The sequence below is a fragment of the Elgaria multicarinata genome, chromosome 7, assembly GCF_023053635.1.
Source record: "Elgaria multicarinata webbii isolate HBS135686 ecotype San Diego chromosome 7, rElgMul1.1.pri, whole genome shotgun sequence".
Classification (NCBI taxonomy): Eukaryota; Metazoa; Chordata; class Lepidosauria; order Squamata; family Anguidae; genus Elgaria; species Elgaria multicarinata.
Genome location: NC_086177.1, coordinates 69,914,341 through 70,056,761, shown reverse-complemented (window position 1 = coordinate 70,056,761; position 142,421 = coordinate 69,914,341). Strand labels below are relative to the sequence as shown.

The window sequence follows — 142,421 nt, the reverse complement described above, 5'->3', positions numbered from 1 at the left end:
ACCAGCCAGCATTCCAAAGGAGCCATCCGAGGTGCTGACCTCGTTTGGAGTTTAGGGTTCAGCGCTTTGGACAGCCCCTTTAGAGTGCTGGCTGGAACCCAGAGTGGATTTACAGCCCCACCAAAATCGGAGACACCAGCCTCCACTGATATGAGTAACTTCATGGCCTTGGATTTTTCCAGAGGCTCTTAACAGCCCTGTCGGGGCTTCAATGCTGGCTCTTTGCACATCGACCCTTGAACTATTAACTAGGGCCAGTCAGTATCAGTTGGCTTTCGCGTCATGGCCATGCATCTTTACAGCCTGTATTCCTGATGGCATTTTCTGTTTGATGTTCCCCTTCCACTAGCAGAGTTGATATGATCTAAACCCAGCACTGCTTCAGAAAGACTGTGAGATCTAAAAAACATAAATGTTCCTGGCATAGCATAAAAGTTCCTGGACAAGTAGCAACTATTTATGTTCTGAAGTCTTTTAATAAAGAAAGACTTAGGTGAGCGTTATCTCATTTTATATTCCATCTTGTTACAAGGCAGCTATATGCACATGAACTCAATGGTCCTAAGCCATGTAGGGCTTTAAAGGCTAGAACAAGTACTCTGAACTGGGTTCAGAAGCAAACTGGAAGCCAATGGAGCTGAAATAAAATTTAAAGCTAACAGTTAAAGCTGCAGGAGCCTTGCCTTTTGGGGTTCCTGCAGCTTTAACTGTTGTGATGAAGAGGGAATTTCATCAGGTGCTGCATGCAGACAAATGACACCTGCTGAAATTCCCTTTTCTGTACAAATGTTGAAGATACAGGAGCCCTGTCCTCCTTTTCATATGGTCACTCTAGTTAAATGTATATAACTAGTATGCTCCTGACAGATGATTAGATATAGGAGGGAGAAGGATGTGTGTTAAAACTTGTTTGCAAGGATGCATGTTACCGTTTCCAATTCTAATTGACAGCTGCAGAATTCTAATAGATTCTTGTGCTTCCTATCAAGTGCTCTTAATATCCATTCAAGAAATCAGAAAGCATCTTCTGGGAAGTTTGGGAAGAGAGCTTCGGCTATTGGGCTTTATAAAAATGTAATAAATAAAATAAATAAAAATTAAAGAGAGCATGTTCTTTGTTTTGGAAAATGTGCTTGATTGTATGTGCGGATCTTAACTGTTTCCTAAGTTCAGGTAACTAAACTATGAACACACATTGTTTAACTGCTTACCTTTACTTCCATCCCTCCTGCTATTACCTCCCTTGAATCAAATTTTATACGGTACACTCCTTGGGGCAGGGACCTGGTATGTTACCCTGCAGGTTGCCATGTACATTGTTGGTGCCTTGTAAATAAAGAATTCTGCTCAACTGCCTATTAAAGAAATGCTATCTGTAGCTTCTAGACAGAAGGATTCAGGTGTCCTGGGAAGACATCCAAGACTAAGCATCAGCAGAAATCAGCAGGTGTGAGCACCAAGATGTTTTGGCCCATGGCATAGTGATTGTATTGTCCCATTCATTAGTTTCCAGTTTAAACCTGTTAGTATGTCATAACTTTCCTCCCCAACAGATATATTTGAGATGTTCTGGATGGGGTTGCACTCTCCTTGAAGGGGGAAATAGGTAGCTTTAGGGTATTCCTTGATCCCTCACTCTCCCTGGATGGCAGTAGTTGCTATGAATGTCTTTTATCAGCTTTGCCAACTGCAGCCTTATCCAGAGAAAGTGGACTTCAGTCACCTATGCTTCAGTTATCTCCAGACTAGATTAATGTAATGCATGATACATGGGGCAGACTTTGAAGACAGTCTAGAAGCTTCAATTGGTTCAAAGTGTCTAGATTTATGTCTGGCACTCACAGGTCAAAGAATGTAACTAATTTTATTTCAGCTCCATTGGCTTCCAGTTTGCTTCTGAACCCAGTTCAGAGTACTTGCCTTTAAAGCCCTACATGGCTTAGGACCAGGTTACCCTAGGGACTGCTTTCTCCCCTATCGGCCTGTCCAGGAACTAAGATCAATGTCAGAGGCCTTGTTCGCCATGCCATCTCAGAAGATTCGACAAATGTGCACAGGCGATGACCATTTCTGTTGAGGCGCAGTGACATTGGTATGCCCCTCTTTATCATGTCTTTTGCCAGAAATTGGCACTTATTATTTGAATAGTCTTTTAATGTGTAAGGCTGGTTTTATTGCTGCCAATTTTAATGCGTAACACCTTTTACGCTTGCTGCTAGGTCTTTGTTTTGTTTTTAAATGTTGATTTAGTCTATGTTCTTTGTTATCGCTTTCAGAAATTATTTGTTGCACTTGTATTTTTATTGATTATAATATATGGTTTTATGATTATGCTGCACGGTGGTCTGGGTACTATTAGTAAAAGAAAAAGATATAAATAATTATTGTTATTATGTGTGTCAGTGGTGGATGTGGCTGTACTTTTGAGGGGGCTCTATCACCTCATAGCCCCACCTCATAGCCGTGTGCAGAAGTGGTAATCTAACATCTCTCCACACTTGGGAAAATGGTCAAAGCTACCATGCCAAAGAGAAGGTGTGATGGTCCAGGATTTTCACATAGACACAATGACTGGGTTCGGATATCACATTAATTAATTAATTAATTATCACTTAATTAATGGCTTAATTAACCCATCATGGATTTATGTGTCTTCTGGTGGGAGTTTTTTTAAAGCCACGATGGCTTATTTGGCCAAATAACCCACTCTGCTAACCCATGGTCTGTGGAGTGGGTTATTTAACCCATCATGGGTTATCATGTCATGTGGCAATCATCCTGGGTTAATTTTGCCAGCTACAGATCTGTACAGCAAGAGCAGTCAAAACGGCTGCCGCCCTGCTCTTCACTGGCTGACTGCTTAGGAACACATAAAAGCAACCAAGCCAATGCTGTAGAGGAGGCAGCGTATGAGGTTTGGGCCTGATCCTGCAAACCTCCAAGGTGTTATAGGTATCTCACCCTTTTTGGTGTACCTGGGATTTTCGCTGCTTTCAGATTTAGGGCCCTGGGTTTTCATAGTGGACTATGCCTCTCCCAAACCAGGCAATTACAGCTGTCACACTGCGCTGTACTCTACTTTATTTTAGCCAAATGGTTCCCAGTGTGAAACTGAGATTAAAGAGTTCATATCTGAGGACCGAACTACCCCAGAAACACACAGATGAATATATGCACTGATGAAGTCCTTTGGGCAACTATATATACAAAGCATATTCATAAAAGAGATAGTGTAGCACATTCCTAAATGCCATCTGCAGTTTTCCTTTTGTTATAATATGTATAGGACGTGTATGATACATTAAATGGGAAGAACTGAATTGGGCCTTTGTGTACATTTTGTTAAAAATACCTAAGGTTGCCTGAATTATAGAAGAGAAAGTGACAGCTACAGTGACATCTGCAAGTGCTAGTACTGCCATTGAAAGGAGCACAATGTATTTGTCTATCATTTATGAGGCTAATGCAACTAAGGACAGAAAGGGTCTTTTGACAAATACTGTGCTACAATTGCAGATCTGTTTGAAAGAGAGGATTATTTATTATTCAACTGGGTAATCAGGGTTTTTGGTCATCTGTAGAGTGAACTTCTACAGGAACTCTGCACACTTAATCAAATCACAGCAGAAATAAATACATGGATTACTCCTCAGCACGACCAAAGTCGCTGCATATATTGAATGAAATACAGCAATGATCTGATCATTCTTTAGGCTAAAAAGGAGTTCAATGCTATCATTTATAACTTACAAGAGGAAACGTAACAACTTCATTTTGGAATTGCAAAATCTCTAGTGCAAACAAGATTGTGATTAAGTTTGTGGAATTACCTGTATGCTTGCTTCTATTATAGGCAAAATAAGAAAACAGCACTCCATTTCATGTACCTCACCCCCTGCTCACTACTTAATCCCCAAGATGGGAGGTACTAAGACTCCAGCTTGCCAGAAAATCACTCCTTTTAACCTGGTAGCCTTTCTCTTAAATTCCAGATGTATGCAGGCTGGGTTTGATTAGTCTGTAGTGGGAGAAAACCACTGTTCATATGAACAAAGAATCCCTCTTTATGCTTTGCTTCAGCAGATGGTGCCTGTCAAATATGAGTTCTTTTCACTCCTCTCTTGCATGTTTCGAAGGTGGGATGACACTGCTGCCAGTGCATTTTGGGAAGAGGGAAGATGATGCAGACATAGGCTTCCTCCTTTCACCTACCTCTGCCTTGGGCTGACAGCAGGGGACAAACCATTCCATCCCTGTCTTTACGGTGGTGCTTTGGCACTGTGAGGCACCTAGTTCCCGCACTTGTGTTCTTTCACGGCATCTACACGGGAAGGAACGCAAGTGCAAACGTTCCCGTTTTTAAAAGTTAAAAAAACACCAAAAAAGGGGGGGGGAACATGGGGGGAACCATCCCCCCCTTTTTAAAAAAATCTGTATCTCCGTAGCTGTAGTGATACAGATAATAATAAAATGGGGGAGGGGGGAACAAACGAGGCAGCCAGAGGAGGACATGAGGAGAGGGGGCAAGGACTCAGTGGACCACCTCTACTCCCTTTGGCTGCCCCATTTATTTTTATTTTTATTATCTGTGTAGCTGCAGAGATACAGATAATAAAATTTAAAAAATGGGGGAGGAACAGCCCCATTCCTCTCCTCCCCCCTTTTTATATTTTGTTTACTTTTACAGGCATGGGGCCACCCATGGTGACCAACCATGGTGACCAATCAGCGCCATGGGCTCCGCTGCCAAAAAAGTCGGGCTAAGTGCCCAACTTTTTTGGAGTGGAGTTTCCAGGGTTTGCGCCCAGATGGTTTTGCAATGGCAGCTGTGTCATGTAGATGACATGCCACTACTGTTTACCCAGGGCAAGCTCCTCGTGTAGACAAGCCCTAGGTCTCTTCACATCCTACTTCTCTTTGCGAGAAAAAAACAGCCCTGATCCAGAATGTGAACAGGATCATGACATTGTGTCAGTATTTTTACTGGTATTTGCCCGCAAAGGTGCCTTCACAGTAAACGGGAATGTTCAGGGGCAAATAACAGCTTAGAGGGGGTGATTTTCAGCAGAAGAAATAGCACAAGCCCTCAATCTTGTCGGGATTCTGGATCAGGGCCCATTTCTAAACATGCTTACTGGGAAGTAAAGTGTTTTGGGGGGGAAAAGTGGGACTTACTTCCAACTTAACATAGATTGTATTGTTAATAATTTTTTGAATGTAAAAAAAGTATTTTCTTTTTCTTTACATAGGTATTGTGTATGAAAATGGGCAACATATTCCAAATGATGTCACTATCCATTATTTATCAACTTTGGAAAAGTTGATTTTTAAAGTACAATTCAATCCCAAGGGAAGTTTATTTTTTTCCACAATAACTTTAATTATTTAATTAAGCACTGCTTCCTCTCTTCCTGTAGCTGCAAAAGAGCAATCTGTAGAAAATTGCTTTCAGCTGTATAATATGAGAATAAATGAAGTAGCAATGTTTGCTCTTACTATAGTTGTTCAAAAGTGCTTTTTCACAATCAGAAAATAATGGCAGCATACAGTCTGAAAAAAGAAAGAAATGTGAGTTCAGATCCAGGTGATTTCGGGGGGGGGGGGAAATCCACCCCAATTAAGAACATTTTAATCCACTTAATTTCCTCAGTTCCTGACTGTTTGTTAACCCAGCATGATTCCTATATGGAAAGTTTGCTTATTGCTTTTGAGGGGGGCTTGGATATGTAAAACATTTCACAATATATCATTCTAACCTGTTAAAATTGTGTAAACAAAACTGAGATAGAAAGTGCCTGCTAATTCACCAAAGGTTACAAATATCAATGACTAATAGTATCATCTGCTACATTATGAACTTAGGACGTATGCACTGCAGTTATTAGCTCTAAAATTATTAAAGCAAAACAGGATGCTGCCCAGGTACTGTGAGCAACAGAGGACATCTATCCCTGTAGGTATAAACTCTATCTGACAATATATTAAGAATTTTAAAAAAAGATTGACATGATTATTCATGATGTTTAAACATATACAATTTTTAAAGACATCTCAGCAATAAACATATGAAAGTGCTGGCTGTATGGATCCCTATTGACTGGGTATTTCAGACCATCCATAAATTATGCTACACTTGAAAGATCTTTTTAGCCCTCTTCATTGTCAAGTGTTTCCCCATTTCCCCCTATTTTAACCAATATTTCTCCTTGGTAGTTTAGCAGCCACTATTATATTCCAGCAAAAGCTCTGGATGCCTATTTGGTACTGGGCTAGGTTTAAGATTTTGTTGTTTGTTTGTTTATTTATTTATTTATTTATTACATTTCTATACCGCCCAATAGCCGGAGTTCTCTGGGCAGTTCACAAAAATTAAAAACATTCAAAGTATAAAACAACAGTATAAAACCATAATATAAAATACAATATAAAAGCTCAACTAGATAAAAACAGCAGCAATGCAAAATTACAAATTTAAAACACCGAGTTAAAATTTATTTATAGACTGTTAAAATGCTGGGAGGATAAAAAGGTCTTCACCTGGTGTCTAAAAGCATATAATGTAGGTGCCAAGCGAACCTCCTTAGGGAGCTCAGTTTAGGGAGTTAGTTTATAAGACCAAAACAACTTGAGACCTGGTTACCGAAGAATCTGCTTTCTCCCCTATAGACCTATAATTTGATCCTTGAGGTCATTTGCTGAGACACTCCTGGGCAGGAACTACACTACTGCTTTAAAGCACTTTATAACAGTTTTGACAACTGTTGGGGCCCAGGACATACTCCATATATAGTTGTCAAAACTGTTATAAAGCGCTTTAAAGCAGTAGTGTAGATCCGGGGTAGTGCCACATACTTCTGAGATCACTCTGCAATTGTTCAGAGCAGGGCATTTAGCGTAGTGATGCCCATTATGTGGAATGATCTTCCCTCTGAGCTTAGACATGTCCCAACACTTTTTATTTTTAGGTGGATATTGAACACCCAGCTGTTTGTGCAAACCTTCCCTGTATAGTGTTGTCGATGTCCACCTTAGGTAGATAGGATGTATTGCTCTTTATTTTTATATTTTATGATTTGTGTACACTGCTTTTAAACCTTTAGATTTAAATCTAAAATATTTATAAATAATTGTAAATAAATAAATAAAACACTGCATGTCGTTGTCCATGTCGTTGAAGCATGCAATAATATCTTTAGCCAGTAGGGGCAGACTCCCCTACTCAGTAGTCCATACAGTCTGAAGCCAGGGGGGATTAGTAGGCCGAGGGACAGAGTTATACATCTGCCCCCTGATGTGGTGCAGTCCCCATTCAGGGGAATGGAGCGGAAGGACCCCTTCCTTCAGGGATGAACCATGACATGGCTTCTGCCTAGGAATGTCAATGGGCATGGCTTCACTCAGATAGAGCAGGCACAATGTATCCAACTCTGACAGCTGTGAAAGTTTGCGTTGAGACTTTGCTCTATCAAGCGAAGGGTTATTCCAACCCATGCAAAGCCAGGTTTGTTTGCTAGTGCTTTATAAATTACGCATTTGCTTTGCATATTTTTCTGTCCCTTTTCTGTCCTTCCTACCAATCCCCTCTTGTGACTTGTCAGTACTCAGACTGTAAGCTATGAGACAGAATGTGTCTTTATATTTCTGAACCTTTCTTAAATTCTGACATACATGTCTATGGATGATCCCTTCGTATTCCTTGAAAATCTGGAGTCAACTCAATATTTTTCTGGGCATGAACCATGACTACTTATGTGAGAGGCCTAGCCTAGTCCTACATGAACACATGAAATCTGAATTTTAGTCAAATCTCAATGCTTCTTTAATTCATATATTTTGGCACCCCCTTTTGGGAGGAGGTTATAATAAGGATAAATTTTGTATTGAAGCAATCTTTAATATGGAATGATGTGCATGCCCTCCTAAACTACCTACCAGCTTCTTGGAAACTAACACAGGGTGCAAATGGATTTTCAGAGCCCTTATGACAGCTAAAAGTCTTATATTATCACGTTGGAAGGATAAATGCTCACCTCCCATAATGCAATGGATTGAGGACTTAATAATGTTATCAACATTTGAACGGGTGATATATAGGCACAACTTGCAAGTGGATAAATACATGGCCATATGGTCTGCCTTTCTTGAAACCAATGCATAATTCTCTCCCCCACCTTTTTTTTATGGTATACTTGATGAAAAATGATGGCATTCCTGTATATGTAATGTCCCCCCCATGATTTATTTTTGTTGTTGTTTTGTTTTGTTGATATCTACAATAAAGGTGGGGGCGGGGAATCTCAGTGCTACATATAAAATGACATTTGAAGTCCTGGACAGTTGTTTTCAGAGTTTGTAGTCATGAACACTTGGGAAAAAGCTTCTGAAATTGAATATAATGGCTAGCAACACTCAAATGGGAAAGGATGACTGAATTTAAAAACTAAGTGGGGGGAAATGACTCAATTTAGGGGTCTGACAATAGTTTGGCAATTGTAAGTGAAGATTTAAACATGTTTGTTTAAATTAAATTCACTTTAAAATCGTTTATTATTTTTAAAAAGGAGAGGTCCTTAATACATCAAATTTTAAAAATAAAAAACGTCTGATTTAAATTTTGAAAAGTCAAATTTATTTTTTATTTTTAAATAACCAGGAGTCTAGTTTCTTTTATCACACTCAAGCCCATATCCAAACCTAGAGTGGCTCTTAGTATCCCATCTATGCTGTAGAATTTAAAATTCTGCTAAGTGTTACATTTCCTAATGTTACTGTTATTAATGAACAGTACAGTCACATCAGTACAGATTGTTATGTTAGTAAAATACAGACTATTATAGTTAAGGTTATGACTATTGTGGTTCTTGTGCTGTTAACAATACAAGTTAAAATGTGGAACAATGTTTCATTTATGAATTAGAAGTCACTCCACTAGGTGGAGAACTTGCATCAAGTATATATCTATCACTACTGTACAGCCACATTAAATTAAGTGAATTACATTTTTTTTTGTAAATGAATTAGTTTAGTATACCACTGTTTTATCTATTGCATTTTCTAGCCCTGAGTTCTGATGAGTGCCTGTGAACATATTAATTGATAAATTAATTGTTGAATTATATATAGCAAATAAAAGGCATAATTTCTATTGTCTAGCAAAAATTACTGTTAAATTATTTGAATCCTTCCACTCCCACCCTGTTTATTAAATATTACTGAAGGGACTGGGCACTACCCAGCCAACATGAAGCACTTTTAAGTGCCATTGGTATAAATGGGAAAGTTTGACATATGCTTAACAGTGGGCCTAAAAGTGCTTGGATCATGCCTATTGTTATTAGATGTTTTAATTACTACTAATGGGAAGCGTTTTTGAGCTCTTGTATTATATTATAGATTGTGCCCTGGCTTATTTTCTCTTCACCCAGGTCTATTTTTGCTGAACTTTAGTCCGTGTCCCATAAACTCACCTTGTATCCCTATGAAGTCAGATGCAAGACTGCATGTAACCCTGGTCTATGAAGGGAAATTTCACACCTTAAGGGTTTTTCTCCCGCAGCTGAGCTTCATCTATTAACATTTCTTGCTTGCTCTATTAACACTTCTTATGGAATCCGTCATTACTGTCACATCATTATAAAAGAAAGCCTTACTTTAAAACTTAATGTCATATTTTATATATAAAATTCAGATGAATTTTACATATAACCATATAAAATTTATATATTTTATATATAACCACTGCTGTCCCTTAGAGCGCAAATCTATGGGTTGCACTCTTGATGGACCTATCCTGTGCCCTGCTAGCAAGAGCCAGGCAGGGTGGGAGGAGGACAGAGGTAATTTTGGCCCTGTGCCTCTGTTTAAATTGGGAAAAAAGCAGCTAGATGAGCCTTTGACCAGCCACATAAGAGAAGCTTTCTTCAGTGGCTTGGTGGGGGTGCGGGAGGGAACATCCACAATCGGATCTCCTCCTCTGTGCTCACAGGCAGCTCTGTCTTCAGACATGGAGGAGGAGATATGCAGCATCCTATGGCACCCTCTAAACCAATTCATTAAAGATGGAGAGGCATTCTGCATGAGGTCGGAGGCACTCATGTCTTTGCTCTGCTTTTCCCCCTGGACTTTCAATCACTGCCCTGTCACTGATGCAGTCTAGGCTTAGGCCTCAGCTAGACCTAAGGTTTATCCCAGGATTGTCCCTGCCTGTTCCCGGGATCCCCTGTGTGTCATTTAGATGCACAGGGATGACTTTGGGACGATCCCGGGATGATTAGTTTCATTAATCAGCTGTATTAGTTTCATTAATACAGCTGATGCAAAGCAGTAATAGAATTTTCCATCAAGACAAGCCCTACCTCAGCCCTAAGAAGAACAAATACAACCCCAAAATGACCAAGTACAAACTTGTGTCACAGTTGTGGGGAACATTTTCCAGTCTACGGGCTGCATTCCATCCGTGTGGGGGGCCAAAGAGTGTAGGCAGAGTGGGTGGGGCAAAATATGATTCTTACCAATTCTAAGCCTACCCTACTCACAAGTAAGCAGAGCAAGCCTCTGCATGTGTACTCAGAAGTAAGCAGTACTGAATCAGTAGTTTTCTCCCCAGCAGGGAAAAGCTCTAATCTCCAATCAGCAGATATTTGGAGATAAGAGCTTTTCTCTGCTGAATGTTGAGAAAGGGAGGTAGTAGGACAGATTGCCACTCTACTGCTGAGTGAAGAGGGATTTGATATATATGATATTGGAAAAAGGGGGAGAATAATTTGATTACGAGAGAGAGTGAGTGAGAGTGAGAGTGAGTTGTAACTGTTAAGTAAAAAAGGAGAGGCGGGAAGAGTAAAGACATACAGAGGATATGCTCCTGGTAGTGAAGCAACAGTAATATCATACTGTTATCACATACCAAACTCTGCATAGCTCCATTTGCCCCACACTTTAAATATGCCAACTTGATGTTCTCAATTGGACCTAATATTGAATCTTCAATTTGTACATTTATAGTCTGTTTTTTTCTTCTTTTTCATAGTTAACAGCTCTTGAAATGTTGTGAAAAGTCTGGATGCAAATGTTACATATATTTAGCACTTGCCATTTGTTGCTAAGTGTTTCCATTAATTATATTGAAAGGTTACTTAATAGTGTAATTTAGATATGTTCAAGTCTATTTCCTGTAACTTGACTAAATAACTGGCAACAGTCAATGTCTGCTTTCATGCTGTACCTATCGTTATTTGCTATCTTACTCCTGTCATGTTTGTTTTCATTGCCTACTGAACAATGAACATGGGGGCAGAAGTTTTGTAGGATCATAAAACCCTTCAATTTAAGAGAAGACTTGAGGCACTTGACAAGTTCAGTCATGCCTCAAAACGTGTGGAAATTATAAATTAAAATGCCTGACTTAGCTTCTCTGCTATGTAAACAGCAAACTACCTCAAGGACCACCTCTTTCCACACAAAACTGTCAAGGTCAGATATACACCAAGCAGGATGTAATACTATGAAAGCAGTTTGAAAACTGAATGTGTCATGGGCCCCAACTGTTGTCAGTGGAATTCAATACTGTTATAAAGCAGTAGTGTAGATCGTGCCCTAGTATTAAGGTATTAAGATCCTCATCAGAAGCCCTTCTCTGGGCCTACACATCTAGGAAGGGTATGACCTAAGATAGGTCCTTTTCTGTTGGGGCATCCCACCTCAGGGAACCTGGCCTGGTGCACTCTCTTGCTATCTTTACAACATCAAGTGAAGACTTTTAGTCATCCTGAGTTTTCAGAGTGTTTAGTTTGCTGCAATTTTATTCTGACATACCATATAAATGTTTATTGGATTCAGGATCATTATGCTTCCAACTCTTTGCAAACCACTTTGGGAAGTTGTGTACCTAAACAACCTAAATGCTTAACATAGAAATAATGCGTTCAATAATAAACCTAGTGTGACATTTATCAAGTAGGTCACTGGGGGAAAATTAAGACATGGAGGAAGTAGGGACCTCCCACTTTTGTATGGGCCTACAAATTAATTTCAAAAGGGAGGGCAAAGCCTTTGCTTGTGCACATCAGCTGCCTCCAAAGAATGAATGGGGAAGCCCACATACACTACGGCACGAACAGAACTCTGGAATGATTTTGTTGACTGCCATGTTGACTTTTGTATACATGGTGAGCATGTAACATTCAAAACTAGAGTGGAACATATCCTAAGGAAAGCCATATTATTCACAGTTTGGCTGGCAAGAGGACATTGTCAACATCATTTTGTGAATAGCTAAATAAATAAAGCAATTGCAGAAGATACTCTTGAGTGGTAGACAGCACTAGGACCTCAGATCTGGGAATCAGTGTTCTCTCCCCCTCACAGCCAGTACAGAGAGCTGCACCAGCTGCCTCTATGAGCTTGCAAATGTGAACATGGAAGAAGGGAAAGGGGCCATGCCAGTGGGCGGGGAGGGAAGGGGATGGTTTATGTGATATCCCAGCCCTTGCCAGCCTCTCTCTCTCCCTCTCCCTGAAGCCTCGTCTAGATAGGCAAAAATGCCCAATGAGAGGTGTGATGCACCTCCTGCTCTGCATTGTATACTCATAAGCCTCTGTGTCTCTTATGAGTTCCCAAGGTGTATCTAATAATATTGTGCTCCTAATTATTCAATTAATATGAATACCCAGCAGCTAAACTTCAGTGAATAACAGCTGGAAATCAAATGAACAGCTGGAAATCAAATCAAAGGAAGGGCTTCCAGAGAAATCTTGAATGATGAGGGGCTTTTCTGGATGATGACAATATCATGTAAACCACCTGCAAACTACCATGAGTGAGGAATCACGAGCATATAGTAAATATCTCACGTAGAAAGGCTTGAGGTCAGTTTTTAGTGTGATGGTAAGGTTCAACTTGCATTCCTTTACGAAACCTTTGGGAAGATGGATATAGGCTTAGAGATGTTGTGTAATTTCGGCACAATTTTTAACAAGCAGATTTTTTTTTTACTAGAGATCATATATAACTAGGAGAGGTACTATGTGGTTGCAAAAAAAGCAAATGCTATTTGGGGCTGCATTAATAGAAGTATAGCTTCCAAATCATGTGAGGAACTGGTTCCCCTCAATTCAGCACTAGTTAGGCCTCATTTAGAGTACTACATCCAGTTCTGGGCACCACAGTTTAAGAAGGATGCAGACAAGCTGGAAGGAGTTCAGAGGAGGACAACCAGGATGATCAGGGGTCTGGAAACAAAGTCCTATGAAGAGTGACTGAAATAACTGGGCATGTTTAGCCTGGAGAAGAGAAGACTAAGGGGAGACATGATAGCACTCTTCAAGTACTGAAAAGGTTGTCATAAAGAGGAGGGCCAGGATCTTTTCTCAGTCATCCCAGAGTGTAGGACACAGAATAATAGGCTCAAGTTACAGGAAGCCAGATTCTGGCTGGACATCAGAAAAAACTTCCTGACTGTTAGAACAGTATGACAGTGGAACCAATTACATAGGGAGGCCATGGACTCTCCCACAGTAGAGAAATTCAAGAGGCTGCTGGACAGCCATCTGTCAGGTATGCTTTAAGGTAGATTCCTGCATTGAGCACGGTGTTGGACTTGATGGCCTTATAGGCCTCTTCCAACTCTACTATTCTATGTTTCTATGATCTATATGCGTTAGAGAAACAAAGTAATATTAACAAAGAAGGAGAGGGAGAGGGGATGAGAATATAATTCTTCCATTTGTGTTAGCTACTTTAGCTTCCATTGTTAGATAAGTGTCCAAGTGCCCTGGGGGTGGAGAACGGCATCCAAATAAAATCAACAATATTTCTATCTTCTGTATGTGGTAATAAAGTCCTTTTCAAGTTTGGACAACACATCCACTGAAGTCCTGCTTCAGGATTAAAAAAAAACCTCTCAACGCTCGCCCAAGACGTTTTGCTGCCTACGCCAGAGCAAAAAATGTTGCCCCTCTCTAAGCCAAAACAACTTGGCCAACCTTAGTACCAAAGGTTGGTCAAGTTGTTTTGTCACCCGCAGCAGCAAATCCCGCAAGCTTGCTTCTCCTTCCTCTGGCAAAGAAAATGCAACCATCATAAATTAAATAACTAACTAACCATTTGCTTCCCTTTCATGTCATCAAAAATCAACTGCCTCAGACAGCTGCCTCACTTTGCTTAATGGTAAGGCCAGCCCTACTGATGAAAACCCCATTTCAGGTTACCGTATCATGTTAATAGCACTTCAGAAACTGTCAGATAGAAGTTCTGATGCAATTGATATAAATAATAGCTTCATCATTGTACTCAAACCCAGAAGAAACAGGTAAGATATAGGTATGGATGAGCTAGTGCCTCAATTTTATTAACTTATTTACATAAGGATCTGCAGTGAGTCAACATCTGTGCAGGAATGAAATGAGGCAGGAGTCACCTTGTGACCTCCTCCCCACCCGATGCCCCAGGCACTAGCAGTATTTCACTTGGTTACGTCCAGCAAGCCACCTTTTCGTTGTGGAGGCCTGTCCAACTCACCATCCCCTCAAGTCCCAAGACTTAGGCCGTAGCTAGACCTAAGGTTTATCCCAGGATCATCCCGGGTTCGTCCCTGCCTGAGTGCTGGATGCCCTGTGTGGCACTTAGATGAACAGGTTTCACCCCAGGACAATCCTGGGATAAACCTTAGATCTAGCTATGGCCTTAGAGTGGGTGCTCTGAGTTAGCCTCATTCCTTTCTCCATCCCAGGGTCTGGTAGCCCTTACAGATAAATCTTGGGAATCTCCTTTCACCATAAAGGTGCCCCTGGGTGCTGGTTGACACACTGATCCCCTTTTCCCACAGTGCCCTGCCCTATGTTCATGACTGACCTATTTACACAAAGACCCCTTCCTGTCAATCTTCTCTTTTAGGATTAGTGTCGAAAGGACAAAACAAAACACTTCTTTCCACACCCATTTAGGTCTGCAGGTAAAAAGCTCCTCCTTAGCTCCATAGCTAACCATGTTACCTACATTGGTGTGTGTGTTTGTATGTGTTGCAGGTGGATGCAGCAGAGTTGTGAGAAAGTGGTCCTCTCCCAGTCAGAACAGGCTTTTATACTTCAGTACCCCACCTTGGCCAAGATGGGGATACAACGTGCATCTGCATGTCTTGGCCTGCTTCTGTCTTCTCTCCCGGTCCAGCCACAACACCACTCCTCCACCGACTCACCTGCAGTGGGTGCCCAGGAGGCTAGAGCTGCCATTAGCTTCAAGAGGTGTTAGGATTTCCAATTAGGGACCAAGTTCATTTCATACTTTTCCTTTTTCTTCTTGCATCCATGCTCTGAGTATTCATTCATGAGAATGCTGGTTTTGGCAGCAGCTGTAGTCTTGGACACACAAAAGATTTGCTTGTCAGATTATGAAGTTGCCATCGCCGCTTTGTTCACTTGATATGTTTGCTAATAACAAACACATCCTGAGGATCAGAATCCAATGGTGACAAAAAGTTTGTGAATCCTAATGATAATTATGGAAATGTCATAGTTTTACAAGTATAGCTTTCATGAATTATAACCAGTCCTTTCCTAAATATCCAGTAGGGTTTATATTAACCAATTCGGTGTCTTGTAAAATAAAATGATGCATAAATTAGGCAAACAATGAGTACTTAAGAGTCTGGGAATGTGCAAAACATCTATTTTCTCAAAGCCTTACAATGTAAGGTCAGAAGCCTATATTTTCTACTCAGTCTTATCTGCTTATAGCTTTTGGTGATGTAGATTGCTGTATTGAATTTATGTGAACATATAGGTCCAGAGGTATTGGCCATTAGGTTTCCCCAGATGTCTCAATAAAAACAACAACATACTTTTATTACATGTAGTTATATGGGACTGTTTTCCCTTACATTTTTTGTTCAATTGGACCTTGGCCCAGTATGAACATTCCAGAAATAATCAAACCTTTCATGTACCTACTGTACACCTCCAGTACTTTCTTCATTTCATCAAATGAAAGATAAATAGTCCAAATTACATATAAGATAAATCTGATATCCTCAAACCACTGTCAATCTATTTTAGGGCACCAGAAAAGAAGGGAACAATAAAACCATTTAAAATAGACTCATGAAAAAATATTACTCAGCCATTTGTCATTGCTTTTAGATGTTTTGTTGTTGCTGATTAAGAAAAAAAGCCATCTGAAGAAAGTATTTTCTGCTGACCCCACACGTGATATTGCACCCTCTGACATCCATGTGTTGAGTGCAGACATCTACAAAGGAAACACTACATATGCACAATTGCTTGTACGTAGGGGTTCCATTGAAAATGACCAAACTCAATGCATGGATGTGGGAGGGCAGGCCTAAACCAGGGATGCAATGTTGCGAGCAGGGGCGGGGGCAAGACCATGCTCCTGGTCCTCCTTCACCATGGGAGTGACTAACACATGGGCAACGAGTGAATAGGGCTACTGAAACATTCAGATCCGAATAAATCTCTGCAAGAAAACCAACATGTAAATGTGTCCAGTATCAATGAGACAGCTCTTTTCAATGAATTTCAGGTCTCCCCAAAGGTGGATGCAGATATTTAATCCTACTCTGCTATTGGTATTTATTTGCCATTCATTTGCATTAGTAAATGTTTGTATATAGGTTGGCACATTCCATCCTGTGTAATAGAGGCTTTCTGGCAATGCCAAATGAGGGAATCCCTGACATTCCATTGGCCTGAGGGCAGTGGTGGAAGCACGTCCCAAGATGCACTGGTGTAGGAAAGCTTCTACCAAATTCTAATGCCATCCAGCCAACTAGTCGGGGGCTTAGGATTATTTCATTTCATTATATTTCTGTACCACCCCATAGCTGATGCTCTCTGGGCAGTTCACAATATTTAAAAACCATTAAAATGCATTCTATAAAGTACAAAACCATTCATATAAGGAAATAAAACAGACAGCACACACACAACAACACCTAAAACAATTTAAGCCAGAGACAATCCAGGACCTGATCAAAAGACTTGTTATATGCTGCCAAATTCCTGAGGCAGTTTTAACATGGCACTGAAAAGATGACAATATTGGTGCCAGGCAGGCTTCTTCAGGAATATAAAGAATTGGTGGCCATCACCAAGAAGGCCCTCTCTCTTGTTGCCATCCTCCAAGCCTCTCTCAGAGGAGGCTCCTGGTGTAGGGCCTTGGATGCAGAGCACAGTGTACAGGCTGGTTCATGCCAGGACAGGCGTTCCATCAGGTATTGTAGTCCCAAGCCATGTAAGGCTTTATAGATCAAAACCAATACCTTGAATTGGACTTGGAAATGTACAGACAACCAGTGCAAATGGGCCAGAATTGGTGTTATATGATTGGACCATCTTGTTCCTATTATCAGTCTGGATGCTGCAGTTTGCACAAGCTGCAGCTGCTGATTCATTTTATGTCCTAAATCATCTAATTGATGTGTCTGAGGGGAGAAACAGACTGTTTTCTGTCGAAAGCCCTTCAGAAGGACTCTGTCCATTTATGCTGTTTATCTCTTGAATCAGGCATTTAGCTCCCATTCCTTAGTCTTCAGTGCTTCAGAGAGAAGCCTTAGAACAGAATATTTAATGCTACTATCTTGCTTGCCCCAGGATTAGTGGGAGACAGTTGAAGTGGCCATGAAATCTCATTCTATTTGTTTAAAAGGAATGAAATCCTATTACTTCTCTGAGCTTGAAAGCAATATAAATAGAAATAATAGGTTAGATAAGTATAGCCTCACTATGGCCTGGTTCACACTTAATGCTAATCCATGGCTTATTTAACCCATGGATCATCAAACTCTGAGTTGTCATGATTTGGAAACCCAGCAATGCTAACAAACCATGATTTATTTACAAACAGTCCATGGTTTCTTGATGGGTTGTGAACTCTGGGTTGTTTAAACCATGTGAAGCCAGAACTGTGGGTTGCTGTTGGATTGTTTTGCCAGGCTACAGAGGTGTAAAGTAAAAATGCTCAGAACAAAAAACCACAACTCAATTGCTCTAATGCCAGTACTACAGCACCACAAATGTTTGGAATACCAGGAGAGAGACAAATCCTTATTAGGGAAACAAGACATGAGTTAACCCTGTCTTAAAGAAGGGGTGTGGAACCTCTTTCAGCCCAAGAGCCACGTTGCACTAGTGGGCAAAGGTGAAGGCAAAAGGGCAGGACCAAATGCCAGCATATTTTAGCTTAAATTTCTTACTGCAGGTACTTAAGCCTTAGGAGAGGTCTTCCAACCATTCAGAATGGGGCGAAAGGTGCACAAAAGCTAGGAAACCACCAAACGATCAGTGTTTGGGGAAAGGGGGTGAATTTTCTGTGTGAAAGAAAAAGGAAAAAGATGTGGTGAGAAAACCCAGGAGGGTCATGAGTTGAAGATGATGTCATCTGGACCCCATGTAAACCTCCATGAATGAGACAATGCAATAGCACCTTAAATGTGTCATCTAGGAAGACCCTGAAATTCTGACTCCTACATAGTCACAGGATTTGGCTTTTCAATATTAATTGCTTGAAGGAACAAGTGACAAAAAGAAGAAGAAGCAAGGTTCAAAATCTGGATTCACTTCTTAATGCATTTTCTAAAGTTTAATTCAAAGGAAAACATTAAGGAAGTATGCTTTCTGAAGGCAATATTCTGTTTTGCATTCTACAATGTGTTATTTATTTATTTATTATTTATTGAATTTCTATACCGCCCAATAGCCGGAGCTATTACAGTTTTGATATAGGCCTGTATCTGTTCATATTGTGTAGGGAGAGTAAACACACACACACACACACACACACACACACACAGAGTCCAAGAGAAGGTTTGGAACAGGCAAAGTCATTTAAGGGTTTATTACATATTACTAAACTAATGTGGAGTCCCCATACTATGATGAATGGGGCAATATGACAATTGATCTGGTGATGAAGAGCAATGCCTTTTTAAGAGTGTGGCTATGATGTTGATAAATATGCAGTTTCCTATGGAAGTCTATTCGTTTGATTTATTAACTAATATTAAAATGATTTAAATGAGGAAATGGGGTTAATACAAGCAATCAATCCTGCTGGATTTTCACTTCATAATTCTGCTTCTGAAGATGTGTTTGCCAGGAGAATGTCTTATGGCAATAGTCTTCCGTTATCAGCCCCTTTTAAATGGGAATTCCTACTGAAATGGATGAACAATGCAAAGCTCAAAGATGGTGTGTGTTGAGAAGTGATATACAGTGTTTCTAGATGAGGTCTTTTATTGTGCAATTGCCTTGCCTAATTCACAGAATTTTGTAAGGGGACCAGATGTTGTCATCTTCCATTTGTAACCCTCCTGTGTTTTCTCTTGTTTGTTCTCTTTGTTTTCTTTTCACAAAAAATACATTAAGAAGGGAAGGCTGCACAATTCTTTTGAGCGGTTGTGATAGGAGCACTCTATCTGGAAGCACCCTGTGCCTGGAATATCTACAGTCTTTGTTCATATGCTGGAGTAACATGTTATATGCAACATGAAACTGCTACCAAATGTGACGTTCTCAAATTCTGTCCTTCTCCCACATATATTTAGTTATCACTTACCCTATGGTATAACACCATTATGCTTTGCCCCTATTAGCAGCCACCACCGCCAGTAATGTGATGCAACTGCAAAGAAACTCACAATGGGGCAGCAAACCTACAAGAGACTGTGGGTTCTGGTTGGATTATTAACCACTCCAGTGACTCACTCTTGCTGGGTTTGGATTTCACAACAAGCTGCACCTGGTGAAGGTATTTATGTAAACTATCTGGAACGCATGGAGAGGGGTGCATGAAATAAGCCACTGTGGCTTATTAACCACCTTTGCGTTGTGTGAACCCAGTCAATGTGAAGATGTCATGTCATAATACAAGCTTAGTGTGTCTAGGGTGACCATATGAAAAGGAGGACAGGGCTCCTGTATCTTTAACAGTTGCATAGAAAAGGGAATTTCAGCAGGTGTCATTTGTATATATGGAGAACCTGGTGAAATTCCCTCTTCATCACCACAGTTAAAGCTGCAGGAGCTATACTAGAGTGACCAGATTTAAAAGAGGGCAGGGCACCTGCAGCTTTAACTGTGGTGAGGAAGAGGAAATTTCACCAGGTTTTCCATATATACAAATGACACCTGCTAAAATTCCCTTTTCAATACAACTGTTAAAGATACAGGAGCCCTGTCCTCCTTCTCATATGGTCACCCTAAGTGTGTCTAAACATTATGGAGGAGACTGGAAAAGCTCTACATGAGGATGCTGTTTTTGGTGGCAGTCTCATGTTATCTAGAGTGTGGAGTTCTAGCTATAAAAGATAGCTAGGTCCAAAAGAAGTAGGGGGATAGTTAATGGAGAACATACACTTTGTCTTACAACCAGCATGGCACCATACTGGGTTTGATGTGGCATGCAATTGCAAAGGCTAGATGCTTAATATTTCCCCCTATTTTTTTAAAAAAAATATCCTGCAATATTGGTCCATTTCCTGATCAGCAAGTAGTTTTACTAGATAGATATTTCAAGAAAGGAGTAGAGTCTAGTGAGCCCAAACTCCAACCCATCCATGTTGGCTATCCCAATTTCCATAGGCACTGCTCCTTCCACTCCTATTTCTGGTTTGGCAACTGGGGTATGATAGGGGAGATGGCAGCTTTCAGAGGATCATAAGCTGCCACTTGTTGACCCCATTGTACTTGCATTCAAGTCCAAATTCAGGTATATTGCATGATTATCCTGAAAAATCTATTGCCCCAGGCAAAAGCATCCCACTGTTTCACACAGACTATTGTAATTGAAATAAATATGCTGCCTGTATGTTATATCTTTGGATCTACTAGCAAGTATTTCAATCAATAGAATATCTTTTGGCACACCTGCTCCTCTGGTGAAATGAACTCAGAAGAAATCCCCCATGTTCTTAGTAGTAGTAAGCTATTGAGCATAGTGTGATGAGATGACTACTACTATCTGAATCCAATAATGGTCTCAACAGTATTAGCAAGCAAACTAGTCCGTGCTCCCCCCCCACCCTGCATCCCATGCCCCATATCAATGTTCATTTGTTCCCCTTCATCTGAATTTTTTAAAAAGGGAACGTATAAGTTTAGCTGTCTATATAAAATGCATTCATTTGTAACTATTGATTTACAACTGCTTGAGCAGTTGAACCTGAAAGAAGCATCACATACCTTCATGAAACACACATTTTCTCACTTAAAGTGTCATCAAAGTGACTATCATACGGCCGTAGGTGCTGGAATTACTATTTTATGGATGATTCTGTGCTCATGATTTCGGAGCCACCCTTTTGTATGCAAGGATTCTCCTTTAGCTGCTATTTTCAAGCACTCTAGGAAAGCTGCGGCCAAGAAGAAGTTGGAAGAAGGAGATGATAGATAACTATCTGGCTGTTTAAAGAAAATCTAATGAAGTGGAGGAGTAAGACCTGACAATATATCTCAACCTATAAATAATAATATTGTTTGAAATATTTTGTGACCTTAAGCAAGAAATCCAGTTGCTAATACTTTGACATAATAAGCTGTTGTGGTTTTTTAAATATCCACTCATTATGCCCATGATTTCCATGAATATTACATGTAAATATCCCTTCCTTCTGGGATAGATGAGCTTGTAGGAGGGTGTGTGTGTTGCTGTCATCTTTCAAACTTTCTTTATGCTTCACTGAGCTGGTCGAATGCCATTAGACTTCCTGGATCATGTGCACGTTGGCCATGAATGCTTTCTTTGTCTTCGCAGTTAAGTGTGGCTGCAAAGCCAGTAAACCTGATAGAACTGCTTTCTGTCGCTGAGCATGGTTGTAAGAGCAAGACGTTACCCTCAATTGAACATATACTGATCTTTTCTTATTTAGAAACAGTTAATGGAAATGAAATGTGATAATTATTAAAAGGATGGGCAAACCACAGTTAAAATGCTTTGCACATCACAAGGCAGCAGAGTTGCACAGAAGCTGTTCAAGCAATCTTTGTGTACTTTTTATTTTTTAAGGGGTGGAGTTTAAGTGGAAATGTGTAGCTGTGAAGAAGCACTGGCAATCGTTGTGAGCCACTCTGGAAATTTTGAATCAATCAAAAATATTTAAATCAATTAAAAGTTTTTATTATGGTCATAGATCAGTATACATCTAATTAAAACTAGAATTTTAAACACTAGATCAACATTTCACCAATCTTATTCTCATCCTCAGCTACACTTTGTTTTTCTAAAAAAAAAATTATTATTTACAGAAATAAAACATAAAATTAACTCATATAGAGATTTCCTTAAACCAAACAACAATTTTGATCTGATCTGTACATAATACAGACAGTACAATAAGACATGTATTTACCCTCCACCAACCTCACAAGGCATGAATGTACCGCAAAAGAATACCCTGAAATCTTACTTGTACTATCACAGAGGGTAAACATTGAACCTAGCTAATGTCAAAACGTCTACATTTAGAAAGATTTAACACTTCTAAATATTTTGCCACTTTGATTCTCTAATTGGTTTCACACACACAAATAATGGAGATAAGGGTTTATTTGTTAAATATTGCATATTTTGGCAGACTAAATCCCTGGTTCTTTGACACAGAAAAATTCCCCATAATTATCAAAACCTGAGGGGGAAAACATAGTGTACATACCTTCAGTGCCTCCCGAAAGAGGGCTCTAGCACCAACAAAGAAGGCAGTGGTGTGCTATTCTGCTGCTTCTTTACAAATTTTCTGCAGTAAGAAGAAAGATGGAAGAAGCAATGGGAAAATATGAGAAGGTTGCAAAGAAAAGTCATCACCTGGATTCCCTGTAAAATTCTGTGAATTAGGAAGAGTCATGGCATGATAAATGCCTAGTCTGGAATCCTACTTGTTCCAAAGCAGTTTCATCCATGTAGAAACATTGGTATCGTTATGTAATTGACCAAACAACAAGGAAATGGATCAATCCCTTCTGGATAGCAGTTTGATGTAGGGCATGTGTGAACTAATTTCCAGGGAAGTCAGATGGCATTGTGGTCTGAAGCCCGTGGCACCTCAAGAAAGTCTGACACCCTTTCTAGATTGCAAGGCTGGCATTTACAAAGAGGAGTGAAGAGTATCCATGCTAGTTATTGAAATGCAACACCATTTCCCTTTTCACCAAAAGACACTAGGGGCTCATCTACACCAAACAAGATATTCCACTATGAAAGCAGTATATAAAAGGCAGGAGCCACACTACCGCTTCACAGCTGTATTGAAGTGCACTGACAACTGTTGGGGCCCATTGACACATACCATATATTGCTTTCATACCACTTTCATAGTGTTATACCCTGCTTGGTGTAGATGTGTCATGGGCCCCAACAGTTGTCAGTGCACTTCAGTACCACTATAAAGCAGTAGTGTAGATCCAGCAGTGCACTTCAGTACTGCTATAAAGCAGTAGTGTGTGGCTCCTGCCTTTTATATACCGCTTTCATAGTGGAATATCCTGCTGGTGTAGATGAGACATAAGACGCCTCCTTGGACACATTCCCACAATAAAGGAGGCAACAGCTGATGGCATACTCATACTGATAGGCTCTTATTCTCAGACTTTGGCAGGATCTATGCTACTGCTTTAAAATGGATTGTGGATGGCATTGTTCATTATCACTTCTTCTTCATGCACCTCCCTCCCTCTTTCAACAGCTTTTTCAAGTAACTGATCGCCTGCTTGCTTAGGCATTCAGATTCAACACATTTGTGTCAATGAGAGAAAAACAAACTTCATGTTAAATGATTTACTGTGCAATCCTGTATATGTCTGTATGCACACATGTCAAATGGGGTTGGATGGGGCTTACTCCCAGGTCAGTCGGTATAGAATTGCATGCTAAGTACTAGTGTGTGCATCTTATATAACTGTGCAGAAGAAATCCTCCTCAGGTTGTTTTCATGATCACACATGAGCTAATTTCATGGGGGTAGGGAACAATGGCTGCATAAGAAACCTTCTTCAAAGTCCCTCTTGCCCCCATCTGTTTCAGAGAACCCATCTACATTTTCCTGGGCACCTCCATGCCAAGCCAGTCTGGAAGTCTCAGACAAAGACAGACATAACTGCCAGTTCTGACCGATCTGCAGATAGGATGTGATTATCTTTCGACACCAGCCTTTCTTCTCTGCATAAAAATACCAGCCATTATACTTGCTTTGACAAAGGCAAGTGGCATCTCATGCAGGCACATCTCCCTCTATCCCACCTCTGCATATTCCTCAACATATTCCTGGTTACAGTGACATAATTTCTAGGCAATAAGAATGTAAGGACATAAGGAGCTCCATCAGATGAGCATTTTATTGCACGCTTGTTATTATTTATTTATTTATTTATTTATTTATTTATTTATATAGCACCATCAATGTACATGGTGCTGTACAGAGTTACTGGGCACTCACGGATTTTCATGGGTCTCCTCATGACGCCATCTGCCTCCCATGCGCCTCCTGCCCCTTCTAGCCTTCTTCCACAACAAAAACAAAACAAAACACCCCAGTAAGTCTGACATATTTTTAAAGATGGAAGTTACACTATCTCATGCTGTGTGCAGGAGAAGCAACGCGATCAAAATGGCCCAATGAATGGGCCACATGCACGTTGTTTATTTCCTCTTTCAAAAGAGGAAGTAATGATGGACAAACACATGGGTGGAGAAGTGACGGTAAGGAAACGTGATTTCCCCCTGTGTGATGATGCCCCAAAAGGACCATACTGAATGAGGCCAAGGGTCCAGCATTCAGACAGTGGCCAACAAGCTGCCCATGAGAAACCCACAGGCAGGACATGAGTGCAGCAGCCTCCTCTTGCCCATGGACCCCAGCAACTGGTGTACATAGCATACTGCCTCTGATACTGGAAGTAGTTTGTGTTCTAACCTGATACTGTTTGTCTGCAGCATTTGCTGTGTCTCAGCCAAGTTCCCTTCACAGCTCCACTGCAGCCTTGTTGGGTGAAGGGTGAGTGACTCTTTTGTAACACTGGTTTTTGTTTTTAAATCTTGACCTGAATGTCAACCGTGTGCTAGGTGTTGCTACATAAACAATTTGCAGGACCCATTTCTAGCTTAATGTAAGCACAAACAGTTGATTAAACATTGTAATGTGAACTGACTTCAAGCTTTATTGCTGGAAAATATTCTTCAGTATGAGCTCCCTCAGACAGGCGGAAATTACGCTTGCCTACCGTTGCTTTGTCCGCTCCCGCTTTTGTTGCTCAATACTTATCCTCAAGGAGAGGAAAGAGGAAGTAAAAAAATGCACGTAGCCCATTCAGGGGGCATCTTTATCACGTCACTTCTCCTGCACACAACAGGAGATAGCGGCAACTTCCGTCTTTAAAAATAATACACGCTTTTGGGGGGGCTTTTTCTGTTGCGCGAAGGCTAGAAGGGGCAGGATACATGCAGGAGGCACATGACATTGTGAGAGGGACCTGTGCAAATCTATGAGTGCCCAGTAACAAGCGTGCAATAAAATGCTCGTCTGATGGGAGCTCTATGAGTTCTTGAGAGCCGGCATGGTATAGCAGCTAGATTGTTGGACTGGGAGTTGGGAGATCTGGGTTCTAGTCCCCACTTGGTCATGGAAGCTCACTGGGTGACTTCAGGCCAATCACAGACTCTCATCCCAACCTACCTCATAGGGTTGTTGTGAGGATGAAATGGGGAGGAGGAGAATTATCTATGCTGCCTTGGATTCCTTGGAGGAAAAATGCAGGATATAAATGCAATAAATAAATAAATAAACGGGGGAAGAATAATCCTCCAAAAACAACAAACACCTACACCATTACCCACTCCAAAAACTAAACCTTAATCAAGAACACAATTGTGTATATGTGTGAAGTAGTTAAAAAGCAGCTGATAAACTGCAAGCAAGTTTCTTTAAACCTGCTTCAGCCTTCCTGGTCCCCTCTAAAAACTTTGCAGTGATGGGGTGCATGGATGGAGATCTTTAGGTATTTAGGAAGCTGAAGGGAAAATTAGTGATGAACAGCCTCCTAAATTCCAAAATGACACCCCTTTGTTATTGGTGTCCTTTCTTCAATCTGTCTCCCCACATACAAACAACCCAGTTTACATGCTCATGTTCATTTTCATATGTCAGTGACTCAGTATACTGTTTTAAAAGCTATGATACAGAATGCACATGCTATTCTACAGCAAGAGAAAACAGATACAGTGAGCTGGTGAATTGCTCTCTCTCGTTATACAGGTGTTCCTGCAATACCCTCTACAAAGTTGATGTTTTATTTCAGGCATATCAACAGTGAGGATCATCAAAGCTTTTATAATGCTGATAAACTGTTGAGTTAATTAATGGATGGAAATACGTCATCTCATCATACAGGCAAATAAAAACACACACCACGTAATGCTCTCGGTGTTGGCTCCTGCTCTAAAGAATTTTCTACATGAGGCTTTTATCCTCCCACTTTATGAGGCTTCTGCATCCAGATTCTTTGTCTCCTTTACATATGTTTTTTAAACAGTTTTTTTTCTTTCTCTGCCTTTCTATATGTTCCATTACACAACCACTAGGTAGTACTGAGGCATATCACAATTGGGCAAATAAACCAGGGTTTCATGCCACCATTCACAGAAATACCAGACCTTCCTTGATTTTTAAAAAAGCTGCAGAAATGGTTGCAAAGAACATGAGAGGCCCTGGAGGATGGCAATATTATGTAAAGCCCCCACAAACTATCATGAGTAATTGTGAATGCACAATAAATGCCTCATGTAGAAAGTCTCTAAATATAAAACCAGATCACAAACTAGAACAAAAACAGTCAAATCAAATGCTAACTTACTATTTATATAGTGCTTTAGAGTTTGCAGTGGCAACCAACTAAAATGCAGATATCAGCTCTCAGATTTCAATGGTTACTAGTCCTAATGGCTATGTGCTACCTCCAGTTTCAGAGCCAGTAACCCTGCATATACCAGTTGCTGGGGAACATGGGCAGGAGGGTGCTGTTGCACCCATGTCCTGCTTATGGGTTCCAGGTTGACAGCTGGTTTTCCACTATGTGAACAGACTGCTGGACTAGATGGACCCTTGGTCTAATCCAGCATGGCAATTCTTATGTTCTCATTTTTAACACTTATAGTAATTTATAGTGCTAGGAGTCCAAGAATTGTGGTCTGGTGTATGAAGCAGTGGAGCACCAACCCAATTTTAGTCTATTCTGCCTCCCTGTTCTACCAGAATAGCAAGCTACCACTTTCTGTTAAACTTTCTGATCTTTGCAGGGGTGACTTTTGTTGAAGCAGATGGTGCCTGTTTCTCTATAACAGGGGTGGGCAACATTTGGCCCATGGGCCCGCTGGATACAGCTCCCCAGGGGGTGTTTTGCTGCCCCCAACAGATCCCCTGCCTCCATGGGGCAGCCCCTGCTGGAACTGCACAGCCAGATTTCCAGCAATTCTGCTGGGGATGGAGCATAACACTTCATTTCACAGAGGAATCACTTGGAATACGGCTGCACGGTCACTTCTGGCTGTGTTGGCAGCTGCTGCAAGGAAGGGGTGTGAGGTCCAATGTAGCCCCACAAACCTCTGCAATTCCCCCCCCCCCGCTCTATAATATGACTTTGTTCAGATTTAATGCCTACCTATAGTTTAGCATTACATGTATGACCCTGCTTCCCTTTCCCATCTCCTTCAACCCAGACACAAGGGGAAAATTTGGAAGCATACACATCCATGTTCAAGTAAACATTATTCATCCTTTTGTCCCAGCCTGATGAGGCTGTAAGGGGAAAATAGGCTCATTTTAGCTTAGCAGGCCAGAGCAGCTTCATACGATACTGGGAAGTAGATCTTATTTCTTTACTCCCAAGTGATGTCTGGAGCAGCAGGCATCACTATGACGTACATAGTGATGTGTAAATTGCTACCAGTTATTATTCAGAAGTGTGGAAAGAAGGTGATCCATGTGTGCACCCTCCTTCTGGATGCTTCTGGGTCATGTCCTGAGCAACTGTCAGTCACTTCTGTGAGTTCATCCTCACAAGTTAAGTACCACCTTTGTTCCCACTAGCATATTTTGTTCAACAAGTGGCTTTTTGCCATTTTTTAATAAAATAAATTAGTCCGTGGTTGTTATGTAAATTTAGCCAGAGCAGGAGCCAGACTAGGAGGTAATTAATCTCAATCTTTCGAGATTTCTTTCTTTTTAGTTTTAAAAATTGCACTATTATATGGTCTTTACTCCTGCACTTGGGTATTTCACTTGATTCTCCAGTTTCTCTCAGATAGAGTAGTCAATGATAGCACTATTTCCTCAGGTAATGCTTAATCACTGACTCTACAGCAATCAATAGGAAGTCCAACTGAAGCCAAGAGTGTCTCGACATGACCTGATTAGTCTCCCTAATTCTTTCAGGAATCTCATCTGGCCTTCAACTTGATTAAGATTAGGCGAATGATCGTTCAGTACCTCATGACTGCGGTTTTGTTCTGAAAATCTCATTCCATTCCTCTACTTGAGTTTGGCTCCCTGTGCTTTTCTTGTCTTGTTTTCTTCCTACCAAAAACATTGTATTTTTGTAGGAGTTCTGCCACTTCATACTTTTCATTTAGTCCCGCCCTCCACCTTCTCAGTGTTACAGGGACTTTGTTTCCTTTTTTGGTTTGTCTTTTTTTGCTAAATATTTTAGAAGTAGCCTTATCTCCATGCATCTTGTCAACATGAATTTGTTGCCATTTTAGCTTTGGATTTTGCACTACATTGTAAAAAATGGAACCCAGGGTGCTTCCAGATTTTGGGGGGTGAGTGGGTGGGTGGGGGCTTCTAGTGCTACCAGTTGGTGTTGTGCAGCTATTCCTTGTTTTCCTTCTCAGTGTTTTTTTCCCCGATTGGAAAAAAAGATGGAAGAAGTGGTGGAAAATATGAGAGAGGTACAAATGGAAGTTGATAATGTCTGTACACACAAAACACCATAGTAAAATTCTTTATTTGAGGCTGCGCTATTGCAGGATAAAAGTCTTGTTTGCAGTCTCAGAGCATCACCAGACAGGGGGAAAATCACATTTCCCTACTGTCTCTTTGCCTCCTGCTGCTGTCCCACAATAAGGACAAACAGCTTCCTCTTTCTTCACATGGGGAAGAAAGAGGAAGCAAGCAATGACCACCTGGCCAATTCAGTGGGCGTTTTTATCATGCTGCTTCTCCTGCACACAGCAGGAAATGGTGGCAAGTTTCACCATAGGACCAAAAAACCAGACTTTCTCTGTCTTATTTTATAATGGAAAAAAGACCAGGAGGAGTGGGAGAATTGCGGGAGGCAGATGTTGTCATCAAAAGGAACCATGAAAAACCATGAGTGGCCAATAATGAGTGTGCTATAAAATGCTTGTCTGATGATGCTCGTAGTCACTATTTGGTTTTACATTATTTATTTATTTACAATATTTATAAACCGCTCCCCATTGAAAATTTCGGAGCAGTGTACAAGATAAAATGAAAATAAAACCAGAATAAAACACTTAAAAACAGATTTTAAAAGAAGCAAATACAGTGACTCATGGCTGGATATTAAGGAAAGGCTTCCTGGAATAATGATGTTTTCATGAGGTGCCGAAAAGAGTACAAAGTTGGCACCTGCCTGACCTCCAGAGGCAGGGAATTCCACAGGAGGGGAGCCACCACGCTGAAGGCTCTTCCCCTGGTGGACTCCAATATTAGAGAAAAAAGCTCAAGGATTTGTCCTTTGTATCTGGTGGGATGCATGTGCATTTTGCATTTGGGTATACTCCAGTATCCACAGTCAAGTGAGGGTAGTTCAGAGTGTGTAGTATAGGAAATCCCTTTTTCTTTCCTTTAGAAAAGCAGGTTTGGACAGAAATGATTGAGGGGAGATCAGTTTTGTCCCCTCCCCCAAATTTCTGTTCCCCTCTCAGTATTCAAAACAATCACACATTTGAAACACCCAGGGGAGAAAAAAAAGAAGCCATTTGTGGGATCAGGATAGAGTAAGTAATGTTTGGTAGAGAAATGGTTAAGCATTGCTTTCCCCATGATATTCCTTCTTTCTCAGTCACCACCTCCCAAAGTGTTTTCCCCCTTTTAAGTGATAAGGCTCTACTATTTGCATAAGTGCATATCATATAGTTAACCCTTGTGTGTATGTGGGAAGACTACAATACATTACTCCCTGAGTTCTGCCAGAGCCAGAACAGGCAGTACTTCCTTCTTCATCACGGAAAGCCACTACGTTATAAAGGATGCTTTTCTATTCAAAGGCAATCCTTCCAAGCTTTGTTTGCACAGTCCTACTGCCCTTGTGGCCATGCAAAGCTACAGCTGGGTGCAAGCTTGCTTAAAGCTAATGGAAAAAGAGGAATAACCGCTTGGTTCTAAAAGGGTAAAATAAGCTTCAGCACATTGACACAGTTCAGTAGTGTACTCTTTGATCAAAGAGCAAACAACAAAGGTCCTGCAAAAAGAAGTCTGTGTTGACATTCATGCTTCAGATTTTGGTGCACTCTACCATCTGCTTTGCACCTTCTCTGCAAAATGTAAGTGCACAAGTAACATTCTCTCTAGCTCTCAAATTGAATTCACATTTCTTCAGTGGGGGGGTTGTGAATCCATTCTGGGTTTTAGTCAGAACTAGCCAGAACCCTAAAGGAACCATCCAAGCTGCTGAACACTATTCCCAAAATAGGTTCAGCACCTTGGACAGTTTCTTTAGAGTTCAGGGTGGTTCTGACTGAAACCCAGAATAGATTTACAGCTCCATTGAAATTGGAGCCACCAGCCTCCACTGCATTTCTGACCAACTTCTCTATCTGCTGTTCAAACAATCTGCTGAAAATCTTTCCCCTTCTTATGCTATGTTCAACATGTCTACTATTTTCACATCTAAGACACATGTTAAGGAAAAGTTTTGAAGTGGCTCTGGGCACTGGGCATTGTTGCTATGAGATAGTCATGCCACAATCCCTTTAAAGATCTTTGCAGGGTATGTATGTGTGTGTAAAGGGCTACACAGGCCCTTTTGCTGGGATTAGATGCTGACCTGATAACTGTCCTGCAATTCTCCCAGGGCAGGGAGAGAGGTCTTGGGAGCACAATAGAGGCTGGTCATTTCCAGTAGGGAAGATCCACTATGTCAAACTCCCCCAAGCAAAAATTGGTAGCGAGTTCTGATTGTGGAGCTAGAAACCTACTGCCAAGGAAGCTGTTTGTCTGGAAAGGTTAGAGCATGAGTGTGAACTCTGGTGCAACACCAGAAAATGCATCCCTGACTTGAAGACATTGATATACACTGCAAGTTAGGGAAGATGACAATTCATACCTTATCATGGGGATGGGCAATTTTTTTGTCTGCAGGATATACTTTGTTTTTTACTAGAATCCTGAGATCTACCATTTCCTTTGATTTTTCAATTTTGTAAAAAAATATTATTTATGTATTTATTTTATGTGTGTGAGTTTGGTCATTTGTAGAAAAGTAAAAGTTCAATAAAAGTTGTGGATATTAAATGCACTCTCACACGAAAAAACCCTGGAGCCAGGTACATAGGGTGACCATATGGAAAGGAGGACAGCGTTCCTGCTGTATCTTTAATGGTGGTATTGAAAGGGGAATTTCAGCAGGTATCATTTGTATGCATGCAGCACCTGGTGAAATTCTCTCTTCATCACAACAGTTAAAGCTGCAGGAGCCCTGCCATCTTGACGAGATACAAAAGGGGGCAGGGCTCCTGAAGCTTTAACTGTTGTGATGAAGAGAGAATTTCACCAGGTGCTGCATGCATACAAATAACACCTGCTGAAATTCCCCTTTCAATACCACTGTTAAAGATACTTAAACCCTGTCCTCCTTTCCATATGGTCACCCTACAAAACAGTGGCTCAGTAAGGCAGATGATGGGGGTTTCCAGTCATGCCTTTGATCATGAAATTGCTTTGTCTCATTGACAGAATTGTGCTCTTCCACTTGTAACTCTGCTGAGTTTTCTCATGGCATCTTCCATCTTTTTTCTTACTGCAGACAAAGTAAAGTAAGTAAAAGAGGACAGCTGCAAAATACCTTCTGATTGATAGTGCTGGGAGCTTCCCATCTGGAAGCATCCAAGATATGCACACTAGGCTTTCTCCCTGAGGTTTTGATTATTATGGGCACTTGCGAGGCTAAACTTTTGCTTTCTTGATTTTAGTAGCCTAATTCAGGAGGAGACAAGGGTTTTTTGATGAAGCTATTGTTAAACCTTTGGGAGTCAACATGATCTACTACAAATCACCTAGCGATCTACCAGTAGATTTTGACCTTCAGTTCTGCTCACATGGCTTAGAAGCCTGTCCTCCTGACACATCTGGAGGGCACCAGGTTAGGAACCAGTACCCTGGGACTTGAAAGAAGCACCTTTCTTTGTTTTTTGTAAAAAAGAAATGTGTGTGAGCCTTAGCTAAGGAAGATTTCTGGGAGTGCTAAGGGCAGAGTGAAAACTTGTTACTCTGGTGTAATACAGGCAATGCTTTTCAACATATCTTCCACTATTCCTTTCATATTGCACTTCTTTGTTTGTCTTTAAACTAGCTCATTTGATGTGGGGACGATGACAGTTCTTACCACAATGTAGCCACAACTCCATACACAAGCTTGCCAAGCACAGACACACACGGTCTCTATAGGATCTGAAGACCACAGATCTCACTGGTGTCACTGCCTCCTGGAACATATGTCTCTGTGTGGCCAGTTTGCTTGTCTACAAAGTATATTTTCTTAACTTATTTTTGCACTCTGCCTAATAATAATAATAATAATAATAATAATAATAATAATAATAATAATAATAATAATAATATCCCACCTCAGCCCGGGATGATTTAAAAACCCCTCAGTGAGAAGATTTCCGCAACCATCCAAGCTGCCTGGCTGTGGCATGGGTTTGTCACTCAGACCAGCCGATCCGCAAAGCAAGGCTGCAGCTCCTGCTTCACACACGCACACGCACACACCCTGACGGAGGACAACAGACTTCCGCAAGACAGTCTCACCGAGACAGCCAGCGCGATCAGAGGGGGAGAGGAGCGCCTGCTAATGGCTGACAGTTACATTGAGGAACCGGAGCTCTTCTCTGAGAAAGGGGAGACTGTGGAATGGGGCTATGAAGAAGGTAAGGAGGTTGGGGCTTGAGGCTGTGAGTTGCTTTGTTGTTTAAAAGAGGGAGACATTTTCACTGCGTGCGTGAGAGAGAAAGCTCTCTTTACATTTACAAGTACACATTGACTCCTGCCATCAGTACTTTTCGGTAAAACTATCCGCGGTATCAGGTGTCCTTTCAGCATATAGACATTGCATGTTTAGAACAAAAATGCTCCCCACCCCACCCCCGAAGAAGAAGACGAAGAAGACGAAGAAGAAATACTATCAACTGAATCTAAAAGCAAGTGATTTATATTTAGGTTATTAACACAGAGACCACCCTCACATAAACCTTTAAGCTAATGAAATGTTTACCTACTAAACTCCTCTCTTTCTAAATACAAAAGATACAGTGAAGACCAGTAGCTTTTCCACAAATAAGTTCCACATTCCCTTGCTGTGTTTGAAACTCAAACACTGTAGCTCTGACAGCGCTACTGACCATACACAAAAAAGATGGATTGCTTTTGTTGGTTTTTACTGTTCGGTGAACACAGACTGTGGCAAGAGAAAAGGATTTCTAATCTCCTCTCACTTTTGATAATCCAAATTGTATTTAATAATGTGTGTAGCTAGGGCTCAGGGGGTTGGATTCAGACTGTCAGATCTCAGAGTTGACCCGTTAAACTCAACAGAACGTAACAGTTAATCCTGGATCCAAGCCAGGAAGTTTAAGCATTGCTTAAAAGAAGCACATAGTCACAATTGTAAGTAGGATAATGTGTACATCATGATCTTGAGATGGAGGGCGAAAAAAACAAAAATTGCAAGTCAATGAAGAGGGGGAAATCTAAAACTGAACAGTTGGAGAATACCTTTATTAGAACCAACTTCACAAGGTAGTGAGCAAGTTCACCAGAGTTCATCTTCTTCAGGCTGCATGTTAGCTTAAGATGGAGTGAAAAAGATGTCACACAAACCTAATTAGTTCATTCATTATTTAATAGATTTAGTTGTTGCTTACCATATCTAAAAAAATCTCTATTCAGTTAACAAAGAAAGATTAATATACATCAAAATGCATCATAATAAATATAGAAACATTGGTGAAAACATTAAAACAAAATACACTATAATAAACAAATCAGCTGGGCAGTACACTCAATCAGGGAAGGCTTGGACAAAGAGGAGGGTCTTAATGAGTGCCTAAAACACACAACAGTTAATGAAGTTAGATTGTACTAGGTGAAAACAAGATATTAGGGGCTAGCCTGGTCTCACCTGCCTCTCAAACTGAAGAGTCCTCATTAATTCAAAAGCTTACTCACTGCTCTGTGATGTTTCAGTTGGTTCTGATAAAGACTAAGCAACATTTCTCTTACAGTGCAGTCCTCTGTAGTTCTACTGGCAGGGAAGTCCCATGGAATTCAGCATTAGGACTGCAGCTTTAAAAACATGATTTTTTGCTTCCTAAATCATGGCTTTTAATTGAATGACATGTTTGTAGTTGAAGGGGCATTTTCCCTCCATATCAGTCTGATCCGTGATCATGTCAAGGGCTTTACGTTTCCTCCTTTAGCACACAGGAATGCTCGCTGACCTAAAGACAGCAGGAATTCTTTGATGAAATATATTTCTTTCCCTGATGAAACCTCAAACTAGATGTGACTTTTAATGTGTCTTTGCATTCAATATGTCTGTTTTTACAAATAGCAGCTGCTAGGGTGTGTTTCTTGATGATTATTGCAGTCGCAACAGGCAGGGAGGGGGAGTTTAACCCTTTCTTCTCACGCTGAAGTCCTGATAAAAAATGCTCCTTTGAAGTTGCACATTTACATGGGGAAGAAACCCCAAAGGTGCAACGACATCATACTTAATGTAAAACCTAGTTCAGCTGTGTTCTGTGCTTGGGACATGTTAGAAGGATCAGAACGGTTTGGGCTAAGTCTTTTAGGGGTTTTGAGAAATGTGTAGCAATACAGGCAGACAGAATAATAACTTTTAGGTCACTCCTAGCCCATGATTGTAAGAGAATATGGAAATACTGTAATATTTCATATCAGTCTAATGTTATTTCCTTTTTTTCAGGAGTTGAGTGGGGGTTAGTCTTTCCTGATGCTAATGGAGAATACCAGTCTCCTATTAACTTGAATTCAAGAGAAGCCAAATATGACCCTTTGCTACTGGAAGCACATTTATCACCAAACTATGTTGTGTGCCGTGATTGTGAGGTCATCAATGATGGGCACTCAGTTCAAATCCTCTTAAAGTCCAAATCAGGTATGCCTTTGCATGGTTTATGGTTTGTCATAGGATATGTGCAGACCAATAATCATCTAAGATTTTAAAATTATTGTCATGTTATCATCATCAATAGCAGAGTACATTGCATACATTAACTCAATAATCCCTGTAAGCACCATGTAAAACCAGTGTTATAATCCACATACAGAAATATAGTAAATAAATAAATCCCCATATTGCAGATGTGAGGAGTGAGTGAGGCTGAGAGAGAGGCTTGCCAAAGGCCACTTAATGAGTTCAAGGCCAAGGTGAGATTTAAACAAGGAGTTGACTGGCTCTGAGCTCACACTCCTGGCTACATGATGCTCAGGTTTCGGTGGTGGCCAGGAGTGCATTTGCATATTTAAAGCTAGTGCGCCAGCTGTGGCCGTTCCTAGAGATGTCAGACCTGGCCATGGTGATACATGCCTTAGTTACATCCTGATTGGATTATTGTAACGTGCTTTACATGGGGCTGCCTTTAAAGAGTGTTCGGAAACTCCAGCTGGTTCAAAGAGCTGCAGCCAGATTGTTGACTGGGGCTGGTTACAGGGAACATACAACTCTGCTGTTAAAACAGCTCCACTGGCTTCCAGTCTGTTTCCAGGCACAATTCAAAGTGCTGGTTATGACCTATAAAGCCCTGTATAGCTCAGGTCCAGGTTATTTGAAAGACCATATTCTCCCTTATGAGCCTGCCCGTGCTTTAAGATCTTCTGAAGAAGGCCTTCTTTCAGTCCCACCATCTTCACAGGTGCTTGGAGGGAACATGTGAGAGGGCCTTCTTGGTGGCTGCTCCAGTGCTTTGGAACTCTCTTCCTGGGGAAGCTAGACTGGCTCCCTCCTTGATGAGCTTTCGGAAGCAGGCTAAAACTTTTTTGTTCCAGCAGGCCTTTGGGGAATAATCTGGCCCTCCATCTATGTTAATGACTTATAATTTTGTTGTGTATTTTAAACTTTTATTTATTTATTTATTTTTACAATGTATGTTTTAAACTTTGTAAGGCTGCCTTGAGGCCCTGTATTGTGCAAAAGGTAGGATACAAATAAACATAAACATAAACATAAACATAATAATACATGGGCTGTCATTTCCTTTAATTTTTGACCAAGGGACACATCCCTGGCTTAGTCGTTTGAGCTTTCTTCAAGATCTCTCTGAGAAAACTCAGATTGCAGATGCTTCTCTGTAGCATAAGTATGGAGCGACGCAAGTGATTGGATGGTGGAAAAGGTTCCAGAAGCTTTCAAGATAGGAGTGGACTATATTGCTCATGTCTGATCCTTTCGACATTACAGCCACTTTTCCTCTTCTGTTTTCAGTGCATTTATTAGGGAAATGTAATGCTAGAATTGGACTCTGACCATTAGAACAGTGACAGAAACTGACTTGTAGAGAATGGGAAACCATTAAGGTGTTCCCTCCATGCTCGCCTGCTTCCTTGTGGACAACCTACTCCCAAATAATATAAAACTGGTTCTGTGTTGTTGTTTTATTTCTGTGCAAAGGAAAATTCTGTAATTTATTACTGTATGATGAAGTATGACACCAGCATTCAGATGTAGCAACATGTAGAAAGTTTAGCACGTAACATATCCTTGGCCATCTTTAAAGGCTATGAAGCAGCTGGGGAACAAGGAAAAGTCCCACCATAAATATAGCCAGCTGGTCAGCAGGAAACATTTATCAATGGATCTTGGACTGGAAACTTGCAACTACAAGCTGGGAAGAAAGTTTGATGCATTTCTTAAGGTTGCTTCAGATTTTCTCCAGAAGTGACAAGACAGGAAGCATGAGTGACTCATGCCTCCTGTCCCTGCACATCCTAGTCATATACAAATTCGAAAGAGGCATATATCTTTCAGAGGAAAATATATATAATGAGACTGGATTTGGCTGAAATGGTTTTTCTTACTTCCCCAGTGGAACTTGCTATTACAACAACAGGAACATTTTCAAATGGCAGCTTAACCACTTTGTAAATATCGTTCTCCCAATAATTTCCCAACTTATTCCTTCTTTCTTTTTTTAACCATACCTTATCCTCCACTTTTATATCCGGCAACAGTAATCCTTTGGCATAACTTCTCTTTTGCTTACTCTATTCCTTATCAATACCCACCCTTACTTGTCTATATAATCTCTGCAATCTTTGGTGATGACATTTTACCCAGTCATTAAGACTATCGCTTAAAGCTTGATCTTTGGTTTTTCCCACAGTGACTATGTCAGCAGGTAACATCTCCCCTCTCCCAAACAGCAGATAAGAAGGTGCAAATCCTGTAGAGCTCTGAATGTGACCAGCATATTTTCTCCCCTTCAGCCAATCCCCTCAGTAAGTTTAGCACCACTTGATTTATTCCCTCACACATTCCATTCCCCTGTGGATAACTAGTGGTATGCATTTTCTTCATTTCATATAATTGACACAATTCCTGAAACAATTCAGTTTCAAAAGCTGTCCCTCTGCTGTTAAAACGTTTTCTGGATATCTATAAACATGCACAAATTTCTCTACAAAAATCTTAGCTGTCACCTCAGCACTACAGTTTTTTATGGGCACTGAGTAAAGTGATCTATCATAGTGAGTATGTATTGATATCCCTTTTTACACATAGGTACTTTCAAGAGGTCCAACACCACCAATTCCAACGGCCGACTAGAAAATATAGGCATTAATGGTGCCTTTTCCATTTTAGCGATACTTTTTTTTAAATTACAGGTTTCACATTGACTAATCCACTCCTTTACATCTTTCTACATATTTGGCCAGGAGAATTGTTCTTTAGTTAATTGCCTTCTGTTAATTTCTCTTTCAATTCCTTTATAAATAATAGCTCTTAAACCTTTCTGTGATTGCCCAGACTAGGGCTAATAACTCCAGTTTGAAAGAACTGTAATTCTCCATATTTGTCTTGCTCTGTTTTCAGGCTGTAACTAGCATATGCAATTACCCGCTCACGCCCTTCCTGCTCCTGTGCCAACACAGCTCCCAGTCCTTCAAAACTGGCATCAGTGTACACCTTAAAAGGCAGGCTGTAATCTGGGTATGCTAAGATTGGGACAAAAATTAACTCGGTCTTCACACCCTCAAAAGCTAATTGACAGGCTGGTGTCCAGTTAACAGCCTGATCTTGCTTTTCCGTTTTCACTCCTTGCAAGAGTTCACGGCCTTACTTTCTTTGAAAAAAAAAATGGGCTTACTTTCTTTGAAATGTTCTTAATAAACTTTCTATAACCCGCAAATCCAAAAAATGGTCTCACTTGATGCACAGTCCTGGGAGCTTTCCATTCCTTAATTACCCAAATCTTTGCAGGATCAGGAGCCACTCTGACTGCCGATATAACATGCCTCAAATATTACACTGCCTTTTTAAAGAGGAAGCACTTTCCTGGCTTAATTCTGAGTCTCCTCTGTCCCAGTCTAGTGAACACAAAATCCGGATGTTCTACTTGTTTCTCAAAACTTTTGTAAAATACTATTATATTGTCAAGATATAGGACGACAGATTCAAAATGCAAGTCTGCTAAGTACCCTTTCATCATGTGGGAGAAGATGGCTTGGGCATTGACTAGCCCCAAAGGAATTTATTATTAACATCTTAACAATTAGCAATCTGTGAGTCCCTGAGTTGTCTTAACTCCTCAGTATAATGCCACTTTTCCTGCAGGGCCTTGCACAATTGCCTGGGTAAACTTCTTGTTGCCTCTCCCAAAACGCTGTTCAATGCGGTAGGCTGCCCAATTCCCTGCTCCTTACAGACATTCTTCTGTCTAACGTTGTCTTCTCTTTCCAATCTTCCCCAAATCCCCCCAATGCTCTTCTCTTTTCCTTTTCCCTCCTCCTCTTTTCCCCCTTTCTCCTCCTCCATTCCTAAATGCTCCCAACTGCCACTCCTCCTCCTCCTGTTACCATGACGACCCACACCACACTGCTTTAAATCAACTATCTGCAAACCATCATGTTTATGTTCCCTGTTCTTATCGATCCAGTCAGCAGCACATCTCATTACAATCTGTGCCAACTGGACCTAGGTCACTCTAGTGCTTTGATGCAGCTACATGAAAGCACCTATTGTCCACTGGATTGTATTCGTGACAACATTCTGGGCTTCTGGGCACATTTGTGACATCCAAATACATATGATTATGACGTGTCCGTCACAATCATTCACTCAGTGTTCTAGTTCTTGTATAACATACATAATAAGAGCTGTGCTGGATCAGACCAAAGACGTATTTAACCCAATGTTCTGTTCCTACTGTGGCCAACCAGATGCCTATGGGGAGCCCACAAGCAGGACATGAGTGCAATAGTACCCTTCCACTCATGTTCTCTAGCAACTGGCATACAAAGGCATATTGGAGAATATACAGCCATCATGACTAATAGTCATTGATAGCCTTATCTTTGTGTAGAAACTGGACACAAATGTGTTCTATGTACATTTGGATATCCTGGATTTTTCAAGTTGGAGCAAATATATAATCTGAAAACTAGACTGTAGAATGAGAAACAGTTTCTTTATATTTTCATGCATAAATTCCCCAGAAGGATATTGTTGAGGATTCAAGCATATCTCCTGGACTGTATACCTATCATCTGCCTACCTACCAATCTATAAATTAAAATAAGCTTGTAGAATGTTAGCCCTAATAGACACAATACAGTTGATCATGGATGAAGTTCCCTCTCAGGGACTTAGGTGGAACATAAGGTTGTTTTTTAAACAAACAAACAAACATAGTGGGGAGTATCTGTGTATGTATCACATATCATTTTTCTTCATCTAGCCCTCTCTCCATGGGCCATGCAAGTTTTTTGTGCTCAGCATGCAGATACTGCCTGGACTGGAGTGGCTTACATATTGCTAAGGAAATCCCCAAATAGCTTGTAAATGGTAAATACATTCCAAGAATTCCCAGAAATATTGTTAAAACCAGTGGTGGTCCTATATTTCATGCAAGTAGGGCAGTGACCCTCCACTTGTCCCCCATCCATTTGTGACAGAGAGATCCCCCCACAACCAGGTACATGTGCAGCTTTCCTGCCCTTCTCTGGCAATCTCAATAGGCTATTGAACATCTGCCCTGTCCACTGCCATACCAACCCAGTTGGCACCAGCCACCACTAGTTAAAATCCACCAATCAGGAACTAATTGATGATGCCCAACCAACACATGGAGGGAGCCAATATAATGGTGGGCTGTGATTACACCACATCCCATGCCCTGTTTGGTGATAGGGATGGGCCCATTGTTGATATTGGGGGTCTATTTTTTAAAAAAATTCTTTCTCCCTTTGTATTCAATGGGAGGAACTTTAGGAACATAGGAAGCTGCCTTATACTGAGTCAGACCATTGGTCAATTTAGCTCAGTATTGTCGACACTGATTGGCAGCTGCTCTTGGGGATGCTGGGGTTTGAACCTGGGACCTTCTGCATGCCCAGCAGATGCTCTGCCACTGAGCTACAGCCCCTCCCCAGATTTGCAGACACAAAACATTCTTTGTGCCAGATCTGAGGCTATTATAACATTCTGCATGGCAGTGATCTGGAGGTGTGTAGAATATGGCACAAATGTGCTCCTCCTTGCTGCTGCTGATCCGCAACTATGAGGCATGACAGGTGATATCCGAGAAAAACATTGTTGCTTAACAAATGGAGAGGCTGGAGTGTGTGTGTGTTTTCATGTTCAGCTTCTTTACAACAAACATAAGTTATACAGTACATGCAGAGCTCCAACAGCTAGTAACAATGCAGGCCTGGTGCATAGTTATGTACACATCCACACCTAGGAATGATAAATGCAGAACAACATTTATCTTTCATTATGGACAGCTGTTCTACCTCATAAAAATAAGAATGTAACAGGATACCGTCTGTGCACATTATGCACCTTGGAACGAGGTTTGCCACCACAGAGCAAAGAAATCAAATTGGTCAGTTGTGACCCCACGCCACACCCCAGCCACATACACACACACTCTAGTGCTTCACCCTCACACTAAAAGGAACAATTCTCCTACTGTTTGTTGAGAAAGTCTTCAGAAAATTGCTGGCTACGAATGTCACCTGCTATAATTTGTGTTGTGCTCTTTTGCAGGGTTAGTCGGAGGGCCACTACCTCGAGGGCATGAATTTGAACTGCATGATGTTCGGTTTCACTGGGGCAGGGAAAATCAACGTGGCTCTGAACACACTGTGAATTTTAAAGCTTTTCCCATGGAGGTAAGAGTGGTTTCACCTTTTGTAGCCTTTGCATTTATTCTCCAAATATTAAACCATTCCCTAACAACCTGTTGGTTTGATTTAAACCCAGCAGCTTATTGATTTATAGTAACATTTAAAGGCCGTCACAGAAAGTATGCATTGGGAATTTTGAATTTACATGTATCGTATTGTGCCTCTGGTGCAAATTCTACTGGATGATGAATGGGTCATAAAGTTAACCCACAGTACTATTAACTTTGGCATTAATAATATTCTAACAAGACCTGCTATGTTAGCATTTCCTGTGTCACCTTGACTAATACCAGGAACAAGCAGGCAGTGGCATACTTTGCTTGCTCTTTTATGATGAATAAGTCGAAACCAAATGGAAATCATCAGTGGATTTTTCAGTATTTAAAAATAAGATAATGCATGGTACAGATGCAAAGGTGGTCTGTAGTTTTTAGTGAAATGCAACTTTTGAAAACAGGCCACAGTCCTAAGTTTCAGTATTACAACTCCATGCATCCACCTATGATGCCTGTGGGTAATATTCATGTATTTTCTCATGCTGTGGAGTTAATCTTTTATACTATAAAAGCTCTTTCAGTGCATATTTGTTTGGCTTTAAATATTTTCATGCTATTTATCTTAATCTCTTTAGGAGCTTGAAAACAAATTTCCTTTCCATTTTAATTCTTGGTGGGATTTGTTATTAAGCCCTGAGCTGCTGCGATAAAGGCTTGCTTTCAGCACTGTGCCAAGAGAATTTTGGGTCCACTTCAGTCACACAAAATTAGCTCCACTCTATCACTACAAAGAAATAATCAAAAAGTTGGAAATCTGCACAAAACTATGAAGGTTCTGAAAATCAGTACGCAGAAATGCCAATTCTGTTCTTTTAAGAACAGCAGGAAGGCTCCCTTTACACAACCCTCCTTCCAACAAAAGAAGAAACTGGGCTTTTGTTCTGAAAATGGACATAAGTCAGGCCATAACTCCCTACACGGGTATAGGTTTAACAGGAAACATTCATATTGAAATCAAGAAAGTGAGCAAGATTATAGTTTTTGCGTGTGCAACTGTTGTGCAACAATCTGATAACACAAGGAAAGTATTCTGTAAAGAATCAAGTTCAGAACTGTTTTCTTTTGCCCTCTTGAGACCCTGTGGAGGGGGGAGGGGAAGGGATTAAAGGGTATGCCAATATCCCAGGGAAAGGGAGGGATCTTACCTCCCTGCTCCCGGGATCCCCTGTGCATCATGTAGATGCACAGGGATGATCCTGGGGCGATCCCTGGGATATCTGCAGGTCTAGACATGCCCTAGGTTTGATCTAGGGCTAAGGTCTTGTTGTCTTCTTGCCTCCATTTCCTCCTGATGAGACCTGTCTCTGTCTTCAAATTCATTAGTTCTTCTTCTTCTCTCAGTGAGTTGAAAGATAAAACTTAGCAAAAGCTCTTCAGTTACTCTTTCAATAAGTGGGCCCTCACATTTCCCAAACACTCCCAAATTCCCTGAGAACCAGCAGCTTCAAAGCCGAGACAGAGAGTGAGCAAGCTACTCCCATGAAAACTTCTGACGCAGACCCACTTGTACAGACATTCCAAAACTATTCCTAATAAATTTGCCTACATTCAACAAGGCCTCCGGCTTTGTTGGAGACTTATACCTAATATTTTATTCACAATGACCCAATTCTGGTTTTACTTTTGTTTTTTTAAAAAATAGCCTTGGGAGGGGAAATTTGAAGCAGAGAAGAGTCAGATTAAGTAGCCATTCCCCTCCTTGCAACTACACCTGCTAAAATTCTCTCTGCTACACATTTGGGTGGTCAATGTACAGGACTCCTGTCTTCAGTGCTGGTATCAAGGGTAGGCATGGTTGGGCACCTGTTAGGGGTTCACACCCCAGTAGGGGCCCATTGAACGAGCTCCCTGGACTTGCTCACCTTCTTCACCATTGCAGCCTGCTTGTTCATCTGCCTCATGCTCTGGCCCAGACAATGGTAATGGCGAGAATGAGGAGCAGTAGATGCCACTGCTGACTTGCTCCCTGCCTCTCTGCCTGTCAATCAAGCAAGTGGGAGCAATGATGAGAAAGAAGATGAGGAGAAATAGCAGCTGATGACAGTGTGGTGAGAAAGTACTGAAGGAGGGTATCATGCCCAAAGGCCCTCAAAAATCTAGAGCTGGCACTGCCTGTCGTCTCCTACATCCTTCGTAGAAAGAGCTAATGTTTCAAGAGCTGGTACTTCTTGTTGTGTTGAAAGTTATCTGTCCTTCTCTTTTATATATTGGTGGGGAGGATATGCTCACTAGTGCCTGAAAAGCCACGGATGATACTCCAGTGTTGGCAAGTTTGATGGGCTGCTTCTGGCAATTTCTTTCCTGTGTAAAAGTACCGTATTCTTTTGATTGTAAGGCACCATCGATTGTAAGACGCACACTAATTTCAGTACCACCAACAGAAAAAAGCTTTGATTCTAAAAATAATAATCGCACCTGCGATTCTAAGATGCACCCCGTTTTTAGAGATGTTTATATGGGGGAAAAGTGCATCTTAGAATCGAAGAAATACGGTAGTTCTTCCAGAAATGTATTTTTCTGAAAGTCTATGTGATAGAAGATACAGTATGCTAGCCCACCTGAAGATCTACCACCCTAGAATATGACTTCTTTGCTTATCCTTATGCTTCTGGCAAGCTTCTAATTGTATGTGGATCTTCATAAATCCAGAGTCTAGTCATGGGTGGACAGCTTGTGGCCCTCTAGATGCTTTCATGGAATCATAGAATTTTAGAATAGTAGAGTTGGAAGGGGCCTATAAGGCCATCGAGTCCAACCCCCCGCTCAATGCAGGAATCCACCCTAAAGCATACCTGACAGATGGCTGTCCAGCTGCCTCTTGAATGCTTAAAGTATGGGAGAGCCCACGACCTCCCTAAGTAATTGGTTCCATTGTCGTACTGCTCTAATAGTCAGGAAGTTTTTCCTGATGTCCAGCCAAAATCTGGCTTCCTGTAACTTGAGCCCATTATTCCTTGTCCTGTACTTTGGGAGGATCGAGAAGAGATCCTGGCCCTCCTCTGTGTGACAACCTTTTAAGTATTTGAAGAGTGCTATCATGTCTCCCCTCAATCTTCTCTTCTCCAGGCTAAACATGCCCAGTTCTTTCAGTCTCTCTTCATAGGGCTCTGTTTCCAGACCCATGATCATCCTGGTTGCCTGCCTCTGAACACGCTCCAGCTTGTCTGCATCCTTCTTGAAGTGTGGTGCCCAGAACTGGACGCAATACTCTAGATGAGGCCTAACCAGGGCCGAATAGAGAGGAACCAGTACCTCATGCGATTCGGAAGCTATACCTCTATTAATGTGGCCCAAAATAGCATTTGCCTTTCTTGCAGCCACATCGCACTGTTGGCTCATATTCAGCTTGTGATCTACAACAATTCCAAGATCCTTCTCATTTTTAGTATTGCTGAGCCGAGTATCCTCCATTTTGTAACTGTGCATTTGGTTTCTATTTCCTAGATGTAGAACTTGGAATTTATCCCTATTACCGTAAATTTCATTCTGTTGTTTTTAGCCCAGTCCAGCCTATCAAGATCACTTTGAAGTTTTTTTCTGTCTTCCAGGGTATTAGCTATCCCACCCAATTTTGTGTCATCTGCAAATCTGATAAGCGTTCCCTGCACCTCCTTGTCCAAATCATTAATAAAATGATTAAGTTTTGGCTTACAACTCACATCAGTTCCAGTCAACATAGCCAAAGTTGAGGGATCCTGGAAGCTGTAGGCCAAAAACACAAGTTGCCCATGTGTAGTCTAGTGCAGGATCTACACTACTGCTTTATATAATGGTACTGAAGTGCACTGACAACTGTTGAAGCCCATGACATATCTACACCAAGCAGGATATAACACCATGAAAGTTATATTAAAGTGGTATATGGTATGTGTCAATGAGCCCCAGCAGTTGTCAATACACTTCAACACTGCTATAAAGCAGTAGTGTGGCTCCTGCCTTTTATATACCGCTTTCATAGTGGAATATCCTGCTTGGTATAGATATGCCCTAGCTCAAGAAATGCATTTGCATGAAATTATTCTATAGTCATAGGAAGTTAATATATAATACTCAGATACAAAGACATGCACATGAATAAGAGATACTTTACATACTACAAAATGATTGGGCATACTGCATGTCCTCTCTGTGTGTACCCAGTAATATGTAAGAGGGAAATCAGCCCTTTAAAAGCTGTGTGTACATGAAGTATAGAGTCATGATTATATTTTTCCCCATGCACAGGTGAAAGGGCATGTTTTCATTGCCCACCTTCTGTGAATACACACAATGTAGGTGGAGCAGTGCACCCACAACATTTCCGTGTTTCTTCTTCTTCATCTCATCTCCATGTCTTAACTAGTACAAAAAGCAAAAAGAACATGCAGGCTCAAAAACTTAACCAATAGCCAGGTGAACAATAAACTGAGTTCTAGTATAGCATATTGTTAAGCTGCATTTTTCGAATAGATTTTTAGAAACCTAGAATATAGTTAAAGACTGAAGTAATCTGGATAAAACTTCAAGGAGCAGGCTAACCAGGTGGTACCACAGGAGATTTAAATAAATTTGAACAGCTTTAAAGTGGGAAGTGTAGGCTTTAGCTGCTGAATTATATTAAATAGATATTTAAATCCAGTGTAGGCTGGTGGCTCTGATGTCAGTGGAGGGTGTGTGTGTGAAGCCGCTCTGGGCTCCTGCGAGAACTAGTCAGAACTCTAAAGGGGTTCTGCACCTTGGATAGCTCCTTTAGAGTTCTGATTGGTTCTCACTGAAACCCAGAGTTGATTCATTGCCCACTGACATTGGAGCCACCAGCTTCCACTGTTCAAATACATTAAAAAGCCAATAGAATAAATTGGCTTTTAAAATCATAAATGTGATAAAAGATACCACTTATGTTGTATATTTACCTTGGTTTTTTTAAAAAAAATATTTTGTGGCATCTTTCTGCAGAACACCTAAAATAAATCACTAGAAATCTTTGAAATATGTGATTTCACATATTTCCAGTGTGGTGTAGTGGCTAGAGTGTCGGACTAAGAGTCGGGAGATCTGGGTTCTAGTCCCCACTCATCCATGGAAACCAACTGGGTGACTTTGGGCCAGCCACAGATTCTCAGCCCAACCCACCTCACAGGGTTATTGTGAGGATAAAGAGGAGAGGGGGAGGAGGGTTATGTACGTCGCCTTGGGTTCCTTGCAGGAAAGAAGGCGGGATATAAATGCAATAATAAATAAATAATAAATTTTATTGAACGTTATCCCCCACTTTCCACCCCCCCCACCCCCCACAAACCCTGGTAGTGCAGAGTACTGCCAAATTCCATGTTATTTTTCCATTTTTATGGAATAAACAACATCCTGTACCTTTAAGTGTGGCAATGCCCTTTATTTTTGCTGCACATCTGGGAAACTTGTACTCAAGGTTAGGACATTTTGGTTCAGGGTTTAGCAGATTAGCCAACTACAGGTTTTCCAGTGTGACCTTAGAACTGACACACTTGAAATAAATTACTATGTTGTCCTGATATTATCTCTACTGATGTGAGTTAACAGCCGGATTCTTTGCTTTTCCTAACTAATGTTCTGTAAAGACTTCACAACTATATATAGCTGAAAAAAATATTTTAAAAGTGTAGATTGTGAACAACTGACTTAAATTGACATTAGTAAAAATTAATTATAATTTTCAGTCTAGGGATTATAATTTTAGGAAAGGGCTATAGGGATGGCAGAGTTTAAGCTTTGTATATAGAAGGTTCCAAATTCAACCCTCCCATCTCTAGGTAGGACTAAGAAAGATCAGTGAAGGCACCAATGTCAGCGAATCCCTTCCAGGTTTCAGTCAGACTGCAATAGGGACAAAGTAGTAAGCCCCTTCCCCACAGGCCATGGTCCCTATCCAGGCCACCCTCCAACGTACATGCCTGCTATTTATTATTTTAAAACACTCACATAAGGGCTAATGATGTGATTAATGCCTAGTCCAGTTTAGCCGTTATAGCAATTGCTACTATTGCATGGAAGTGCACCACAGCCAATATTTTTCAGTTTCATTTAGGTGATGTTAAATACATCCAGTGTTTTCCCCATAGCAGATAATAGCGATTGCTAGCTTTGTTTGCTTTATTAAATTGAAGTCTTATCCTTAACCTTTTGCTGCAAAAGCAAAAAGAAAAAGCAGTGAATACAGTTGATACCATCTTTAAGTACAAAGGAGAGGCATCAAAGCGCAGCAATTACATTATTATCCAATGATAAGGTCTTCAGAGTAGCGTTTGCTTTGTCTTGTTTTATTTGGTTCATGTGGTGCATTCACAGGGCCTGGGATGGTCTTTGGTTTCAGGCAATTCAGCAATGAGGATTACAAATGCTACAGCTGTTACTTCACTAAATACAGCACACTTACAAATAGAATGCCTAACACTTTTGCACTGCCTTGGGACATTTTTTTTAAAACACCTGCCTTCTTTCCTGGGATATCCCTTGGAAAGAGCTGGTGCCTTGCTCACCAAATTCCAGGAACTAAGAGCGTCATCAGACAAACATTTTATTTCATGCTTGTTACTGGGCCCTCATGGGTTTTTGTGGGTCCTATTCATGACATTGTTTGCCTCCCATGTGTCTCCTGACCCTTCTAGCTTTCCTCGCATGACAAAAAAAGACCCTGGTAAATCAATATTATTTTTAGAGACAGAACTTGCCGCTAACTCCAGCTGTGTGCAGTATAAGTGGTGTGATAGAAACAGCCCACTGAATGGGCCACGTGCACAGTGTTTACTTCCTCTTTCATCTCTCTGAGAAAGAGGAAGTATTGAGCAACAAAAGTGAGAGTGGAGAAGTGAGGGTAGGAAAGCGTGATTCCTCCCCCTCCGCCCCCGTGTGATAGAGCTTTGAGTGATGTTCCACTGCTGAGTTTAATGGCAACACATTTCTCAACCAGGTTGGGCATTGTGCAGAGTGCTGGTTTTGACCTCTAAAGACCAGCCTTTTACATCCTGCACCGAACACATCTGAGGGAGAATTTGTTTCTATTGAGCCCATTTATTTATTTATTTCATCATAATAGTCCAGGGGTCAGCAACATGGTGCCCGTGGGTGCATTGGATCACCCAGTGGGCTTACCAGACCCTATTGCCTTCCCTCGCCAGACCCCCTTCATCTTCCTCCCCTGTCACCTGCTCATTTGTTGCCTCTTCTGCTCACCTCTGCAATGGCCAACATATTTGGTCAACAATGGTCAACAGTCAATATTATATATATATATATATCTAATTGTCCAGTACCTTTCCTATTTTGCCCCCCTTTAAATGTTACCAAACCAACCTGGGAACTGCTTTCCATTAGTGGTTCCTAAATGGCAGGGGCTGGTGGTGTGGGTGTTTCCACCAAAATGTTGTGAACTGCTGAGAAATTCTATTATATTGAGTGGTATTTAAATGTTACAAATAAATAAATAAATAAATAAAAATGATTTCTGCTTCCTCCTGGCAGAGGATGCAGTTCTTGGAAAAAGGCTGGCACCATTGCTGCCAATACCCAGGTGGTTGAGTCCAGTTTTGACTCCAGGTTCTTGAAGGTCCTTGGACCCCAATGGTTCCTGTCCCTCAGTATGTAAGCCGTCTTATCACCAGTGTCACCAGCCGCTATTGCTCCTCCTCATCTTTCCCATCATTGCTACCACTTACTTGCTTGACAGGAAGCCAGCCAGTGAGTAAGTAGGCAGTGGCATGTAATACTCCTGCTTCTCATCTCCACTGTTGTCTGGGCCGGAGCGAGAGGCAGGTGAACAAGCTTCTTGCAATGGTGAGAAGGAGGAACAATTTCAGAGGACTCTTGTCAGTGGACCCTGCTAGAGCATGGGCCCTTAAGAGATGCCCAACCATTAGGGATGTACAATGCTGGGAAATCCATTGTGGATTTCTGTAGTGTTTCCAGTCTGGTAAGCAAGGTGCGGACTGCATCAGATTTCCCTTCCATGGACTCCAGGAATTTTTTCCCCTAGGTTCTGCCAGTTGCGCAAATTGGAATTTGTGCATTTTTTTATCTTGAAATGTGAGCAAATGTTGCCTTTTTATTATTATTATTTTTAAATTGCTGCTCTTGTGCAACTGTGCACAATCTCAAGTCTGCCTGTCTGCTATGTAGCCCCATAGAGGCATATTCACTTGTCAATATCCTTGTCAGTTTCATCCACTCCACACATTAAGTTGTTTGATACTTGTCAAACAACTTTTCAATTCCCCCTTCCTACCTTTGCTTGGGAAATACTGCCTTGGTTACTGCAAATGGGAAAGAGGGTGGAGACTTCATCTGGATTTAAAAAAGCCCTTGCTTGAGATTCAGGCAAGTGTGTAATAGAAGCGAGGTACCCACAAACCCTGAGGATCAGCTTGCTAAGTGGATGGTCTGGTCCCCTTTCCCCAATCCGTCAGTGTCAAAGCGCATACAAACTACTCACTGACAGGTTGGGAAAAGGGTTTTTTTATATAGTGGCATGGCATTCCTTAGGCCCTGAAATGTAAACATTTTCGGGTGGGGGACAACGACAAGAATTCCCTATAAGTGGTGGCAGCTCAGTGGACACCCCCCCCCATAATATGTGTTTGAGGTCAAAAGATATCTTGGTGAAAATATAACTTTGATTGTATGATGGTTGTGTTCTGATCCATTTTGGTTGTGGTTGTATGATGTTTGGTAGTAATAGATTGTATATATCTATACTAGCCATCTTGAGGCTGTGGGAGAGGCAGCAGAGAAATTTAACAATGAAATCAGCCAGCTATTCCTAATTTAATCCACTTTCCAGGAGTTACTGGGTAAAATGTAGGTATTGATTAATTGGTTTATCAGGAACATCTGAAAAGCCTCCAAAAGATTATCTGATCCTAGAAGAACTGATTGGTAAAGCAAAGAGACCTATTTAGAGCTTAAGATACTTTGTAAGTTTCAGAGTTATTTCTTCTAACAAACCATAGGTATAGATAGATAGTGCCAGCCCGCTGAGGTACACAGGCAGTCAACAGTTCCTTGTGATGTATGTTATTTAACATTTGAACTGGCCTACAGCAAGATATTAGAGTGGACTGCTGTGATCATCCTATTTTAGAACTTGGATGGGAAATAATAGGCCTTTCCAAAAGGAGGAACCTCTTGGCCTTTTCTGTACATCAATTTAAGGTAAAAAGAAACTCACAAAAAGAAAGAAAAAGGGAAAGAGAGATGCTCCTAGAATCTAACATAAGACTCTTTTCATAGCTAGTCTGTTGAAGTGGTTCAGAGAACAGTCGAGCAGTGATTTATGGTACCCTCACTGTTTCTCCCTCCTCTCATCTTTTAATGGCATTTTGGATTTCTAAGCAGAACCTGAATAAAAGAGTTTGTGTAAAGGGATTAAAGGGGGGTTGTGGAAGAATGAGTCATCTATCCTGCCTTCCTGCCTTCTTCCCCCCTCCCTCCAAATCATGGCAACACAGCAAAAAGAATATGTGAAAGCAGTTACTGAAGTGTGTAGGGTGGCATAAAAATGCCATCCCTCTGTACTATATCTCCAAAGAGAAATCCTTCAGTGGCTGGGCTCTCCTTCTAGAGGGCTGATTTTTATTAGGTTTTGTGTCACTTCGCAATGCTCCATATTATTACTTTTACTTTACTTTTGAGGCAGCAGTGGCTCTAAACGTATATAGGAAACCGTGGCGCATGGCTTATCATGAGAAGCCACATCATTTTCATTTGTTTTCCAGGAATGGAGATGAGGCCATGAGACATTTTATGCTTTGCTGAAAATTAACAGTGTGATGGAAGAGTAATAGAAGCAGACCATGGCTGTTCAAACACCAATCCAGACTAGTGCTTTATTCACTAGACTATGCCCCCAAAGTAAAAAGCAAGGTTCCTAATCCCATATTCTTTCAACAGAAAGCTTGCTCCGCTAAGTGCTAAGATGAAAATTCACTTCTAGCTTTCCACATCAGCTCATCGGGTGTACCTTGTACAAATTAAGTTAATCCAGAACTCTCATGAAGTGGTGCTGAGGAGACCTACTCCAGAGGTGTTGAAACGCAGGCCCATGTGTCAAATCCAGACTGCCAGGGTTTACAGTCTGGCCCACGAGGAGAAGGGGATGTGGTACCAGATGGCCATGACCTACTCTCCTGGCCCCAGCCACTTTCCCTGACCACTGTCTGTTATTTATTTCTTTAAATAAATATCCACTGGCTGCCAATTAGTTTCCAGGCAAAATACGAAGTGTTGGTTATTACTCTTAAAGCCCTATGTGGTTTGGGTCCAGGTTACCTGCGGGATCACCTTCCCCTGTGCAATCTGCTTCGTACACTCAGAATTTACTCCAGTCAGCCAAAACTAGGCTGACAACTGTTACCCAGAGGACCTTTTCTTCTTCCATCCCCAGACTGCGGAGTGGCCTGCTGGGAGAGATTCGTCAACTTAGCAACTTAGGGTGACCAGATGCACCGTGAAACCCCGGAGACCTCCAAAAAAATGGAGGTCTCTGGGGCAACCAGGACTGCCCCCCCCCAATTCACTGGGGAAAAGGGCTGGAAGACGTGTTCCTGGACTTCCAGGAACGGGTCCTCCAGCCCTCCCCCAGTGTCGATCTAGGGCAGCAGAAGGCTAGATCGACACTGGGGGTAGGGGCTGGAAGACATGTTCCTGGACTTCTGGGAACGCGTCTCCCAGCCCCCACCTCTCCCCATGGCTGATCTAGCCCTTCTGCTGTGCTGGCGTGATCACTGTCTTTGAAAAAGACATGGTAAATCCCCACCTTTTCCAAAATGCAGCATTGTGGGAAGCTCAGTGGCAGCTGAAAAACCTGCACGTGCATCATCTAACTGACACAGCACAGATCCACAGCCACTCTGGGCTTTCCCCATGTATAGACAGCCCCTTTAGCATTATTTGGTGGGGTGAGTCCAGAGTCCTTAACTCTAGACCTTTTATTGTCATTTTAACTTTTTGTAAGCCACATTGGGAACCTATTGAACAGGTGGGGTATAAAACCATTAAACAATAAAATGTGCAGCCCTGAACTTGAGCACAGAAGGTTTCAGGACTGGCTTTGCAGCAAGCTACCTACCTACCTGAGCAATAGAGTGGGGGAAGGAAGGTTATATAGCTCCTCTTCCCCAAGCTCTCTCCTTTTCCAAAGGATAGAGGGGAGAAAATGGGCCGATCCCCTCTTTCTTCACTGTTAGGATGTCTAATTATGAAGTTGCTTTCCTACCAGAGGGCTTTGCTCATGTGCGATCTTTATTAGGAGGATTTCTCCTCCCCTACCAACTTTTTCTTTTCTTTTCCTATGAAGTTACACTCTCCTGCATGCCAAGGACTCTCCGAAGCATGCAGAAGCCCTTGCCTTATCTGTGGACCACCCGTTTCACTGCCCTTCTGGTTGGCACATTTACCTCTCCACATTTACTGTATGTGTGGAAACAATGAGTAAAAAGTGTTATTTTGTTTTGTTTTATTTATCTTCTGGTATTAAATGGTGATATTGAATTCTGTTCTTTGCCAGAGCCTAGGATCAGGGCATTAGCCTTGTTCCAAATTGGTGGCTTTCTAATCAGAAATGGCTGCCTTTCCCCCACTTCATAGGCTGTATTAGCTGTGATCATGATTTCCCCATCCCACCATTCCTCCATTCCAGCAGAATTATGCTACTCTTACAATCTGTGGAGAACTCTGCACCCCTAGAAAGAGGGGGGATGGGACGGGACAGGTAGGGTATATTTGCCCCTGATTTATATTCCTTACGTTTTAATTCATTTGGCTAGATTTCACTTTTAACACATGCTGAACCCTTGTGCCCTTCCATTCTTCCTTTGCTTTTGCTATCTGATGCAAAGTGCTTTAGCATTTTGTGCCATGCCAAAACAGAAAGCTGTTTTCTTAAGCAGCCCACATACTGTTTCTATGAATTTTAATTTCCTTCCTTTCCCCATTTAGGCAGTTTATAGCTAACATACATTATTTTAAATCGCCTTTATTGAAATTGAACGCTCCAATATCAGAATGACTCCCTGTGAAGATATGGAGCTTAATTATCACATACTGTAACTGTTCATAGTTGGTCCACTGCACTTACTCAATTGACCTGGGATAAGTTCATAATTATGCAGATTCCCGTAAGTTACTACACATCATTTTTTTAAGAACAAGATATTGTTTTTCCAACGTATAATTTGCTAAAATGTTAAGTAGCTTAAAAGAGTTCTTGATCAGTTGATATAGCTTCCCCATCATTGTGTCTATTAAACTTAATAGGAAAAGGTATTTTTAAAATGCAGCAACTGTGTCTAAAACCATTGTAGCAATAGAAGGTTGTAGATGTCAGAGATGCAGTTAGGTAATTTCAGACTCCGGACTTAATGGTCTTCATACAAACAAAATCCTTTACACACACACACACACCATCTCCCACACACAAGAGGAGTATCTGCAGATTTGTGTGGGGTGGGGGGAGGGAGCCAAAGTTCTGCAGAAGTACAAAAAAATCTTAAGAAAGAAACTCAGGGGGTGAAAAACACAAAAGCACCCCCCAAAAATTGACAAATGGAAGTTGATGGCTCTGATGTCAATCTGCTCTGGGGTTCAGCCAAAACCAGCTAGAACTTTAAGGAGCTATCCAAGGTGCTTCTGCACCTTGAAGTTCTGACCAAAACCCAGAGCGTATTCACTGCCCCACTGACATGACACCCGCCAGCCTCCCCTGAAAGCTGAGCATGCTCGCTGGGCGTGGAATGGTGAATGACTTTTGTGGAGGGAATGGAAAACTAGGGTGGCGGCTGGGGTGGTGGTGGGGGGAAGGAGGTGAAATGGAATGAAGTGGATGGAATCCTAAACAGGGAGGGAGCCCCCCCCCCAGTGCAAAATTTTGTTGCGGGTCCTACTTGTATACATTTGTTTTCCTTCTCGTTTTTGCTGTTATTCAGAGATGTCATAAGGAGAAATGAGTGGTGACCCTTTCACAGGGGCATGATGACTGCACATAAGCTTGTCACAACTGAGGTCCTTTTCCTGTACGACAGAAGGAAATGGGAACAGTGGAGTTCATATGGCCCCTCTGCCCTTTTGGAGGGTGTGGTCAGGGATGCATCGTTCTGAGGAACAAGAAGGTTACATTTCAATCTGGGTTTTGTATTCCTGGATGTCTGGGTTCAAGCATCTGATCGCATTTCCTGGCTGGATTTCTATATGTGTATGCTAGTAACAGAGTTAGAAAGTCCAACTTTAGAATTTAATATAATATTTCTGTACTGTGAACTCACAACCTTTCCAAGGATTGCAGAAAAACAATAACTTTCCTTATCAAATTTTTTTTTTAGGGGGTGGGGAAATAGTTTCTCAGTTTTGTTTTTTAATTTATGAAAATTCACTCCCAAAGATTAATTAACATCAGTAGTACTCAGAGCCTGGGTAAAGAACTGACCATTTTGTTTACATATAAAAGATTTTGCTCTGGTACTTTGGAAAATAAAAGAGACAACTTCCTGGAGTAAGGATAGGGTACCTGGTTCCTTCCAGTTGTTTTAGATGGCTACCACTATAAATCTCAACTGAATATATTTCAGACTCTCAATTTCTATTTATAAGAAACAAGTAGCACAATAGTGGTGTGGCTTTTTGTGTGTGTTTTTGTCCCCTGGTAACTTCACAGCCATTGTAAATCAAAGTCTTAGATTGAGCAACTTGAACACAACCTTCACTTGCTTTCTTGCTATCTTTGGCCTGTTTGTACTTTGAATGATGGGCGATTCTGTGATGCAGAATGGTAAAGTACTGTGTACATTCTCGGAATTTGAGTCTGTTATTTGAAGTGATGCCTGTTTGTGCTCACATCAACCATGAACTTCATTTACTAGCCATTTATCTGCTTTCCTTGAATCAGTGTTTAGATAGTTAGATTGATAGATAGAGTAAGGAATAGGCTATCAACCATCAATATTAGATGACTAAATGAGTGAGAATAGTTCCTTTTCCCTCTGTATAAAGATTCAGAGATGAATTGCGTGATTGTATGAAGAGTCACAACATCTGTACAGATCTAGATTAAATATTTTAAATTTCATGCAGGCAGTACGACTTAATGTACCAAGTCACAGCAATCTCTAACAGGAGGCATTAGGAAGATAGTTTAAGAATACATTCATGTTTCCTTTGGCTTAAGGGATAGAGCAAACACAGCCCTTGTGTTTGTAAGCCTCAGACCCTGAGATTCTGGTTAAAGGCCCAGAGCCTTTTGGCAGAATGTGGGGCTTGAAGACATGTATTAGAAAGACATGTTTTGTTTGCTTGTTACAGTTACATCCCACCTTTTCTCCAAGGAGCTCAAGGTTGTTGTCACCATGTTTCTTCCTGCTCCATCATTTTTTGCTTGCAGCAACCCTAGGGTGACCGTATGAAAAGGAGGACAGGGCTCCTGTATCTCTAACAGTTGTATTGAAAAGGGTATTTCAGCAGGTGTCATTTGTATATGTGGAGAATCTGGTGAAATTTTCTCTTCATCACAACAGTTGAAGCTGCAGGTGCCCTGCCCTCTTTTAAATCTGGTCACTCTAGTATAGCTCCTGCAGCTTTAACTGTTGCGATGAAGAGGGAATTTCACCAGGTTCTCCATAGATACAAATGACACCTGCTGAAATTCCCTTTTCTATGAAACTGTTAAAGATACAGGAGCCCTGTCCTCCTTTTCATATGGTCACCCTAAACAACCCTGTGAGGTAGGTTCTGTTGAGAGATAATGACCGACTAAGAGAGTTTCATGGCGGAGTGAGGATTTGAATCCAGGTTTCCCTGGTCCTAGCCCAACGCTACACCACTGTAACCAGGGCTGGCCCTAAGATAAATAGCGCCTTGGGAGAGGAATGCCCTTGGTGTACCTCGACCCTGTAGTCAGTTTTGCAGGGCCATCCAGAGGATTTATAGGGCCTGGTATAAGTGTGACGTCCTTTGAGAATGACATTGCTCTTAGCCACTGTGCTACGGTTTGCACAAGCCAAAGTTCGAAAAGCCATAGCGGCACACAGCAGAACTATCAAAGGTTTTACTTATAATATTTTAGTCAATACCAGTCAATACAACAGATGGACTCAGTGTGGGCTGTGTGTTGTCTTCTCAACTCACTTTTGGGGGACACTGGATACACTTATTTATTTGTTTTCCTGATATACTCTCAGCTGCAATAATGATCTGAGAACACAGGAAGCTGCTTTACGAATGTACGTCTAGGGATTAGGGATATCCAGATTTTGTGAAATCTGTCCAATATTCATGGATTGTGCCACGTTGTTCATTCTAGCATCCATTCACAGAATGATTAGATTTTCTTTCCTGTTATGCAGGAAAAATATGCCACTAATTCCGTAAGAAAGTTTGCAACAATTTACATGATTTATATTAGCACGTAACATTTAGTGTATTGTCCCCCATTCCATTCATATTTTCTAGCTTGGCATGTCTCAACAGAAGCTTGCATATTTTCCTGTGAATAAATTTGCATAAATTTCAGGAAATCATCATCATCATCATCATCATCTGGAAATCCGTGGGATTCACATGGCCTGGGGAGGCTGGTCCGCATCAGATTCCACAGGCTAAATTCTTAGAAATCCAAACTCATTTTAGTCTGTCTTGAATTTCTCCAGTATCCCTACTAGAGATAAAACAAATTTAAGGGATTTCATTTACTGGATGATGTAAGAGCACACTTTTGCATTCCTCTGAATGAGGAAGTAGCCAGTTTCCCTCCACTCCCATTTGTACTGAAAAAGAATATTTCAAAAGCAACCAATAATTTATGACACTTTCTCCTGATAAAAGTTGAACACTCCAAGATGCCACCAAAGATATTCCTACAATGTAATTAATGCCATTCTTCCTATTATGGATTAGAGCAAGATATGACCTCGGGTATTTCCCCTGTGGATGATGGGCATCTATTATAGAAGCATTTTGGGGCTCCCTGTGAGATAAAAGAAGTCAAAGGGTTAAATAGAAAAAAATGAAACAATTCTTGAACAGTCAGGTTTATCAGAAGATACTTTGGTTCCTGAAGAAGACAGTACTCATAGCATTTTGGAAATCATATGGCATCCCCCCGCAAAAAAAATTTGCACTGTTCACAAATACCCACCACTATGCTGGATGTGAAAGACCCAGCACATGTATTTTCCCACTTAAATTCACGTTGTGCAGGTTTAAAAAGTAAATTGTGATTAATCTCTCAGTCAAAAGGAGGTTCTTCTTTACAGTAATTTATAGGGCTGTGCACCGCCTCGGATCCGAACCTCAAATTCGAAGTGGATCAGGATGGTTTGGACCCTTCCGAACCAGATCCAAGGTAGTTTGGGCAAAGGCCGAGCTGGCCTGAAGCTCCAAAGCTTTGGGACGCCTCAGTGTTTCAGAGCCACCGCCCCCAGTCTCCTTACCTGCTGCCTCCATTGCTGCCACCATTTTTCTTCTGGCGGCTTCCAGTGCCACCGCCAGAAATGAAAGGGAGTAGGTTGAGTGATTTTAAATTATCCAAGTACTAACCATGCCTGCCCATGCTTAGCTTTCGAGATCAGATGAGATCGGGCGCTTTCAGAGTAGTATGCCCGTAGATGATTTTAAATTATCGTGTGGCCTACTCCTTTTCATTTCCACTGGCGGCACTGGAAGCTGCCAGAAGAAAGATGGCGGCAGTGATGGAGGCAGCAGTAAGCCCCCCTCTCCTCTTCCCCACTCACCTCCGTCTTCCGCCGCTGCCAGGCAGTGGCGGCGGCCCCAGGTAAGCCCCCCTTCTCCACTTACCTGGGTCCACTGCCGGCTTGCGTCCAGCAGCTTCCACTCCGAGGAAGCTGAAGCCCAGAAGTAGGCTGCAGCCCGCACCCAGAAAACTCCAAGTTGCCTCGGAGGGCCTGAACGTCACCTCAGCTTCGGCACTGTGGTGCATTGGGAACCCCTGAGACAGCCCCGAGGCAGATCGGGGCTGCTTCAGGGGCTCCGGATTGGCCTCCGAGGCGGATTGGGCGGCTCCCTGCACAGCCCTAGTAATTTACAGTAATTCCCATTTATTAAGAAATAAAAATAACACACATAACCTCTCTCACACAGAACACCTTCTTTTAAAATGTTAAGCATAACTCCCAGCAATATTAGTTTTGGGGTTTGTGGAGTGGGGGAGGGGAATCATCCTCAGATCTTTGCCTCTTTGAATGTGACTCCATAATGGAAGTCATGGTGGATTTGTCCAGGAGGTTGTTTGGCGACTCAGAAAAATGGTCACTGTAAACTTGGCTATTGTCCCTTGAAGCATTGTTACAGCTTTTTGCAGCCACTTAGATGTTGACATTAAGAAGATAACAATGGGAGTGTTATTGACTGTGCATTGTTTTCCCCTCAGGGTCAGTGATTAGAACCTTAACTCTTTAATTCAAGGGGTTTCTATGGATCTCTGTGTCCTAAACTTCTTTCTTTCTTTCTTTCTTTCTTTCTTTCTTTCTTTCTTTCTTTCTTTCTTTCCGTTGTGTGTTATGCTCATCAGGCAGCTCGAGTGCTCTCTAGTGGAGGTTAATAGAAAAAACAATCCATAAAAGACACAATTCATAAGACAGTCTGACATCGATGTTAGGTTGCATCCTGTCTGCATAATGCTATTTATTTTCTCGCTTTTGCTTTAGAAGACACCGGGGCTGAAATGTCAACATATGATTTGGTATTTAAATGAATCATTTAACATTAGAAGGTAGAATTATGCATGGTTGTAAAACTGACAAATAACTGAAAGAGCAAAGTCAAACAGTATAATTTGCTTTTTTATATTCATTCAACACATAATACCTTCTGGATACCAAGCTGAATGATAAGCACCTTCTCTCTAATTGTGTCTTCTTAAAAATGAGTATTTTCCATTTATTTTAAAACTAATTTTAATACAAAAGGAGAGCGTACAATGATTACAATTGACGATTTATTTTAATGTCTACCATTTAACTAGTTACTCATGCGTTCTTATGAATTAAGCAACTAATTTTTGAAAACATGGATTTTGCTGTTCGTTTTTGAACTTGTGACACGTATCTGATTTAAGATATTTCTGTGACATTATTACATATGTTAAAAGGACTGGCAGAAGAATGTTTTCAATTCTGAAAGTAGATGCCTATGCATTCCCATTCCCCATTTAGGGCACAATCCTATGCACGTTTAGACAGAAAAAAGTCCTACAACTCCTAGCATTCCCCAGACATTTTTTTCTGTATAAAGATGCATAGGATTGTGCTCTTAGGCAGTTATCAGTGCAGTCCCATACATAAATAATCAGAAGTATGTCCCATTGAGTGAAGAGGGTATACGATTGTGAATTTCCCATGGGCAGCTGGTTGGCCACTGTGTGAACAGAATGCTGGTCTAGATGGATCCTTAGTCTGATCTAGATGGTCTAGATGGACCCTTAGGCTCTTCTTATGATTGCAGCCTAACTTCAACAGATCACTTGCAGATTCACTTCAACTGATTTTTAAGCAGCCTAACTGTGTACATCAGGGGTGTCCCTATGTCCTCTTTTATATAGGACGATCCTCTGTTTTGAAGGCACCCTTTATTTGAAGGGCTGTCCAGGTTAAGTCTGGTTTAAAGACAATAAACAATCAGAAGGATTTTGGCATGGTGAGTTTGAAGCAGATCTGTTCATACCTTGATTTTTAGGATTTTTAAAAAAAGTTTGAGGTTTAATTTTTTTAAAACAACACGCTGTCATTTTAAAAGATAAAGAGATGAAACTTGGCACCCCCTGTTTCATCCCATTAGAGCAAATGGTCAAAGAATGCAGCAGATCTCTATTTTTATAAACTGAAGATGTACAACTGCTGTGCATCAGCAAAATAAAGAAGAAAAGCTCTCTCCATAAATGTGCAGGGGTGAATTAATGCAGAATCAGAAGTATGTGTGTGTTTATGGGGGGGTTGAGGGGGAAATTAATTGTTAATTCCCATAGACTATAATAGAATGGTTATCCAAAACCAGATTGAAGCTCCAATAAGGCGCATCTCTGCTCTGCGAGAATTCAATGGTTTTTAACCCTCTCCACCCTGAAAACTCGGAGCTCCTTCAGAGCTCCGTCACATTTTCAGAGTGGAGCATAAATCCCATATATATTCACATGCAAATTTTATGTAAATCACTGTCCTCTGTTTTTGGTGACTCATAAGCGCTCACCCTAGCAGGCTTGCTGGGATGTGTGACAATAAGGGGCAGGGGTGCAGCTTTGTTCACTCCTCCGTGTATTAGTCTGAAGAGGACTTTGGTTGCCTTAAATAATAGAAATATATTAGGCAATAGAATTCTGTCCCTGCTAGAATAAGTGGGCTAGTCATGTACTTCTTTCCTTATTGTAGTCATGGCTGGTATGAACTTCCTCCCCCGACTTTTTTTTTTTTAATAAAGGCCAAGGCTAACTATCAACATTTAATGTCTAAAAATGGCTACTACATAACCTCACCACAATTACCCATGCTTCGATAACAGCCAGATTGGATTACTGCAGTGCGTTATACATGGGGATACCCTTTAACAGGATTTATAAACAGGCTTTATCTGTACGCCGCCCTGAGATCTTATTGATATAGGGTGGGATATAAATGTTTTAAATAAATAAATAAATAAACTGCAGCTGTTCCAGAATGCAGCAGAGCAAGATTGTTAATGGCAGCTCACCATTAGCATAGTTATCTCTCCAGTCTTGAAAGTATCTACTCTGGCTTCCTGTATGCTTCAGGGCTCAATGTTAAGTACTGATTTTGATCTACAAAGCCTTAAATGGTCTGGAACTAGGTTATCAGAATGATGACATTCTCCTGTATGAACCTGCCTATTTACTGAAATCATTAGAAATTCTGCTCAGAACGTCCCATCCATCAGAGCTTTAGGTGGATGGCTACTAGAGGGGGCCTTGTCTGTTGTGGCACCCCATCTTTGGAACCCTGTGTCCAAGATGGTCCACCTGAGGTCCGTACTGCTTTCTTTTAGTGCCAGGTGAAGACAATCTTATTCTCCTGGGGATTCATTGATTGATTAAATGTCAATGCTGTGGCTCTTTTATTGTTGTTTGCTTGTTTTTAGTATGTGATGTTTTATTATTGTTGTTGCCTAACTGTTTTAAAAAACATGAATCATCTTGAAGAATTCTGTGGAAAGCCAATATATATAAAAAAATCTTTTTAAAAAAGTGAGTAACTATTAGGTAGTGTTTGCAAATACCCAATACAGGAGAGATTATTAGCTGAAGAGCATATTTGTCCTATGAGTAATTCTCTCTCTCTCTCTCTTTCTCTCTCTTTCTCTCTCTCTAGCTCCATCTAATCCACTGGAACTCCACAATGTACCACAGTATTGATGAGGCCTTGGGGAAGAAGAATGGCATAGCCATTATCGCCTTATTTGTGCAGGTAACTGACTAATTCCAGGAAATGTTCAAGGTCACCTCCCCATCTCCCATTCTGTCTTGCTTTCTGAAGATTTGCTTAAATTAAATTACAATCTGGAGCCCTCTCCTGCCTTCCAACTCCTCCAAAGGCAATAAGGGAAAATCGTTTCAGTGGGAGGGAGAAGAGGATTCTTCACCCGACCTGTTCAAAACTTGCACTGGAAAGGTCTACAAATAGAACTCTTTCGCCTTCTTGCTTGACTGTGCCAGAGAGAGTCTCTTGGCACAAGAAGTCAGGAGATGGCTCAGTCTTCCACACCTTACCAACTCCTGAATTAGACACTTTTGCTTTCTCTACCAGCTTCTGAGTCGGAATTAGACCATTGGTTCATGTAGACTAGGAGTGTAGGACCTCAGGCCCATGGGACAAATATGGCCCACCTGGAGTCCCAATCTGGCCCTCCAGGGTTCCTAAATGACCATACCTCCTATTCCTGCCCACCCTTCCCCCCCCAATTGCAGATGGTTTTGATGTTTTCCAGCTTTTGTGCATTCCCTTCCACACATTCTCAAAGTGCCTCTTCTATGCATTCATTTCTGGCAGTAAAGATCTTTAAGCTAAAATATGCTGGGTTTTTTTTTTAGTATTTTGCCTTGCCCCATTTCGCCTGTGGCCCTGCCCATGACTGGATTGCAGCCCCCAAGAGCTTTTCCAAACTTAAATTTGGCCCTTGGGCTGTAAGAGGTTCAACCACCCGATTTAGTCCAATGCTGCTTACTCTGACTTGTTGTGACTCTCCGAGGCCTCAGGAAGAGAGTGTTTTGCCTCCGTACCTGCTCCATGGGATTCTTTTAAAGGCACTGAATCTGTAACTGTATGTTCTATCACTAAGGACTGCTCCTCTGCGTCCTTTGTAGTAGACCTTATTCCAGGTACACTAGGGCAGCCTTATCCAACCAGGTACCTTCCAGATGTTTTGGACTTCATCTTCCATCAACTCCAGCCAGTATGGTCAATGGCTGGGAATGCTGGGCATTATAGACCAAAACAATTTGAGGACATCAGGTTGGGAGAACTCTGCCTCAGGGTGACCAGAAGGAAAGCAGCTCAGGGCTTGAGTACTTTTAATAGTTATAATGGAGAAGGAATTTCAGCAGGTACAGCATGCTGTGTTGGGCCGTTTAAAGCCATGCTCACCAAATTTCCCTCTTTCACACAACCGTTAAAGGTACAAGAGGCATCTGGTCACCCTGTTGAGAAGTCCCCGTAGCTAATAGAGTTGGAGCACTGTGGAAATACTGTGAATGTCAGTGGTGGTGCTTCAGAAGCTTTATCACAACCAATGGAAAATTGTCCCCTTGAAAAAAAAGAAGTTGTCATTTGTATTTGAAACTGATTTTATTTTTTGGCTTCTGTTAATTTGTCAAGCATTATAATTGTGTTATGAATGCCTCCAAGACTCCTGTGTTTGAATGTAAAAGTATATTGATTATGGTTCTGAAACAGAGATAGGACTGTTAAAAATAATGAAAGTAGCTCTCAGTTCTTTCGGTTCTATATCCTAGAGGACTGTTCTGTAATTGCTTTGAAAGCTGCCCTCCAATTTCAGCAAAGCTAACCTTGGAGTTACTCAAAAAGTTGTATAAAATTGTGAAGTAAATCTCTTTCGCTTAATACCTGTCTCCACTTCTCAATTCAATTTAATCAATGTGTTGGGTAGCGTTTTTTGGGGGGGGGTATGTGTTGCTAGTTATTTTTATTTTAATTGAAAATGCCTGTTCACAGCATCCTTTAATTTGTTGTGCTCTTTGATTAACGGTCTTCTGGAAGAAAGCCAACATCTATCAGTGGATTTGATCCAGCTTTCGTTGTGGGCACCCAGGTGTACATAACAACCACCAGCCCAGGATGTGGATGCCAACCCATATATCTAGCCAGATCAGTAGGACTCAGAAGAGCATCACATGGTGGATGGGAGCATGCACCCATCAACACACCGATGCTATTGTGAAATATTTAAGGAATAGACAAGCTGTTGAAAGATCATAAACATTGGTCAACCCAGCACAAATTAGAATTTCTTCTGAAAACAAAGATGTTACTTGAACTGTGACTACCGTTGCCTTAGCAGCTGCAAAACAATGGGAAACCTATTATGATTTCCACATATTCGATTGGATCCAACCTGCGAGCTCTTAAAAGAAATTTCTTCTTTATGAGTGAATCACTGTGTGCTGTTTATGCTTCTGTTCCATGATCGGTTGGATTTATTTATTGTTTAAGTGGTTAGTTTGCTCTGACATTTTCTTGTTATAGCTCATGGCTAGAACAAATAAAATCTAACTGAACAGAACAGATGTACATCTGCATTGGCAACACATGCAGAAGGCTGCTTAATCATGCGAACCACTCTCGCCGGATTGGGGCAAATGTTGGGATACTTTAAAAATACTTCCATTTGCATTTTGCATCTGATTTTTTTTTAAATCTAAAATCACAAAGCTTCTCTGGGCCTGAAAAGAGCCTAATGTGTGTGCAAAGTCTGGATGGATGTGTTAAGTGCTCCCCCGCTCACTTTAGTAGGGTGGGAAGCTATGTCCTCACCCTTTGTCCTCATGGGTATGAGAATGGATACAGGGAATGACAAGACCTGCAATGTACAGAACTTAGTATAGACCCGCTTTTTGTATATATTGCCAGTTCTTAAACTGAATTAGGCATATGGTGTTGGCATGCACATGCTCAGTGATAGAGCACCTAAATTGTATTCAGAAAGTCTCAGGTTCAATTCCGGGTAGGACTGGGGAAAAACCCTGCCTGAAACCCTGAACAACCTCGGGCAGTCAGTGTCGATAGTGATATATAGTCATTTTATGTCCTGTGTTGTGTAGTGAATAGTATCAGGCTTAAAGCGTCATCAGACGAGGGAAATCGTGGTTTTGTACTGTCACTGCTCTGCCCCTGCTCCTGTCCCACATTACTTCTTCTTTCTTCCCAGAGAAGAAAGAAGAAGTAAACAAAGACCATGTGGCCCATTCAGGGACTGTTTTTATCGCACCACTTTTCCTGCAGGGAGTGGCAGCACATTCCGTGTTTGTTTTGTTTTTTAAAAAAGTCAGATTAAAAGGGATCCATTTTGTGATGAAAAAAAATCAAGAAGGAGCGGGAGGTGTGTGAGAGGCAGATGTCATCGTCTAAAGGACATGTGAAAAACCATGAGTAGGCAGTAGCACGCATGCAATAAACGCTCATTTGATGAATCCCTTAGACTGGGGATCCTATCCCCACTCAGTGATGATGATGTGCACTAGGTGATCTTGGGCCAGTCAGTCTCTCCTAATCTAATATACCCAAGGTTGTTGTGAAGATAAAATGGAGAGTTGGGAAATATATATGCCACCTTGAACTGCTTGGAGGAAGGATAGCGTACAATGAAACGAATAACATTATTTACTCTCAGCTTAATGCAGAAAACCACTCAGCACAAGAAGATGCAAATTTCCTTGCACTTTTCAGAGCTGAGCAAATGGTAACCTTGGCCTCTTTATTTATCACACACAGTGATGCCTGATTATGACATGACATACAGTAATTACTGAAACATTAAGGCAAAAAGAGTTGAGTTGAGTTATTCTGAAGTTTGATAACTTGGTACTCCACTTCAATCCGCTTTAATCTTGACTAGTCTAGTTGCCTTTCTGCCAGCTGTTTTCTTGGGCATCACTGCTTGAACTTTATGCATAATAAGGTCATCCAATTTGGGAGAAATGAGCACAGAACGGGCTTCATTTCTTGATGACCTTGTCAGTACACAGGTTTCAGGGGAGGGAATGTCCATCACAGCATTACATGTCAATCTTTATTTATTGTGCATTATATTTCAGATAGGAAAGGAACATTCAGGCCTAAAGGCTGTGACTGAAATTCTGCAAGACATCCAGTACAAGGTAAAGCATTGTTCAAGAGAAGAAGAAATACTTATTTCCCTGGCTAATTTGGGGTGGGGTACTTATAGTGACCTGAATCTGGGGTGATGTAAAATGTATATAGAGGCCATAACACGAGAGTATTTAAAAAGAGAGCAGATTAGTATCATGCAACAGGAATTGGATCTTATTGCTCTCACTATAGCAATAATTCAGTTGACAAAAAAGTGAATTTCAAACCATATTCCTCTAAAAGGAAAGAGGATTTATATATACCATTGCTCAAAAGCCCACTGTCCTTATCCTACAATATATATGAGGGTTGCTTCCATTGTTAGGGTTGGAGTTCACAGAAGCACTCTCATGAATGATAACGTATCAAATAGGGGTGTGCACGGACCCCCCGCTCCGCTTCACTTGCAGATCCGCCATTTTTCGGAGCGGGTCGCTCCGCCCCGCCCCCGCTCCGCCCACTTCCGCTCCGCTCCGCTCGGAGCTCCGGATCCGGATCCGGAGCTCCGTTTTTGCCCCCCCATAGGGTTGCATTGAAAGCTAAAAAAGTAAACAACTTTTTTTCCGTTGAAGTTAGAAACCTCACGTTTGGCACCATGACACCTCATGGGCGTATACACACACACGCCAAGTTTCAAGGCAATCCCATCATCCCCTGATTTTTGGCGAATTTTTGAAAATCGGGCACCCCACACACAACATCCCTGCGAGGTGGGCAGGGGAGGAGGGAGGGAAGGCAGGCAGGCATGCAGCTGGCATTTCTGGGGGCATAAGGAAGGGAGCCAAGGATAAGCCAGTAATGCATATAAAATGGAATAAATCAATCAATAAACAAAGGAGGGGTGGAATTAAAAGCAGCAGTGTTGCTCAATAAACAGCAAGAAGAATTAAAAAAAAAAGGCTATATCTGTCTTTTACCAGCAATAGGGGGACGTGCCCGGGGGAGGGGGAAGTAGCTGCCAGTTCAAGACAGCCACCAACAGCTCTGAGAAGAAGTAAAACGCTCACTTCAACTCATAACAGGCATTGCTCCACCACTGAAAAGTGACCATTCACTTCAACTCATGATAGGCATTGCTCCACCGTTTTACTCTCTTTGGAAGGCTCTATGGCCTTCCAGTGCAGGAGAGAGTGGGGGCACGTCCACGATGAGATGCCCTAGGGGAGCTCATCCCCTTGCACCACATCGATTCAGTTGTTCACCAAGGTTAGGGTGGGGAGCAGTGCTGTGTTTTCTATCTCTTATTCTTGGCTTAGTATATGATTTCAGGTTGTGTTTGTGCATTTGGTGGGGCTACTGTGTTAAAAAACACGGGGAAAAGCCCGTTCAGATGAAGAAAGAGAAGTTTCCCAGAATCCCAAGTTACCTGTTTTGCCTATGCCCTCCTCCAACTTTGGGATCATCATGACCGGGAGCTGACTCTGCCCCTCAGCCCTTTGAAAAAGGTATTTTTCCCGCCGATTTTTAAAAAACTTCTAGCCCGCGACCCGTACGATGCAGAAAGTTGAGAGTGGTCTCAAAATGACCCCCATCCACGACTCTCTGTGCACAAGAATTTTCAGAACGATAGCTTAAACCCCCCCCCAGTTATCCCCGATTCTTTCCCTCAATGCAATCCTATGGGCGAAAAGCCGAAACGCCGTTTGAGCCCCGCGGTTGACCCGATTTTTAAAAAAATATTGCACGTGAACCACAGCACGCAGAAAGTTGAGAGTGGTCTCAAAATGACCCCCATCCACGACTCTCTGTGCACAAGAATTTTCAGAACGATAGCTTAACCCCCCCCCCAGTTATCCCCGATTCTTTCCCTCAATGCAATCCTATGGGCGAAAAGCCGAAACGCCGTTTGAGCCCCGCGGTTGACCCGATTTTTAAAAAATTATTGCACGTGAACCACAGCACGCAGAGAGGTGAGAGTGGTCTCAAAATGACCCCCATCCACGACTCTCTGTGCACAAGAATTTCCAGAACGATAGCTTCAAAAACAATGTAGTTATGCGCGATTATTTGCCGCAATGCAATCCTATGGCGAAATGTTTTCAAGATGGCGACCGGAGCGCTCCGACTGAACTCGGAGCTCCGAAAAATGGTCGCTTCTCTTCGCCTTGCTTCTAGGGGGTCCGCGGTCCGCTCCTACTCCGCCTCTGGGTAAGGCGGAGCAGGCCAATCCGCTACTGCTTCTACGCTCCTAATCGGAGCGGAGCACATCCCTAGTATCAAACACAGTAGCATAGAAAATCATTCTCCTTTGTTTAAGAACATTTTGTATTAAAGTGACAGGATTATTTACTTATTATTATCATAATTCTAAAAAATATCCTACCTTTCCACTAAAAGTGATGCCTGAGGCGGCTAAAATAATAAAACCAAGATTAAACAAAATCTTAATTAAAACAAATAAATTAAAAGCACAATGGAAATCAAGACAGACAACACAGAGGGAGCCAACCTGGCACCCTTGGCCAGGAATGGTAGGATGCGAGAAGTTAAATCAGAAACACCTTCCAAATTTCAGTGTCCACTCCTCATTTACGTTAGAGGGACTTCAGGCAGTCATAGAACATAAGTTCACACACACTCACACACCATTCACGGGGGAGAGATAGGTTCCTGCAATCTTAAACACATTTACTTGGTTGCAAGCCATGGAAATTTAGTGGAATGTACTTCGGAGTAGACATGAAAGAGATTGTGTTGTAAGAAAGTAGCATTATAATTCATAGATCAAACAAAAGAAATTTGTAATTTCTTTGAAAAGAAGCCACAATCTTTCTTTGAGGTTCACCCCATGCACACTTTTGTTCTGGTTTACCCTTGAATTATCCCATTTCGGTTATATAGTGCTTATGTAGCATATGAAAACTTGTAAACTTACACCTCTGCTGTAGTGCGTTGTGGAGATCCGTTGAGGTTCACTCACACATGTTGTTATCCCCACCCCCCAGATCTTCTTTGTACCTCCTCCTACCATTTATTGGTTGTTTGAAGTGGGGACAACTCCCCCTTGGACAACAGGGATTGGGATTTGCTTCTCTTGTTACTGAACACCAAAGTAGAACATTACGTAAGACTGCAATCAAGTCTTTTGCATGCTTACTCAGTAAATAAATCCCATCGATTTCAATGGAATGCATTTCCAAATTAGAGCCCCTCGAATTGCAGTCTTAATTTTTGCAACTTTAAAAAGGGGGAAAAAACGGGCTGGGGGGCTGGGGTGGGGGGCCAAGCGAGGTGGAAGTGGCCATCTCAACTCCCAGTGTACGGAGGAGGAGACTTCAAATGCAGCGCCAGGACCTCCAGAGACAGAGAAAATGAAAGGGAAATCACAGTTAGTGAGAGGATTAAGCCATCCTTTCCCATGTGGGGGCTCCCAACAAAAACTGGACCCCCCATTGTTAAAAAAAGAAAAGAAAAAGGTGGGGGATGCAGGATCCCCCCATGGATAATGTTTCCAACTCTGCTTCCCCCTGTTTGTGTCTCCTGCCATCCGCCACTCAGCTTCACATGCTCAAAGGAATGGAAGTATGATCTGTGTCCTTCCCCCACGAACTCTACTTCAAATAAGAACAAGAGCAACACATGTTTTTAGGGAGACAAATCAATAAGGGGAGAGACACAGAGCCTGTGTCTGTGCTGTTGGGAGGAGCCCCACCCCCATGGGGAGCAAGGAGGGGTAGGGGAAGGGGACAAAGTAGGATGGAAAAGGACACACACAGAGAGACTGATTCAGAAAGGACTTCGCTTGAAACTGACAAGACATTTGGGTGAAACTGACCAGCCTTTGAAGAGTGCTCTTCTGGACCTACTGAGGAACAACCTGTTCCTTTGCAGTGGAAAATGGTTAAAAACACACAGAGATCTAAAGAGTCTCCCCCTCAACTTCCTTTCCTCCCTCACTGTCCTGACTGCTTGATTTGTATATATGTGGCTGAGGGTTGCTGCTGCTGCTTTTTGCTTGTTCAAATGGGGGTTTAGCCACTCCTGTTTTCCTGCCAGGAGGGAGCGGGGGAGTTCAGAAGCAGGGGGAGGAAAGGATTTGAATTTGCACACCCCTCTCAGTCAGCAATACCGCCCCTTGAAAACACACCCACAGTACAGTGCATTGAAAATGATGGATGAAAACACATGTTGAAATTTGAGCGATGTGTTTTTGCATGCCTGGAAAAACCAGACTTTCCCCGCACCAAAATATTTCACTTCTTTTGGCTAAGAAGCCCAATTAAAGCAGGATGCATTGGAATACTTCACAGTAAAAACAGATTATAAACTGGAAAACTTTGCAGTCCTTTGCATGCAATTCGCAGTGATTGCACAGTATAACGCTGGTGTGATGAAGCTCTTTATTAAATTTCCCATTTTCTCTTGAGACTTGTTAGTGTTGGTAGTGGGGGATCATTGCTGATGCCAGTGTAACTTAAGCATCTGAACATCAGCCAAAAGGTATTAGAGAGGTTTTTTGGGTGTGTGTTGTGTTGCAAAACTGGGGGGGGGGGGATCTTAAAAATAAGTTCTAGTGTTTTTTAGGCTGCAAACTTACATCCAGTTACTGGAAAGCAAGCCTCACTGTATCAGTGAGATTTACTTCTGAGCAGACATATATTTTCAGTTGCCCAGGCAGGTCTAAGGATTTTTGGGGGGAGATTATTATAATATGATAACAAATGTCAATGTTTTGATGGCTTTCAGTGTTAAGAGCTTGTTTCCCACTACATGCTTTTCATTTAAAGTGTGGCACATTATGAACCATGAAACCATCAAAGTAATTTTGTTTTCTCTTAAGAGCTAGAGGCAAGACTGATTTTTGTTAAATTTTCAGGGCAAGTCCAAGACAATACCTTGTTTTAATCCCAACACACTATTACCAGGTATGTGTTCCATTTCTATGCCACAAAAACTTTACTGGAAAATGTATATGTATAGTTAACTTTAAATGCAGTCTTAAACCACTCTTGCGCCTTTTGCTTCTCTATAAATCCTTTGGCAGCCTGAACAACCCTTTTAACTTAATCAGATTACCAGCAAAGATAGCTCTGAATACAGTGTATCCCATTTAAGCAGCAGAGATGATGAATGGTGTCTGTCGGCACAGTACGTATTGAGTACCCACCGGGCAACATTTGTATTTTTCAAAGTGATGAGTCATAGTTCTCAAAATACCTGTCTCTGCATTGCGTCAAAGTGTAATTCCAACAGAATTTAGACAGCTGGCAAATCTACCAGCAATTACAGCTTGGTACAGATCATTTATATAGCATTTTTATGGTGCACTGTTTAGGATGTTTATTTTGTTGTCTAGGTCAAAGTTAAGTTGCTATTCTTCCCATGTTACAGATGGATGGACATCTGAGGTTTCCTTGGCCTTAGGAACATAGGAAGCTGCCTTGTACTGAGTCAGACCATTGGTCCATCTAGCCCAGTACTGTCAACACTGACTGGCAGTGGCTCCCCAGGGTTTCAGGCAGGAATATTTCCTATGGTCCCTCCTCATTGTTGCCTCTTTGCTAAGGAACCACTCCAGGTCACCAGCATGAAATAGGCTGCAGAATGGTGGAGCTTGCAGTGGGTGTTGGGGCTTAGTCCTCCTCTTGCCCACTAAGGGCATTGCCTCTCCCAGTGTACAGTCCTCAGCCAAAGAAGCACTGCAGCACTCAAGGCCTCCAGCTCAACTGCAAGGAATTCTGGGATTTGATTCTGAAAGCCGCTGTCCTGAAGGTCAAAGGTCTGAGTGGCGCAATCTTCTTTGGTAGTATGGGCCAATACACTGGGGATTCTCAGCCTTGTGGGCCCCCAGTGCAGCTTGTGCCCTTTGTGTCCCTCCCTGCACTCTTGTATACAAATCTGTCTGAAACACAGAGGATGCAAGTCCAAAGTGACACAGGAAAAAGTGACAATGAACTCATGCTCATAGATTGCATTTAGCTTGCATGTGGCATTGAAGTAAGATGTGACATGGACTTTTGCATCTAATAGTAAAGCACTAGACAATGAATGTGATCTGTATTTGCTTGTATGGCAGCTCCTATTCATTTCAATAGAAGATGCATAGGAATATTTCTGAGTAGGTCATGCCAGTACATGACTTGGGGCTTCTTGAGACTAAGGGGAAATTGTGTTGCTTTACCAGGGCTGTGCTTCCTGCTTCTCTTGCACAATTGTAATGGGCTGCATTTCATGAGAGAAGAGAGGTGAACTTCCCCACCTCATAGCCTTAAATGAAATAGCACCCTCCATTGAGTGCTTTGTAGCATAACTCTGGCTACACACAGTAGGAAATCCTGCAATATTTCAGAAGGATCAGGATATCCAGGGGGTTTTTTTTAGAAAGGGATTTTTGGGGGAAGGCACAGGAGATATGCAGGAGATTGATGTTGTCATCAAAAGAACCAATAAGCTTCCATGAATGGCCAGTCACAAGCCTCATTTTGCTCATGTGAAGTACCCCAAGTACTAATGAATGTAGCACATCCCAGAATATAAATGCCATTCTCTAAATTACTAATTGCATGACCTTGAACAGCTCAAACTTTCTCACAGAACTCACTTTTAACAAAATATTGAAGCAATACTTTGCAACTTTCCAATACTCTGCAATCCTAAACACACTTACAGTGCAATCTTATACATGTCTATTCAGAAGTAAGTCCCATTACGTTCAATAGTACTTAATTGCAGGTAAGTGGGTATAGGATTGCAGCCTTAGGGAGTAATGACTGAATAAACTTCTGAATAAACATGTTTATGATTGTGCCGAAAGAGTAAGCCAGGGAATAAAGATATCCACTTTGTGGCGGTGGAGGGGACCAAAAAAGAGGTCTGGGTGAGCTGGATTGCTCTCCTCCCCTCTCTTTTAATGTGAAGGGTACATTTATTTATTTATTACATTTTTATACCACCCAATAGCTGAATCTGTCTGGGCGGTTCACAAAAATCCCATCCAGTCATTCCTCTTGTGCAGAAGGCCTTACCACAGCAGCAAAATGCTCCTTGCACAGTGCCGCCACTAAGTGGTTGTCACAGACTGGCCCTCATGCTCATTTGTCATGCTCAGACTGCCTGGAGTGAGGGGGAGCCCTTCTTTTGGGGTTTCATGGGGAGACTGGGGGGAGACACTGCTGGTAGCCCTTATCTGGAGGAAAGGGGATTGGAGCCCTTATTGACAACAACATTCAGATACAGCAATCTGGTAATCAATGCACCAGTTTACCCTAACCCTCTTTTTGCTGGGATGTTGTTTGGAGGTGAAGGACTGCAAGAATTTATTTATTTATTTATTTATTTTATTACTTTTATATACCGCCCCATAGCCGAAGCTCTCTGGGTGATTTACAAAAGTTAAAATGGTAAACATTTAAAAAGTATACAAAATTTAACAATCATCAGAAACATAAAAACAACAATATAAAAACAACAGTATCTATTTAGAAACAACAGTTCTGGGGTCCGTTAGAAAACAAACTTAGCGTTGTTAAATGCTGTTAAATGCCTGGGAGAAGAGAAAAGTCTTAACCTGGCGCCTGAAAGTTAACAGTGTTGGCGCCAGGCGAGCCTCATCAGGGAGATCATTCCAGAGTCAGGGGGCCACCACCGAAAAGGCCCTCTCCCTTGTTGCCATCCTCCAAGCTTCCCTTGGAGTAGGCACTCGGAGGAGGACCTTAGATGTTGAGCGCAGTGTACGGATAGGTTCATGTCGGCTGTGATGTCCCCAGCATGGATTTCTCCCAATGGGCACTACCTGACACAGCTCTAGACTGTAGATCAGAGGTGCTGGATCATATCCTTAATTCTAAGAATACAAATAGACCATAAATAAAGATGCCTTGATGAATGCTTACAAACCAAGCTGTCTGTTTCATTTCAGACCCACTGTTACGAGATTATTGGGTGTACGAAGGCTCCCTCACGGTTCCACCCTGCAGTGAAGGTGTGACGTGGATCTTATTTAGATACCCTTTAACTGTATCCCAACTTCAGGTAATGGCTGTGCTTATAATGACCTTACAATGCAATTCTCTGTGAAAGGTTACAGCATGCAAATATATATCACAGGGCATTATACTTGCTTTATCTTGAAGATCTCATTAGATCTGTTGGTACATGGCTTTTAAAATAAAGGTTAAATCTTTTGTGTCACTGAAAGCAATGGAAAGGTCAGAAATGAAAAACTATTGCTACCATTTATCCCATGTATTAAAAAAAAATTATTGCTGGAAAGAAATAAAGGAAAGAAAACCAAACAAACAAACCACCGGGCAAAAAACAAGTCCTTTGCTCTTTTGCCATTATTTTACTTCAAATACTGTAATCCCTGGAGGAAAAACAGATATACCCCATGCCCCCATTCATACATTTGGTGCCCAAATGTGTGAAACGGGCTTTAAAAAATGCACCGGATAATCTTGTCCTCTAGACCCAATGTGTATGTCAGCCATGTTCCCTAGCTGATATGTGATTAATAACGTGATATGTGATCAATAACGCGATATGTGATCGATATCATGTCATTAAAAGAGTAGGCTGGTAATGATGACGTTGCGCCTCTCCTTTCCCTCCTGCTCACAGGGGACTTGGGCACTTGGGGAGGGGAGGGGAGGGACACCAGGCCCCTGCTATTGGCAGAAATCTTAATTTGCGTGTTCTTAAAGAACAATGCTAGAGACAATTCTTTAATAGTAGAGAACCAAAAATGAATTTGTTTATCCTTTGAACAAAAAATGAAACATTAATAGATAGACTAGGAGTGGAGAGATAAACTAAGATTATCAATGCTTCTTGGAGACTTCTTACTAACTGTCATCAGAAAGCAGAACTGTCACAGAGAGAGCAGTTAGAACCAGGAAGCGAGCCTGAGAAGTGCATTATGGGACCCACATAGAATCTTCAGTTAATGAGATACTAAACAGTCAATCAATAAACAACATAATACAAACATGTCTCTAACTGATTAATGGTCTGATTCTCTGCTGCCCTCCTCCCTTGTGACAGGCTGAGTTTCTTGCACACTCCATGTAGATTACATCTAACACTTGCTTGGTAAAGCAGGAGCAGGTAGAGAAAGGTGAGGATGGCTATTTGTCCTGCTGGCTACTTCTTTCTTTCCAGCACTACTCAAACATACTGGAACCGTGAGGGAACCATTTTCTCTCACTTCATTTCTTTTTGCTCTAACTCCCCAGTACTCCAAAAATGGAAAGCTTTCAAGTGTGTTGGAGAAATGCTTCTGCCTAAACTGCAATGACATCAAACTATCTCGTGCAGTTTCAGTTCCTTTGAAGGGTGTCCCCTTTCTATACCATACGCCAGCTTCTATCTGTGCTTACCTTCTCAGGGATCCTTCAGCTTCTATTGTCTTTATTTTTGAATTCCAGTTAAGTAGATATAAAACCAATGAGCATCTTCACAATCTGAAGCCTTCCTTTTAAAAGGAGCAACTTTCCAGTCCCACACCTTTTCTTCCTTTCATCTTTTCAATGCAAGCTGCTTCCTTCTTCCTTTCAAAGCTGAAAAGAAGCAATGTGGATTTCAAAAGCACCACTCCGAGGAACAAAAAGACCCTTTAGTAACAGATTTCTAGCAGTCCATCAAATAAACAAACATACTAAAAATGTCTGTTATGACTGCTTCAAAGAATATGGCATGCCATCCACAAAAACATATTTTTTTTAAAAAAAAGAATCTAAAATGTCATTGAGAAATAAGACCTCACAAGTTGCTGTTAAGGCAACAATAACATCACAGTCCATTAGCTGTACCAATCTGAAAAATAATCTTGAGTTGAATGTGATCCTACAGCGAGTCGTATGTAGACAAGCCTCATATCTCCATGGTTTAAAGTTGGCTATCTTTTCTATATGGAATTAAATTTACAATTGGGTGAGAGGCCGTAAAAATGTCTGGAGTAGAAGGTAGAATATATACCTCATGGAAATGTGTGTGTGTGTATTTCTTGAATGTCGCAGCTATTGTGTGAATCCCAAGGAAAATGGTTCAATTCTGAAGCAGCTTTGTGGGTCCGGGAAGAGGCTTGGAGAAGGATGTTGGTTAGAGTGTATGCTTTGCATTCAGAAGGACCCTGGTTCAACCCTTTCTTTTTCTTGCTTAGGGTTTAGAAAGATGCAAACCCTTGTCTGAAACCCTGGAGAGCTGCTGCTGGTCAGTGAACTAGATGGACTAGTGGTCTAACTCAGAGCTTTTCTACATGAAGCATTTATTGTGCACATGTGACTCCTCAGCCATGGTAGTTTGCAGCTGCTTTAGAAGTCGTCACCATCCTTCTGCTATGCTTTCCCGTGTTTTCTTTTTGATTGGGGAAAATCTGGCATTTTGGGGGATACTGGTACAAAATGTAGTAGTTGTGCAATTCCACTATAACACAGCGCCACCTAAAGATTGTATAGCAGAACATATAAAAAGGCAGTGAAGATGCCCCCCCCAGGGGAAAAAAATGTGTGTAGGAGATCCAATATTAATCCCACAAAGAATCTAGGAGAAGAAACCACGGTAAAGTTAAAAGCCTAATCTCAGTATAAGGAAGTTTCTGATGCTTATCTCTCTCTGCTGGAACTGATGGAGATAATGGATAAAGTCCAATTACCTCAGTCCACTGACAGGCCAACATCCACCAGCAGAGAAATCCCTCTTCCCCAATGCAGCCCCCTAGTACCCCCTCAAATCTGCTCTAGAGGGGTTGGGGACAGACTGGAGAAGGTCTGGTATTGCCTGGTGAGATGTAGGAGGAAGAAGAGGATGGGAATGGTCTGTGGTGTAATCAGAATGCTGCTCACGCAACATTGGACATGGTTCAATCATTCTTTTTGCTCTCATCATCGTGAGTCTAGATTTGTTATGTGTAGCACATTTTGTATTTAACTTGTTATATTCTTGGAGCATTTCTACACCAGTGGCCACTCACAAACATTTGTGGGTCCTTTACACAACGTTGTCAACTTCTAAGATGTCTCCCGCACTCCCCCCCCCCCCCATTATCCCTGTTTTGAAAAGATCAGTGATATATCGATACGGGATGTTAATGCAATATATCAGCAGCACCATCTAGTGGCAGTATAATGAAACATATAGAATTTACCAAGAGAGTAAGGGCCTTGCTAGACGAGGCCTTAGCACGCTTTGAGACCCAGTTTCCCTGCTGTGTGTCCAGATGACGCACAGGGGAATCTGGGCCCAGGCCGCACTGAAGCATCCTCTAATGCGCCATAAGCGAAGTCGCTTATGCCGTGCCTTTTCTGCAGCCCCGGCCGAGGCCGGGGCTGCAGAACGTCTAGCAAGGGCTGTGGCTTTTTGCGGCTACTTGCTTACTCGCGAGTAGCCGCAAAAAGCCACGCTCAGCGCTGTGCCCATCGGGCTGGGGGGATGCCGGGGGGGGAGAGGGAGGACAGGCGACACAGGACACACGGAGGGAGAGGGAGAACGGGCGACACGGGACACACGGAGGGAGAGGGAGGAAGGGGTGGCCCCTTTAACAACCCCCTAAAAAATGTCCGACACAGCAGGGCTTCCATAGTCCCTACGCGTCGGCCCTCTAGGAGGCGGGGCAGCGTGTGCTAATGTTAGCGCGCCGTCGCCTCGCCTCCCTGCTGGCTTATCCCGGCAGGTCTAGCAAGGCCTGAAGTCTTTGAATCAAAGCACATGTCCGCCCATGTAAGGGAGGCAATCTGTCCCATAAAGAATCCAGAAGTAGAAGTCCTGGTAAATTGCGGGATAAAAAGCCTGGTGTGGTGAAGTCCTTGATCTTATAAGGTTTTTTTGTACAGCTTTGTATACCATCAGCAGAGGAATGGTGGGATATATAGACTAAACAAATAGATACAAAAAGAAACACTATTTAAAAGAAACCTTTTCCTTACAAGGCGACCAATGACTGATCTATACAAATGATAATTTCCTTGTTTTGTTAGATAGAAGAGTTTCGAAGACTGAGGACACATGTTAAAGGAGCAGAACTCCTAGAAGGCTGTGATGGAATATTAGGAGATAACTTTAGACCAACACAGCCACTTACCGACAGAGTCATAAGGGCTGCCTTCCAGTAACTGAGACAAATAGTGAAAACACTCATAATGTAGGTAAGTAAAAGAAAAAGAAACAATATGGCAAATAGTGTAAAGTTGGTATAATTCATATATAGATGGAGTTGTTACTTTTGGAAGGAAACACAATGGAAATTTATAGTATTTTAGTAAAGATCTCCATTATTTGCAGATTTCTAGTTTTCAACATTTCCACTTCACCTTTTAGGGCAAGCCCTCACAAAAAAATGATAACAGCCATAACACTGTTTTTATTACATGTTATTTTATTAAATAAGATATAATAAAATAGCATCAAATAAAAGTATACATATTGGGGGCCAGCAATAAAACCAATAAACATTTTAGTTTAATATGAGTCTATAGCTGCCTTCCCCTACTTGTTGTCCTCTAGATGATTTGGGCCTTTGCTAGACCAGGGGTTAGCACAGGGGATCCCAGGCTCAGGCAGGGATCAACCCTCCCTGGCCCCGGGATAAAGCCTACCCCTTTGGGCCCGCATTTTCTCGCAGTCTCGGGCTGAGCCTGAGACCATGAGCGTGTGGCCCGTTTTCGTGGCTTTTCCCAGCTCCGCGCAATTACTCGCGAGGAGCTGGGAGCCACGCACGGGGTGCAGCGCTCCCCAGGAGCGCTGCGCCCATCGGGGGCAGGGTGGGGGGAGTGGGGAAACCCATTTTTTTAAAAAAATCTTACCTTGGTGCACAAGCATTTGTGTGCTTTGTTCCTTTAAAAATAAATAAATGGCGGACGAGACGGCTCTCTACTTGAGTTGCCTCACATTACGTGTAGACGAGGGCAGGATCTCATGTTATTGACAACACGAGATCACCCCTCCTCCATCCTGGGATATCCGGTAGGTCTAGTAAAGGCCTTGGACTACAATTTCCATTAGCCAGGCTGGTTGGGACTGAGTTGGGGTCCAACAACATCTGGAGGGCCACAGGTTCTGCCCCAGACTAAAAAGTCTGCAAGAGATGGGGGAGAGGCTAAATTGAGTTCTTGGGGAAGGGAATTCCACACATGTGGGGCTATCACCCACATTCTGGATTGATGGTACTGATGAGCCAGAGAGTTGGGCCTCATGACCAGTAATCCGTCCACGAAGTGCAAGCCCTACAAATGCTTAAATGGTATTAATTAATGCAGGTGTTAAGAGATTTGACTTCAAAGGACCGCTTTCTTTAAGCCTGTGCTTTCGGAAACTCTGGGTCAAACTAGATGAGATTTGGAGATCCATGATTGGATCACTTGTGTCGTTTAATGCCTTTTAAAGACATTTGCGGGGGTCCCTGGATTGCATTGGGAGCACAGTGCTGGGGAAGGACATGTTTGTTAGACTGTTTCCCACGGCACCATTTTTATTATATATGTCCTGCCTGCGGTTGCTATTTGCTCTATTATACAGTGTTTCCTATGTTTTTGCTAACCGGGCAAATAGTACTGGAAATGGAGGAAAATTGGCATGGGGGATATAGTGTGAGGAAAGGCTGAAAGCCTTCCCCCTCTAGCACTGAGGACCCAATCCAATACACAGTGCCCAGCAGCTGATTAGAGCTGATTGTTGACCTCCAAGTTCTCGTCTAGTTTGCTCCGGTCTTGGAATAAACCTCTCTTCTGCATTGTGGAAACATGTATGATGCGGTCTGTGGCACCCCCTCCTCTCCTGTAGCCTTCTGGCACCTAAAGGTAAGGGTGGGAATTCCCTTCCCCCCTCTATTGTCACACAATGGCAGTCAGTGCTTTTGCCTACCAAACTGGTCACTGCTAGCGGTGCCTTAAAGTGCACCAGGGGCACCCAAGAGCTCTTTTAAATGAGCATTTTATAGCACATTCATGATTGGCCACTCATGGATGTTCATGGGTCATTTTCACCATCAGCCTCCCGCTCCATTTCCCAGTTTTAGCGATAAAAAATAAACCTCTGAAAGTCCAACTCTTCTGAGATATATAGGTATTTGTAGGGATTTCCTGCCATGTGCAAGTGAAATTGCATTATAAAATGCACACTAGAGGGCGCTGTCCCATGGAACTGCATTGAACAGTACAAGCCATGTGGTCACTGCTCTCTTCCTCATGTAATTTCAATTAGTTGCAAATACGGAAGAGAAGCAGGAAGCAGAGCCATGGTAAGGAAACACAGTCCTCCCCCCCACATGCATCTAAAGCAGCTCTGCATGTTCCCCCCCTCTTTTTAGCAGAACAAGAAAGGCAGCAGGGTGGGTGGGTGGGAGACCAGTGCAAAGGATGATAGTCATCTGTAGCTTTAACAGTTGTAAAGAAGTTGGATTTAGGTCAGGTGTTGTTTTCTTACCTCTTCATGACAAGCTTCACCTCCCCAAATTCTGTCTTCCACACAACAGTTAAAAGCCTAAGCGCACCTTAGCATTTAATAATCTTGGACCAGACAGGAGAAAGAGAGAATGTATGGTAAAAGAGGATTAGTGCATCCTGTGTTGCAAACTGGGTCCCAGGTCTGAAAATGTTGCAGATGATAGCATGATGCAGAACAACGAAGCACTGCCCTCTCCTTACTGCATGTGTGTTACCTTGCTTGCTTTCCCATTGTAGACATGCCCTTCACCATACTGGAATTTCAATTATATATACTCTTCAGCAGTCACGAAATATAATTACTTTATTCTTGAAATGGGCTATTTCAAATGCGTCCAGATTCCTGCATAGATGTTACTTGAGGGGGCAGTCACAGACGTCTTCATATAAATTTTATTTGTCTGAGAGTGAATAATGTCCTAGGGCCATTGCCAGTAATTTCAGCAACACTGGAGGTATTTGACAAGATGACTTTGAATTTTAAAGCATGCAAAAGTTTCCTCTAACAATATATTGATCTGAAATGGCAAAACTATTTCAATACACTTGACAACAAATAAAAAACAATTCCTTGGAACAATTTAGTTACCTTGGCCATAGTTTATAAAATAACATGCAGTTTTAGATTCCAGATAATAAAATTGAACATGGAATATGCTGTTATTCACTGGAAGGCTGTGCTAATTTAGTGCTATAGAATTTTTTTTATTTTTTATTAATTACATTTCTATACCACCCAATAGCCGGAGCTCTCTGGGCAGTTCACAAAAATGCAAATGATGTGTTTCCCCTCACATTATTTTCTCCTATATGAAGTGTATAGGATTGCATTTATCATCTAGAATTCATTTTGCTAATTTCTCATTTTGCATCCTTTTCTGTTTTGGATGCATATCACACAAAAGCAGCTCAGGATTATATTGGAGGTGGGGAGACATGCCTCTACGGGTTTGACTTTTGCACTTAAAATTTAGAATGGCTCCAAATTATTTTTCTAGATCCAGTTCCTTACCTATGTAGCTCTAATGTCAATTGAGTTACAGCCCATTCATTATAAAAGCAGAATGGCAGCTCCTAAGTCACCTTTTGAAAACAGTAAAAGAGGGGGTAGATCCATATTTCCTGAATATTTATAATACAAATAAGCCATTGAAGTTAAAATTAGTATGCTGAAGGACAAGAAAGGCAACAAAACCAACTACTGGGCCCAATCTACACAGAGACACTTTCTAAGATGATTCAGTTTAAAACTGTATTTTCATCATTTTTGGATTTGCTCCTTCTGTGGTGTATTCCTGGGCAAAATCCCACTGTTGCCGGGCAAAGGTCAGCAGGAGAAACCCCATTTTTTCATCCATATGTGAGTAGAGTCCCACAACTCACTGACACAACACCAACAAGTTTCCTTCCTTCCTTTCATTAACCCTTTGCACTCTCAGGTGTGATGATGTGTGGTGGTTTTCTTAAAAAAAGGAACCCAAAAGCAATGTGCTAACTTTCTCAGAAGTAAGTCTCATTGAAGAAAATGTGATTTACTTCTGGGCAGATATGGTTATCTATGCCAGGTTGCTGTTCCTTGAGGCAAGGAAACAAAAAGGGCAAAGGAGAGAAAGTCTCTTATTCATTAAATGAATTTGAAGCTGCAAAGATGTGTAGGTATGCATAAACAAACAAACAAACAACTGTCCCGTGCCCCCCCCCCCCCAGTCAGTGGAAGGTGAAGCCAACAGGAAAAGTTAACTGCTGTCAGGTCCACCCTTCAGTGATACAATTTCCCATTACATTTATATACCACCCCACAGACGAAGCTCTCTGGGCGGTTTACAAAAACATTGAAATTTAAGAAAACAGATATTCAAAATTTAAAACCAGTAAAAACATAAAACAGATAATCTGTAAAGGCAATATCCATGTAAATGGAAGTGAAGACATGACGGGGGGCCAAGACCACACCTGCTTGTCTCTCTGTGATGCTGATCCACCTGCTGGCCATGCTCAGATAGCAGGCCTTTCAGAACAGCACTGTGCACAGGGCTGCCAGAGGCTCATTCCAGTGGTGCACCAGCATAGCGGGCCAGACTTGCAGGCATGCTCTTCACACATTCACGGAATGCGTCAGGCTTTTTTGTGTGAACAGCCCCTAGGTTTCTACCACTTCCCATTTAACTGTAGGTTGATTTGAAAGGCAAAAAAACCCTTTCGCAAATAGTTGCAAATGGGCTGTCTGCAGTTCAGTAGCATTCAGTACTGAATAGTAACATGGAAGATGAGGTTTAATTACATCACAAACACCGTAGGATGAGCTAGAAAGATGGATGAGAAGAGACGACCACATTACAAGCAATAGACATCCACCTGGGCTGTTTCTAGGACAAAGAGGTGACTACTGTCAGAGTCAGGTGATGGGAACATGAAAATCGAATTAGGAAAACTTTAGTGGTGAACCTTTCTTAAGTGATCTCAGCGAGAAATGTTCAATGTGAAGACTGAAAGGAAATGTTTATAAACACACAGAAACTAGTGGTTATTAGAACATGCTTGAAACTGAGTACCTCTTGGTCAGCAAGATTTTTGGTCTCAAAAAGAACAGCTAGCATGGGTATGGAGAGAAGGGAAAGGGGTTGTGCCAGCGGGCAGTGAGGGGAGCAGACTGGGGAGGCTGACCTGTGATGTATCTTGGGCCTCCCCAGCCTCCTTCTCTCCAGCTCTGCAGAGCCCCAGGTAGACAGGTGAAAAAGCCTGTCTAGCCAATATCCAGAGCAGGAGCACAGAGGCAAAGATTGCCTCTGCAGTTCCTCATGCTCTGCATCAGTTGGCCTTATGCCTCCAAGTTCAGAGGCTTATGGCCATCCTGATAGGATTGTGCCCTAGCTATGCACTCTGTGTTACGGCCCACCTCTCAGATCTTTTCAATAATGACCATAAGTCAGAGGATCTTGCCCTCGAGATAATGGTATATGGAATGTGTCATGGGCCCCAACAGTTGCCAGCGTACTTCAATACCATTAGAAAGCAGTAGTGTAGATCCTGCCCCTGTAGCTCCACATCTGCCTAAAACAGATTGGTGTGGGCACCCCAAAGCTCTCTGAAGAGGAGTTGTGGGACTCTATTTCCAAGAACAGTTAATCATATCTAGCAGGGAATCTGAATTCTTTTCTGAATCCACACACTGACTTTCCTAATACTACTTGTTTCCTGTAGGCCCCAGTAGAGATGACTGAAGGAGCGACATGCGGCCATTCGTCAGTGTCACAATGTAAGGATACAATCTGGAACACTGTTCCTTTCAATTCCTTTCAACTTCAGCTAAAAGGTAGAACATAGACGAAATCACACTAGGATATAAGAGACTCAGATGAATTTGGAGCTTTATCGGAGCAACCTGTGTATGTTACCTGTGGAGTCGTCCTAGGTTCTGCAGAGTCCATGTCTAACTTTGGTACACTACTTTCTACACTACTAGCTCAGTTCAGAGGACTCGCTGCTAGGTACAATTTTCCAGCCACTGCTGGCCACCACCACCACCACCACCACTACCCTGGTTCAATCATCCATGGCCAAGCCCACAGGGAACAGGACAGCCTCTGACTGGTTGATTACATTATGTGTGCAAATTAATTTTGCTTGTAAGAGAGCTGAAATGAAAATGTTTCTTGGGATTTGGAGGGCTTCCCAGAAAGGAAAGGAAAGGTATTGGAACCTTTTCAAATGTGAGCTCATTCCTGTTCTCAGCCTTGCATTTTCTACTTCTGCAAGAAAATAATGGAGGGACAGAAATGAGGGTGATTTTTGTTGCATACAGATAGACAGAAGGAGATCACTCACTGCACTCTGGAAGTGCAGTCGTCGTATTTTTGTCATACAACAAACCCTCCCCAGGGCTGACGGTTTGGGGGAATCAGTTCTGTAGTTTACAGTGCTAATCGGCGCTATCATGATTGATTGCTGCCTTGTTGAATCTCTGCTCCCTAGAGCACTTATACAGTGTTTTAAAACTTAATTGCTCTTCTCCCCCCAATAAAAGATAAAACAAGGTGTGCTCAATCCCTTCAATATAGCGTGCACAATGTGTTGGGCCTCAAGGGGTCCCATGTGATGCTGGTTCGGTGGTTGGGGGGCACAGCACATACATTTACCCCCCATGTGATCCTGATTGGCTATGGGGTGGTATTTAAATGTAATAAATAAATAAATAAATAAATAAATAAATAAATAAATAAATATAGATCACAGTCTGTATGAGGATTGTTGGAGAAGGGAGTGGAGAGCCCCAGTGCACCTGATCCAGATGACGCTGTCCTTGCTGTTGGTACCAGTGACTAAAGAGCGATCTGTATCAGGATCACTGGAATGAAAAGAAGGCTAGCAAGTGGTGGGAGCAGAAGCAGTGGCCACAAATACTGTGGTTTTATACTGGAAGGTACAATTGTTAAAAAGCATAAGGCAGATGCAATGACATACATAATGCATTATAGCCTCTAAAAACAATGGTCAATGAAACTTACGATGAGGAATCTGTGATTTAAAGAAATAAAGTGCACATTGGACCATTGAAAATGAGCCTAAGGGTGTATTTAGAAAGGGGGGTGGGTGAGCAGCCTAAAATAACCCACCAAGGCATTATGGTAGGGGGGCAAGGTCCTCTGAGTCCAGTTGGCTCTGCAAAAAGACCTAGTGCTCACTTTTAGAACAACAGAGCAAATGAGTCAAACATAAGCACATACGAGGAGCCAAGCTGGATCAGATCAAAGGCCTATCTAGCCCAGCATTCTGTTCACACGATGGTTAATGTGCTACCTATGGAGAAGCTCACAAGTAAGACATGAGTGCATAGCACCCTCCCACCCGCGCATGTTCCCCAGCAACTGATATTGAGAGGCATGCTGCCTCTGATACTGAAAGCAATATATAGCCATCATGACTAGTACATGTTTCACAATTCAAACTCAGTAGATAACGTTTACATACTCATGGCTCCTCAATTGCTAGAAGTGGCTTAAAATGCACAGTGGAAGGCAACAGTACAGCATCGCTTGAAATATATGCTCTTTCAGAATGGCTCACCAGTTTTCAGGAGGTTAGTCAGGGGTGCGCAACATTTTTGGATCGAAGGCCCACATGGGAGGCTGGCCTGGGGCCACATACACCCAAATGGGTATACACAAATACACAAGGGTATGCAGCGTGTGTCTGTGATTCTGATACACATCACTTTCTTCACTGTGAACAGCAACCGGGAAACAGTGATCAGTATGAGGATGGCTGGAGAAGGGTGTAATCCCCAGTAATCCCACTATAGATGGCTCCTTGCTGCTACCAGGACTGGCAAGAGTGTCGTATATCTCTGGAGGAGGGAGTGGAGAGTACAGGCGGTGGTGCTGGTGGGGTCAGAGCACTCTTGGGCTGCAGTAAGGCTTTGGGGGGCATGCGCTCCAAAATCATAGGTTGTGCACTCCAATAGAGATAGATAAGTTTTTTTCAATCACAGAGACCCCAGCTAAACTTTTTTTGGGAAAGAACAAAGAATACCACTTAATTAGCATTTATTTTTCTGGTGAGTAGATCTGTCATTATCATGGCAAAGGTGGAGGGGTTTGTTCCAAGGGACATAAAACCAGAGAGCCTTCTTTTAAAAGTACTTATGCACACACCCTCACCCCAATATCTTTCTGATACTGTGAGGACTGGGCACATAAATAATAAAACTAAATAAACGTTACATGAACACATATAAAGGATGCTGCAGGACTAGTGTCAGAGGCAGTAAGCCTAGGTACACCATTTGCTGGCAAACATGGGCAGGAGGGTGCTGTTGCACTTGTGTCCTGCTTGTGGGTTGGTTGGCCACTGTGTGAACAGAGTGCTGGACTAGATGGACCCTTGGTCTGATCTTGGATGCCACGTCTTATGTTCTAGGATTGTACCTACTGGCCCTGCCCTTTCGCCTATGTTCATTTGGCATAACTTGTGGAAGAGAATGCACACATGAAGAGTTTGTACATATGTAAAGGAAAGAAACTTTCAGTTGTTCTTGTGTTTGATTTGGGGGATAGAAAATTAGTTCGAAAACTAGACATTGTCATTAAAAAACCACCTCCTTCTGAATGGCTGTTTGAATTTGTTTCCTTACTAAATCTGTATGTAGAAATGACATTTGTTTGGGGAAAAACTTTGTCTGAGGCCTTGTTATTTCCCCCATGTCTACATTCCATACTGCACTAACCAGTATAGTGAGTAGGCTGGGCCAGTATTTAATCTCCAGAGATTAAAGAGCTGTTTAGTTGAGGCAGCCAGGGAATAAATATAACCACCTGGTGACAGCTGAAGGGACCAAAACGAAAGGGCTGGGTTTGCACACTTCCTCACCATTCTGTGGTGCAGGCTACAGTCGGTGCCATTACATCGTGCATTGGCTCCTGCACAAGTTATGCTGAATGCCCACCAAAGGCACCAGAATCCCACTCTCTTCTTTGTGCGTGCACTGTGTTTATATGTAACACGCATACAGTCCCCGTGTCCTCTTTAAAATAGGGGTTGAAAAGTGCATAGCAAAGCCTGTTTGATACTGGTAAAGATAAGATTCTTTTTCTATATTACACATTTTGTAGTGTCTTTCAACAATTTCTCTGCTTTGATAAATAATGCCTTACAATATATGCCCATGAAATAAGATTGCATTAAAGAGGTTGATTTCTGCAGGCTTGGCATTTTTTAAAATAGTCCTTGATATTTCTAGTCAATATGTATTTATTCTGGCCTGATTACTGGAAGCCTTTGTGGATTTCTGGACCACACTAAGGAGTTGCCTGGAGGGGAAAACCTCTTAGCACTTTAGAATTCTGATCATTTTTGATATGTTAACTCAATAGCTGGAATGAGGTTCCATAAGTCATTCTTCTTTCTTTCCTGTTTTTAAAAATGTAAACATATGCCTATGTGAAAATATAAATATAAATTTCTAGCAATTGTGTAGTTTAAAATCTTTTTTCAGATGATGATGATGATGATGATGATGATGATGATGTCAGTGACTTCATTTTATTGTGGTATATTAAAGAAGGAGCCTTGCTTTTCAGCTAATCTTGTGCCAAGCACATGGTGTGTAAAGGCAGAAGATCAGTAAGGACTAACCTCCGTTGATACAAATGCAAGTTAAGGCTGAACAGGAAACAATGGAAAAGCACTGACTACACAAATGAATCTCATAAGTATCTTGGCCTGCAAAGAGAGAATATTTTGAAAGCTCAGTCCAACAGGTATTCTTAAAGTGATACTCTGTACATGTTCAGAGGCACTGGTTTTCAATTCCGCCCCCCCCCCCCCAAAAAAAAATCCAGGGCAAAATCTGGGCATAAGTACCATGATTTCCACATAACATCATGATGATCATGAAGAAGAAGAAGAAGAAATTTGATTTTGATACCTTAATGAATCCACATTAAGTCTAGCAAAACACATAAAAAGTATAGTGCCTGGGAAATCATAAAACAAATATAATTGTTTATAAAATAATAGAATACATTTTCAGGTGGAAAAATGGGATGCAAATATACTAAAATAAATGAATGGATGAATGGATGAATAAATAAATTCAATATATGGAAAGTGGGCATCAATCCAGATTCCCAATCAACATTTCGTTCTTGTGACTGGTTTATCTAATTTCCTTTAAATAAATAAAATATTGTTATTCCTAAAGCATTATTATTGTTATATTAACATAGTCAGACATTTACTGTAAGAAAGACTACAGGTCAGATATAAAACAATTTAATATCACAATTTAATATCAAAAATTAAAGAATTTTTGGTTGACAGAACAAATTATTTGTGGCACCTCATGTTCAGAATACCTATAATGCAATAATACAACAATTTAACATTTCCATACATTTATGTTTCATTTCTTTAATATGGTGGGTGTATTTCACATACCAGTATAGCTTAATTTCACTTAGTTTTATTTCTGAATGAATATTCCGCTTGAACAAGTGTATAATGTGTAAATTCAATTACAGAGTAATTAGCTACTCAATCACTCTTACATCACACTTGGGACTAGCTAAGAAAGAAAGGAGCTAGTGTTCACAAATATATAGGAGAGCTTTGTTAATTAGTTTCGTGCTAATTGAGTCTGAGAAAGTATATGCCTGCCCTGAGATAGATTTCAGCAAATGCTGTCATAACAGCAATGTTTCAGTTGATTTTTAGTATATGGTAACATGGAATTTACACACTAGGCCATACCCCAAATTAAATGATGCCTTTCCATTGTCTTAAGGAGTGTTTAATTGGAATATTTTCTTAAAGAGTGCTTGATTGGAATGTTTTCTAAGAACTTCGTTTAAAGCTTTCTGACATTAGTGCTAATGGTCTCCCAGCGTCAATAGTCAAACAATGAGGCAATCCTGTAATTATTAAGTTCAGTTATTAAGAGCAGATCTGGTGAGAGGGTTTTGTACTTCAAAGTGGACAACTGATATCCTGAACTGAGGGCCAAACTACATGTTCTGATACTCGTGTTGGTGGAGCTGAGGCTGTTGTGTCCAGGGTAACTGTGCACAGTCCCAGTTAGGATCAGGACCATCGTGCTCAGGGAGGGAGGGATTAAACATAAGGCAAATATAAGGGGAAGGGGAGTCACCAATGTAGACCCACCTTTCCCTGATAAAAAAAAAAATCCTGTGAAAATGCTTGTAAAGCTTGGGAGAGGTCCTGGAGCATCTAAAGCACCCACAACAGCAGCTAAAGCACCCACAAAGTACCCTGACAGAAGAATGGCGAGTGCACAATAAAAGCATCATCTAGAAAAGTTGTCTGTCACTTTGGTGGATGACCTACACCAAGAACTGGATGGGGGAACGTGTCTCCGCTGGACATCTTGACAGCATTGGATACCATAGATCATGGTATTGTTCTGTGCTTTATGGCTGATATGGGACTTGGGGGAATTGTTCCAGTCGTCTTTGTTGAATGTTCTCAGAACTATTGTTTAGCCTCGTAGTCATTAGCTTAATGCATTTCCGGCATGCCCTGGAACATGGGCATGCAGAGGCCGTTGCGGGTGGGGGCGGAGAGACGCTGCATGAGGGCAAGCCATTGGCTCGCCCCTAGTGGAGCCACTTGAGCTGGGAGGAGGCAGCGCGAGTTCAAAGCGCGCTTCGTCCATCCCATCCCTCTCTTCGGCACGAGTCTAGAGAAGGCTCTGGGAGTTCAGAACTGTTGTGTCTGAATGTCGTGATGGATTTGATGTAGGCAAACAAATCAAGGCTCAGTCCAGAGAAGCTGAAGTCTTGTTGGTCAATAGACAACCCAACCTGGGATTGGGGATACTACTTGTTCTGAATAGGTTTGCACTCCCTCTGAAGGACCAGTTTCACAGCTTGGGTTATTCTTGGACCCAACTTTTCTCTTGGAGGGCCAAATGGCTGCTGTGGCCAAGAGTGCCTTTCCCCAGCATGCCTAGCAGATATGCCAGCTGTGCCCCTTCTTAGGGAAAGCAAATCTGGCCACGGTGATCCATGCCTTAATTACTAGTGCTGGGCCGAATCCTGCCCCCTATTTTTGGGATCTTTCTCCCTGTGAAAGAGGCATTGGTTGTTGTTGTTTTTGCCTCTTTCACAGGGAGGGGGAAATTCAGAGAATTTTCTCCTTGGGGAGAGGACCAGGGTTTCCACGTACCTTTTTAAAGTGTAGCTGGTTGCTGAGGGGGATTCTTATTTTTTCAAAAAACAAACCAAAAAACACCCCCACTTTCCTCCGCATTTGGAGAAGCCCAGCCATTCAAAGTGAATGCTGTTGGAAGCCATGTGACCTCTCCCTCTCCAATAAGCACACACTAAGAACTCCTGGGAGGGATCTACACTATTGCTTTTAAAGCACTTTAAAGCGCTTTGAAAACGTTTTGAAACCTGTATATGCAGTGTGTCCTGGATCCCAACAGTTGTCAAAACTGTTATGAAGCGCTTTAAAGCGCTTTAAAGCAGTAGTGTAGATCCCCCCAAGGGCTCTGAAAATTCCAGAGGTGTTTTAAAAAAAGAAAAAGAAAGAAAAAAGACCCCTCAACAACTGGCTACCTTTAAAAAGGTAGGTTGGAAACCTGTCCACTCCCCAAGGAGAAAATTCTCTGAAATTCTCAGCTCTCCCTGCCTCTTTTGTCTGAGTTTTCATTTCCCCCCACCCCTCATGAAATGCTGAAAATGGAATGGTTTAAATTTCCAGCCCAGCACTATTAATTACCTCCTATTTAGAGTGCTCTAATGTGTTCTGTATGGGGCTGCCCTTGAAAAATGTTTGGAAACTGCAGCTAGTGCAAAACGCAGCAGCCAGACTATTTTCTGGCATGCATTTTAGTGACTCTTTATATGACTGCTCTTGAACCAACTGTCCTGGCTTCTTTGTTTCTGACTCCTATTCAAGGTGCTGTTTTTGACCTATAAACTATTAACTGGCTTGACACCAGGATATCTAAAGGACATTCTCCTGTTGTATGAGTGTGACTGTAATCTGAGATCTTCATCATCAGAGGCCCTATTTTGTGTCCCACCACTAAGAGAGGTTAGGTTGGAGGATACACAAGACAAGGCTTTTTCTGCAGCAGCATCTCAATTATGGAACTCCCTCTGAATAGAGGGCAGGCTGGCTCCATCCTTTTAAAGACTTATACAGTCAGTAAAAACAAACAAACAAACAACCCTTATATTATTTCAGCAGGTCTTTGGCTTGCAAAATTGTGACTGGTCTGTTTTGGGGTGTGTGTGTGTGTGTGTGTGTGTGTGTGTGTGCGTGCGTGTGTGTGTGTTTTAAAGAAGATTATATTTCTGTTTACTTGCTTTCTTGCTTTCATGTTGTGGTTTTGTTTTATTTTATTTTATTGTGCATCACTTTGAGGGTCATAGCAAGCAGAAAAGTGACACACAAAGTCTTTTAATAAATAAATAAATAACTCAGCACACACATTGGAGGGGTTGAGGTGGCGTTTTCCTCAGGTTTTTATTTTTTTTATGGATGGTTGGTCACCTCCACTGAAGGGTCATATCAAATAGGATTGCCCCCTTGCTGTTGTCATCACGGGTGTTTTATACTTTCCCAGCAACTGTACTGAAGAACATTTGAAGGGGGAGTGGCCATCAATTTGGGAATGGGAGATGGTGAATATCCCACTAAAAGAAGGTGACCCACAGCCCTTTTGAAGGTGACAGGAATAAGTAGGAATAGGACCCATGAAGGAATAAGAACATACACATTGAAAGCTGGAAAGGGGGAGGGGCGGTCCCCAGTTTGAGGATAAATCAAAATTCAGCAATCATTCCAGGTGATGCCGAGCCTTATTGGGCAGGGTTGGGGGATGTGGGGATACAAAACAGGCACCCAAACTAGGGCTTCTAAGAGGAGCTTCTTGCTGGGCCATTCTCAAGGAGTGAGTAAAAGTCCCAGGAAAGGGGGTGCACTGGGCTCCCCATTGGGATCTTTGGGAAGGAGAAGAAAGCCACCAGCAGTGGATGGGCCAACATGCCCTCTCTCACACTTGAAAGAAGAGATGTACTCCACACATGAGCACATGAAGAACATTGGCTCCATGGGTCCAAGACGAATTATAGTCTTGGGGTGAGGGGAAGTGGTGGAACCTGAAAGGGGGATTTCCACGTAAACAAATTTTCTGAATAGAAAGGTGCTTGACTCTAGAATAGTATGTTTCAGTGCTAGATGGAAGGTCACACAAGAACTTGGGGCTCTCAATAACCAATTAGTAAATCCTAATTTGCTGGCATAGTTGCATTAGAATACAGAGAGCTTTGGCTTTTATACTTCCAAGAACTCCTTAGCCTGAGGCAAAAAGGTCCAGGATACTCTCATGTCCATGTGAATTAAAAGTGATGACTGACCTTGTAAATACATCCTGTCCTGGAGAGCCAACTGTTACAGGCAAGATGGAAACCTGAGGGACAAATTTGAAGCACGGGGACAAAATGAAGGCAAACTGGTATTCTCTGGTAACAGCAAGCCATAAAACTGCTTTTGAAACTGATTTATAAGCAGCTTGTGATATGACAGGGGATCAGCCATTGAACGGGAGGAGGAAGTGAAACAAAATGTCACGGGGCAAAATTTTAATTGCACAAACGGAAGGCACATTTTGTAAGGGAGCCACTATGGTGTGTATTTCCTGATCTGTATTTATATATTTAGATATGGTGCTCTTGGCTCTAAAATAATATCAGGAAAGAAAGCTATTAGTAAAACAGACTGATGTAATCTATAGCAGCTAATCTTGACCTGGGAAGCTGCCAAAGAAATCTGGGTGGCTGGTGTGTGTGTGTGTGTGTGTGTGTGTGTGTGTGTGTGTGTGTGTGTGTGTGTGTGTATGTATGTGTATGTGTACGTGTGTTTCCCCTGGGCATTATAGATCATTTGCTTGAAGAGGTGTGTAGATCTGATTGCCCTCAGCATTATAACAAGGAGCTAAATGCACAGTATGCAATGGGAACTTTACACAACCAGGCTCATGTAATAGTTAGCTCTTTTCTTTTTGGTCCAGAAAGGGAAACCCAGTACTGTAATTTTATAACAGAGGATTTCTTCAATGAAATCATTATGGAAAGGTCCCCAGTTCTGTATCTCATTCAAAATGTTACTGTTTTCATTTTCTGATTCTCTACGAAACATAGACTTTAGGTTACACTTGGAAAGAAGATACGCAATTGATTGAAAGTAATAAAAATCCCCAGTGCATAGAGTGGAGCAATTGTACAAAAATGTCAGGCATAACTGAGGTTTGTTCTTACTAGTTCCACTCCATTACCATTTGTGGATTTTCTTCTGATTTACACTGCTGGGAGAGAGGAGAGTCAGGCCTACCACACCACTGAAGAATATATCCCGAAACCTTCACTCCTGCTGTCATGAAACTCCTTTCAGTTTTCACTGTCTCCCTGGCTGGACATAAACAGTCTTTCAGACTCACTGTGGAATTTCAGTAACATAATTGTTCCATTCTCTTTTCAAAGTAGGGGAAGACAATGGTCCCACAGTGCCCTTGGATGAGAAATGGAAACATTTGAGGCTGCTGCTTCAGTTTCTCCACAAAGCCGGCTTTGTCTGCCTTCATCTAATTCAGCCTTGATGGACAGCTGTGACAGTTGGCCCTGTCCACATGGTCCAGTGAAATTCTGGGAATGAGCTTTATATTACATGAAGAAAACACATTAAAACTTCCAACTTGCTACTCTTAACTTTTTATTGCTTACGACATCCAGGTTTTGCACTGCACTGCTCTATTGAGGTCGACAATTCTTGGAGTCTTTGGTGGGAAAATGATGAATATGAACACACACTCCCTAGAGTTTTTGGATGCTCTTCCCAACTTTTTGTCCATCACATTTTGGAATAAATGCATAAACCAAAGGCGGATTAATAGTTTATCCATGAAGAAGTATTTTCCCCCCAGAAACAAAATAGAGATCAGAAGTTCTATTCTTTTTCAGTAAATTTAAACCTGTTGTAATCTCCTTGTCAAAAAAGAAAAAAATGCATTTAAACATTTTTCTTTGGAATATCTAGAAGTTATTCGTGCAATTTCAATTAAATTTAAGTTTTGGCTGATAGTTTAATATCTTTCCCAATACTCTCCCATAATAGTAGAACCCGGGGTCATCCCATGTAGCTGATTGGTGGGGGATTCAGGACAGATAAAAGGAAGTACTTCTTCACACAGCGCATTGTTAAACTCTACCACAAGATGTGGCGATGGCCACTAATTTGGATGGCTTTAAAAGGAGGTTGGATAAATTCCTGGAGGAGGAGGCTATCAATGGCTATTAGTCCTGATGGTTAAGAACAACCTCCACTATCAGAGGCAGTTAGCCTATATACATCAGTTGCTGGGGAAGATGGGTGGGAGGGTGCTGATGAACACATATCCTGCTTGTGGTTCCCTGGTCGACAGCTGGTTGGCCACTGAGTGAACAGAGTGCTGGACTAGATGGACCCTTGGTCTGACCCAGCTCGATGCTAAAGGAAAAAAAAAAGTGGCTCCTGCCTTTTTTATACTGCTTTCATAGTGCAATATCCTGGTTGGTATAGATTAGGCCTTGGAAGTTTTAAATTGCAGACCACATGGTTGCTGGTCTCATCCCATGTAATTGAGTATCTTTCAAATGCAGAAGAGAAGCAGGAAGCAAAGTGACCGTAAGCAAATACGATTTCCCTTTAATCTAAAGGGCTTATTAGTCCTAATAATAGGTGTTTGTCATAGCTGGCAGGGCAATGCTCAGAGAGGTAGGACTTTTTTTCTGTTTAAACATGGATTGCACCCTAATTGAATCTTGTGTGCTGCCATGAGCTATTTTTATTTGAAGATTAGGATATAAACAAGTGGTCAGAATCCCATTTAACTCGCTTGATGACTCCTCTGATGCTTGCCCCATGGGGCTGCTAGTTGCTGTACATGACTGGAATTGGAGCTGGATCAATGTATTCAAGGCTAATGTTTTCGTATTAATCAGTGGTATTTTTTAATAATAATAAATACAACAACTATCATCACCATCATCATCATCATCATCATCATCATCATGATATTTTTCTCCCTTTAAAATGTCCAGATCTCATAAAATGCTGAAGAATTTAGATCAACAACCCTTTCACCATTGTACAACTCTTAGCATTGGAAATTACAGTGTTAAGGTAATAACAGAAACTACCATAAACACAGGAAAAGAGCACAGGAAAGGAAAATAATGATTTCTTTAAAAGAGAGACATTACATCATTTGTTCTGCAACACATTCCCCATTTCACAGCCAAGATACTATAGAGCAGTCCTAGATAAGAAACATGTCTTATTTGGAGAATAAATATCTTTAAGATTCTAGCAGAAGGTCTACTTTGCTGTTGTCTGTGTCCTGTTGGTCTAAGGACATGATTCTTAGTTTGGGTCAATTCAATTCTCAAATGAGTCCATATAAAGCGGGGGGGGGGCATGCCTTTGGAAATTTTGGGTGTGTGTGTGAAAGCTCCTGCTAGTCAGTGCAGACCAGTGATCTTCACCATTTTTCAAGCAGAAATCACTTCGGCACTGCCACTGAGGGCACTTGTGGGCCTTTCCCAGGCTGTGGGTATGCCCTCCTCTTTCCCCCAGGTGATGCTTTGCACCAGACTCTGCTAGAGGCCCATCTCCACATTGTCTAAACTAGCCAATTGTGCTATTTGCCTCTTGGCTGGCTCCCCCACCCCAAATCTAATTGGCTGATTGCCGCTCCATTCTTCTGTCCCAGGCACCTAACACCTGAGGAGCAGCAGGTCTCCCGACCCTCCACCCCTGAAGCTGCCTCCAGTAGGCCAGATCACAGCACCCAGACCTTTGCTAAAGCAAACAACAAGGCAAAGAAAGAGAGAGAGAGAGAGAGAGAGAGAATGGCCTTGCAATGAAGGGACACTGGAATAGACAATACTGAGAAAGCTGGACCAATAGTCAGACTTGGTATGAGGCAGCTGCCTATGTTATTTGCATTACAACTATTTTTGTTGAGACTTAGATGCTAATATTGTTAGATGTATTGGAAAAATTCTCTGTCCAGGTTTCTGCTGAGCTGACTGCATCGAAGACAACACTCTTGGTTCAAAGATAACTCTTGTATAGAAAGGTTTCTTTACAGTTTATAGAAAGATTAAAGCATAGGGCACAATCTCCAGTTTGCATAAATTGGTATAGCTTAACTAAACAGTTTTGGTTTTGATGACAGAGGAACATTTATATTTTGGAGCACAATATAACCGCCAGAGGAAGAAAGAAAGAGAGAGAGAGAGAGAGAGAGGGAGAGAGAGAGAGATCAAGGTATTTGGCATAGAAGAACAATTCAAGTGTTCTGTGTCATACTAAGTTGCAATTTTCTTCTTCTATTGACCTGGATATATTAGGGATAGCAGGTCCCCTTGGCAAGCATCCCCTCACCAATTTCTGCATTGAGATAAAGTTGTTTCTCACAAGTGCTTGAAACTGACAATGCAAAGGACATATATTCTGTGAAATGAAAGAGTGGATTTCTATGTATGTATATAAAAAGTCTATACCTTCTTGTCTTAAAAAGCAGAAACAGAATGGACTGTTGCTACAGGAGACCCAAGGTTACCCCATTGAATAATGCTGCTTTCGGTACTAGTTATAAATTAATTAATTGTCTATGTTTTGATTTCTAAAGGAGCCCTCAAGGTAGATTAGAGCAACTCATTGCTTGCAGGCTTATAGGAGTAAATGAAACCTTTAATTCTAAATTAGATAGGTCATAATGTGCTGGTCTCATATTCAGACAACCAGCTTAATTCGTCAACTAAAGTATAAGTATTTGGATCATTTTTAGACACATTGGATGGTATCCAACCATATCTCACCATGTATAAGTGCAAAGTACTTCTGTTCAGGCATTGGAAGAGGCCCAAACCACCTCCTGTCAGCACAGACTCATGCACCTTACATGGGGTTACTTTTTGGGAAGGAATTTTGCAGGCACATGAGAGGCTACCATTTGAAGGGTTAATTTAAAAGGGCCAATGTATGAGCATAAATTGTATGCAATAGTTTCAATCTTGTTCATCATACACTGCTGCTTTTTTTTCAGCCCACGTGCTACTGATTATTGTTTGAAGATGTTCAATTCCTTTGGGAAGGCCTAATGCAGAAGTAAGAGCTAGAAACTGAATAGTATTTTACTTCAAGATAGAAAATTTGTCTAGAAACCAGGAAGCTACAATTCTTTGACCTTTTACTTATTTATTTCTTTTAAAATAATAGACTCTATTTCAGAATTTCCAATATTGTTCTTCGAAGGTGTTTCTCTTCCTTCCTTATATGTGCCAACTTTAACAGAGACGAGGTATTCCGTATAATCTTATTCAACTTCCAGCTGAGAAATCACTTGATGCCCATTAAATTCTAACTCCACCCTGGCTGCAATGAAGTGATTAATGACCTGCTCTTGATCCTGTTTGGCAACAATACCTTTGACGTAGCCCAAGAAAATAATCAGGGTTTAACATTAGGTCATAACCAGAGATATATTTAATTACATTAACAACTCCTTTCCAAAATTCCACAACTAGCTGCACTGGAAATTATGATAATCTGTGGGAACATTATCACATTACAGCATTTAGCAAGGATGCATTAAGTGCATTTCCTTTAATTTTATTAGGGTCTTGTACCATTGTCATTGGGGCGGGCAACTTTGGAGGATCTGAGGGCCACTTCCTCCAACCCCATCCCAAGGGATGTATCCCTGCTGTCACTGCTGCACCACCAGCAAAAATGCCACAAACAAACAAATTGTTTGCTGCTGAAGATGATTTGGGGGTGGAGGTTGTACTAATTGTTTCCCTGTAATTAGTCAAACTATGGGGGTGTCTAAGGCAAAAATAATAGGGCAATGCATAATGTATTCAGCTTTCCTCAATTAAAAAAACCAAAGAAAACCCAGACTCATGAAGGCATTTGTAAGGACACTGCCTGCTTCCCCATCTGTCAACAAAGAGATTCAAGAAAATTAGGGCTACTCAGTCTGCGCTGGGAAGTGGAAAAAAGAGTATTTTATAAATCTGTAGATATGGGAAGCTGGCTTACACCAAACTAGATCATTGGTCCCAGGGCCAGCGTCAAGGGTAGGAATGACTTGGCATGTGCTGAGGGCCCACATCCCAGCAGTGGCCCACTGACAAGAGCCCTGGAGTTGTTCTTCCTCTTCTTCACTACAACCTGCTTATTCACCTGCCTTTCAGTCTGGCTCAGACAAGAGTAGTGGTGAGTTGGAGGAGCAGTAGATGCCATTGCCTGTCCAGCAAGCAAGGATGAGAAAGAGGATGAGGAGTAACAGCAGCTGGTGACAGTGGTAGTGGGAAGGTAGTCTCACTGAGGGATGGAGCCCATTAAGTGTCTCTTCCCCAAGGGCCCTCAAAAACCTGGAGCCGGCGCTGATTGATCCAGCTTAGTCAGTATCGTCAGCACTCACTGATAGCCCTGTCCAAGGTCTCAGATAGGAGTGGCTCCTAGCCCTACTTGGAGAAGCTAGGAATTGGGCCTTGAGACTTTTAGCATGCAACTCATATTCTCTAACACTGAGAGGGAATCTACACGTCATTGTGAGGGCACTTACATGTGCCCCCAGTGCGCCCCCACAACGACTGTGTAGACCGAGAAAGAAGAGACGGAGGAAGAGGCGGAGGAGGAGGCGGCTGGGGAACCGGCCGCGTCCTTGCCGCCGCCTCCCCGCCGGCCTCCTGCTGCTGGGCTAAGAGCCACCCAGGTCGGAGAGCTCGGCGGAAGCGGAAGCCGAGCTCTCCGACCCGGGTGGCTCTTACCCCGGCAGCAGGAGGCTGGCGGGGAGGCGGCGGCGGCAAGGACGCGGCTGGTTCCCCAGCCTCCTCCTCCTCCGCCTCTTCCTCCATCTCTTCTTTCTCAGTCTACACAGTCGTTGTGGGGGTGCATGTAAGCGCCCTCACAACGACGTGTAGATTCCCTCTGAGTTATACCTCCCTGCTCCCTGCAGTATCTATTGTGTTCCATCATACTTTCCTTAGCCATTTTGCTTTCTGTGTTTTTAGAAGGCTCAGGTAGCTTCTTTCTCATACTTGCTTATTAACAAGTGTTTGCATAGTATGCTTGATTTTAAGCATGCTTTCATGGGTTTTGTCATTTATTCTTTCAGCCTTTGCTCCTTTCCATTTCACTCTTTATAGGTAGAAGTTCTTCATAAACCAGGCCCCCTGCTTTCATGTCAATCATTGTGAAGAGTGGGTCATTCTCATATTTGGATGGAATCTTTATGACTAGTTGAACCACATTAAGCAAACTTTGTTTTATCAATTAAGAACCGATGATCTGGGGGAAAGTATGCTTTATGTTCCCTTTGAGTTATTAAACACAGTCAAACAAATCAAATTCATTCCTGTGGTTCTTTTAAGACTTTGGTTAGCAGCCAGCATAAGACTTCCCATACTGGAGACAAGGAGCCCTAAAGTATTTTTTTATTGGATTAAGCTATTTTGTTAGCCAGTTATCTTTGTACAGGAAACATGGTATATGCAGTAGCCGGTCACTATTAGAGAATGCATTTTATGAGAGTTTGATAAACTATACCTCGTTAATTGCATTCCTTTGCCGTGACATCTTTCTTTCTTTCTTTCTTTCTTTCTTTCTTTCTTTCTTATTTTACTCTCTCTCTCTCTCCCTCCATTGCAATTACTGAGTGGCTGAGTGATTTTAAAAGAAGACCAAAGGAAATCTTCTAATCCTTGGCTTTCAGCAGTGGGTGTTAAGACTCACAAAAACAGAAAGTGAAAAAAATGGCGATTCCTCTTCTGTTTAAGGGTGATATTCAATCATTTAAGAACAAACAGCTAGGACAACTGATGCATTCAGTTCCTGTTGACATTAATGGAAGTCAGTGGGACACCATGAGCACAATCTTCTGGAAGGTTTTCTACACAAGCCCAGGGATGGGAGAGAATTTCATTTGGGCCACATTTATAAGCCAACTGACATAAATTACTCTTCCTGGACAAATACGTAGATCAGAACAGTAATACTTCAGATTGCATACTTCTACTTATTTTGTGATGAAAAAAAAAAGTGCAGAGAAATTCTGGGTTCAGAACTTGTGCACAAAATGGAATATATTAGGAAAAGTTGCATACAAAAACGAGTATATTAGGGAACGTTGTGTACAAATATATATGTTAGAGAAACTGTAAACAAAATGCATATGTTAGGGGAGATTACATATAAAAATAAATGGTTTTTAAAAATGGATTTCCAACTGAATTAATGAGAAACTGACATACACCAGAAATAGATGGATTTGCCCACCTCTATGCATGCCACATTACATCAACAAGATTTGCAGAAGGACACAGATGTGCACAGAAACATGTGCAGTTTCTGTTCGGTAGTACTTATGCCATTTTCCAGAGACGTACTTGGTGAATTGGGCCCAAACTTCGACTTTCTGTCATCATTCTTGAATTATGTATACAAAGCCATCATTCCGCTTTTATTCTGAGGAATTAATAAGCATAATGTTTATTATTTATTAAGTGCTCAACCAACTAGGTGTTGTACAATCAATAAAGAATTGTAAAACAAGAGCTCTAGCTGCAGGCTTACAATAGCATTATAAATAATATAAGGAAGGAAGGAAGAAAGGGTGAGGAAGAAGGAAAAATGTGGTAGAAGAGAAAAATGAGAATGAAACACTAATAAAAACATCCAAAGTTGATTAGCAGAAAGGATTAACAATGATATAGAGTTATATAGAAGTCACACACACACACGTTGGTTTTTTACATATTGAATGGTTATTAATTAATTAATTAATTAATGGAAGGAAGGAAGAAGTTAGTTTCAGTAAGCAATTTCTGTTTTTGTTTGTCAGTTATGGAATATTTGGGAACTATATGTCAGCCTCCTAAGTGACTCAAGTTACCATCTTGGCAGGATCTACACTACTGGTTTATAATGGTATTGACAGCTGTTGGGGCCCAGGACACATTCCATATACTGTTTTTATAATACTTTCAAAGTGTTATATCCTGCTTGGTGTAGATCTGGCCCTTGTCTCCAATGCTACTTAATATCTACAGGACACCTCTAAATGTGATCATTAGGGTTTTGGCAATGACAGCCAAATCTATTTTTGGCTACTTCTGAATCGGGAGAGGCAGATGCCTCGGTGAGCCAGATGAGGCCAATAAGCTGAAGCTGGCTCTGTGTGTGAGTGGTTCCCTGTTCTGTGAATTAGTTGAATTACCAGCTCTGGGTGGGATTACACTGCCCCTGAAGGAACAGGATTACAGTTTAGGGATGCGCCTGGATCCATCACTGTCATTGGGGGCCCAAGTGACCTCCATGGCTTAGAGCACCAATGCCAACTGAGCCCACTCCTAGACAAGGATAGGTTGGCCAGAGTGATCTACATGTCGGTAAACTCAACATTGGATTACTGTAATGTGCTCTATGTGGGGCTGCCCTAAGGACTGGTTTGGAAGTTGCAGCTAGTGCAGAATGTAGTAGTTAGGTTACTAACAGTGTGCCTTACTGTGCACATACTGTTGCTGTGGTAAAGGATCTAAACTGGCTGCCAGTCTGCTACCGAGCTAGGTTTAAGGTGTTGGTATTAGCATACAAAGCCCTATGAACATCTCCCCCTATACCAACGTCCCAGGCCACTATGATCTTCAGGGAGATCCTGGGCATGTCTACACCATGCTTTTTCCCCAGGGTTATCCCCAGGGTTGACCCCTGCATTTTCCCTGGATAACTGGTTGCCCAGTTATCCCGATTTTCACCACAGTCCTGGGACCATCCCAAGGACCACGGCTGGTGTGCTGCGTAGGGCCTGAAACAGGCACAGAGCCATGCAGGGTGGCTCCACGTCCGCCCCCCCCCCGAAATTGCACCATCTCCAGGATGGTGGGGGTGCAGGGTTTTTTGTTTTTTTTTACTTGGTTTTTTTTTTTTTTTGGATCGGGGCTGCATGTAACTCATCTGTAAAAAAAAAGAAAAAAAGGCATCCATGACGTCCCCCCTCCCTTCTGGGATGTTGCGCAGCTGTCTAGATGCTGGGGAGGAATCCGGAAGCAGGTAAGTCCGTGATCCTCCCCCCCTCCCTCCCTCTACACCCTTAGTGGTAGACATGCCCCCTGTTGCCTACAGATTTCCATTTTGCAGTGGCACTGTGACAGTATTTATTGTACTGGAGTGTATTTATTGTATTCTTTTGTAAACCGCTTGGGGAGGTGTGAGAAGTGGTATAAAAATGTTTCTAATAAATAATCAATAAGAAATTTTAGATCTGAAAAGGAAGTAATTTCATTTATTTCAAAAACAAAGGGAGATCCAGAGAAAATGGATGAGATTTTGCTGGAGGTTGTAAGGTAGGTCACATGTGCCCCCTGTCCTTTGTTGTGGCTGTTACCAACCCCAAATTGCTGCCAACATGCCACTGAATTATTATTATTATTATTATTATTATTATTATTATTATTATTGTTAATTGCATTTTTATACCGCCCAACAGCCAAAGCATGCAGTAGTAGCATGCAGTGGTAGCAAGAAAAAAAAAACATTTTTGCTTTAAAACAAGGTGTGTGTGGAGCACCTTGTTTTCATATGAAACTGCATTCCCCCAGGCTTCCAGGAGCATAATTTTGCATTTAAACAAAGTGCATGCTCCCCACATGCCTTGTTTTAAAGCAAAAATACACCTTCTTTCTCATTGTGAATTTTGGCAGCAGTAGAGTGTGTGTGGGCTACCCTGGTGCATTCCAGGAGGTGGAAATTGGCCCCTGGAGTGTTCAAAGTTTATTTATTTATTTATTTATTTATCATACTTATACCCCGCTCCTCAGCCAAAAAAGGCTCTCGGAGCGGCTTACACTTAGCAAAAAAGACAGTCCCTGCCCTCAGGCTTACAATCTAATAAAGACATGACACACAAGGAAAAGGAGTCAAGGAGGGAGGGAGGGAGGAGAGAGAGAGAGAGAGAGAGAGTCCAGCAGGAGCAGGCCCCGATGTTACTTCTGCCTGCTCCTGTCCCCTCGGTCCTTCTTCTTCCCCACAGGGCCAAGATGGCAGTTTGCCCTGTGTGTGGGGGGGGGAAAGTCCAGCAGGAGCAGGCCCCGATGTTACTTCTGCCTGCTCCTGTCCCCTCGGTCCTTCTTCTTCCCCACAGGGCCAAGATGGCAGTTTGCCCTGTGTGTGGGGGGGGAAGAGTCCAGCAGGAGCAGGCCCCGATGTTACTTCTGCCTGCTGGCCACTTGTTGTTACTATGTATTAGCAAAATTATGGGCTTCTTTATATTAAAGGAAAATTATGTTTCCTTATGAAGTCTTTGCTTCCTGCTTCTCTTGCACAACTGTAATGGGCTGCATTTCACAGGTGGAGAGGGGTGACCATGTGGTATATAATTGAAACCTTTCCCTCCACTCGATGCTCATAATCTTGGATAGGACAGCACCCTCTAGTGGGTGCTTTGTCGCACAACTTCGACTCTACATGGTAAGAAATCCTGCAGTATTGCAGAGAAATCAGCATATCTGGGTTTTTTAAAGTTATTTTTTAGAACAGAATAACCGAGGGAAGGCATAGGAGACATGCAGGAGGCTTCCATGAGTGGCCAGTCACAAGCATGCCTTATTTCATTCATGTGGAGAGCCCCTATGTCATGGCTACCACTAGCCCCATCACTCTGCACATATAACAATATGTACATTGATTTTTTTCTCTTTTGCACTCATAGGAAGTAAACAAATAAAAGGAGAGGATAGAAGGATGTTTCCCCACCCACCCCCTCATAATACCAGAACTCATCAATCCAGGACAGAAAAAAGGAAATACTTCTTTATATAGCACATAATTAATTATGGAATTTGCTACTGCAAGATTTGGTGATGGCTGCTAGCCTGGATGGCTTTAAAAGGGAATTGGACAAATTCAGGTAGGAAAAGTCGATCAATAGCTACTAGTCATGACGGCTATATGTAACCTTCAGATTTTCAGAGGCTGTATGCCTGTGTTGCTGAGGAGCAACAAGAGGAAAGGGATATTGTATTCATATTCTGCTTGTGGACTTCTGAGAGGGTGACTGTGGGAAACAGAATGCTAGACTAGGTGGACCTTTTGTCTGCTCCAGCAGGTTCCTCATGTGTTCTAAGGAATCCATATGATGATTGATAGAAAACTTCTCAATTTTTCGCTCTCCAAAATCCTCCTTAAATTTCTGATAGTATTGCTATACTCACATGAATCTCTCCTTAAGGAGGATTGGTACAAACTTGATAGACCTTACTGAATACCAAAAGAAACACCATACATGCACAATCAAATTCATTAATATGGTGCCCATATATTTTATTGGTACTACCATCTTGCATAGTGCCAGAAGTATGTTAACCTATAACCTTATGGTTACCTGTAAGATGGCATTTCCAATAGATCAAATTAATGATGCCATCTTGAATTATCTTGTCATTTGTTGCTGAGTGATTCTGTTGAATCTGGGGAAACAGATATCGACATATCAGTGGCAACGTTTTGCCACTGCATGCTATACTTTCTGGCTATTTCTGTCTCTGAGCAGCAGCCAAAAAAGGGGAAAAGGCCCATGGACCTACTGGCTTCAACAGTTGAATAGACACGGAGGAGTGGGAAATGGGAGGGCCTAATTTAGAAATTGCAGGTGATTCAAGAGCCTTCAAGTGTTCGATGCAGACCAACCATACCATGAGTTTGCACCTGCCATGTGAACTGGGCATTCTGGCTTTCCTTAGCTTTGTTCATGACAACAGCTCGAGATCCTTCCCAACTTTTAACTTCCCTTTAACAGCTGAAGCAGGTGCCATGGCCACATCTTCCACCACTTATCCTGGTACTAAGATCAGGCCATCTGCTGACTTCTTCTGGAGGTCAAGACAGCTTGGAGATCAGTCCCAGAACTTGTGGTGGGTGTAGGTAAGTGCTAGGATGGATCGTCAGCTCACTCAGTGTCTGGAATGTTAGTCTGCTGCTTTCTTTTTAAGCACAAGACATGTAGCAGGACATCACTATTTCTCATTCAGTGGGTCATGTAGGAACTGGTCTTAAGGAATCCAGAGTTCATCCAGCCTGGCCTGAGAGATTGATACCCAAATATTTATTTAATTATTTCATTTTTATACCACCCATTAGCCAAAGCTGTCAGGGCAGTTTCAAAGCAAAGAGCTTTTCTACATGAGGCCGTGTACCAGTATCAACTGCTCTTAGATTCTTATCTCTAAACTTCCTTAGACCCTGTTCAGATGACACACTAAACCATGGTGATTAAGCATTTTGATCTAAACATTATGGCTTAGCGTGTCATGTGAACCATGACTTAGTGTGTTGTGTGAACCATTCCTAACCATGGTGGCTACATAACCACGGTTTAAACACACTCACTAACCATTTGCTGCAAAAGGGTTAGTGGCCCAACCATGGCTTAGCATGTTATTTGAGCAGGGTCTTAGAGTGTTTCTATACAAGGGTGTTAATCACTGTATCTACTTTCAGTTTCATCGCAGGACTGAGATCCGAGCTCTACACAAAGAGCTTTTCCTTCCCTGCTTTTCTGCCACATAACCTCAAGGTAACACTGTTGTGCAGCAGAATATCAGTAATTATACAACTAGGAAAGTACCTCTTTTGCTTTCAAAAATAATACCCCATTTTTCCTGCTCTAAAACCCCCCAGGAAAGTGCTTTTAAAAAACAGAAATGAAACTGAAGGATCACAACATTGTCTAAAGAATCCATAAACAAACATGAGTAAGGAAGCCCAAGCATACAATCCATGCCTCAGGTAGAAAAGCTTAAAAATCACAAAAGGCAGTTACATAGTAAAACATAATAAAAATAACCTATAAGCCATATTTCGACAAGTATGGGTTTATAATAAACACACACAAAATGATGCATTCAGTATACCAGCATAATAAAATGAGATATGTTGGAGAGGATATGCAAAGACTCTTCTAATCAAGGACAAACACATTACATTTAACTGTGTGTTTAGTGAATATTGCTTTCAGAGGGGTATGAGTATGCTTAACTTTCTCTGCATTGTGTCAATTTTTCTTTAGTAGGCATAAGTGGCATAACTGAAAGCACAGTGGCAATGTGATTAGTAGATCGTTTACTCAAAATGCATGTATAACTCATATTAATACCATAATACTGACTGTTGATGTGCCCCATGGGTCAGACCGTACTGAAAGTACATATACTCTTAGCTGCATGGAGGATCTCAAGATGCAAGCCGACTCTCTTGGCATTTGACTCCTGGATGCTCCAGGCATATGTAGTACATTTTAGAAAAGAATGCCTGTGAGCATGCAAAATGTCACCTGTATGGATATAAGAGACATCTGTTCTATTTCATTGTAATATGTATTGTTAATATCTTTTTTGGACTCTTTCTTTTAACTCTGGATTTCATTTCCTTTTAATCTTTTCCTGTGACTCCTGTAAAACCTGGCTCCCTGTTCTTTGTGTGACCCATTTCCTGAACTGACTCCAACTACGGAGACTACTGCTAATGGTGCCTAAGATCATTTATTTATTGATGTTTTTATTAATAGAAACATTTATATGCCACCTTTCAGCCCCAAAAGGGCTTCCAAGGTGGTTCACAGCAATCAAAACATAATCCTGATACAATAAAAATTGGGAGCATAAAATTGAGAATGTCTGTAAAGACAAACAAAATAAAGAACAACCGCCAGCAAAGTAATATACAGTTAAAACACATTAAAAGCCCAGTAAAATAAAAATAATTTGATTAGGGAAATCTGGTGGGGCGGAGAAAATGAGTGGGATACAGTCATCTCTAGATATAAACTCTACAGGAAGGACAGGGAAGGGCGTACTGGGGGTGGTGTTTCTCTGGGCATAGTGTCGAGTAGACTAGAATATCTAAATGGGTCAGACTCTTCCATAGAACCACTATGGGTGACGATACAGGGCCCCACAATTAAGTTAGTGCTAGCAACCTGCTATCATCCCCAGAATGTTTGGGGTGACCTTGAGATGGAAAACAAAACCAGGGGGGCCTCCAAACAAGGAAGTGTTGTAATAATGGGTGACTTCAATTACCCCCACATTCACTGGATGAATGTATATTCCAGTCATGACAAGGATGTTAAATTTCTCGATGCCCTAAATGACTGTGCCCTAGAACAGTTGGTCATGGAACTAACCAATGGGGAGGTAACTCTGGACTTAATCCTAAGTGGCATCACCCAGGACCTAGTACGAGATGTAAATGCTGTTGAACCAATTGGTTACAGTAACCACAGTGCTATCAGACTAAATTTATATTTAAGTGGGAAACTGCCCAGGAAGTCCAACACAGTTACAATTGACTTCAAAAGAGGAAACTTCTCTAAAATGAGGGAACTGGCGAAAACAAAGTTGAAAGGGTCACGAGGGTTAAATGCCTTCAAAACGTGTGGAAGTTACACAAAACCACAATAACAGAAGCTCAGCTAAAATGTATATCACAGATTAGGAAAATAGCACCAAGCCCAAGTGGTTACTGGCATGGTTAACTAGCAGTGTCAAGGAAACTATTACAGAAAAGAGGGCTTCCTTTAGGAACTGGAAGTCATGCCCAAGTGAGGAAAATAAAAGGGAGCACAAGCTTGCACAAAGGTGAGGCAAATGGACAATAGCATATTGAAGAGCATATCACTAGCAATATCAAGGCCAACAATAAAGAATTTTAAATATATCAGAATTAGGAAACCACCCAGGGAAACAGTTGGACTATTGGATGACAATAGAGTTAAGGGAGTACTAAAGGAGGACAGGGAGATTGCAGAGAAACTGAATGAATTCTTTGCATTGATATTCACTGTAGAAGGTATAGGACAGATACCTGTACCTGAACTGTTTTCAGGAAGGAAGTCTGAGAAACTAAGGCAAATAGTGGTGACAAAAGATGAAGTTCTCAACCTTATTGTCAAATTAAAAAATCCACTGTGCATGGATGGTATCCATCCTAGGGTTTTCAAAGAACTCAAATATGATATTGCTGATCTTCTAAACAAAATATGCAACATGTCCCTAAGCTCAGTACCAGACGACTGGAGAATGGCCAATGTAACAACAATTTTTAAAAAGGGATCCAGGGAGGATCCGAGAAATTACAGGCTGATTAGTTTAATGTCTGTTAAATTGGTTGAAAGTATTATTAAAGATAAAATTAGTAAGCATATAGAACGACAATTCCTTCTGAAAAAGAATCAACATGGCTTTCACAAAGGTAAGTCTTGTCTCACTAATCTTTTAGATTCTTTGAGGATGTCACTAGACATGTAGATAGGAGTGATGCAGTGGACATTGTTTACTTGGACTTCCAAAAGGCTTTTGATAAAGTCCCTCTCCAAAGACTCCTGAGCAAACTTAGCAGTCATGAAATAGGGGGAGAGGTCCTCTTATGGATCAGCAACTACTTAAAGAACAGGAGGCAGAGAGTAAGAATAAATGGTAAATTCTCACAATGGAAGGAAGTAAAGAGTAGGGTTCCACAGAGAATTGTATTGGGACCAATGCTTTTCAACTTGTTCATAAATGGAATTAGGAGTGAGCAGTGAAGTAACAGGAAGCCAGATTCCAGCTGGACATCAGGAAAAACGTCCTGTTAGAGCAGTATGACAATTAGGGCTGTGCACCACCTCAGATCAGAAGCGGATCGGGGTGATTCGGACCCTTCTGTAAACACCTTGAAAATCAATGCAGTGATTCAGGAACAAATCCTGTCAGACTAATTTGATCTCATTTTTTTGATAGGGTAACTTCCTTTGTGGACTGTGGGAATGCTGTGGACCTCGTATATCTTGACTTCAGCAAAGCTTTTTGACAAAGTACCACATGACATTCTGATTAACAAACTAGCTAAAAGTGGGCTAGATGGAACAACTATTAGGTGGATTCACAGTTGGCTACAGAATCGGACTCAAAGAGTACTTATCAATGGAACCTTCTCAAACTGGGGAGAGGCAATGAGTGGGGTACCGCAGGGCTCAGTCCTGGGCCCAGTGCTCTTCAACATTTTTATTAATGATTTGGACGAGGAGGTGCAGGGAACGCTTATCAAATTTGCAGAACACACAAAATTGGGTGGGATAGCTAATACCCTGGAAGACAGAAACAAACTTCAAAGTGATCTTGATAGGCTGGAGTGCTGGGCTGAAAACAACAGAATGAAATTTAATAGGGATAAATGGCAAGTTCTACATTTAGGAAATAGAAACCAAATGCGCAGTTACAAGATAGGGGATACTTGGTTCAGCAATACTACAAACGAGAAGGATCTTGGAATTGTTGTAGATCACAAGCTGAATATGAGCCAACAGTGCAATATGGCTGCAAGAAAGGCAAATGCTATTTTGGGCTGCATTAATAGAAGTATAGCTTCCAAATCGCATGAGGTTCCTCTCTATTCAGCCCTGGTTAGGCCTCATCTAGAATATTGCGTCCAGTTCTGGGCTCCATAATTCAAGAAGGACACAGACAAGCTGGAGCATGTTCAGAGGCGGGCAACCAGGATGATCAGGGGTCTGGAAACAAAACCCTATGAATAGAGACTGAAAGAACTGGGCATGTTTAGCCTGGAGAGGAGAACATTGAGGGGAGACATGATAGCACTCTTCAAATACTTAAAAGGTTGTCACACAGAGGAGGGCCAGGATCTCTTCTCGATCCTCCCAGAGTGCAGGACATGGAATAACGGGCTCAAGTTAAAGGAAGCCAGATTCCAGCTGGACATCAGGAAAAACTTCCTGACTGTTAGAGCAGTACGACAATGGAATCAGTTACCTAGGAAGGTTGTGGGCTCTCCCACACTAGAGGCATTCAAGAGGCAGCTGGACAACTATCTGTCAGGGATGCTTTAGGGTGGATTTCTGCATTGAGCAGGGGGTTGGACTCGATGGCCTTGTAGGCCCCTTCCACCTATGCTTTTCTATGATTCTATGTAGGCTGCCCATATGCTCCAGAAAATTCCGGAAACCTCCTGGGAGAGCTGGGGGTCCGGAGGAACCGGACTTAGGGCCCAAAATACCGGGGTTGTGGTTACTGGGCCCCCAGCAACCCCAACCCCAACTTACTGGGCCTAAATTTCCCCGGCGAGTGGCGGTGGCCATCTTGAATCTTGCCCAAACTCACGTGAGATCTTGGCAGCTGGCTGGGAACTCTGCGAGACCCAGCCAATAGCCAAGATCTCGCGTGAGTTTGGGCGAGATTCAAGATGACCGCCGCAAGGGGTGGGCGGTGAGAGCGAGGTGAGTGGTTGGGGGCTGCATGCAGGAATTTCCAGCAAAGTAGCCTCCAGCACCCCACCCCCCAGCGCAGAAGCAGCAGCAGAAGTAGCAGCAGCAGCAAGAAGCAGAAGAAGCAGCAGAAGCAGCAGGAAGAAGAAGAAGCAGCAGCAAGAAGAAGAAGCAGCAGAAGCAGCAGCAAGAAGAAGAAGAAGCAAAAAGAAGCAGCAAGAAGAAGCAAAAAGAAGCAAGCAGCAGCAGGAGGAGAAGAAAGAGTAGGAGGTAAGACTGAGGTTTGTGTGTGTGTTTGTGTGTGAGAGAGAATGTGTGGGTGCATGGGGTGCATGGGGTCTTTGAGTGAATGCATGTGTGCATGCATGTGTGCATGCGTGTTTTTGGAGTGAGTGATGCTGAGTGTGTGTGTGTGTGTGTGTGCGCGCGCGCACGCACACGTGTGCTGGTAGTGTGAGTGTATTGATGTCTGAATGGGATGCCTGGTTGTTTGACTGAATGAATGCATGCACATGTTTGTAGTGGGGGTGGCTGTAGTTTTCTGTGAGTTGGGGGGATGATTTGGAGGTGATGTTCCTATTAAATAATGCATTTTAGACCCATAGACCTTCCTTTCCAATTTGTTTACTATAATTGGCATGACGTATATTTTGTAACAGTGGCTGACAATTGTTCATCCTTCTTAAAGAAACTTTAAAAAAATTACCAGGGTTGCTATCATCATCATCATCATCATCATCATCATCATCATCATCATCATCTATCTTTTCTTGCTTGTGGTGGTTTTTCTAGATGAACATGATGGGCTTTGCCGAGTCATGTTGTCTTTTACTGATTCAGAAATGTCCTGACTATTGAACATGTTTTAAGTATGACTGCTTTCTTGATGATGGCGTGCATGTATTTTGGTAGGCCTAATTTTTGAAGGTTTTCTGTAAAAACAACCACAATGTCATGCTGGTGACTGATGTGACTAACAAATAATTGTAAGTTTTTCCTGTTGCCATAGTTCTTTAACTTCCATATCCAGTGGTGTATATTTTTCTTTTCTGCAACATTTTTGTCATTAGGTATTGCAATTTCAATGTAGGTGTGTTTTTCTCGGTTGTTTTTGACTGTTATGTCTGGTTGAAGTTGAAACAAGCTAAGACAAGCTTTAATCCATTTTGTTCCATGGCTAATGTTTGCAGGCTAATAGTAGTTTATACTCTTTCTGAATGCTTGGTTGTTTGGTTGTTGTATACTTGTCAACTGCTTCATTTGTTCAGTGGTAGCAGTATGCAGTAAGGTGATGGGGAAACAGTGTTAAATGTTAGGAAAGGTTAGACTATGGTCATCCAATGAAGGATTTGCAGTCAGAAAAGATATTTGAGGGAAGGGAAGACTGTATCACACACAGGGCTCATCTACACCAAGCAGGATATTCCACTTTGAAAGCGGTATAGAAAAGCCAGGAGCCACACTACTGCTTTATAACAGTATTGAAGTGTACTGACAACTGTTGGGGCCCATGACACATACCATATACCACTTTCATAACACTTTCATAGTGTTATATCCTGCTTGGTGTAGATGTGTCATGGGCACCAACAGTTGTCAGTGCACTTCAGTACCACTATAAAGCAGTAGTGTAGCTCCTGCAGTGCAGTTGAATACCTCTATAAAGTAATAGTGTGGCTCCTGCCTTTTATATACCGCTTTCATAGTGGAATACCATGCTTGGTGTAGCTGAGCACACAGTATAGCAAAAGCTTCAACGTACAGCAAAAGCTACAGAAGTAGGAATGAGTGAAGTTAATTTCAGATACATTGAATGTCTCACTTATACTTTATTCCAGTGATTTTAACATTAAGATGTTATGTAGAACAGGTTTGTCTTAATTGTGTGCTGTGAAATCAGACCTGTGTCCAAGGCCATGTTTGGGTGGGCACACCTCTTTGGGGGCTGGCCATGTTGGTGGGCACACCCCCTTGGGGGGCTGGCCATGTTGGTGGGCACACACCCATGGGGCGGCCATGTTGTCCTCCTTTTTGGTTTCCAAAATATGGTCACCCTAATTCTATGACATGGGGTTACTAGGTGTTGCTCTGCTTTTTCCTTGGCAGTAGCTTCTCTTATTGCTGAACAGATTTTGAAAAAACAAAGACTTCTCTCCCCTATTTATTTATTTATTATTTATTTATATAGTGCTATCAATGTTCATAGTTTCGTGGATATCCCCTGTAAGTCATTAAGTGCTCTCCTACACATCTTTACTCAGAAGTAAGTCCTGGTTAGGAGTAATGAACACTGCCTGGGATTGGGCTGGTAGAAACAAAGAAAGGAAAGGTGTGTGTGTGTTTGTGTGTGTGTGTGGAGAGAGAGAGAGAAAGAGAGAGAGAGAGAATCCCACTTCAGTAAAGTGTCCACCTGGATGGGCTCTCACTTCCCCGCTGCTTGACTCAAGGTTGCCTCTCCGCCTCCCCTTGATACAAAGCAGAGCCCCCCCCCCAACCTGGAATAAGAAATGAAGCCACCGCTGCAGCCCTCCTGGGATTGGTATCCTCAGCCAACTGCAGAGACAGCTGGTATCCAAGCCTTGTGGAAAGGGCACCAGGCAAACCCGGTTTCCCTCACTTAATGATGTCACACAGTCTCCACCCTTCTCAAGTGTCCCAAACAAAGAGAAAATTGTGTCATTGTTGATTCAATGGGCTCGATGCCATTTTTAGCTCCCAGAAAATGTCCAACCTGAACACTGTCTGCAGCCAGCCATGGGGATGCTGTTGTCCCAGAACAGTTAGCGTGGTTTACTCTTTTCCATCATTTACAGTGAGAAACTATATGAATTCAATATGTTTCCAGTTACAAAAGTAAAATCATACCATCTTACATCCTGTAAATAAATTGCCTTCTTGAAAGGTGCAGCCAATTCACAAAATTACTTTCTTATTTTCACAAAGTGCTCCAATTTGTATCGAAGTGGGTGAAAAGCCACAGTGAATGTTATATTCTCTTTGAAACATTATAAACCTGTATTGGCTTGAATTGTACACTTGTATACATGAATTGTATACTTAAGTATACATGTATACTAAACTTGAGTAGTCCCTCTGATTAACTGCATCTAGTGATGACAATAACTTTCTGGGGAAAATATGATCTGATCTTTTCCAATTTAAAATGAACATTGAGAAAGAGCAGGGTGCAGATTTCTTTGCTACTGGATTCCACTCTCTTGACCCTAACAAAAGTTGATCCAGTAACTTTCCAATATTGTTTTAATGGGACTTCACAATGCAACATCAGACCTGTAGTGTGATAGTGCCATCAGCTGTCCTCAAACTACATAGCAAACAGTCAGTTGGATGTATGCTCAAACCACTCTGATATGTTGTAGAGCTGTACTTCTTCTACTATGCCTCAGGTTCCTTCTGAAAAATCAGTTTTCCATGCACACACACAAAAACAAAGGAAACACTAATGTAGCAGAGCATGTGCCTGGGCACGGTAATGGACTGGATGAGGGCTAACAAACTGAGACTCAATCCAGACAAGACGGAGGCACTGTTAGCAGGTGGTTCATTTGTCCGGCGAGGTGATGTTTGCCCTGTCCTGGACGGGGTTGCACTCTCCCTAAAGGATCGGGTCCATAGTTTGGGGGTGCTCTTCGATCCAGAACTGTCACTTGAGGAACAGGTGAACTCAGTGGCAAAGAGCACCTTTTATCAGCTTAGGCTGATATACCAACTGTGCCCTTATCTGGACAGAGATAGCCTAGCTACAGTTATCCATGCTCTGATAACCTCTCGTTTGGATTACTGCAATGCGTTATACGTGGGGCTGCCTTTGAAAATGGTCCGGAAGCTTCAGCTGGTACAAAACAGGGCAGCCCGTTTACTAACAGGGACTGGCTGGCGAGATCACATTACGCCAGTCCTTTTACAACTTCATTGGCTGCCAGTCCAGGTCCGGGCCCGATTCAAAGTGCTGGTATTGACATTTAAAGCCCTAAACGGTTTGGGGCCAGGTTATTTGAAGGAACGCCTCCTCCCATATGTACCTACCTGGACCTTAAGATCATCTACAGGGGCCCTTCTCCGTGAGCCCCTGCCAAAGGAAGTGAGGCAGGTGGCTACTAGAAGGAGGGCTTTCTCCGCTGTGGCACCCCGGTTGTGGAACGAGCTCCCCAGAGAGGTCTGCCTGGCGCCTACACCGTACTCCTTTCGTCGCCAGCTGAAGACCTTTTTATTCACTCAGTATTTTAACACTTAATTTTAACTTAAATTTAAATTATACTGTTTTAACTCTGTATTTTAACCTTATATCAATTTTGCTGCGTGGTTTTATCCTGGTTGTGCTTTTTATATTGTATTTTGTATTTGTGTTTTTAACTTGTTGGTTGTTTTATGATGGTTTTAATTTTTGTGAACCGCCCAGAGAGCTTCGGCTATTGGGCGGTATAAAAATGTAATAAATAAATAAATAAATAAATAAATAGCGAAGGAACCTTTTTTTAAAAAAATATTGCTTTGTTGAAAATGACCTTTCACATTTGTAGGCTCATTTGCAGGGCATGGAAGCGTGTGTGAGGTGAACATTTTATGCAATTTTGGAGAGGGCAGGACAAAAGTTGCCATTTTTTTGAGGGGCAGAGTGTTTACCAACAGGAAGAACAGAGGCTTCCCCCTTTAAAAAAACACCCTAAAACTGCTTCTTCTTTTGCCACACCTCTGGTATTTCTCCAAAAAGCCTGTCATAATACCCTGCCCCTTTCCCCACCAATGCAGCCAGAACAAAACTGTATCATAATGTTTTGTCACTGATGTAACTTCATTTAGTGGAGGCACTGCAGGTAAGACATGGGCAGGATCTATTATTATTATTATTATTATTATTATTTATTTATTTATTTATTTATTTATATAGCACCATCAATGTACATGGTGCTGTACAGAGTAAAACAGTAAATAGCAAGGCCCTGCCGCATAGGCTTACAATCTAATAAAATCATAGTACTGCTTTATAATGGTTTATAATGGTATTGATAACCGCTGGGACCCGACATGTTCCATATATGGTTTTCAAACAGCTTTCAAAGTGTTATATCCTGCTTGGTGTAGATCTGGCCCATCATTGACACTGGGCTATTTGGAAGAGTATCATCCCTGTGACAAAAACAAACACCCCCTTTGTTGCTGCTGCCACGTTTCAGGTAAAACTCTATGCCCCTCTGAAAATCTAGTATTTTTTCTCACACATCTCATCTATCTATCATCTCTCTCTCTCTCTCTCTCTCTCTCTCTGTATCTCTCTCTCTCTCTCTCTCTCTCTCTCTCTCTCTCTCTCTCTCTCTCTCTCTCTCTCTCTCTCTCTTTTCCTTCCCTCTGGGACCCCAAAGACACTTCAAAGTCCTGTGAAAAAGTTCACAGTGGACCCTTCAGCCCAGCTCTAGTTTTAGACAGACCAACACAGGCATTTCCAAATGCTGCCACCAGAGGATGTAGGAAGCACACACATTGCTAAGTCAACATGTAATCAGAAATTAAGCCAGATCTTCTCTCAGAGGTACAATATTTCTAAAGTGATGAAAAATGTCTAAAGCAGGTCATGGAAGGGGGGAAACCATGTTAGGGAGTGGTGTTTACTAAGTTAATTTACTAATGCACTTATCCCCACAGTTCCAGTTAGCCTAAGAGTAAATAAGTGTTCTTTTTCAGCTACATTGCTGAGATACAATGTTAACAGAGATTTCAAGTGCTCTGCTCTGGACAATAGTTTTTGGCAAAGAGAGCAACTAGATTAATTAATAATTTCTAGGACTGATCAAGAAGCTGTTGCAAATTAGGAAGATGTATGAATAAGGAGATAAGAAAAGGGTAAGCTATTTACTTTCTCCTCCCATTCTGTTTGTTTGTTACTCTTCTCTCTCCTTTCTGCTTGGTTTCTTTGTCGTTATGCCCCAGCCCTGGATTAACCTTTAAGCAATATAAGCACGTACTTAGGGTACTAAGGGAAGGGGGGGGGCACCACCAAAACTGGAAAGCATGCTCTTGAGATCACATGATTTCAGTAGCGATAATATCAGATCTTATTTTGACTTACAATCTTTTGGAGGGTGATTAAAAATAGTTTTCAATAAATTTTTGCATTTGCATTTCCCCCTTTATAACAGTTTTATTTTTAAAAATGCATAAAACTGTGATGAAAATTTGCATTTTTTCTGTTGCCCTAGTTATAAGTTAGTAATTGGCTTTTATTGCTTGCTGCTATTTAGTGTTAAATAAATATAATAAAAAACAGTTAATATTTAATATAGTTGTGTGTTCTGGCGTGGGGGATAGCCTAGAAGTAATGTGTTATTTCACCTTCAGCACTTACTGAGTCTTAATGTCTTGCTGGCTAAGCAATGGAAGAGCCAAGGGGGCACCATTATTGGGCTGTGCTTAGGGCATCAGCTGGCCTTAATCCAGACCTGTTGTGCCCACTGTTGAAATTTAGATTGTAAGCAGCTCAGGGCAAGGGATGGACCTCTATCAAAATTCTGTTGTTCTATAATGCAATATGTACATTAACCCCTCCCTCCCACTCCATCACTGTGCATGCACTCCCTCACTCTCTCACACACATAGGGTTGAAAGTCAGAGTCTAGGGCCTTAGCTAGACCCAAGGATTATCCCAGGCAAATGGAGGGGTCATCTCTGCCTGCTTCGGGGATGCCCTGTGTGTCATTTGGATGCACAGGGATGATCCTGGGACAATCCCAGGACATAGGCCTGGTCTAGCCATGGCCTAGGATGATATCAGACTAGAAAAAGCGACTCACCATTGTTTGCAAAATGCCTACTTAGAAAAAAAGATAAGTTTTTCATATTTTTTGTAGATGTCAAGGTAGCTTTGTTAAAAAAGGTATCTTAGAGTGTAGTCTGTTATCTCTACAAAGAGAAATGTCAAAGAATATTTAATGGGTTGCTTGGTCCCAACAAGGTAGACTTTGTCAGATGTTCATATTTTTATTAATAAAATTCCATGCATTAAGAAGCAGCTGTTGTAAGGGAAATGTATATTTTCTTCTCTAATTTCAGAATATAGTTGTTTATTTATTTCTAAAATGTATTAATTGCCCTGTAGTTGATAGTTCTCGGAGTGACAAACTTATGCTCTCTGTTCATCTTGTCATCATGGCTGAACAAAGGTATCTTGCCTGTGAAGTCACCAGCACTGCATGAATTGAGAGGTGTCAGGATTTCTTGCAGTATCACCAAAGGTGGTCAGACTCACGAATGTTCTGCCACGTTATTGCTGCTCATAAAAAACACGACCACTTTGGCCTTAGCTAGACCTAAGGTTTATCCTGAGATCGTCCCGGGGTCGTCCTTGCCTGCTCCTGGGATCCCCTGTGTGTCAATAAGGCCTTAGCTAGACCTAAGGTTTATCCCGGGGTCATCCCTGTGACCCCGGGATGACACACAGGGGATGACACAAAGGGGATCCCGGGAACAGGCAGGGACGACCCCGGGATAAACCTTAGATCTAGCTAAGGCCTCTGACAAATTGTTTGGGCTGCTTGTATACACAGGCCTGTTCCTGCTTACCCATTCCAAACCTCCTTCCATTTTACAATGCCAACACTTTCTAATACTCCTTGCAGCTGCCATTTTAATTCTGAAAAGTAAAAAAAGCACATCAGAAATGTGTCGGTATTCCAATTAAGAAAGACCGTAACCTTGTATACAATGTGGAACAGCATTAACTGCTGACACAGAGGGTCAGGAATAAGCCTCCATTATTCCTCAGCCTTCGATGTTCCTGGGTCCCTCTGATATCAATGACATTATGACCAATCGCAGGCCTGCTTCACCATCACCACTCTGGTTTTCTGTACTCTAGTTTTACTTTCAAGCTGATACCTGTTCCCAGAGACAGACCTAGGGAGGGTCCATGCCCGGTGTGCAAGAATGCCAATTTCCACACACAGGGTGAGAGTCTACAACAGCAAGACTTTATTATTTTCTGTGCAGAAAAGAGAGAACTTAGGCTTTACAGCAAAAATAAGAACTCTGCCTAGTTTAGTTTCCAGGCAGCTTTTATAGGCACATCATACATATAGTTATTATGGTGGCTCCAAAACCCACCAATCATCACTCAGATACAACGAAAACACCAATCATTACTCAGATCCAAAAAGGCACCAATCATAAGTCTTAGATTAGTGTCCTATCACAGCACTCATACAAACTCAGAATATCGAATCAGGTGTAAGCTGATGCAATGAGTTGTTTGTGTCCACTTGTGGGGCATAAACACCTTATACAACTTCTTATCTATACAATACATATGATTCTGGCAGGGTGGGGTACAAGGCAGAAGCTAGCAAAACATCTTCTGTTTTGCAAAGTCATGCTGTTTTGACAATTTAGGGTACAGTTAGTATTGCTCTCTGTCTTGGCCTTAAAAGTCAAGCTCATATTCTAAGTTCTTCAATTGTCTCACTGTCTGTTCACAACCAGGAATTTTAACCAGAAGCGGTGCCAGTTACCCCGGGCCCAGGGAGGTTTCACTCCTGCCTGAGCCCGGGATACCCTGTGTGTCATCTGGATGCACAGGGGCTCGCTCGTGGCTCGCACCGGGCAAAGCCTCATCTAGCAAGGCCCTTAATCCTCAAGTTTCCTGATTTGACTAGGACCTTTCCGCTTTTTCAGTGCAGGGCTTTCAACAAGGATCTTTTAAACACATTTCCCAGATAACTTAGGCCTTTGCTAGAGCAGGCTATATCCTGGGCTGATACCCGGGATCTCCCCTGTGCATCCAGATGACACACAGGGGATCCCAGGCTCAGGGAGGGATCAACCCTCCCTGGCCCTGGGATATAGTCTACCTCTTTGGGCCCAGTATTTTCCACAGTCTCGGGTTGAGCCCGAGACCGCGGAGCGTGTGGCCTGTTTTTGCGGCTTGACCCCGGCTATGAGCGATTACTTCCGCGTAGCCGAGAGCTGTGCATGGGGTGCAGCACTTTTTTAAAAAAACGTACCTGGGTGCACGAGCGTTTGTGCGCATCCGGCCCTTTAAGAACAACAACAACAACAAAAAATGGCTGGCGCGACAGCTCTCTTCATGAGCTCGTCATGCCTGATGTATAGACTAGTGCGACAGCCCACGATAGTTGCATCACGGGCTCTCCCCTCCTCCGTCAGGCTTTTTAAGGTAGGTCTAGCAAAGGCCTTAGAAATGCAAATGCAAATGTTGTGGCAGAACTCTAGAACATCAGGTGGATCTAAGATACTCACTTGAGGGCTTCCAAAGTATAAAACAATAAATGCATCAGAAGTCAACATAGTGTTTCTGCCTCTGAAAGAAAAAAAGTTTTATTCCAAAAATGTTCATGATACTCTTTAATAGAAAACAGCTCTCTTTTTCTCAACCCAGCAATTTGAAAGTTTAAGTGATAAGAAGCAATTCTCTCCATGGAGAAACTGTCAAATATATTTAAAAATAAGATGTCCAGTTACTATGACCAACTTAAATATACTGCCTTAGATTTGTGGTCTTAAAAATCGTGAAGCCAGTAATGTTCTAGCCTTGAAACTGGGTTCATCCTGCTTTCAGCAAAGTCGATTAGAGTTTCCGCATTGAATTAAATAGGATTTCAGTAAGATCTTCTATGGTAGTTTCATAGGGGTTTCATAAGCTAAAAGCTTATGCTTTCAAGAGTCCAAATATTTCCAGCTGCACTCAACTGTCTGCCACATCTCCAAGAAAGAATTATATGGGGAAACTCAAGCATGTCAATAAATGTAGCTCCATAATGGGACCTGGTTCTGAAAATCTGAAGTAAAAGTTTTACTGAATTGCTCTGTTCTCTAAAATGTGTGTCTTATTTTAAAGTCTCATGTCCTAGGCCTAAATTTTATTGCATGTGTGGATGAATCTTCTCATGCAGAGTCATCTGTGGTATCGAGGTCCCAGGAATTGATAAGGCATTAAGAAATGTACACTATAGAGTATGGTCCCAGACAATTTATTATTATTTATTATTTATTTCATTTCTATACTGCCCCATAGCTGAAGCCCTCTGGTTGATTCACAACAATTCATCATGTAATAAAATACAGAATAAAAATATAAATATACAAAATTTAAAACAATTTAGACAGCTAAAAACAGTTTCAATAGAATACTAGACCTGTTTAGATGGCTGGCTTAAATGCCGCATCATATGCCATTAAATGCCTGGGAGTAGAGGACGGTCTTAATCTGGCACTGAAACAATGACAGTGTTGGTACCAGACAGGCCTGAGTGCGGAGCTAATTCCATACTTGAGGGCCACCACCAAAAAGGCCCTCTCCCTTGTCGCCACCCTCCAAGCCTCCTTTGGAGGTGGCATTCAGAGGGCCTCCCAGATGTTTATTGTAGTGTCCGGGTATGTTCAGGTTGGGAGAGGTGTTCTGTCGAGTATTGCAGTTCCAAACTTTGTAAGGTTTTATAGGTTAAAACCAGCACTTTGAATTGGACTTGGAAGCATACAGGTAGCCAATGCAAGTGGCCGGGATTGGTTTTATAAGCTCAAACCTTCTGGCCCCAATTATTAATCTAGCTGCCAAATTTTGCACAAGCTGCAGCTTCTGAACAGTCTTCAAGGGTAGCTCCACGTAGAGTGCACTGCAATAATTTAGAGCTCTGTCTTCTTGTATCACATTAAGCTGTAACTGCAGAGACCAGCTACCCTGTGAGCACAAGAGGAAGAAGCCAGTGAGGCAAATTGCCATATAGCCTTTCTCTACCTCCTGCTGCTCCACCAAGGAGGCACGTCCTCCACTCACCTCACAGCAGCCATTAGAACCAAGCACCCTGTGAAACAAACTGTGAAACCACCTCCACCTCTGTAAACAGTCCACTGTTTTAATAGCATATTATTGTTCTTATTGACCCTATGTAAGCAGCTCTGGAAGCCTTGTCAGTTGAAGAGAGGGATAGATGTGCTTAAAATCAGTGGAGACTGATGGCTCCAATGTCAGTGGGGCGGTGAATCCGCTCAGGGTTTCCGCCAGGACCAGTCTGCTTCACACCTTGGATAGTTCCTTTAGAGTTCTGACTGGTTCTGACTGAAATCCGGAACAGATTTACTGCCCCACTGACATCTGGGTCGCCATCCTCCACTACTTTAAATAAAGGAATAAATATCTGTGAAGGGTTCTGACTGGAGATAATTCTTTTTCTATCATGAAATTGTATTATAACTTTTTCTTTATATCCTAATTCAGAATGATACATTACAGTTGCTTTAAAAAAGACACCATATCAGTTCTGGGCAGAGTCCAAACTAGATGCTTTTTCATTTCTCATATATACAATTTTCAAAAGTACAAACACAAACAAACAAAAATGCATTAAATTTAAATCTAGTTATTGACAGAGGTTGGTACATTTAACATTTCCTCATTCTTTCCCTCTTTCGTTTCTGAGGCGTACTTGTGCCAATGTTTTGTGGAAGTAGCACAGCTCCTCTCTGTTGGCACACTTCAATGAATATTGCACTGCTTCCCTGAATTTATTCCGTGATTCCTTGCATATGGCCATGTTCACAGTGGGAGGTGCATGTGAAACGCTTGGTGGTTTTTACCTTATGTGGGCTGTTATAGGGCACTATTTCCTATTGGGTAAACACATACATACCTCCACATATGGTTACCTACAGAGAGAGAATTTGGGGACTTTCCCCCCCACTGCTGTCTCTTTCAGTGCCCTATCTTCCATTTCAAAATACGCAGTCACTGGAATTCTGTTTTCAACTAGTTGCAGGAACACAGGTACACATTAGGAAAGCATTAAAAAAAAACTGCAAGATTTTCCCCAGCTGCAGGGCAAGGCAAGTCCAATTCTGGACAAAAATCATTTTTAAAAAAGAACAAAACAAAACCTGAGAGGTTATTCATGGCTGCACCAATGTATAGGTGTGCATTAAAAACTGGATGGGAAAATAAAGCATTACCTTCACCTATGGTTCTGGAAGTTTTATTAATATGAATAATGGTGTTGTTTCAAAGAGGTCAGTAAAACACAGCTTCTTTCCTTGGTGTTATTCTTTTTCTGTTTTTTCTTCTTTTCTTTTTGCTTTTTAAAAAGAAGATCGGGCTGCATTTAAGCCTGTGATGTCAACTATGGCATGGCATGCAATTTCACACTTTGAAATCAAAATTAATCGCATGTATACACACTATATCCAGCCCCTCTTTACACAACATACAGAACTTTCACTGCAGAGATATGACTACATTTTCTCACATCTTTATCACCATTATCACCTTTATCATCATCATCATCATCATCATCATCAACAACAACAACAACGAATCACTTCAGGTGTTCAATAGGGATGTGTGAAGAGGGCCCTGCACTCAACATTCTTATCTCTGCAGGGGAAGATTCAGATTTTGCACATTTAGCATGATGGTCTGAAAGGGCCTTCTACAAGTGTTCAACTGAATATGCTTAGAAGACTCCCACTGCACATGAGGGAAAGTTCTCTTCACACCACCGCAAAGCCCTGAATTTCTCTCCTTGGGAATAGACATTGTGGGGGGCATAGCTAATATACACAACCCCATTCCCACTTCATGCATACATTTTGAACACTATTGTAGGGGCTATTGTACAATATTGTACTATAATGGGGTGAAATGTATAACCTCTTATTGTTATGGAATTCCACCCATAGACTTTTTTGCTCTCTTTTTCTGCCCAGTGTATTCTGGCAATAAACAGCAATTTTCTACATCTTCAATAAAGTGAGTAATAAATGGTGTTCTTTTAAAAACACACCCAAACTAGTGACTATTGTAAACTTAAAATCTGGGGGGGGGGAACCATGAATAAAAGCAAGAAATGTAAGCTGTTACTGAAAAGACTATGGGCACTATCCATAATAATAATAACAACAACAACAACAACAACAACAACAACAACAATAATAATAAATCCTACAACTTCCAGCTGGCTGGCTGGGGCATGTGGAGAGTTGTAGGGTGTTTTCTTTCTAAATATGTATCGGATTGCTCATCCATATTTCCTCAGATTCCTCAAGAATGCCCCGAAATTGTGGGAGGGTATACGTGCTGCCACTTCCCACACTAATGAAAAACTGTTTAAAAATGAACACGCCAAAACAACCAAAGAATCACTCCTGCTGTCTCAAAGACTGTTACAAATGTAAGCTCCCCACCTTCGAAAGTGCTGGAATGTCCTAAGAATTTCTTCAAACTTCTCGGGTGGTGGTGGCGGAGTGTTGGCCCCTCTTTTGTCTTCCCCACATTTCCACAAACGTGCTGAAAATGTTTATATAAGAACATTTGTCACAGTCCTATATGAGATTCTACTGCCTGATGGAGTATCTTCCCCTTTTGATGTCACCTGTTATAGATTTACTAATACAGATTGCCAACTCCCCAAGGCTTCCACTCAATATTATATTTAAGATACTTCTTATCCACCTTTCAAAACTGTGGTCTTCCACAGTCAGCTAACAGTAAAATTCAACATCAAACAAATTATAAAAATACCATGACATTTTAAAATAAGCCAGCTCAATTAAAAAACAATTCAAAGTATCTAACAGCAGCAAACCAATACCAACAATCCTTTTCAATTATAAGCCACACAGAATAAGTATGTTTTTAAAGCCTTTAGTCAGCTTTTCTAGATGAGGCTTTTATTGTGCACATGCCATTGCTCACTCAAGGTAGTTTGCAGGTACTTTGGATGATGTTGCCACCTCTCTTGTGCTTTCCAATCATGGAGGGATTTTGATCAGGGAAAATCCAGTATTTTGGGGAATGGTGGAATGAAATGCTAGTGTAGTTCGACAATTCAACTATACCACACTGCCACCCAGAGGTTATGTAGCAGAACATATAGGACTTTGGAATGCCAAAAGATTGTAAAAAAACTTTGTATGATTAAAAGAAATCCATATAAAATGCTAAAGCAACCACTCCCAACCTGGTATCCTCCAAATATTCTGGACTACAACTCCTAGGATTCCTGACCATTGGCCATGCCAGCTGGGGATAATGGGAATTGAAGTCCAAAACATCTGGGGAGCACCAGGTTGCAGACAGTTGTGTGAGAAAAACCTTAACTAACAAATACAGAGGTAAGTATGAAGGACTAAAACACCTCATGCTAAATTTAGGCGGCAATAATGGTCATACAGCAGTGGACAGGCATCACCACTGTGAAATTGTAAGTTAATTTTGTCTGAAAATCTGTAGTTTCAAATGGGCTTCTGGGCGCTCAGCCCTTCTGAAATAAAATAAGAGATCAGAACAGTGTGTATTTAGAATTCCTCTACAGTATATTGAGTACTTTCCAAGCACAACTTAAAGCTTATTATGCCCTTTACGTTTTCCTATGAAGTTCATTGTTGTCACAGTAATTCTGTCTCACTTTGGATGAAGAATGTATTTCATTTATTTGGGAATTACGAAGGTTTGTGGTACAGTGAAGTGGTTAAATAATTGCCAAGTCACCATAAAGACATGACTCTGTTTAATGTGCACAATCTTAAATCCATTCAGCTACAAGCCAAGCAGAACTAATCAAAATATTGAAGATAGGTCCTTACTGCCAAGCATCTCTTCAGCATTTGCCATTCCAGGCATTTACAAGACCAGAATATGAGTTATTTTATAGCAAGGGAATTGGATTTTTTTTTGGTGCGTGTGCGTGAAATAAGCCATAGCTTAAATGAAACAAAATAAAAATCTTCTAATATAATACTACAGAGTTAGAGGCCTGAGTTCTTTTTATTAAAAAAGTTAATATGGTCAAAAGGAAGACCTACTCTAATTCTGAAGCTCTCCGCCATTTTATAGTTGATGTTAACTTATATTATTACACCTTTAAGAGTGCACTCTACTGGATTTAGTCTAATATGAAGATATAGTGTGAAGATTAAAACAACAACATCCCACTCATTCAATATTTGGAATCTGATAAACACAAATAGTTTTTTTCTCATTTTGCATTTTAGTAACTATTTGTTTTCATTTTTATTATTTGATTCAGTTTTGGTATTGTTTGAGAAATATATATATATATATATATATATATATCATTTCTGATTCCTCTAGGGGGAAAATGTTGTATGGTTTCTTCAAGGATTCTACTGAAATGCTCCAGCCTTTTCTAGGTGGTTTCTCACTGTAGCAAGACCAGGAGGATTTCATTAATCTCCAGCCTAGGAATATGCCATTACTAATCTTGCAAAACTAGAATGATTAGGAAATGAAACAGGTCCAAGTGGTGGGTGAGGATGAGGAGGCAATGTGCTGTAATAGAGGTTAAACAACTGAGGCAATAAAATAAGATCCATGTGATGATTGCTGGTATATGTGAAATTACTTGGTATCATTGTATAATTGACAGCCTCCAATTCATTCAGACCCTTATGTTCTTGACATGACATAGGGTTCTCTGGTTTTAAGAAAAAGGTAAATAAGACTACACTGACTGTTTGGCACACCTAGACTAGTTTTTTGGATTCTGCCTTGACTTCTGTGATGCAATAGATATTTTTGGAGGGGAAAATGTTACAATCAACTCTTTATATGCTACTAATGGAACCTAATCTAATCTAATGGCATATCAATACCATTATTTTTTTATTTTGTCATGTTTAAAATGAAGCTATGATTTCTACTTCAAAACAGTCTTGGTCTAGTGACTGGGTAATGCTAACTTTTCTGAGCATGAAATATTTTAAAAAGTGAAATAGATATAGCTCAGTTGAAGAGAATGAATTTCACAGTTCTAAAAATCCTTTTATGGTATGACTCATGGTCTTGGTGGCAATTATATTCATCAGATCTGTTTACAATAGATATGGATACATATCATGAATCACTGGTGGTTTTCTTGAATCAAAGAAGTCAATAATCATAGCTGTGGAACACCATACAATTTTGCCATATATTTATGTATATTTTATATTTTTTACTGTAGAGTATGTGAATATGACATTTTGTTGAAATGGGTTGATATAGAAGAAGATTGAAGTAAATAAGTTTAAATAGCAGGGCAGATTGCAGATTCATATTTCACTAGACCACATCATTTAGATCCCTTTAGTTGAAATAGGACTATTTCAAAGACACTAACTCTATTAAAAAAAAAATCTCGTTCTTCTACAGCTAGCCTTGCTGCATAAAGAGCAGAAATATCTGATAATAAACCACCTACTCTGAGGTACATGGCACATGCATTTGGGCAGATAGGTGATTATTATGTATAATTAATGGTTAAATAGGCAGATAGTTGCTTTTAGTGTGCATTAACTAAAATCCAATTCTTTTTTCTCTTTATGATGTAGTCTTTTGAAATAATAAGAGAAACATGGCTTATATCATCAAGATACAATATTCTTTACCCTTATATTTATATGCTCATACTGAGTAAATGAGGAATGCTTTTCACAAACATTAATTACTACCAATGGCCAGGCGTTGATTAAAGATTGAAAGATATCATGTTCCAAACCTTTGAACTTGCACACTGTTGTTGGACTTTCTATGTTCAGACTTAAAGGCCCTGGTGATTGCCCAATGGTGTAACTGTGTAGCAGTACTGACTGCTCTTAAATTCTTCTCTCTTAACTTCCTTAGAACTTTTCTACATGTGGCTGTTAATCACTGTATCTACTTGTGATTTCTTTGCAGAATTGAGATCTGAGCTCTACACAAAGAGCTTTTCCTTTCCTGCTTTTTTGCTACATAACCCCTAGGTGGAGCTGTGATATAGCAAAATAGTTCTAATACACCAATAGAAACAGTGCCATTTTTCCATTCTAAAAATATACCTCATTTTCCCTGTTCTATAAATAACCTGGGAAAGTGCTCTAAAAAACCAGAAGCAAAACTGTTCATGTCATCGTCTAAAGAGTCTGTAAACAACCATGAGTAGGGAATAATGAGCACACAATAAATGTGTCATGTAGAAAGCTCTTGGTCTTCCCTGTGACTTACAGAAGAGCAACAAACATGGCAGAAAATTATTGCCTGTAGTTTGGTGTACTAGATTTTGAGCTATGAAGCAGATGGCTCTACAATATGGCCTAATGTGGAACACTGGACCTTGCACTGTACAACATGGTATGGAACAGTAAGCGTGACTATATGTATCTTGAAAATATACTTTAATTAAAATGAACATCTTTGAAAACAGGAAAGCTTTCTCTAACCCTGACTCTAACCCTTTGAAGCGTTCTCTAAGTTGATCACAAGCTGAATATGAGCCAGCAGTGTGATGCAGCTGCTAAAAAAGCTCATGCAATCTTAGGCGGCATTAACAGAATTATAGACGTATAGTGTACAGATCCCACTAGTTCCACTGGTCAGGGTGCATCTGAAGTACTTTGTCCAGTTCTGGGTGCTACATTTTAAGAAGGACATCGACATACTGGAGCATGTCCAGAGGATGATAAGGAGTCTGGAAACCTAGTTCTATGAGGAGCAATTGGAGGTTATGTTTATCCTGAAGAACAGAAGATTAAGGGAAGACATGATAGTGTTCTCCAAATATCTGTCACACAGAAGATGGAGCAGACTTTTTTTTCTGTTGTTCCAGAGATCAGGACAAGAACCAATGGGTGGAAATTGCAAGGAAGTAGATATTAGCTAAACATTAGGAAACAATAGTTTGACAGTGGAACAGACCACTGAAGGAAAGTGAAGGAAAGTTGTGGGCTTTCCTTCACTGGAAGTATTTAAGAAGTGGTTTGATGACCATCTGTCAGAGATGCTATAACTATGACCCACATCACAGAGCCTGCATTGAATAGGGGGTTGGATTAGATGACCTTCAATGTACCTTCATGATTCTATGGTTACCAAACTTAATTATTTATTTACTACATTTCTATAGTGGCCAATTGTCGAAGCTTTCTGGGTGGGTCAAAACAATTAAAACCATAAAATACAATATAAGATAAACTATAAAAGTTTAAAAGTTTAAAATGACAGTATAAAATAGAAGTAAAAAACAAAATAAAACCTAGCAGCAATGGAAAGATTTAAAATACAGTAACAGATTTAAAACAACAGAAATCAAAAGATTAAGATGCCTGGGAAAATAAGGAGACCACCACCTGGTGCTGAAAAGAACACAACATAGGTGCCTAGCGAGCTTCTTTGCGTGCTCATGCCACAACCGGGGTGCCACAACAGAAAAGGCCCTCTTCTTAGTAGCCACCCACCTCATTTCTCTTGGTGGAGGCTTCTGGATTATCTTAGGGTCTGGATAGGTACATATGGGAGGAGCTGATCCTTCAGATAACCTGGTTCCAAGCCATTTACAGCTCTGAATAGTAACACCAGCACATGGAATTGAGCCCAGTCATGGACTGGCAGCCAATGGAAATGGAAAAGTACTGGCATAATATGATCATGTTGGCTAGGCCCTGTTAACTTCAGTCTATTATCATGCCTATCCAAACATTACAATGAAAACTGTGAGAAAATTAGTAAAACTTTAACAAGATGCAACCAACCAACAACATGTGAATAAACCTACTAAGAGCAGAGCATTTTCAGTCAATGTCCTACAACTTTGGAATGCCTTTCCACAGGAAGTCTACCTGTTCTCCTCTTTTTGCTGTTTTCTGAAGGCAGGTGAAGGCATTTTTATTTCATCAGAACTTTGGACTAAGCCTTTAGATTGGCTGGTACTGTTTCTAGGTTTTAATGGATTAATTTTATGGGTGTTTTATTGTTTTGATATTTCTTTTCATTTGCTATTGCAGATCACTGGTATATAAACAGGAAGCCTTTAGTTCAGAGTGCACCAGGTTGGGGCAGGCCAAGATGTGTTGGAGCTGTGGAATTATGGGAGTTGTACTCCAACACATGTGGAGGGCACCTGGTTGGGGAAAGGCTGCCTTTGTTTATGACACTGCTTTTCGGAGGGGATGGAGATCACATTTATGGACCACAGAAAGATCCCACAACAATTATCTATCCATCTGTCTGTCTAAAATTATTTATAGGCCACCTTTAATGTGTTCCCCAAAGTTGAGCTTCCCTAGCTTTCTTTGTAACATAGGAAATGCAGAGGAACTGGAGAGTATGGTCTGCATTTAAACCAGCTTGCTGTTCCCCTGGCTGTACTTTTCCCACAGCCTATATTATAGGGCCCTGCTTCTGGCGTCTCTCCTTAGACAGATGACACCAAGTCAGGAGGAATTAGCCAGGTATTTCCAGGTAGACAGAGAACTCTGACTAATAGCTGATAATTTGGCATCTTCAAGTCATCCAAGGGAGCAGTGTCATATCCAAGAGGCTCTCTGTAGATGATACCGATGGTGGGGGAAATTGGCCCTATAACACCATCCAGATGTAAGATTCTTTGGAAGAGTTTGTCCTTCTGCCCTTCACACCTAAAATGGCAAAACCTATTTTAAATGGCCTTTCTAGTGATGAAAAGGGAGCTGCATTGCTACTGCGCTCACCCTGTTTAGACTTCTTGAAGTTCCTTGTTAATTTTTGAAGTGTTGAAGATTCTTATTTAGGTTTATCTTTAAATATTCCCCACAATTCAGGGCATGTTCAGATTTTCTTTGAAATGGTCATGAATAAGGATCTATTTAGAAGCCCAGTTAGTTGTCTGGAGCTTAAAAAATCCCTGAGATAGCTGCATTTCTGAAAACGGGGTGGGGGGATATTTTTCAAATATTCCCCAAAAATCAGGGGATGCTTGGATTTCCTTCAAAATGGGCATGAATAATTATCTATGTGGAAGCTCTCATGGTGCCCACTTACAGGTCTGTATCTGGAAAAATCCCCAAGATAATTGCATTTCCGTAAATGGGGTCTGGGAATATTTGAAAAAACAAAACCAAAAATCAGGGCATGCTCGGATTTCCCTGAAAATGGGCATGGATAAGGATCTAGGTGGAAGTTGTGATGGTGCCCATTTTCAAGTTTCTAACTGCAAAAATGACGGAGATAACTGCCTTTCTGAAAATGGGGGGATTTTTCAAATATTCCCCAAAATTCAGAGCATGCTCAGATTTCCTTCAAAATGGGCATGAATGTGGATACATTTAGAAGCTATCAGGGTGCCCATTTTGATGTTTCTAACTTGAAAAGTGACAGAGATGTTTGCAGGTTTGTTGATTGGGGTTAGGGTTGAGGGTTAAAACGTTAAAAATCATTAAAAATCAGGGGATGCTCGGATTTCCATCAAAATTGGCATGAATGAGGATACATTTATAAGCTCTCATGGTGGACAATTGCAAGTGCTGCCTTTCTGAAAATGGTTTTTTTTTCAAATATTCCCCCAAAATCAGGTTATGTTCAGATTTCCTTCAAAATGGGCATGTATCTGGATACATTTATAAGCTCTCATGGTGCCCATTTTGATGTTTCTAATTTTAAAACTAAAAATGTTATAGTAAGTTGACATTTTCAATGCAAGTCTATGGGGGGAAAACACGGAGCTCCAATCTGGATCTGGAGCCCTGCTGTGGAGCGGACCATAGGCAGACTGACGCGGGGCAGAGCAGACCCAAACCGGAAGTTGTGGGATCCAGAGCAGATCCGGGGGGGGGGGTCGTCCGTGCACAGCCCTAATTAAAACACATCTGATAAGTAGAGCTCCATACATCTTGAGCTGTGGTTCTTATTTAAATTCCTTGTTCAGAGGTTCTCTACTAATGCTGCAATTTCTGTATGAGAAGGCTCAATATGTAAGTGCTGCTTATTTTGAACAAACCCAAAAGAAAAAGGAAGACGTGGTTTTCCAAGCTTGTTGGGAAAAATGAGCTGCCTCTTAAATAATGGACTCTTTGGGCATTGAAGATACACACAGCATTAAGAAAGTTCCATACATTCTGCCTATCACATGGTTCATTAGTGTGCATTGATGATTTGTTTCATACACGTGATAATGGATGGCACACATTTCTGTTTATTTATTGAGAGTGCAATATTACCGGAATGTGCATAAACTCTTTGCTTCTGAAATCTCTCCATGTTTGGAAGTAACTTTGGTGTTATCATATTTGTTAACAGCAGTGTTGTTTGATTTAGCGGTGCTCTGTGAATAACGGGATCCTACTGAAAAGCATCAATATTGCTGCCGTTCCTGGCAGGCATCAGAGTAGTATGCACACAGATTGGAGTTGATATGTCATTGTACAAATGCAGGGACCCAGAAAACATCCAGTTATTGAGACCCTGCATCCGGGGGACAATGTTCTATTCATGGGCTCTGTGGCGCCAGGCCAGAGAATGAAACCTAAACGTGTAAAGTTCAAATTAGTTTTGATGAGAACCTCCCTGTGTTTAAGAGTTTGGAAAAGACATATCCTTTCCCAGAATTCCCTGCTAAAGATGTAGCCAACTGTCCTGAATACACGTCATGGGATTATTACTGACAATATACTTGGAGAGTGAGTGTAAAATATGTGAAAAGACAAGAAATTATTTTTTTAAATGGTGTTGCAGCTCAATTTCCTGTTTCTGAAAACACAATAGAAGCTCTATGTGTCCTTTTATAAAAAGGGCCACTATTTTAGGAGATGTGCTTTGGAGACTGGTGATAGGAAGAGACACAATAATCTTTATGCATGGTTGGTTGGCTAAAACTATATTTACATGAATTTAAAATTTGGAAGCTGACAGAGATAATCGCGCCCCCCCTAACATTGCTGACACCCTGTGGTCCTTCTTAATAGCTCTTCTTTATGTAACAGCAGCTTGCAGAAACAAATTTAGAAAATTCTTTTCTTATTATTATTTTGCAGGAGGTATAAAATATAAACCATGTAATCAGCATTGGTTATCAGGAATAATACTAGACAACCATTCTGTACCATTAGGCTTCTGCAAAATTTTCATATAAATTGAAAATAAACCTATTCTAAACCATTTCTGAAAACATTCTTATTTTGTGGAAAGGCCAGTCCCGGGAGCTTCTATAGTTTTGCATAATAATATTATCACATTGTGGAGAAAGTGTGACTTGGATGGACTTTTGTCACTCAGGGGAAAAACAGTCTTCCTTAGTATGTTACAGACATATTTTGAGAGAGGGGATGGGTTGGGGGAGAGAACCAGAAGAGGCCTAAATACAAATTTCTAAGTACAAAGCTGTATATCCAGGTGACCTTACCTATAACACAATTTCAATGTTATTAGTGGGGGGGGGACTCAATTTCAATGTTATTAGTGAGGGTAAAAGTGCTGGTTTATTATGGTTGATGTCTGTAGGCTATGCAGCTTCATTTACAGTCCCTTGGGCAGCGATACGCTGAACTCTGTTTTCAACAGGTAACTTTTGAATAATGTTACTGGTAATTGCTTTTTAATACAGAGCCTGATTTACATTAAAACAGTCAGCAAAGTCCAGACAGGAGCAAGCTTACTCTGCTCTTTAATTTACCTTCCACTGGATTTTTCTTTAAAATATATTTCAGTTGGCTTATAGATTGTATATTAACAAACACTTACTTGCCCCCACACCCCATATGATATATCTTCTGCATAAATATAACAATTGCAGATATGGTTTCTGATTTCAAATGCTTTGAGGGAAGAAGTCCTTATGAAACAGAAGACTATACTTCACTTTTATCTTTCCTGGGGATGGGATTCCTACAGAACTATGTTGTGGGTTCCTCATGTATCAGCCCTACATGCCACACCTCTTTCCTCTACCAGCATTCAAATGAGCTCAATTCAGCACACATTTTTTTTAAAATTATTATTATTATTATTATTATTATTGCTGTTTCTTGACGATTGTATAATTTTTCTGATACTGGGAAAGAAGATTTATTTATTTATTTATTTATTTAAACATTTGTATCCCACTCTATATCATTAGGATCTCAGGGTGGCATACAGATAAAAGCAAACAGTATAAAGCAATAAATATACATAGCTAAAAACAAATTAAACCACGAGCCAAGTTAAAACAATATATAATTAAAAAGCAGTAAAAACAATTAAAACAATTAAAACAATGTGCAAGCTAGGTGAATTTAATCATTAAAGGCTTTGTTAAAAGCCATGCTTTTACTTGGTGTCGAAATGAAATCAGTGTTGGTGCCAGTAAAAAATATCCACACATCTGTCCATCCACAATCCCATTTCTCCAGTTTTAAACTGAAGCAATTACCATAAGGAGTTAAGACAGTGGCAAATACAGGCACTGTTGTGACCCCACACCACAAGCAGGTGTTTCACCTTTGGTTCACACACACACACACACACACACACACACACACACACACACACACCCCTACAGTAATAATATGGGGGGATTGCAAGACCATGCAGGTTAGCACTATCCTGACGTTCATCCTAGTCATGCCCATGGTGGAAACAATTCCCCATTACCCACATGTTCAGGTGTCATAAAAAGGGCTCTCCATTTGTACGGATACAGTTCTCCCATGCTCCTGCATCATATCTCTTATTGGGTATTTCAAGCTTGATTTAGGTTGAGGCAGAGCCAGGGTTCTGTTCTCATGGCAAGAGGGATGACTTCCTGTGCTGGTATGAGAATTTCTATTCTCATGGAAAGAAATAGGGAAGCAAACAGTCCACGCACTGAGAACACCTCCTATAAAACTCTGGCATGGATGGGGAGGAGATACCTCAAAGCTCCTGACAACTGTAGCCATGTGATCAGAATCCCCTTCGATAGGGTAGGGCTCTTTCCTATGGATGGATGGATGGATGCGTGGATGGGTGGATGGATATTTATGCCCTGTCTTTCAGGCAAATGTTGTCTTTTCAAGTCACTCCCATCAATTAGAGAGAGAGAGAGGGAGGGAGGAAGATCCTGTCCTCAGGTGTTTAAGCCAACAAGACAAGATACACAAGGGAAAGGGAGGGAGGGAAAAGGTACAGGAGGGAGGTCAATTTGATGGTAGGGATGTATGTATGTTGTAGAATCCATTCTGTCTGCATTTCATAGATTGTCAGGTGCCGCTCATTCCATCGTCTGCTCATTGGTAGAATCAGATGTTTTCCAATTTCCAATTTCCCAAATGTGCACAAATTCGCATTTGCACAAATTCACGTCCCCTCAATGCACGTCCCCTCAAAATACACATTTTCATGCTTTAGCCTATGCAGTAAAGGAACATTTTCAACTGGGTTTTTAATGCATTTTTCTACTACTACTACTACTACTACTACTACTACAACAACATTTATTTATTAACCGCCTCTCCCTTTGGATTGAAGCGGAGAACAACATAAAATACAAAATATTATAAAATACATAAAACTGATTAAAACATATAGAAACTAATACATTATTAAAATAACAGCAAGACGTCTTAATGCACAAAATTCCACAAAGTAAAAATAAAAATAAAAAATGGCTACAAGTCCATGAAAACTATGGCCTTAGCTAGGCCTAATGTTTTTTCTGGGATCATCCCGGGGTCATCCCTGTTCATGTAAATGACACACAGGATATCCCGGGAGCAGGCAGGGATGACCCCAGGACGATCCCAGGATAAACCTTAGGTCTAGCTAAGGCCTATGTGACTTGAGAAAGTTGGTCCACTGTGGAATTCACTAGTTGGATTCACAGCAATCTGAATATATTTATGGATTTTTCCAGCATCCCTATTTGACAGTGTCAAGAGGTAGTGGTGAGTTATAAACAGGCAGTTATATATTCAGTTGGGACCAGGCAGATCTTCTCTTACGAAGGCCTTGCTTAGATAGAGGTATGGCAATTGACCTAACAGCCTTTGTTCCTTTGACTAAGTGAGCATAAGAACATAAGAAGTGCCTTGCTGGATCAGACCAAGGGTCCATCTAGTCCAGCACTCTGGTCACACAATTCTTCTGATTATTATGTGGTATATAATGTAGCGACAATACATGCCCTTATAACAGCTCTTTTTTCAATGAAATCCTGAACAACATGCCAAGAGTAGGCTTTTGGACTGTGCTGTGGTTCTTTCCACTTCTACTGAACACTGAAATGGCTCCACCAACCACTGCAGTGGCAGTGGCTAAGTTGCAGGATTATAGGGATGTATCCAATATATACATCAGAGCCTTCTTGAATGATTGATTTACAACTAGAAAGACATTAATTTATCGTTTCCCATATCCATTTCTATATTCCATTTTCTTTTTGAGACCTTTTGAACATAAATGTGTACTAGAATACCAATTTATTATTTATTTGAATATTTATGTGCCACTTTTATTCAAGAAAAAGAAGAAGAAGCTGATGTAGATAAAGATCATTCCAACAATTTCAGTGGAGCTATTTCAGCTAAAGGCTCAAACAAAAGCAGAATGCCTAACCTGGATTTTTATCTCTCTGGCTCCCTCTGGCTCGTCCCTCTGTATTTTCTAGGGTGGGTAATTCCACTGATATGCCTTATTGATTTTAGTAGTTTTGTACATCTGAAGGAAGATCAAAGCATAGTATTTAGGACGTATTAGATGTGTTTCCTCCATAGAAGCAGAGTAGCTAATTCATTTTTTGTTTAGTGATGAATGGGTAGTAGAGTCAGTAAGAATTCAATCTATTATTAGCTAACAGGAACTAGTGAGGGAGAAGTGCTATAATGCACATTGTGGTCAATGCCTTGAAAAGAGTAATGGCTCTAAGATCAATCTAACATACTAGTCAGCAAATATGCTGCAAAAGCATCCTCACAAAACTTCAGGGGCAAACAGTATTTATAAGAACATTAACACATTGGCCCCAGCATATAAAAAAAGATCTTCCCCTTCTCCACCTCTGAACAGAGGATTAGGGCAAACATTAGGTAATGGCATGCCAAAATCCAGTCCTCCTGTCCCCATAGATTAGGTGCAGGAACCTCTGTCAGCCCAATGGCTGAATTCAATTTCAGAGAAATTCTCCAGGGCAGCATTCCAGTGGTGATGGGGTCCAAGACAAAAAGAGAAGGGGAAAAATACAAAAAAGCCAGCCTAATTTAGCTTAATGCTCAGTAGTAAGATTGGTGATAAAAGTTTATATGCAAAGTGCATTTTTGTGAACATTTCTCCTAATTTGTGTATTTTTGTACATAATGTTGCTGTATATACAAGGTTGGGGGGGTGTTTGCAAGCAATTTTCCTAGTTTTTTAAATGTTATTTTCACTAATAAAAGCATTTCATGTATACTTTCCCCTAATATACAATTTTTGGTATGCATTTTTTGAGTGTGGAACTCCATTGCAAAATTCGGAAAAGGGTGAACTTTGAAGGATAATTGAGTTTCAGTTTTGCGAATGGTATGAAATTAGGCACATTTGTTTTCAAATGTGAACTGAATGAATTTCTCCCTCATTCCTAAATCTGTATGCTGGTTAAAAAATCATCCCACAGCACCATTTTGAGAGTACTATGGTGAATCCACAAGAGGCATTTCTTTGCACAGAACACAACATGACAGTTCTGGGTTCCGTTTTCCCCTATAAAGGAAACACTATCTTCCGTACTAGATTACCATGATTGTAGCTGTTGTCCACTGGAATTGTCTATGGCCTTGCTGGTATGTTTAGTCATCATTTTGATATCACTGTGACATACCTCTAGTTAGGTATGCAAGTGGAATGACAAAATAGCTGCTCAAAGGGATTAAATATGACATGCTTTAGGGGCCCCTACAGTATATTTTTATGAGAACACAGGCTAAAGGAACCTGTAGGCAGGAGACAGCAAAAAGCAACAAGGGAGGAAATGGAAATATCTGAATTTGTTTGTAAGCAGGTTCTGGGATTTTCCTTTATCTAAGACCCATATAGGTTTGGTTCAGGTCTTACCAGAAGTAACATCAAGGAACTGATCCACAATCCTATGGAAAAGTGCTTCTATCCTAACAGTTGTTGTGAAGTACTTAGAGTATGGGCCTGGGACTTGGGGGGACATCTGGGTCCTAGTTCCTACTTGGCCATGAAGCTCACCGGGTGACTTTGGGCCAGTCATGGACTCTCAGCCTAACTTACTTCACTGGGCTGTTGTGAGGATAAAGTGGAGAGGAGGACTATATGAGCACTCTTGGGCTTCTTGAAGGAAATGCACGATATAAATTTAACACATAAATAAAGGAACAAATAAATACAATTTGCCACAAGGCAAATTGTTACTATGATGCTTAATAACCTAATAAAGGAGGCAGCAGTTGAAAATACCAAACAAAAATGATGCACGTGACACACAACTGCTAGGCATGTAACAAATCGAAGAGCTGGGGTGAAAGGATGGTTTTTACCATATATATAGTTTGATGTTACTTCATGTCTAAAGTGCTGAATATTGTGTGTGTATATATATATATATATATATATATGATAAAAACCATCCTTTCACCTCAGCTCTTCAATTTGTTATATGCCTAGCGGTTGTGTGTCATGTGCATCACTTTTGTTTACTATAAAGCTTAATCATATAGTCCATCTTATCCTAGATTAAATGTGTTAATCTTTAAGGTGACACAAGACTCTTTGTTGCTGCTGCTACGATAGACTGACGCAGCTACCCTCTGGAAATCAGTATAAAATAGTTTCCCATTGGATTCATGGTCATTTTAACCATGCTAATGCAAATTCCAAACAGGGGCTGTTTGCTGTAGTTGAAATGATTTCAATTACTCATGGGACCACTTCACAGAAGTGGCTTCAAGCAACCACCAGTCCATGGCAGGATCTGCGCTGCTGCTTTATAACAGTATCAAAGTGCACTGACAACTGTTGGGGCCCAGGATACATTCCATACACCATTTTCAAACCACTTTCAAAGTGTTATATCCGGCTTGGAATAGATCAGGCTCAGGAAACCAATGGCATCAGCCCTGGCCCAACTTACCTTGCTGCCTGAAGTGAGAACACTCATCGCCTTACACCCCTTCTTGCCTCTGCCTCACACCCTTTCCTGGCTGTGGGGCTTTTGCAAGAGCTCACTGTGTCCCGAGAGAGCTCTCTTCAAATTTCATGAGATCTCACTTTTGCATGAATTTGCACACGCTCTTGCGAGAGTTTGGGTACACTCTCATAAGAGTTCAGCTAATCTCTCTGCAGTATGAAGAAGTGGGAGCACACAACTGTTCTAGAGTTCCCCACCAACTGCTGTCTTGCTGTGACAAAAGCCACGGGGGAAGAGTGGCTAGTGGAGCTTTCTAGAGTTAGTGGTGGGGTAGCAGCAGACCCTCCTGATGGGGTTGGCAGAGAGTCACAAGCTGCTGGTCCTCCGATTCTGCTGCCCGATGCAGGTGCATCAGTCTGCATCATGGTAGGGCTAGCCCTTGATTGCATATATGAATCAGTCCTAAATATTCCCTCAGTTGTAGAATTATTTGAGATAATGGTCCTCTTCTGTATCCTCACATTTGACTCCTTTAAAATTCACCCTAAGACTTGCAGGAAAGTTGTTTCAGCACAGAAGATTGAGTAGTGACCATGGCTTCAGCTGCAAAAGGCATTTGATTTCTTTTGCTTCCTATGGCCACATCTATGGAATGCTGGATATTATCTTTATATCCAGCAATCGCAGCAGGCATAGTAGGGACATGACCGGGTAGTGACTATGTGCTCTGTTTTCCAGAATCTCTATAATAGATCATATATCTGAGGTGCTACTTAATTGAGCTCCTATGACAGGATATATCCACATAGCATCCGCCCCCAAACTTAGTCAGTTAATTTTTATTTAATTTTATTTGACGATTTCTAGGCAAGAGCCCTCCCAATTCAGCCACTTAACCCATCACTTTATATTTCAGCTGCATCTTTCCAGCTCTGCCTCTTGGCAAGAACACCAAAATCCAGTCTTTTAAAAACAATCCCATAAAGATTTTAATCTAAATGTTTCTGAAGCATATTGCTCTCTACTGCAAAATGCATATGGAGCTGAATTTCCCTTATTCACTCCAATGAAAGTGCATTCTTAGTAGGGGTGTGCACGGACCCCCCGCTCCGCTTCACTTGCAGATCCGCCATTTTTCGGAGCGGGTCGCTCCGCCCCGCCCCCGCTCCGCCCACTTCCGCTCCGCTCCGCTCGGAGCTCCGGATCGGATCCGGAGCTCCGTTTTTGCCCCCCCATAGGCTTGCATTGAAAGCTAAAAAAGTAAACAACTTTTTTTCCGTTGAAGTTAGAAACCTCACGTTTGGCACCATGACACCTCATGGGCGTATACACACACACGCCAAGTTTCAAGGCAATCCCATCATCCCCTGATTTTTGGCGAATTTTTGAAAATCGGGCACCCCATTCACACCCCTTGGGATAGCTCCGTCAATTTGCATGTTACAAACCTCAAACTCGGCACCAGGGCAGCTTATCCATGTGTCCACATGCACGCCAAGTTGCAAGCAAATCCCATCATCCCCTGATTTTTGGCGCGGCTCTACCCTCTAACGCACCTCCCATAACCCTAATTCACACCCCTTTAGATAGCTCCGTCAATTTGCACGTTAGAAACCTCAAACTCAGCACCATGATAGCTTATCCACGTGTCCACATGCACGCCAAGTTTCAAGGCAATCCCATCATCCCCTGATTTTTGGGGAATTTATGAAAATCGGGCACCCCATTCACACCCCTTGGGATAGCTCCGTCAATTTGCATGTTAGAAACCTCAAACTCGGCACCAGGAGAGCTTATCCATGTGTCCACATGCACGCCAAGTTGCAAGCAAATCCCATCATCCCCTGATTTTTGGCATGGCTTAACTCACCCCAAATTGTCCCATTCTACAACTACGTCAATTTGCACGTTAGAAACCTCAAACTCAGCACCATGATAGCTTATCCACGTGTCCACATGCACGCCAAGTTTCAAGGCAATCCCATCATCCCCTGATTTTTGGGGAATTTATGAAAATCGGGCACCCCATTCACACCCCTTGGGATAGCTCCGTCAATTTGCATGTTAGAAACCTCAAACTCGGCACCAGGAGAGCTTATCCATGTGTCCACATGCACGCCAAGTTGCAAGCAAATCCCATCATCCCCTGATTTTTGGCGCGGCTTAAACTTTTTAACTCACCCCAAATCAAGTCCCATTCTACAACTACGTCAATTTGCACGTTAGAAACCTATCCTTTGGTCCCATGACAGCTTACCCATGTGTCCCCATGGACACCAAGTTTCAAGGCAATCCCATCATCCCCTGATGTTAGGGGAACTTTTGAAATTTGAACACTCCAGTATGTCAGGGATTTAAAGTTGCAATTGCAGACAGCTCAATGGGGCCAGTTCCAAGGCAATCCCAACATGCCACGAGATAACCCTAAATCTTCTGGCACATTTGAAAAAGGGATTATTGAATTTGATAAAGTCTAAGTGAGCGCAGGAAGGACTTCTCCCCTGAGTCAAAGCAAGACACATACACCATCGCTGCAAGGCGGGAAGGGGAGAATTATTATTATTATTATTATTTATTTATATAGCACCATCAATGGAAAGCAGGCAGGCAGCATGCATTGTAGTGCCGCAAGGATGGCTTGAGCACTAACGCATAGCAAACCAACCCATAAGTGGGCGCAAAGTGAGGCAAAGATGGCTGGTTGTTTCTTTCTAAGCCAGCAGTTACGCCTTGAGGGGCACAGAGGAGGACGATTGGGAGCAAACCAGGCACCAGGCGGGCAGAGAGGCAGGCAGAGTAGGCGAGGAGTCAGTCCTGGCAGATGCCCCACCACAGCAGCACCCCGGGGGAGGCGGGCAGGCAGGCAGGCAGGCTGCGGGCATTTCTGGGGGCACAAGGAAGTGATGGCTGGTTTCTAAGCCAGCATTGCAGTTAGTCACGCATTGCAAACGCAAACCATCCCAGCGAGTCGGTCACCGAGGAGGACAGGCTAGCAGAGGGGCAGGCAGAGTGACATGTCATAGATCTAGTATTGGGGAGGAGTCAGTCCCGGCAGATGCCCCAACACAGTAGCACCCTGGGTGGGCATTGGAAAACGCCATCTTGTGGGTCAATACTTCCCCCACCCCATGTCCTGCAGGGTTGCCTGCCTAACCCTTGTGGGGATGGGAGATGGAGAGCTTAGAGTGGCAGTGCCAGCAGCAGCCTTCGGCTTTCCCCTGGAACCAGTCGCCTTGCCCGCCTCTTTCCCCAGCAAGATCGCCTGGTGCTGCCTATGAAGATGCATCTTCATGCTGCTGGTTCCATAATGCCCTGTCGATGAACCCCTGCTTAGGCTGAGTTTGCAGTGGCGACAGACAGCAAAGCGGGGATCCGCTCCCAACTCAAAGTGGTCCCACACGATGCTTGTCTTTCGTTTCTGTGGTGACACCACCAATTGCCCGCCTGAGCTCTCTGGTGTTGCCACAGAAACAGGGGTGTGGGATGAGACTGGGGAGAGAGCCTCGGCCTGCTGCTGCTCCTCCTCAGCCCCCACATCCTGGAGGCCCACCGCCTCCTCCTCCTCCCCCCCCTCCACTGTGCTGAGGACCTCGTCTAGGTCCATCAGCGGGCTCGTGGGCTGAAAGGAGAATGAAGGAGTTGGGGATACTCCTCCTCCTCTAATGGCACTGCTGCCACGTGCCTCTTGCAAACGGGCACTTTTCCCATTCCCACCCTCAAAAAGAGAACGCCGGGCACAAGTTGCAGAAGAGAGTGGCTCTGCCTGCTGCTTGTCCTGCTTCTGTTTTGGAGCAGTCAGCCAAGGAGTTGCCCGTTTGAGTTTCACAGGAGGAGAGGAAGCCCTGCTGGCAGACTGAGCCTTGCTGCTTTCAGCACGCCTGCTTTCTCTTTTCATGATGACTAACAAAATATTAATACTACTAATACTATGTATAAGGTACTACTAAGAATATGTATAAGAAGAATATAATATGTTTAAATGTAGGGAAATGGGACAAGAACAATAAAATATACTACTACTAATATGTATGAGAATATACTACTAAGAATATCTACAAGAATATAATAATATGTTTTAGAATATTACTAATAAATGTAGGGAAATGGGACAAGAAATGGGACAACCACTACTATAAGAAGAACAAAATATGAATACTACTACTAATATGTATGAGAATGTATACTAATAGACTACTAAGACTATGTCAAAGAATATAATAATAATATGTTTAAGAATAGGGAAATGGTGTGCGTATGCTTTCCCCAAAATGCTCAATCTGTGGCTGCCTGTTGAACTTGACAAAAGCAGCCCACTCCGTCG

General features: G+C 41.6%; 1 protein-coding gene across 1 annotated transcript; it reads left to right on the top strand.

Moving 5' to 3' along the window:
• The first annotated feature begins 33,025 nt into the window (after nucleotides 1-33,025).
• CA8 (carbonic anhydrase 8) lies at nucleotides 33,026-84,624 on the top strand. Its single transcript, XM_063130765.1, has 9 exons — nucleotides 33,026-33,168; nucleotides 35,226-35,417; nucleotides 41,529-41,653; nucleotides 62,055-62,150; nucleotides 66,014-66,076; nucleotides 70,885-70,933; nucleotides 73,927-74,039; nucleotides 77,981-78,148; nucleotides 83,645-84,624. Exons 1-8 carry the CDS (start codon nucleotides 33,093-33,095, stop codon nucleotides 78,113-78,115), a joined length of 849 nt encoding a protein of 282 aa, XP_062986835.1. The 5' UTR covers nucleotides 33,026-33,092; the 3' UTR covers nucleotides 78,116-78,148; nucleotides 83,645-84,624.
• Nucleotides 84,625-142,421: the final 57,797 nt, after the last annotated feature.

Coding starts and splice junctions, on each gene's coding strand:
- CA8 (XM_063130765.1), top strand. CDS start 33,093: ATGGCTGACAGTTACATTGAGGAACCGGAGCTCTTCTCTGAGAAAGGG. Junction 33,169..35,225: donor GGAATGGGGCTATGAAGAAG/GTAAGGAGGTTG, acceptor CCTTTTTTTCAG/GAGTTGAGTGGGGGTTAGTC. Junction 41,654..62,054: donor TTAAAGCTTTTCCCATGGAG/GTAAGAGTGGTT, acceptor CTCTCTCTCTAG/CTCCATCTAATCCACTGGAA.